Raw genomic sequence first — 136,721 nt, 5'->3', positions numbered from 1 at the left:
CGGGCTGATTTTATCTCTTGCCTTCGAGGCTGAATGCAAAGCAACGTTCGCCAGCACAGACCTGCGTGAGAGAGCGCCATTAACCCCCACCTACATTTACAGTATGCCGCACCTCCACACAAACAGATGTTACCATTACAATCAGCTCTGTTTCTGGTCACCCCCCCCCCCCACCACCACCACCTCCCGCCGCCCCTCCCCTTACACCGCGTCCATGACAATGCAACTTCAGGCAGCGGCGGGGAGGTGCAGAGCTGGATGCTGCCACAGCTCACAGTGGAGGAGCGCCTGGTGTTTGGTTTTGTTTCATTCTAACAGAATGCAAATGACACCGAAACCTGCCTGAGGGCGACGCCGCCGTTTTCAAAACCGAGCACATATCTGGAATCTGTCCTTCCCTTTGATTCCCACACGTCTGTTACGTTTGCATTGGGTGTCACCAAGGTGCCCGACTTTCTTTAGGGCGCACTTCTGTTTCTGTGTTCGGGGCTTTTTGGAACAAAAGCAAAGGCTGAATGATTCCACTCACATTTTAGTCACCGATTCCAACATTTCTCTGAGGCATGATGATGAAAGCATCCCATAACAGCTAAACTAGCCTCGTATCAATGGACACACCTGCGCTAGCTGCAAAATATCTGCACTTCCTCCCTCTCTGCTGCCTTCTCTATGCTTCATTTTAGAGTCTTGGCAGCAAATTTGCCCCTTTATTGTCCACATTTCATATGGTGATTAGCTAGGTGAACCATTCAACCCAGAGATGCTCCATGGAGACAGGATTTATTTTTTTTTTTAATTCAAGAAAATTATAGATATACAGCTGTTAGGAGTTGCACCAACAACTTCTTAGAAGGTAATTTGTTTATACCAGTGATGAAAAGAAATAGGCATTTTGACATCTCATTGGACATTTTGCTGCAGCTATTATCAAATCACAAACAGCAGTCAGTCCCTTATCGCCAGTAATAGATTGTCTGCACTGTGCACAGTTGGAGATCAAATAAGATAATTCTTGATACACATTTATCTCCATAATATGCAAATTATGACAAGGTTTGCATAAATATTCTGTCCGTCTTTGTGAGATTATTTCAATATGCAACAGGCATTTCCTGGTGAAGCGAGGCCTCAAACTACATAGAAAAACAGGCAATTTCCAGGGTAACCTTTATTGTAGGTGCACAACAGGAAAATCTATTTCAAGCTGCAGGGCTGATTTGTTCACTTACGGTATTTATTAGCATCGTTGAGATCAGCAGCACCAGGTGCAGAAACATGCTTTCCTTAGCATGAGAGGATGAGGATTGTTGGTTAAGTGAGGCATTTTCAGGTAATTCGCAGAGCAGCATTAGCCCCTCCTTCCGCTTTTCTTGTTTTTTCACTATCTGTGTAGATCAGGTTAATGCAAATGTCTTCTGGGATCCGGCCAGCAACCCATCCAACTATCCTGTTAAATCAAATTGTCAGTCAAGCTGACACGTTCTGCACTTGCCAAAACACGTGGAGCATTTTTTTTTTTTTTTTTGCTGCTCCGGAATGGAAAATATTAAAGGGAAATTTAAATGCCCCAATGAACCATTATTAGCTTGTCGGGCTGCTGTCAGCCTGTATCAGGAGGTGCAGCTTATCATCCACTGCAGTGAAAGTATCTGCAGTGTCTGAGCCAGCCATGCAAATCTCAAAGTCTTGGTGGGAAAACCGTCCAAGCTCTGAAAAACAAACAAAAAGCGACTCAGCGGTCTTGTTCTTTAAAAGCCAGTGACTTGAGGAGGAAGTTTGATTTACACGCCTCTGAATGCAAAACCCGGCTCTGGGCCAGATGTTTACTGCGCCGGCAATTCCCGAAACGTGATTTATTAGCCGCTAATTTAACAGGATTAGCCTCAAAATGTACGAGGGGTCAGCAGCAGCCCAAACGATTGCTCAAATTTGGATTTTGATCCACTCAGGCTGCTTTTCTTGCTGCAATTAAGCACAAGCGAATGCATTTGCAGAGGAAAAACAAGATTATCTGTCTGGAGCGTGGCTCTGCAGCTCTTGTGGTTAATGGGCTACTTACACATCCTGTGACTCTGCCGTGCCTGCTACCTCACACACACACTACAGCGTCAGGGTTAGTTGTACTCATGCTAAATGAGCTTGTCTTGCACGTACCCGCGTTATGATAGAGGCTTCTGAAGAAACAAAATTGCAGTTGTCAATCATCCACCCCATTAGCTCTCAATCATGTATATTTTGCTATTATTTACAAGTTATTTTCCCTATCGCGCTGTGAGATTGTGGATTGATTTCCTCTCTTCCAGCACTCTGTTATTTTCTATCTCTTTTTTCCACCCTTCAGATCGTTGAGATGCAAAATTCTACTGCTTGTTCAAAAGAGGTAATAATCTACGGCAACCTGATGCCTCCGAGCTTTTCGGTGAGTATTTCACACTCGGTTTTAAGGGAAATAATCACCATTGTTGCAGGAGGACAGTAATACTGGGGGGTCTGACACCTAACCATTATGTGAGGTGGGATAATGGAGCCATCACTTCTCTTTCTTTACCCTGAAATTCTACTAAAGATATTTTTGAGCAGGTCAAGTAAAGGCAACTCAAGGTGTGTTGGATTGGATGACACCTCGTAGGCAGAATGCAGATTACCATGAGGCCATCGCAAGAGCCTGAAACAACATCGTATTTCCAGTCCAGAGGCTTATTGTTGCCGAGATGTAATTGAAAGTGAGCTTATACACACACGCTGGGAGACCAGACGATCGTTCAGCCTGTTTGCTGGACCAAAAACATCTCACTAATGGGAATCAGATAATTGTAGCGAGCAGATCTGATTTGTTCACGTTCATTTCAGTTTTTATTCAGACAACCCACAAATGTAGTGGCGTAACACCCAAAATGGGCCTTGTCTTCACCCTAGAAGAGTCCTTTTGTCCACTTTTCTGCTGCTGCAGCCCATTTTTGCTGTCGTCTGTCTTCCACTCATTAAATCAGATTACGCGATGCAGTTTACAAGATCGCTTGAAAAAAGAGATAATCCAGAAATCCATCAAATTCTTATGGTCGTGTAAACTGAGTATTTGTTATTCTGATGTGTGACCGCCTGCTGCCAGTCAGTGCTACAGCTTGAGCTGATTCATTGAACCACCTGATCCTTCCGATCCCGTCAGTGATTATTTCAAAACACCCAATAATGGACTCGTGTAGTTAGTGAACCGACAACTGAGCCTGCTCCCACACGCCAGGGCTGCAGATCAAGACTCATTTGCTGCCCTCTTAAACGGAGAAGTTAGAAAGTTCCAACGCACTCGTGGAGGGATTAGAAGTGAAGGAATTGGACAAAATTAGTTCTTAGGTTAAAACTGCAGACGCTGTAAATGTCACGCATACCTGCTGTTGCTGGCTGTGAACCCGAATCAAATGAAGACCCGGGATTGACAGCTGGAACAACTCGTTTATAGATTGCTGCTTCAGCTTCGCTTCCTGTTAAAAGTGGTCCTTTTGGTGCAGAGCTGCACAACTTTTACGTTCAGTGTAAATACATGTTAAAATGCAACATATTCCGTTTATAGCTGATCGGATTTTCAGATCATATTAAACTTTTAGATGAATTAACACAAGAATAATTTGTGTATTTCCTGAGGAACTGGTAAGCAGCCACCCAAGGTATGTGCACGATGGTCAGTTCCATATGCTGATCACAGGCCGCTCTTTGATTTGCACAGAGGTGGTGGGTAATGCAATTACTCCAGATGTCAGCCTTGTTTACACGCGGGTGTCTGTGTGTATTGATATTGAGCGCTACTGACTTCATCAGCCTCCGGTGAGTTGCCTCGTTACGCTCGCTTCCCTGTGCGTCCGCAGGAAAAGAAAGTCACTTTTTAATCACAGTAATGTGGCTTTAAACTGAAAATGAACACTGTGTGTGTACATAAAAAAGTTTTTTTTGAATAACTGCTGAACAACTTTGAAAATCTTCTTTATCTCGCCTGTTTAACACCCTCTGTGTGTGCATGTGGGGGCGTGTGTGTGTGTGGGCATTGACCATCTTTTTGACCTTAAAGCCTCATCGGAGAAGATCAGTCAAGTCGTAAATCCATTCGGAGGCTTGCATTAGCTTTAAAGGGTGCATTTCACCTCATTTTACCCCATTAATTATCATGGGCAACCATGGCATTAGCTCCTGGGTTCCTGGAGCCTCTCTGCCAGACCCAGTAAACGCTTTTGAACCGGAGACACTACTTTGCAGACTTGATCTCGACAGAAGAGCAACGATTACTGCAGAGGGAATGTGGCTCCACAAAAGGACCTACCAGTGTAGAATAATAATTTTACCCTGGTTGAACAAATACAAGCGCGACAAACAATCCAGCCATTTAACAGACTCTGGACATGTCCTGTTTATGATAACACCCTAAAAATAAAAGGATAAATGCAACAAATAGACTCACACTGTGATATATTTGACACAGATAAACATGGACACCACTCTGCCTCTCAGCTCTTCCTGCAATTTTATTCCGTCTCTTGTTGCCTGTGTTTACAAAAAAAAATAAAAAAATCCAGAGTCAGTTGAAGGTTATGCAAATGACGGACCGGAGCTGCTGCTGTATTTATTTACATCCCTTTAGATTTAGCTTTCCCAGCCTCTCCAGCCCATGCTGAGCGAGGCCAAGTGTGATGTTGTCCTACTGTAAAATGTCCTATCTGGAGGGGGACGTTCGCAGGATTAACGAGCCCCGCACCTTGTTCCCCATCCATCTACTCACCCCCTCCCCCAACACACACACTTTTTTTTGAGGTCTCAAACTGTGCACAAGAAAATAAAAACAGAACCTGCAGCTGAGGCAGTCGGAAATATTAAGCAGGGCGCCAGAATAGTTTCCCCCAGAGGACGGCGGTACAAATCCAAATCAGAGGGAAATGTTTTATAACCTCCGCCGTTGTCACAGTGATACTCATTACGTGTGTGTGTGTGTGTGTGTGTGTGTGTGTGTGTGTGTGTGTGTGTGTGTGTGTGTGTGTGGACTCAGATTTCTATCCTGTTAACACTGTGTAGCCTTTATTAAATCTCTCCAGCCTTTTACACAGATTGGGATCAATTCTGGAAATGCAGCATTATATTATCCACCATAAACGATCCCCAGGGTGGCATCTCTAACCGCCAAGGTTTAACGACCGGGGCCCCGCTTGCCCTTCTGGCATTCTGTCCCCCCCCCCCCCCCCCCCCCCCGCCTGAAACAAGGCACCCTTACCACATTCTTCTTAAGGGGGGGTCAGAGGTGGCCTCCTCGACCTTCCCTGAGTCCCAGCAGCTGGTCCCCCCTCCAATTCAGAGGGGGGACCTCCATTACCAGAGGCGGCGTGGACCAACAATGATGCGCCTGTGAGCGAGACCATCGCGGTTCCTGAGTAATGGAACACTTGCACATTTGTCTCTCGCTTAGAAACGATGAATCAGGCAGAAACGACATGTGCAATTTTCAGAAGTGTTGGGGGGACAAAAAAGGAGGATCTGATTTATTCGGCATGATGAGACGCTCCGATCGCTCGCGCTGACCTGTTATGAAAGCGCAGCTCTTCTGTAAATCAGACAAGCTGGCCTTGTTTGACTAACAGACAGAGAGCCTCATTAAAATGACTTGTGTTGTCCAGAGCTGCAGGGCACGGCTTGACTGACAGGCAGGCCCGGAAACAACCCACTCTGGTGGATCACAACAACCTTCGCCTCCTGCACGCCATTAGTCTGGGAGGCGTGTTACAGGTTTGTTTGGGATCTGCAGCGCTGATCCTCCACCGCCTCTTGATCGTTCTGCAGTCTAACCTCAGTTAATCATCACCATAATAACCCCCAACGCCTCCCTCCCCAGACTGGTGAGCAGAGGTTAGAGACTCAGAGGAGGACCTATTTTGTCTAGTGACGTGATAATGGTAAACCAGTTCACTTCAAATCCCACTGTGGACTTTGAATCCCCCCCTCCCTCCAGGTGTACTCTTGCTCTGTCTACCACCTGCACGTCACAGGACATCTTGGGTTCATTTCTCAGGACCAGCTGGTCATTAAAAGGAGGACAAGGACGTAGAGAACAAAAGGTCAGCCCTTCATGAAGACAGAAGCACTGCAGGGGTTCGAGTCCTGTATTCTTGTTTGTCACTGCAGTACCAAGGTCCAGCCTTTTCTTCAGCACGACACAGTTCGTCCCGTGGCCATGGCAACCGTTGAATAAAAATGCTACAGGAGCTGACTTATCTGATAGCCTTAACTTGCTCAGCCATTATAAGCAGAGTTCAGACGGATCGATGTCGGAGAATGATTGGAGCATCATCAACAATGAGGAAGGATGACAGTACATTCATTTTTCAAAAAATAAGCATTCAAGAGTTCATTCCAAAACGGGTAAATGATCGTGGTGTGATGACGCAGGAGTTTGCTTCCCATGATGATCAATTTTAGCTTAGCGTAGCTCTTTTGGATGTGTCTGGGCTATTTTGTGCTGTTTCCTGCGGTGTCCTCTTTCCTCCCCAGCCACCTAAAAAGCTCCTGACTGCACAGACTGTGGTGAGTCGGGCTGTGGGCATTGATCACAATGACGCTCACATTCAGCCTTGGTGAGTTAGCGTTTTACGTAGCCACATTGATTTATCGGGCTGCAATCGGGCTCCTTTGACACAGCGTGACAGCAGAGATGGCACTTGTGCTTCAGCCTTAGCGTGCGGCTGGCCTATTGAAGTATGATCAGAGGCTCCAAAGCCTAAACTTTAGTTCTTTTGTTGCTTTAAAACAAAGCATTTTCTCAACAACATGAAGGTTTGAAACGCTTGCTATTTGCACCTCAGTGTGCAGATGGATCTCCCACAGCTCCCCAACCTTTAACACAACCTGAAACATAAACCGCCAGCTAGCGTCGCCTGCAGAAGTGCACTCGATGGGGCTTCCACTATTTAAATGGCACCTAAAAAGGTACAATATTGTGATTGTCTTTGTACTGGATGGAATGAAGAGGGAATAACTCCACGTTGGACCACGGCTCACAATGCCATCCCATTTCACATGCAAATCTGCCGAAAGGAGGCTTTTAAACCACTTGCTCAGAATAGAGAGCAAATAGAGCCCTGGCCAGCCATGCATTCACTGAGCATAATCCAAAATGTTACAATCAGTGTGATTTTTGAAATTGTGATGATTTGTCCTTTGTCTCAGGGGGAGAAAATGGAAACATTTGACAGCTACAGCCTCGCTCGCTGCAGCAAGTGAACTTTAGATCCACTAAATGCACATGAGAACGTCTATAGTGATTGCTCTGATACGCTCCGAAATAGGCACACAACTCCTGAGACAGACACAGAGACCACTCCCTTACCTTAAACAGCTCCCAGCGGAAGACGCGCTTCTCTAAAACTGAGAGAATACGCGTCTGAAAGGTTATAAATCTTTAATCAAATGCCGGTGATGCGCCTTGCCTCCAGCACTCGCGGTGCCAGGCTGGTTGAACAGATGCTGAGATCTCAGATCTCTCTTCCAGCCCCTAAAAAAAACCAGGATAAGACTCTTCTCCAGAACAAATGTGTCATGGGAGCCGCTCTGTTTTGGGTTCCCTGCTCAGAAACTCCCACGAGGGGGGACCCTGCACTGTTTCAGCATCTTAAAAAGGCTGAGAAAACAAGAGGGAGGGTAGCACATCCTTAATCACGGCGCCTCTGGATTGAAAACAGTCCTCACACAAACATACTGACATTGTTTATCGGCAAACCGCGGCTGGGTTGAATACGACAGCGGCGCCATAAACATATTTATGAGATGTAGATTTTATTCCACTCGTGTCAAGTTTTGCTTGGCAAATCGAGATTATAATTCAGAAGTTATATTATACACGCGCGAGATAAAACACACTATCTGTGAGAACCCATGTTGCCCATCAACAGCTTCCTGGAGGACTAAACACAAGAGGCTCTCCTCTCGTACTTTACAGTTATTGACAGCCTATAGATTTTATAATAAGTGCTGCCTGCAAACATGCATTACAAGGAGAAATATAAGGAAGTGATTATTTATGAATGAATTGATTGATGGCTCAGCAGATGGGCTTTTCAGGGAGATAAGTATGTGGTGCATTAGGCCGTAGACGCGGGCTTGGCCCCCGAATGGCGAGAAGAAAGTGCTGTTTGCGCGGCTGCGTTCATGTAAAGTGCAGCAGCACATGCATGGGGCAGTGACCAGGTAAAAGCTGTTTGCGTAGGATGAAAGAACAGTAAGGAATATTTTGAATAAATGGTAAAAATTGCCCCCCACCATGGCGTCATCTCCATTAGAGCGACTGAGCTAACTCTGGGGGGGCTGTGAGAGTTCGTTCTGACGCTCACACAACATGTAATCATCTCCCTCGGTGGATTGAACAATGGTTTTCAAAGAGGTTGCGTTCGCTCGCGTTCGGTAAAAGTACACAAGCCCCCGCGAGAACAGACACAAATACATGGAGGATAAAAACACAGCTGTGGAGAGACAAAGAGCGCTGTGTTTATACAGTCATATACATCCGGGGGAGGGGGGGTTGAAGTCGTATATTGTCAGAATAGGTCTCATTGCATTTGTCATATGGACGATGCAGAAAGGAAAACAGGGACCAACTCAAGTGAGACAAAAGTAGACAGATGCTGCAGGTGGACCGCAGAGGAGACGTCAATGTTTGTCCCTTTAAGTCAGGAAAGCGCTCCTTCACAGCCTATCAGAGAGAAAAATGAGAAAACGTTTAGGAGAAAATGCTGATGAAGACAAAAGAGACAAATGAAGAGGAAAAAATGCAATTCATCATCCTGTTCTGCTAAAGGTTATATCAAATAATTTAATGTGTTTCCTTTCCCCCTCCTGCTGCTGCACAGAGAAACATTTCTACTTTGTTGATCTATGAACCGTGATGTTCTTGGAGTTATTACGTCCCCTGGTTGTAACTTCATTCTTATCAGGTACATAAAAATGCCAAATTTATAAATCTATCTACTATGAGGACGAAAGGAGGCCTGCAAACAGCTGCGCGTATTTTGGCTTCTCTCTCTCTCTCTCTCTCTCTCTCTATCTGTCTCTCTCTATCTCTCTATCTCTCTATCTATCTATATATATATGCACACCGAGGCCTCGTGGACCTAAGAGTGGCCCTGCGGAGCTGGCAGAGATCCTTCATCAGGGTGGAATCCTGCCAGCTTCATTGATTCTTCTGGTCCTTTATGTAAATTCTTCACTCGTTCAGGAGACGATTCTCCGTGTATAAAGGCCACAAGGTGTCCCGCCACGACCACATGAGCACTTTCTTCCAGCCGTCTGATGAGCCTAATTTCCTGCATTAGCGCCCGTCTCTGTTGGTGTTAGTTTGGGATTGCAGACAGATGCATTGATTTTTGTTCTCCCTGTAGAATTCTCTCCACAACAACAACAGCAAGGTTTCCTCAGCTTTTTTTTTCTTTGTACACAAATCGTTATTTTAGGTTCACATGTTATCTGCAGCCTGATCTACTTAGCTGTGTTTTTTACATGCAAATAAGCTAGCAGCCACAATAAGGAAACAAATCATAAGTTCTTTTTTTTAATGCAGGACAGTCTCCAATGTTGTGTTGTACAAGCAGAGAGAGATTCAGAAGTCAGACCTCCGGATATTTTTGGTATTCTGTGTTCAAATTACACCAGGCAGACATGCTGCTTTTGTTCTTCCAGTCCAGTCACAAGGTCGCGATCACCGAGTACGAAGGTGAAAAACATTAGAACACCAAAGGCTGCATTCAAAGTACAACCCTCCGATCATTCCATTATATTAAATGGGAATCTGGCCCAAGAAAAGAATAATAAATGGTCCTTCCAAAGTCGTTTTCTAAAGTACAGTCTGTCAGTTTTCATTTTTTCAGTTTTATGTCATTTAGTTATTTAATGCTGTAACGAGGTGAAAATGTCATGATTTTTAGCCAAATTCAGTGGCATTCATATAGTTTCATGTCACCTTTGTTGTCACTGCTCAGGCTACTGGCAGCAATGGGGACCTGCTTGACAGGCCTAAGGCTTGCTAAGGCCACAGTACACGATTATAATTGTCGACCTTATCGTGGGGAGGAGGAGCTTCTCCCCAGTTAATGGGTGCTGTAGCCTCCTGTTGCTGTTGTTTAGCAGTTAGCTGCCATCTGCTGCGGTTATGTTGTAATCTCAGTTCTGGGGTTTGCTAGAAAAGATAATCTCCATCTAAAAACTGGGTTCCAGCTCTTACACAGAGGTCGGTGGTGTGCTGTTACCAGCGTTGGTGCAGTCTCACAGGCAGGACAACTCTGACCTCCTTTACGCCTCAGTGCAATTTCTCATACAGCCACGTTGAACAGCGACAGTAGCTCTCTGGTTTGCTTTTTGTGCTTCTGCCTTGAACGAATCCGACCCGTGACTCGAGGCTTTACCACCACTGGACGGCATCCCATACACACAACGCGTAGTTAAAGTCTCTTTCGCCTCCAAATTTACATTTGCTGCGGCTGCGTTGGAGTGTAAGCCTGGCCAGTGCAGCAGGGTTTATCCAGGACCGTGAGCTGGCTTCCACGCCTTTACATCTCAGGAGTTCTCGTGTTGAATGTTGAATTTCATGCACTGTATGACTTTTTCATAGCCTCCTCCAGTTCCTACACCCTCCACACCCTGTGTGTGTGTGTGTGTGTGGACTGTGTCTGAGAGCCAGTGATCCAGTGCTTGATGAAAAGTGCCAGCATCCCGCCCCCCCTTTACCCCTGTCTCTCTTTCTCCGGGTGTCTGGCTCCTGAATTATGAAGCAGAATCCCTGCAGGCTCCCTAGTGACCACAGATGGGAGGAAACGTTGACCATTGGAGGCTGGGGGGATGCAGCTGGTGCAAAGTGCAATCCCACCCCCCATCCAACTGGGTGGTGTCAGGTTAAAACGATGGCAAAGTGGCCACGGCGCTCCTGTACGCCAACAGGTGTGAATATCGACACATTAAAGGCATCAGAAGTGGGAGAGAAGAAGGATTTACTCTAACTATCCATCCATCCATCCTCTACCGCTTATCCGGGGTCGGGTCGCGGGGGCAGCAGCCTAAGAAGAGAAGCCCGGACTTCCCTCTCCCCAGCTACTTCTTCCAGCTCATCCGGAGGGATCCCCAGGCGTTCCCAGGCCAGTCGAGAGACATAGTCTCTCTAACGTGTCCTGGGTCTTCCCGGGGTTCTCCTACCGGAGGGACATGCCCTGAACACCTCACCAGGGAGGCGTTCAGGGGGCATCCGTCCTTTTAAGGACAGCGAGTCCTTAAAACACAACTGACTAATCATTCGATTGCATTTGAAGACAGAAATGATCTCCACCCGCCGAACCACCAGTGAAAGTGACAAATGACTGTCATTTAGCAGCCAGTGGATGAAGAAACCGATTCTCCCCTGACACGCCTCAGACACCATCCTTTTTCCCTCTGAATCCTCCCTCCGTCGACCAGGCAGCACATTTCCCGTCGTCACCTGCGAAACGGTGAGGTGGCCTCTGCCTTCGTTTCACGTCACGGCTTTGCTGAGCGCGGCTTTAGCAGGAAAACCATGCAAAGTTGAGAATGGCGTCGCAGCACATTTGTCACAGTTTGCTGTCTTTGCGCACAGTTAGCATTTTAATAAATGATAGCTAAAGTTCTAAGACCTCTCTCTTGCTCTTTTTACAATGCCTTTTTTTAGTTGAAGCATCATTAGGACGAGGAATCGACGTGAACCCTGACTGGTATTTGCAGCAGTGCTGTAAAATGCATGTTGCCCACTGCCCACCTGACAGCTCCTGTCCGTTAATCACGTTGAAACCCTTTCTTTTCCCTTCCTTTGCTGATCTCAGGAGCTTTCCCTCATGCATGAGCTTCTTACGGAATAACAAAGCCTCACACAGCCCAGATCGACCACAACGGCTCTTTAATCTGATCCAGCATGAACATTTCTCGGTTTCCTCTTTTTTTTTTTCTTTTTTTTTTAGTAAATCAGTGGACTCTTCTAAACCCAGCCAGAAAGATTTTTTATTTTTATTAATTGCTAGATCTCTCTCATTTTCACAAGTAACACAATCTCTGCTTAATGCTAATGCTAGCATGACAACGAAAGCTCAGGAAAGAAGCCTAATTTTCAAACTTTTGTATTACTAAACTTCAGTATTACTATTATTATCAACACACCCCCACCCACCCACACACACACGCACACAGCATAAAACACCCAAGGATTCCATCAGCATCAAACCTGACATCTCTCTTTGCTTATGCTAATATATACTGGATGCCTCCCTCCCCAAGTCTAGAGACCCAAAAGAATTTCAGCAGCTTAAAAAAAAGGTGTCGGTTTTGCCTCCTTCCTCTTTCTCTTCTAGTCTGTGTTTATCTGAGCATTTAACCAGGAGAAAAGCAGGTAACAGTCCTGGCCATGATTCCATTTCCATTTTTCTTCTGTGAATATTCATGATATTAAATCAGATTCAAAATTATCTCCAAGCTATGACCCTGACCATTGACTACACGCCAGATATCAGACCAGAAAAGGTGTGAGTGTGTGTGTGTGTGTGTGTGTGTGTGTGTTGGGGGGGGGGGGGTGTTATTTGGACCAGTTGGTTGTGAGTTTTATTCTCCACATCTTGAGAAAAGATCAGTGGATTTATGCTTCGCGTCATGTGTGAAGCTCATTCTTTCGCAGCGTCGTGCATCTGTGAATTAATGATCTCCTGCTTCGTTCCTTTCGTCTTTGCCTTTCAAGAATTTTTAATTATAAATATGTAATAACAAACTCTTCAAACGTCAGAGTCACCAGCCTGTTTCGGCTTCAAGAAGAAACCTCTCTTTTTATTAAACTGGCAGTGTGTAACACTAGTGATAAATCCCAAACTACAGCACCCTTCTTCTCCTCCATTTGACGCTTCCTCTGGTGAATGGCTGCAGCCTCTTGAGAATCAAAGAGAGCTCCCAAACATCAGCGACGCCAACGCTAAATAAAACAACGCTACATGCGCGCGCTGATGTCATTAACTGGGTTTTCGGAGTTGCTGCAGCAGCTAAAGGTCCTCCCAGCTGTGCATTATTGATGGGCCCTAAATTCAATGAGCCTTTGTTCCCTCCCAATCGGCGGACACAAGGTGGGTGTCTCCCTCACATCAAGCAGGGCCAGTGGAGGTGTGGGGGCCTCACCCTCTGTCCCATCACGTGGCAGGAGATTCATCCATCACATTAAGAGGTGCCGCATCAATCATTAACAAGTGGCCCCCGGTGGAAAGAGTGATGGACAGCTTGACAAATAAGTTAAGATGAAGTGGAACAAGGTGATGCGGGCCTCCATATAGGGGAATTAACCAGACGCAACGCTGGTAAAAGAAGAAGAAAAATCCAGGATGACAACAGGAATTGCTTGAGTTCTACAAAAGGAAAATGAGGGATGATGCGTTCGAGGGTGGGAGAAAAACAGAATCTGCAGAGGCTTTGGGGGATTAATGCAACATTAATACTCATCTCAAAGGTGGCCGGCTCTGCTTGAAGAATCGCCTCCTCATCCAGGCTACATATTCCGAAACTCATAAGAGGATTTTGAACGAGCAGCTAGAGAGAACAACTTAATCTGTTCATCCGGAATGGGATTATTCCAGTTTTATCAGGGATCGGACCTTTGTCCTGGAGCAAGTTTGCACAGGGAGCCCAACCTCAGGTCTGTTTGCCCTCAGACAGCACATATCCTGAACCAACCCCCGCCTGTGTGGAGTCGGGTTCTCGGGCGATCGAGAGACGTCTGAAAGTTTCAGCAGATGAAATTATTGCGCAAACATCGCCGGCCGCCCCCGCAGCTGCCTTTGGAGCATTTTAGCATCAGTGAGCCAGTTTAGGTTTGCCACCTTGTAACTTCAGTCACCGTTCTCGTCGCCATGGAAACACATTAATGTTAATGTTAATAGCTGTGCTAGGGGCATTGTTTTTAAACATTGTCTTTTGGTAATCCATCCTATAATTCCTCCTGGCACCCCGCTGTGCTGATCTAACCTGTAATTCACTGCGGCTCCCTGATGTGTTTGTAATGGGATTTTGAGACCGACGGAGCTTTATGATGTGCGGCTTTCAAAACAATCAGCATTATATTGACATGGAAACTGTATATTCATGCAGACACATAAATCAACACAATTTACACTTCTGAGGTTAATTTATACCTGATTTTCTGGCTCGGTTTGTTCACAAAACGGCCCACTTGGCTATTTGTGCTAACATCTCACGACTACTGAAGCCGAAGCTAGATTAACTTAAAATGTTACTCCAGTTAAATCACTTCAGTCAAATAAATCTGATTAAAGTTGAAAGCCTCTTTCTGGATCGGAGGAGCTGATCCTTTTTGAGGACAAAAATAAAACATTTCTCAAGTTCCTTTAAAGATTTTCAGCCGCGGTGTGTTAGCATCACCATACGTTCCAACTTTTGATCTGCCTCAGTTTCATGTTAAACCTTGTTTTTTTAAAAACTCTGGAGCGCAGCGGCACAGAGGGTTTGTTGAGTTCAAACACCCACTCCGCCTGTTCTTTTTCAGTTAACCTTGTCCAGTCTGCTCTCAGCACAGGAGTGAAACAACACAGGCTGCTGCGCCGACACCTTACTTACACCCGAACGCACCGTGCTTGGTATTAATATTGTATGACGTGAAGAACAGATGCGCCCTGCAGGAAAGCTTGCCAAGTCTTTGTGGAAGTCAAAGGAAAACTATTTCTGATGTTTGAGCAGGTTCTCGCATCTAAAGCTTTAGATTGTGGAGGCCGAAGTAATAAGCCATATTTTACTCTGTAGTTTTAAGAGATAGACAGACACAGATATGGTAAATTACACGAGCACGTGCAAAGACACGGCACGATTAGGGGGAAATTATTGTGCAACCAGCTTTGAAGAGAGACACAGGGAGAGAAATTACTGTTATAGTTGACATACGATTTCCTTAAATTGTAATTATGTCAATATTTTTTTTTACAGTTTGATGAATACACTCATTTGCTGTCCGTAAATTAAAGACTAATCTGCCCCCCTTCATGTCGGAATGTCGGAAGATGTTTGTGTAGGTGATGAAGATGTTTACGGCAAAATGGGACAAGCTGCAGCCAAGAGAATAAACATAATTGAATAAGAACAGGAGGCAAAGAGGTAAAGAAAAGGTTTCAGAAATGTCTCAGTACCTTCAATATGCAGCATTTTAATTATCTTCGACAAACTGTGTTTGTTTCTCTCCTGCCTCTTCCAATTTGACGTGTGGATGCTGTTTCCTCCCTCTCATTAATGGAGGTTAATGGAAAAACTGGACCCCACCAGTGTGACGGCTCTAAACAGCTTGACCCGGTCCGGCCTTCATCAGTACTCCGAGCACAACCCTGTGTCTTGCACAGGTAAATATAAAACACTCGTTTCCCCCCCTTCTCTTTCCTATGCCCCTCACATCAGCTTATCAACAAGATTCCGGCAGTTTATTTCTGCCTCCCACAGTTATAACTGCTCCATCAGATTTCCATTAATTTCTCTGTCTGCTTAACTTAACATGTGGCACACTGACGGGCTTATATGCATACTAATTCAAAATTGGAAATGACAGAACAAGTACTCCTTTCACAGATTTTGAGTTTTCTTGAAGACGACTGTGATGTCAGACATAAACAATTAGATACCAGGACCGGGAAGCGCAACGGACTGTATATATCTCTTCAAATGTGTGAAAGTGACGGGGGTCAAGGGTTAATGTCCACATCATTAGAGAGAGACACAACACGCCTCGATCCCTGCCGGTTTAATTAAATTACAGGAGAACTCATAAAATGCGGATCTGTCCCGAGCGTACAGTCGCTGCAGTCCTAATGGAACGCCGCCCTGCATCCCAGCTGATTTATCCGCATCGCAAAGTGGGTCGTCTAGCCGTGGAGTCAAGGCCTACTTAACACTGCCCAAACTCCTAATTAGATCATTTGTCAAGGCAGCTGATGGGTTAGCTGTGAAGAGGAGAAAATACCTCCGTCTCTACTGGGCCCCCAGCAAAATCATTAATCTCGCCGTCTGCAAGCTGGACTGGAATTACAGAGCCGGTGATGCTCGCTGGCCTTCACAGCTTTGACACGAGGAGAAGTAAACAGGCTCGTAAAAATGAGCCCAGGCCTGATATGAGCCACTGACAGGTGAGCTTGGAATTATGCAAGCCTCAAAATAAAGGTTAAAAAAAAAAGAAAGTGGTGAGTAGACACCCTCTACTGGCGGGTCTTTATAAAAACATCCCCGGCTCCACACAAACTTTGTTCCGACTTTACAACAAAGCACATCGGCCCCCCAGCTGGGGGAGACTGTCGACAGCATGCGTGGGGAATGCACACATCCACATGGGGCAGTTCTATTTCTGTGCGATTTGCATTTGAAACCAGCATGGCGTGTGCCAGTTCGGCTCGTTTTGATGAACAAATCTTTTTCATTGCATTGCTGCACTCAGGAGCCGTGACATATACCAAAACGCGGGGGGTGGAATTGGGGTGGGGGGATTGGGGAGGCGCTGCCCACAGCACCTGCAGGTTAGCTTCTCTGGGAAGACACAACGTCTTGTTTTTCAGGGATTTAATAATCACACATGTGACCTGGGAAAAATACAGAGCAGCAGTCTGTCAGTCTGGAAATACACAGAGCATCGTCACAGTCGGTTGCATATTATAACAGGTTTTAACCCCCCCCCCCCCATGACTTCCCTCATTTAGTGCTGATATAACCCAGATAAACAATGTAAATAAATAGCTTCAGATATCTACTAGCTGGGCATCGTTGCAGTAAAGGGCACTAATTTAGGGTCTAGACTTTAAGTGAATACACATGCATTTCTACATACAACATACAATCTGTCTGTTCTATGCTTGCAGGGAAATCTGGTCCCTGAACTTTGATCTGTGCAGAAGCAAAAGGAAGACCCACTGGAATAGGGCGGGGGTTTACTCGACGATGCAGAAGCCGACAGAAATGAATTGATTAAAGTTTATTATTCGTTGCTTAACTTCAGATCAGCTGAATCTTTGAGGAAATGGCCGTTATTAAGTTAAGTTTTATCTTTATTCTCCCCCTTTCTTCCTTCCATGTTTTAATGCAGACGTCTCCTTCAGTAGCTGCTAACTGTCTGTGACAGATTGGAAAGAAATACTAAGTGCTTCAGTCGATACTTTGATCGGGCACTGCAGAGCTCTACGTATACGTGAATGTCAACCCGTACAAACTCATTGTGTCATTTAGGCCCTCTCCGACCTCTGTTCGCCTGTAAATACAGGCTCCTGCTAGCTGAGTCGCTTCAGTTTTCGATAAAGCGACAACGCTGTCAAAATGGCAGCCACCCCCACCAGGACAAGGACAGCCACGACGATCCCGAGGCCGACAGAAGCTGCCTTGTTGGCGGACTGGTCTCCTGATAATGCTGCGTGTGCAAAAAAAAAAAAGGGAAATGACACTGTGACGGGGTGCTTAATTCCAGCGAGAGGCATTATGACTTGCAGCAGATAAGACAAGCTTTTCATTTCTGGAGGAATTTAATTAGCAAAAACTGTGAATGGCTTCTTCTCATGATACTCGAGTGGATAAAAGCCATACTTACCCTGTTCTTTGGAGAGAGAGGCTGAAGAGCAGAAACAGAGAGTCAGTATTCCATTAAGAGGGTGGTGGAAGAAGTGTTTTCCAAAATACTGAAAAATAGATATGATGAACAAATGCAAAGAAAAAAAAGTGAGCCAAAGTTTTGGCATTTAAATTAGCTAAAAGTCCTGAAAACACTTTTGTGCAACAGAGAATGCTAACGCTAATCTATTTCTACAGACTGTCTGAGTTATTATTGTGTCTGTAAATGGCAATTTCTGCATGAAACAACAATGCTAGTTTGGTTTGACTCCTTCTCGCAGGGGTGCCAACAAAACTTCGTACCTGTCTCTGTCTTGGCCTTTATTGGCACCGTGAGCACAGAGGTGTCAGTGACCCCACTCTGGACAACTGTGGTCTCTGCACTCCTCCTCTTCCGACTGGTGCATTGCTGCAGATCAAGCAACAATGCTAACTGATCACGTGCACGTTCAGGTGTGAGATTTGAGCCCGCTGAGGGCTGCCCCCTACCTTGAAGGTGCTGCAGGTGCTGGGCTCACACAGCCGGATGATGCAGTGCAGATAGTAGGTGGAGACCGTCTCATTCTGCTGCTCGATGAAACGGAACGCGGGGAAGTAGAAGCGGGCCTTTTGGCTGTCTCCATTTTCCAGCATCGTGGTCAGCTGATCGATGGAGCACCTGACAGCCAAGGGGAACCTCATGACGTGCGCATTCATGTCAGTGTAGGAGAAATCCAGGGAGAAGATTTGCTGACTTACGAGACAAACAGATTAAAGAAGGTGGAGTTGGACGGATGCGGGTTGATAGAGGTGTAGCATCGATCCAGGAGCACAAAGTACCTGTGGAAAAAGAATGAGGTCCCCAGCACTGAGTCAGAGACTCCAGGTCACAGGTGGAATCCTCAAATTTTGCAGTCTATCAAGATGGAGCAATGAGGTCAGAGGCTAAAGGAGAGGTAGGAAATAAAAACAAAGGCAGCCGCTCATCCATACATGAAGGACACCCGCACTGGACCTGAATTTATCAAACCACTCAAATCCAACAGAGAAAATGCCACCGAACCCTCAAGGCAGGGCTGGGCCACAGATTTATTTCCAGGCAGGTTTCAAATAATTTTTGGAGTACAAGGCATAAGAGAGGTGGAAGGCCAGTGGCTGGCTACGACCACGTACCAGCTATCCCAAACAGAGAACGCTAACCTTGGATACAACAGAATCATCCAGCTTGTTTTGTTCCTTCACTACTGAAGGAATGGAAAACAAGATACAGTCACGGAGAGCTCCAAGCCGACCTTCAGGACATTAATTATCAGAAGCCTGAGAGCAAGGCTCAATCTAATATAAGCATACGATATAATCTAACATCCAGTGTCCCTCAACAGAAAGAGACTGTCCATGTCAGGGAGAAGAAGTAACAACAACTCTTTTGTACGTATGACAGATAAACAAAATTCCTGTTGCAACTGCAGCTTCTCTCTTAGCCTCCAGCTTGTATTTGTCGGTTTTGGACAGTTTCTCATAACCTTGTTGAAATACCAGCGTTATAATTGGACCCGATGATATGAATTAACCAAAATGGGAGATAATGACTGCCTCATCCAACATGCATGTGATTAATCTTGCAATACGCTCCTATATCTGATGACTAATGAGCTATTTAAAGAGCCGCCCAATATTAAGAGTTCATGTGATGATTAATGCTGCAGAAACTAAATCAATTTTGCGCATTTGGACTCATTTTCAGTCTTTAATTTACTCCTTTTATACCTGGCAGGGGCTTAAAAGTGAAGACGCAAAGTAAATTATTGCAAGTTTCTACTGAAATATACAAAACATCAATAGTTTGATGTCTGCAGGTCCAGGTCTAAAATGCTGATAATTGTTCTTACTGGGACGTCAGGTTGGACGCGGCCACCTGGACGTAGACATTTGTTCTCAGTTCGATGCCCAGCGGTGGCATGACGAGGGGCTTGGTGTAATATATATCCTGGCGAAAAGGAGGGACGGCAGCTGTTACACGTAAATCACGCCGCAGGGTAACGACGTGCTCGTGAGGAGGCTGGTACCTGGTAGAGGGACATGCTTAGAGTGCTGATGAAGCTGCCATTCTTGTCCGTCACAGCGATGGAGGAGGACGACCTGAGGGGAGGAAGCAACGCAGTCGCACTTAAGAGACCAGCGGAAGTCATGTGACGCCACTCACACTTACACGTCCAGCTGGGTGTTGTTGACGAGATACTCCAGGGGGTAAGCACACGAGTAGAAGTACATGAGCTCTGCGTTGTAGGTGATGGTGCCCATGGTGGGGTCATGTGACCGGATCACCCCGCTGATGTTGACTGACTGGATGTTGGAGAAGTCGGAGAATATTCCCGTCCCCGGTGCGCTGGTGGTCTGCAGAGTTGGACAGCAGATATACGATTACAGCCAACATGCTCAGAACCCCAACCCCCCCCCCCCCCCGAGACTGCTACCACACAAACCAGGAAGTTGCTGCCACAGGCGTTTCCCTCTCTGATGGGAAAGCTGAATCTCACCACCGGCGGCGCCACGGACGTGTCCAGCGTGCCGTGACAGTTGGGGTCGTCCCGGATGTGGTTGAGGATCAGTAGGCTCCCGTTGTATCCCGTGTAAATGACGGGGCAGATCTGAAGGGCCAGGTCGATGGTGGACGTGCCGCAAACCACGGCGATGTCGGTGTATTCTGACGGCGACGACATGGAAAGACACATTTTAAACTCTTCCAAGCATGTTATTAATTCACCTAAAAGCCAATACAGTGTCCATAAATGTCTGGCTCTCCTACCCAAACCTCAACAAGTCTGTTTGGCCCCTGCGGTCTTACCTGGTCGTCTGGCGTAAGCCCCACAGTCCGATATGCTGAGGGCCTCTCGGCCCACAATCCACACGGCGGTCAGGATGAGGAGGCAGAGTAAAGCCATCTCACTGTTCTGCTCTGTGTGAAGCAGCTAAACAGAGACAAGCCAACAGAAATAAGTCCAATCCACTTGCCCATTTTTGCAAAAAAAATAAAATAAAAATATCCAACTTTAGATGATTTAGCTGAATCTCAGCTGTCAGTCAGAAGGATCTGCCTGGATCTTACCTCCTCGTCTCTTTGCAGGTTTAGGGTGAGAAAGCAAAACACCTCTTATATATGTTGGACCTGAGTGGCGTGTGGTCACCACCTTGCATCTGGATTGGACGGAAAGAGAGTTAGTTCCACCATAGTGGGGCTGCTTCCCTTGGCTGGTAAACTAATTCCCTTTTTTGTGGCTGAATTCTGTGGTCGTCTCCTGGAGGCAAATGGGGAAACTCAACACAGGCCTCTTCAAAGTGACATGCTCCAACAATGACCACACACCTTTGTGAGAGCAAGTCTGTGAAATCCCTTCAGCTGATAATATGAAACTCAAGAAAGGAGAGGATGAGGGTTTCAATGCGGACCACAAACAATAAAGGAAGGAGGTGTTGTTGTCTACTGAGGACTTCAGTAGTTAAAAGTCACCTTAATTGCTCTTAATCTGACAAATTGGCCGAGAAAAGTATGAGCGTGAAATCTATTGATTTTTGGGTATTTGAAGATTGACAGTTTTGCCGCACCTAAAATCCTCATTCTTTTAAGGACAAATAATGCAAGATGCACATTGAGCCAGGGTGTGTCCATTAGTTTGTGAAACCATTAAAATGAGGTTAATGTTGTGCCTTAAATTAAAGAAAATGACCAAAATACAGTTGGAAACCTGATCCTGTCAAATGAGCCACCTGGGAAGAGACGCCTCAGCATCTCGGTTTCAGACATACAGCACGTAAACAAAAAAGTATCGGATAAGATTTATTTTTTTTATATCGGTGTCATGTAAAGGTGCCTTCGGTCGTCTTGCCCACAGACGCATCAGTCTGACTTCACTGGGAGTGAAGTGGAATCACTTAATGGTGATGCTTTATGATTTATTCCTCTATTCACAGCTGCATTTCAATGCACACAAGAGTGACTGAATGGCCGTTGAAACGAGGGATTATAGCAATAAAGGGAGCAGAACGCAGCAGGTCCCCGTTGGGTCACAAAAACACAGAAGCTCAGGGAAAAGCCGCCACCAGCGGGCATTTATATAGGTCATCTTAACAAGAACAAAAATCAATGTGACAGAAATTGAAAGATTAATTCTGGCAGTCATCAAGCGAGCTTTGGCAGGGCCTGCTGTTTTCTTCATTTTCCTGGAGATTGAAAACTGCCGAAGCCGTGACATTTGGAAAAGTTTGAAGGATAATTGCTAAAATCAAAGGAGGAAGTCGGCCAGACTAGTTTGATGAGTCATGCACAAGAAATCCAAATCTAAATATCATCTACTCAATTACCCAGACTCTGAAAAGAACACACCATCTATAATTATGGTTGCTGGACTTTCGAATTGCACATATTGTTGTTGAATCTGTGTTTATTCAGAGGAGTTTTAGGTAGAAAATTCCACCTATGCAGTTTGTACCACAAAACGTTGCTCTCTGCCAATTATGGCCCTTTTAATTACAAACTTAAGGAAGAGTTCCAGAATCTTTCCAAGTCAGCAAGTGAAGCGTCTCCTATAATTAACTGAATTAAACATAATGAAGGGGGAGAGGAGAAAGCAGCTAAACCTGTGCTGTGAAAAGGTTAAGATATTTTCCCAATAACAGACTGAAGATGGTGTAAAATCACACAGCTCATGTTAATCAGACCTTCTGCTAAGCTAACATAGCTGAATGAAACGATAAAAACTATATGTGATGATTTCACAGCGCTACACACTCTCAGAATGACAATCAAGTAAAAACAAACATCACATTTTGGATATTTCTCATTTTTTCTAAACAACATTTGTCAACACCAAATAAAAATAAGTCAAACCCGCCTGCAAACAAAAGCACTAATGTGAAAGGGGAAAATAAATACAGTGGAAATAAAGCAATCTTACTGAGCAAATGTTCTTGAGAAAACAAATTCTATCTAACTAAAGATTGTTCTTTTCTGCTGATGCTAAATTTTATTACAGTTATGTCTATATCAGTGCTATAAATGCAAAGCTAAAAACAACATCTATAATCTTAAAACAATAAATAAAGACCTAATTCAGTACAGTGCAGAGATTGAATCATTTGTGCATGGTGAAATGCACACATGCACCTTTTTTTAATTGAATTTTGGGACACATTTTCCCAACATGTCACCCACACTGATGTTTAATCACTTAAAGGTGGGGTTCCAGAGACCTGATGATGTCATTGATTGGAGGCGGGGCTTCCGCAGCAGGTGGAGCGACAACAGGAAGAAGGCCACGGCGACCACGCCCAGGATGACCACACCTGAGATCAGGGAGCTGGTCACTGGGTTCATTGGCTGGGAGCTGGCAGGGGAGGCTGGGAAATGTAGTGTTGAAAGTTCACGTTTAATCATGCCGGCATCATATTACATGACTTTGCGTCCATCTTTTTTCATTTTTTTTTTTTTTCTCCTAACATGCTTGGTGATTTTGTCAATTATCATAAACTTGTGAAGTGACAATTCTTACGCACACTTACCAAGCTGAGAATTGTTGACGGGGTTTTCGTCTGAAAAATGATTTCACAGAGGTTTGTTAGCATATTTGTGGCTCCGCAGCTGCATTAAATGCAATTATTCAGCCTCTTCAGTTTATTTATAACTCCACTTCATATGCAGCACAGGCCAGAAGAAAAGTGGCTTAAGCCAGAACATTCACCCAAAGGGGTAAAATCTAAAGAAAGAAAATCGTATTAATCCAATCTAAGGGTTATTAATTATTGGACTTTCATCATCTGTGCAAAGAAGCAAGATTAATTGACAATGGTCATGTAAATGCCTCGAGATGAATTAAAAAAAGTCTTCTGACATTCTAAATATCAATTGAGTAGCAGCTCTACAGGTCACATGCTAATTTATTTAGAATTTACTGGTAAACATGAAGAAGTATTGAATGATCTTCATGTGCTTCCCTGTTCTGAACTTGTGAATTATGCATCAATTAAGCACCGTTTCTCTAATCCAATAAAGCGGTAATAATGATACGGCCCGTTTCTTCAAACATATCGACAAAAAAAGGAAAATAAAAAACCCTATAAGGCCTCCAGACTGACCTCGTGGCATTATCCGTATGTGGGTACAATTTTGACTTGAAATGGATTTGCACGCTAGAATTATTCCAGCTGCGTTCTTATTCCAGATATCTGCAGATATCCTCTCAATCCTGGGCCGTGTTGGCGTTCAGCAAGAGCTCAGGCTGCACGTCTGACTGCGCGCGTGTTGTCTGAGGACGTTGGTGAGCTGCATCGTGCCGCAGCCTCAATTTTAAAGCGTGCGTTGGAGCTCACAACAGCATCTGTGATGATACTTTGCAGCAATCTGGAGTTCGCTGCCAGACTACTTCGACTATTCTGGATTTGGCTGTTCAGCACCCACAACGTGGTGACTCAGAACCGGATCAGATCTGCTGGCAGGGATCCCTCCAACTAATGGGGCTACAGGTTTGTGCTCAGGCGAGTGCAACCGGTCTTGGAATCGTTTATTCGTACCGCTCCTGGTGATGATGGGTCCTGCGGTGAGGAGGGCGTTCCCAGACGCTCCTGGCGGGGGGCTGGCCTCGTCACGCCTGCGCCGTCGCCCACAGATCTGCCGGATGCATCATAACAGGTCAGTCCAGGCTGACGTCACAAGTCAACACAGCTTGGCTGGTTTGAAGAAAAAAAAAAGGTTACCGGCATGAGCAGGATGCAGTCATCCGCGCGGCAAAGTTTGGTGACGCAGTGCAGGAACACCGTTGACATCTTCTGGTGTCGGTGCTTGACGAAACGGAAGACCTCGAAGGAAAAACGCCCCGTCTGACTCACGCCGTTCTCCAAGACGGTCGTCTGCGGGTCTTTACTGCAACTGCAGAAAACACACAGATGGGCTCATGGTGACGCTTAAGTACTAAGAAGGTGGGGGAATAAACAGTCGCATTCATTTGGAAGAAGCCATTTTGAGGAGCCTGAATGGATAATGCGTCCCTTTTGTGGTTTATCGAGTCAGAATCTCAAAGAAGGAACAAAATGGCAGATTACCGAAAGAAAAGGTCGTAGCGGAGTTCATCATTAGGATTCCCGGAGGGGGTTGTGTAACAGTAGTCCATCAAGATGTTCCACCTGCAGAGGGACAAAACTGTGAGATGGGATGGAGGATAGGGTCGAACTGCACATGGGAAAAGCTCAGATCGAGGCTTTCTCCGCTGCAGACTGGCGCCCTTGAAAAATAATAACATAATGACAAGATAAACATCAGCAAAGCATAGAAAAGAGAGCTGAATCTGTATAAATGTCTGTGGGACTACTGGACTTGCTTCAGTGAGGACAACAATAAGATGTCTCGTGGGTGGGTAACAACAGGTTGCTGCGGAAAATGATTGGAACTTCTGCCATACCGTTTGTCCAGGTTTGTAGCCCTCACCGCGGCAAAAACTCTGGTTTTCAGAGCAAGGCCGGCCATTGGAATGGAAAGAGGTTGACCGTATGCTGAATCCTGTCAGCATCGGGAAAGGTGGTGGTGGGGGGGTAGAGAGGAAAACGGATGGGGTAGATTCAAAAGACTGTCAGTAAATCCCATATTTAAAGACCATAGCAGCATGCTAATTTCCCAGTACTGCAGATGCCTTAAACGCAATAAGTTCTCTGCATTCCTGAGTCATTTTTGTGGAAACGTGAATTGTCAGAGTGCATCAGCACATCTTAACATCCAGGCTTAGCGCACGTGCTGCTCGCAGTCAGCTCCATACTCACATTATACAGGATCATGCTCAGCGTGCTCACGAATGTGCCGTTGCTGTCTTTGACAGAAACGGCGGCAGAGGAGCTGCGGAGAGAACACATTTATCCCGCTTCAGCTCTTTGCCTCCTGAACTGAAGTGCACATTCAGATGTCACCTAGCCGTGCCTTTCAAAATGTAGCAGATTTATGCATGTAAATGAAGCAGGAAGGCAATCACTGTGTTTCTCTGATAAAATGCATGAGTGTGTCGTGCAGCCACATACGAGGCCAACTGGGAGCTGTTGACTAGGTACTCCAGCGGGTAGCTGCAGCTGAATTTGTATACCAGACCAGGCAGGTAGCTGATGAGGGTCGGCGGGTCAGGGGTGTCTATATATCCTGACACGTTCCCGATCTGAACCAGAGACATGTTCCCATAGGCGTTGCTCCCATAGGGCGCACTGACCTGCGACAAAAAAACACCTCAGCTGTGCTCTGCTTTAAAAAAAAAAACATGTTTGTGTGTTCGTGAGTGTTTTTTTTTTACCACCAGGCTGTTACCGCAGGCCTCCAGGGTGCTCAGGCTGATGCTAAACAGGACCGCGGTGGGAAAGGTGTTGTTGTTTATGAAGCCACGGCACTGGGTGTCGCCGTGGCGGCCGTTCAGGGCTAAATCCACCTCGGTGTAGCCGGAGAACAGCACAGGACAGTAGTTGATCTTCAAGGTGATGGTCTGAACCCCACAGTACACAGCGATGTCTCTCTCACCTGGAGGGGAAGCATGGGAGATTCTCACAAATGTTTTCAGGGACTCTCCAATTTCCGATTTGATTTGAATGCAGCTGAAGTGAAGCAGACAAATCATTTTGATTGACAAGAAAATGAAGAAAATAAAGTTCCTGATTACATGATTGGGATCAAATTGGAATTTTGATGACAATTTTGTGAATTTTAACACTTCATATATACCATGAAAGAAAATGTGTGATTTGTCTCTACAGGCGTTAATGTGCACTGTAATTTCTAAATAACCCTATTTGCATGGCACCTAATCCCTAAAAAAATATTTCCTGATCGTATCAATTCATCAGAAATAATTATGCTAATAAATTCTGAGCAATGAAGCAGTTAAAGGTTTTGATTTCTGTCCCTGAAATGCATTAATCAACATTTATTGAGGGAATGAACACAATCGCACAACAAAGGCCTCATTAAGGTCGATACAATTGGCATTAACAAGTCACTTTATACATGTTTTCATTGAGGATATATTGAAAATATCCTGACATTTGCTTTTTAATTAAATCATTTGACCCTGGCAGGGTGGCTGAAAAGTGAATATTTCTCACCAGGAAACCTGCTGTGATAGTTGGCGTCGCAGTTGTATCCGTTGAACTGTGACGAGACTGAAGCCAGGCTCTTCATCAGCAGGAGGACGAAGCACAGTCGCGTCATCTCGGGTTTTTCTGCTGCCATCTCGAGAGGTCCGAAGCTGTGTTAATCACATTCCTCTGCAGTGTGTCTGGTGGGGAAAACAACCCAAAAAAAGCAGCATTTATCTCAAATTACCTCTTCGACAGTAACGTTCACCTGCTTCTCTGTAGCTGTGAGCTCTGACCTCTATCAGAGTAGTTCGACCTTCCCTTCCAAAAGAGCTTTTTTTTTTACCTCGCACCCTTTTACCTCAGTCTCTCGCGTTGATGCAACCCCTTTTAAACCGAGATCACCGCTTCTTACCAGCTCATATCGGCCGCACACACTTGGCTGTTGAGCTCTTGGTTCGGCTGGAGGTCCCAACCTTATGTCTCCACCATGTGTGTGCAGATGAGAAAGATAGAGTGGATCTTTATCTGAACACTGGCTGCAGTGTAGAACATGGGAAACTCTATCAGATCTGAATGGGGCAGACAAATCTTTTCACAGCGCCCAGAAACCTGAGCATGCTCGGAGGGTTCCCACTCGGCTCTCCCCGGCCTGATCTCCGTCTGTCAGCACGCACAAACGCGGGCCTCGGCTGAGGGGGTGCGCCCCGGGAATTAAGCTGTCATCAGCTGTTGCCGCGGCCCGCATTCACATGGACATAAAAGGGTCTGATGCAGGGCTGTGTGTGGGTAATTCTGATGCACAAGGCATCACTTAGAGCGAGGACATTCACTGGTCCATGTTGCATTCACAGGTACAGCTACAGCCTGGCTTTATGGCTTCTTACAGAAAATAAACCATTCTACACGCAACCAATTTGTTCTGTGCTATGCTAACAATAGCATGTGTTTCAGTGTTAAAAATGTGGGAAAAGTGCATTTGTTCATTTTCAGGTGTTATTAATGAGAAATACATGTTTGATTTCTGCTAGAAACTGAACCCAAAGTCATCATTAATGTGGCGCCGAGTCGGTGTTTTCTTTGATTTACAACTTCGGCTCATGTCTTCCACACTTCCCCAATTACCCAAACATTTTAAAGCTCATCAGGACAGGATGTTACCTCTGGAACTAACAGTACATCAGCGGGCTGTCAAGATTTTACCGAATAGATGGAAATGAGAGATTTATCAGGAAACACAACTCAACTTCTCGTCCTGTGCTTGCAAAGCCAAACAGCTCAGCCTGTCAGGGACACACACAAAAATTCTTTTCTCAACTACCTGTTTACATTTTTTCCTGTTATATCTTGCAAAAAGTAAAGTCGAAACAATCGAACAGTAAACCCATTTTATCTGTTCTATATTGAAATGTGCTTGGTCGTATACCGTTTCTCATCCCATCTCAGATACAGTTACGTGGATCTTACACACCTCCTGTGGTTGCGTTACTCCACTCAGACCTGTGCTGGATCTTAAGGCCTCACGTGTCAGACCGAGATCCGGATCCGGGGCCTCTTGGGGCCCCCGACAGGAGGTGTTTTGCACGCTATTCAATTCCGCTCACCTGCGACTCTGATGAGGTAGAGCCGAAATCAAATATGAAGCCCTTCCACGTAAACAAGCACTATTGAGAGGAAAAGGGATCAGATGGCCACACACGCAATAAGAAAACATCCCGTTACCATGCTGCTTATTTTACACCTCCCACCCATTAAATGACCTATATAGCTGATGTATAGACACGTGTTTATAACTTTAGGAATCAAGCTGTGGGAAGCATGTGTATGAGGGGCCGGGGGACATTATTCAGAATGACCATACACACACACACTAGTAAAACGCCCTCACACACAGTACTGAAACGCTCTCATACACACTACGGAAATCTTATGCCCTCACACACACTAGTGAAACGCTCTCACACACACTACTGAAACGCTCTCACACACACACTACTGAGATGTTGTGCTCTCATACACACTAGTGAAACGCTCTCACACACACTACTGAAACGCTCTCACACACACTACTGAAATGCTCTCATACACACTATTGAAACACTCACACACAATACTGAGATTTTGCAATGTATTAAATTGCTTCAGAGAAATGAGCCCAATTATTTTGACCAGGAAAGGCTTTATAGAATGCTTGATGACCATAGAAGAACGATATCTGCTCTTCATGCTGCTGTGACCAGATATGATCCTTGGAATAGAGATGTCAGTCACCTACTGGGATCACTGCACAGGTGTTTTCGCAATTTGCTTCATGAACATGAGGGCAGATGGAGGTCTGCTGATGCAAATATATTGTTACCTCCAATAACCTTCACTGGTCACCCCGGCCGTCCCAGATACACCATAACCAGTGAAGAGATTTCTCACTGTGTGTCCATTGGCATGACATGGCAGAGAATTGCATCTTGCTTTGGGATAAGTAGAAGAACTCTGCATAGGCACAGAGTAATACTGGGAATTGAACCATCAAGATATGCAGTCATATCAAATCAAGAACTGGATAGCCTTGTGACTGTAATATTACAGAATATTCCAAATGCAGGGGAAACGTATGTCTTTGGAAGCCCGAGATCACGTCACTTATGGATCCAGCACTGGCGGGTCAGAGACAGCTTGTATTGAGGGGATCCCATTGGGTGATCATTTAGACGTCGTCATGCTATAAGGCGGAGGGCCTACAGTGTTCGGTCCCCCAATCAATTATAGTAAGCTCACGATGAAAGACTTCCCAATATGATTTTTTAAGTAAAGGTGCCATGCCACATTATCAAAAAATAATGTACAATAAAGTCCAGCATGGCCATAACCATATATTGTTATTTTATTATATATGGCACCTGTGTATACTCTTGCACATCTAATGCTTTCACCAAGCATCCAGTGACAATACTTCACCATCTATGCACCTATTCTGCATATGTATTTTTATTTTTATTTTTTAGTACCTTTTTTAGTATCCTATGTTTATGCCTGCTATCAATGATGCTACCTAAATTTCCCCTTGGGATCAATAAAGTATCTATCTGCTGGAAAATACTAATATCAAAATAATATTAATTATTTAATATTATTCTTAATCTATGCTGTCCCCTACAGGCATTTTGATGGAAACCACAAGCTAGTTAGGTGGCGTCTTGTCATGCATGGCTGTGTTGATGGCTTCAGCCAGACTATTTTATACCTGCAGTGCTTATCCAATAACAGAGCTTTAAGTGTTCCGACTTCTCAAGGTCCTCAATGGTTGTGCTTTCAGATACCTGGCATCACAAGGAGGACACTTTATTGATCCCCGAGGGGAAATTCAGGACAGAATAGAAATGAACAGAATGTGGCACAAACATTAAGAAAATCTCACAGGATCAGGCAGTCCTCGAAAAGTGAGTGAGATAACAGCAACCAAGACAACTGACTACTAATTAAAAGATCTACAGCATGGAATACAAGAGTTCAGCACTGTGTCACTCTCGAGTGGACCTGTTGTTCCTGACATTGTGGAAGAGAGTTGCAACTGACCTTTTTGACTTTTTCCAAGAGGTCTGCATCAGCTATGTCTTCTAGGACTGGATTTGCTGAACCATCAACCAGTTGTGAAAATACTATTGGTGACAGGAAGTTTGGGGGGGGACCACCATGTACCAAACTTACTGCAATGGCTCTGCCTGCTATGTAGTACCAGTCCTCTCTTAGAGCTACAAAACAACAGAGGAAAAATGGAACACAGGGTATTATACCAATTTAAATTATAAATCAGTCCAAAATGCATATAAAGGTCCGGATCGAAAAAAAATGGCTTTATTATTATTATTTTTTAAAAGGGGGGATACGTACCAATACTGTTGAGAGCAAAGTTTTTGTTGTTTTCTTTTCCCTCAAACATGGGGGACTTCGCAGTGCTCTCCATTAGGAGCCTTAAGAATTCCCTCCTGGGACCTCCTAAATCAACTCCTTCCTCATTTTTTCCCATGTCATCAGAGAATTTTACAGACATCATCAGGTTGGGCTCATAAGACAACCTCTTGAATCCCCGAATGGCTCCCTCCCAGACAGCAGATCTATTTATGTTAAATCTGCACTGCTGCTTTGCATTGATTTTGCCAGCCAGTTCCATCAGTATCTTCTTAACTGGAACATTTTCTACACTATGAAAAGAAACACAAAACAATTATCAGAAGTGCAGTGATGTGACATCATTTTTAACAACCTGTACTTTGAGAAATTGCTGTCTATAACCAAGCAATTAATTTAAAACATTTTATTACACAAGTAATAAAACTAGCCACCCATATTTAAGCCATTAATTGTTAAATTACCCATATTATAACATCATGTACGGACTAAACAGTCTATATTTCAATGATCAGGTTGTTCTTATTTCTCGAACTCATAATCTTTGTGCACTACTCACATGTGACTCTCCATACTGGCAGCTATTGCCTGCCGTAATCCTTCATCCTCAGAACTATCTTCAGAAATGGTAGCCACAAGTGTTAAATAAGAAGAGTAGTTGTCCTGATCAAGACTGCTTGCTTCCTTCTTATATCTGTCAAAGCAGTCTGGACCACTCATGCCTCTTGTTCTGCTTGTGCCAGGACCACTTGTGCCAGCAATACCATCACTTCCTGCATAGCCCCCTCCATCAGGACCACTTGTGCCAGAAATACCATCATTTCCTGAAAAGCCCCCTCCAACAGGACCACTTGTGCCAGAAATACCATCACTTCCTGAAAAGCCCCCTCCAACAGGACCACTTGTGCCAGAAATACCATCACTTCCTGAAAAGCCCCCTCCATCAGGACCACTTGTGCCAGAAATACCATCACTTCCTGAAAAGCCCCCTCCATCAGGACCACTTGTGCCAGAAATACCATCATTTCCTGAAAAGCCCCCTCCATCAGGACCACTTGTGGCAGAATACCATGACTCCCTGCAAGGCCCGCCCTATTAGGACCACTGGTGCTAGGATTCCAGTCCCTTCTTTCGTCGCTGTTGGGGCTTTTGCCAGGGCAATCTTCATCATCACTGCTAATGCAACTATTAGCCCTTGTATTCATTTTTGATGCTGAATGGGTACTGTTGGATGAAAGTCGGTTAGCATCTTCACTGTCATCCTGAAACAGAAAAAGAAGGCTATATATATATGCCATCATCTACCATGATTTTTGCCTCTAGCCTTCTCATCCATGGGGTCATTTGCTCCTTCTGATATTTGGGGGTGATGATGAAACCACCCCCCATTGACCTAGCGTCCTGGCTCCCCCTTGCCGTAGAATATTTGTACCATGGATAAGGCACAACGCCATGCTTCATCAATCTATAGCTGTGATAGCAACTTCTTATTGCGGATATTTGAACACTGAGCTGAGAGCTGCTTCTTAGTCAGTGAGGGTGGGGTTTCAAAGCACCCATTTCTCCCAAATCCTCTGCATGTACCCTCTCTCGCTGCGGTTACTCCCGTAGTAATGCCTTGTTCCAGTAGCCAATTTGACATCAGGTTCCCCAACCCCTGACACGGACCTTGTTGTCCCGGGCAATGGTTCTACTCATTCCGGGGTGTAAGCGTAATGTGTAATACATATATATAATATAAAAAAGGCTCTGCCAAACCCATAAACAGTAAACATTTTATATACTGTATTACCATTACCAATAATAAGGCAAACTTACCAAAAGCATCCTAGATGGTTTTACATAAAGAGCTTTAGTTTTATAAATCCTATGGATAAGAATTCCATTCAGCTCCTGACCCTTTTGGAGTTCAGGGCACACCAGCTTATTGCCACAGGCCATGAGGAACTGGAGGCTACAGGAAGATGAGGAACATAGAAAATGTTTAAATAACAAGTTACAATAGAGAACCCCTCCTGGGCTTCCACCTTATCATGGGGGAGGGGTTTCCCAAAGATCCTAGGAGCTCGATTGTCTGGGGCTTTATGCCCCTGGTAGGGCCACCCATGGCAAACAGGTCCTAGGTGAGGGACCAGACAAAGCATAGCCCATTACCCCCAAATCACGATAAACAACATTGGTATCAAGTTTCCCTTGCCCGGATGCGGGTCACCGGGGCCCCCTCCTGGAGCCAGGCCTGGGGGATGGGGGGGCACGTTGGCGAGCGCCTGGTGGCCAGGCCGGACCGGAGGGTGTGTTCCAACTATAGGGGGATCACACTCCTCAGCCTCCCTGGTAAGGTTTATTCATGTGTACTGGATAGGAGGGTCCGCCGGATAGTCGAACCTCAGATTCAGGAGGAGCGATGTGGTTTTCGTCCTAGGCGTGGAACAGTGGACCAGCTCTACACCCTCTCTTAAGGCTCTGGATGTTGTAGGGCTGTCGTGGTTGACTTAACTCTGCAACATCACGTGGACATCGGGGGCGGTGCCACTGGATTGGCAGACCGGGGTGGTCGTCCCTCTTTTTAAGAAGGGGGACCGGAGGGTGTGTTCCAACTATAGGGGGATCACACTCCTCAGCCTCCCTGGTAAGGTCTATTCAGGAGAGGGAAGTCTGGGCCTCTTTGCTTAGGCGGCTGCCCCCGCAACCCGACCCCGGATAAGCGGTAGGATGGATGGATGGACAATAGAGAAATTTTTAAAGAAATTATTTGAAGGGAAAAAAGGCCTTTACCTGACATCTTCTGGAATACGTTCACCGAATCCAGCCCTGATGTGTTGTGTTACAGTCTGGTGGTCCCAGACCTTCTGAAACTCAAAGGCACTGAGGATGTGTCGATGTTTGTGTAGCCATACTTTTGTTGCTTGTTTGCAGACAATTCCCCATGATGGATTGGGAAGTAGTATCACATCTTTGTTGAAATGGTCATGCTGCTGTGCACAAGCTCTGAAATTATATAAAAAAAACATCTTACTTCGCGTAAAGTGTCCATGCAGGTCAAGCTGCCACAGCATATACAACTCAGAAACCATGGCAGCAGCAGCACGTCATGTTCAACTGGGTAAATAATAAAGCATCAGACACTTTAATAATAAAAGTAATAATAACAACAATAATAACTAGACAATTCCACAGAAATTGTGAGGGTGTGCCTCACCCTCTGGCCAGTCCCTGCCCCCCCCCAAAAAACGCACACAACCCATGTCTGCCTGTTGAACCCCCTCCCATACCCACTGGCTGTGAGCTGCTCCACCCTTACCCCCCCACACGCAGATTCGGGATCAGAACCACCCGTATCAAACACCGATTTGGACCACTTAACACCATCCAATTCTATTCGAGGTAGGGCTCGTTAGAACCACAAGACTTTGAAATACATCCATATGAAGTTTCATAATTTTAGCCTACCCGGTCACAGAGAAAAGACAAGTTAAACATGAAGTTTTTGTCGGTTCCAAGCCGTTTCCCCCCACTCTGTTTTGCATTGAGTTAATAGGAGATTTGAGCAGACCAATTAGCACTCTAGCTCGTTTTATGGGGCGTGAAGGGATGTTTGCGAGCTAGTCAAGGCTTGTGATGATGTATTTTTTATTATTTATTTTTTTTAATCAATCTAGGAGCTTCCGGAACAGAGTAATGGAGATTTGTTTGAAAGATTTTCCAATTTTTCTGCTGCTCCACTCTAGGTCACGTGGTCTCCCGCAGTTGAGAAGACATTTCCAGGTGCCAAAGAAATGCCCCCAAACTGGGGGTTAAGTTCCATGACCTTTCCAGACCTCTCCTATTAGTTACAATGGGATTTTAAGGCCTTGAAAGCAAGTATATATTTGCCCTCCAGGACTAATTACAAGAAAAGTAATAGCCACCGATTTTCATAATTTAACCCGGTTCCAGGAAAGTTTTGTGTCTCTACGCCAAAGCGTCTAGGAAAAGATACATACCAAACTTTTTGATGAAAAAAAAGGAGGATAACAAAGGGTGGCCTCCTCTGGGGAGGTACACCCAATAGGGCAAGTCAGACAACAAATGTATCCCACACTGACACCCTCACATGTGCTTCACCTATAAGGACAGAAAAAAACAGCGCTCTCCAGCCGACTCAGTTGCAGCTCCAAAGACCAGCTGTTGCACTTGGCTATTCATCTCCTTAGCCTGAGTTTTGCTTATCATTCTATAAAAAAGTTTAGCCTGGTTGCAGCGTGCATGTGTTTTAATGTTAGCGAGAAAAAGGAAAAAAAAACATTGTCCATGTTTCCTCAGTTACTGATAGCAGCAAAATATCCTAGTTGGACTTGCAATACAGAGGGAAATATCCACCTCACCTTCTTCTCCTTGTGCCCGTTGTCCATGTGCCAAAGCTGTGCTGAACTTGATAAGGCGGCATGGAGGTCCGGACCGGGCCAGCAACAGGCTATGAAATGACTTCCATTTCAGTAGTGTGTGTCTATGGTAATTCTTAATAATGTCCCAGACGGCCCCTCATACATGTGCATCTTTAATGCTCGGTGTCTCGAATGTCACAATGTTTTTATTTACTGGAATCTTCATCATCCTCATCGTGGTCGACCTTCGTGGCCCTGCAGCAGCAGCATCTTGCCTGCTAGCAAGATGCTGCAGGACATCATTCTCCGAGACATTTAACGGCTCGCACACTTCGGTCTTCCTGATACAGACGTGTTTATCTGATCGACCAGGAACGTCTCAACTCCAGAAAAACACACATCCCCATCACATAATCTGTTCCATGCCGCAAAATCCGTGGGAGTGCAGCAGTAATCTGAAACTCCAGGTTTTTTTTTTTTCCGGCGGGAAAGCAAAGCCCTCATCAAAAGCCGTGTTGCAGTCTGATCCCTAGTGAGTAATGTTTCCAAAAGAACACAAACCTATTGATTTCCCCCTCCCCTCTCCCTTAAAACAAGGATAAACGTGCAGAGGGAAAACAGTTGTTCATTTGTTGCCATGGATTAAATTTGCAGCAGTCTACAGATTAGTGATGCTACATATACGGATGCACAAGTCCACTTTAGAGGTACAAAGATAAGCCTGCTTCTCTTGAAATGGTCTGCCAGAAAATTCTCAAGTGTGAGAGAAAATAAAACTAAACAAAAACAAAAGAAATAAAAGGATCCACTTGCATAAATAAAACCTGATCCTGGATTAAAAGATCAGCGGATTGAGGAACACCCTGTGTTTGTTCAGAAATACCGAGTTTTGGGAATCTCTACAGGGGAAATATCAGACTAACAAATAGGATGTCCTTAACGCTTACTTCAGAGTTTATTGTTTATGTTGTGTTGTTTTTTAAGCCTACAAATTTCCCTTAACACATTTTTATTGTTTAATGATAGATATTTTAAGACAAAATGATGCCATTTCTAAAGGTTAGTGAGCCTTTTTTGCTTTGAAATGTTTGTAAGATTACAATTTTAAGCTACTGATTCACACTTTTAATACAAACTATGAGTCAGTCTTGTTACGTCATGGCAGAGCTTGATCTGACGTCAGGATGACTCAGTTGACTTTGGTGGCAGTGCAGCGCCCCCGCGTGGGCAATAATGCGAACTACACTACAGAGGAAGCTGTACATTTATTTACTATTATGACTTTATAAACGTCTGTAATTTACTGGAAATAAATGATAATTTGGATGAGAATACCAGCAAGTTATATTGTGTTTGATTATGTATATTTGGTGCAGATTTGAATTTACTGCATTCACAACTGAAATACAATAGTGTTAAATAGTCTCAACTGGGTCAGTGGGTTTATTCAGTGGAAAAACCATATTTGGCGCAGTGAAAGTTTGGGTAATTTTCTGTCACTTCACTTCAACATTTAAATTTGTGTGCCTGACCTTTGATATGTGCATCTTTGGTGTGCGAGAAAAGACTGAACTGAAAATGAATGAACTGGATGAACTGAAAATATTCTTTGGATGAAGAGTGTAAGTGTGCTAAATCATGCCTGGCATGCTGTGGTTTGCACCTTTCCACCCCATGAAATTGTCTTTTCTGTTATCTCATGGATTTCTTTATTCCCTCCCACACAGTCTCCCTCACACGTATTTAGAACATATTAGACTTCATGCTGACACTTTAATATCTGTTAAACACCTGATCCAGACTCTTGGAATCCACCCTGGACCTTGAATTATTCTCATTTGCCTTGCAGCCAACTTTAATTCAGTTCAAAAGCTTCCAAGACCCTGAAAATGAATGCAGTCCCTCAAAGAAAATTGCTGCAATTTCTGGTGTGTGCCACCTCTTTTTTTCTGATTAAACTTGAGATCTGGCCTCGGTGGGTTCACATTAATATCGCTGTAAAGCTCCTTTAGAGACAGGGCTGCTATTGAGAATATTCACGGTGTCTGGAACCCTTCACGCACTGAAGGATGCTATAAAGTATTTATGTCAAATCTTTATTACAGTGTTATAATTAGTGTTCTAATTTTGAAGGCGCCGTGAAACCTCCATGGCAGCTGTGCACCGATGGATACTGATTCTTTTTGAACCGCTGCGGTTCATTGCTTCAGTCTCTCCGGCCTGCTTCCCTCATCCTCGCATCCAGGCCACCCTGCACTCCTGTGATTGAATATTTGATCCAGCAGGCCCGCCATTTCCCTCCTCCGTTTATCCCCCCTTTTTTTCCTCCCACGGCGGCGGCGGCAGCGGCAGCAGCGGGAGGAGGAGACGAAGGAGGAGGCAGAGGGAGCGGGGATCCGGTGTGCCACATCGGGATGAGAGCGACACAGACGCCCGGGTCGGATGAGTCAGCGAGCGGACTCCGCCATCGCGGCACCCCCGAGATCTGATCCACCTTTGACGGCGGAACCAATCCCACATTTTGCGGCTGTTGCCGGGCTCTTTATTCCGCCCTCCGCCGGTGCTGCTCCCGCATAGCCCGACGATTGTCTCCGCCGAGGCGGGGGAACGAGGGGGGGGGGATCCGACACGTTCGCGGACCAAGCGGAGGCTCCATTCTCGGCTTTTTCGGGGTATTATCAGAAGAGAAGCCCGGGCGAGGCTGTAGATTCCCCCTTTGTCGCTGCGTCCAGGGAGCAGAAGATGTCGGGGCAGAGCATTACGGACCGGATCACCGCTGCCCAGCACAGTGTAACGGGATCCGCCGTGTCCAAAACAGTGTGCAAGGCCACCACTCACGAAGTCATGGGCCCGAAAAAGAAGCATTTGGACTGTGAGTATCCTTATTTAAAAGGCTGTTTTCCAGATTCGGGGGGTTACAGCGGCGGAAGAATCACGGCGTTATGGCGATGGAGGAGCTACAAGGCCTCGAAGCCTCTGGATGATAGCTCAGGCTCGGCTAACATGCTAATGGGAGATTATATTGTTTAACAGTGACGACAGGCCCGGTTCACCAAGTAGGTGTATTTTGTAGGGGGTTTAAAGACGTAATTGATTCTTAATCACGGAGTTATTATCGTCTCTCACCACGGTTTGCTCCCAAATAGCGTGTTTAATGGTGTGGTTTTTGTTCTTCCCCTTTCCTCCATCAGTTCTAGTGAAAAATGTCAAGTCCCTCCAATCAGGCTAGTGATTTCACTGGCATACAAAAGGGAAAAGCTCCCCATCCCAGCAGCTCCAGGAACAACTGTGTGCACCTGCACCTGCACGAGTGCCTGTTTCAGGGTGTTTTCTGACGGTGATGCCGAAGCGAGAGGCCGCTGTGGCTCAGGCAGAGCCGGCTGCTCCCAGGCCATCACTCATGCAAGCTCAGGAATCCTCCGATCATTAATGTTGATGCACTGGAAGCCCCAGGAGACTGTGTCTGTCTGTACTTAAGGGGATGCAGCAGCAGATTCCTGTGCATCGATCCGCTCATTCCAGTAGGAGTTGATTCCATCATATGGGTGCAGTCATGGGGCATCTTCAAAATACAGGTTAACGTCGCAGGTTTTCATCACATGATGTATCAAAGAAGATCTGAATCAGTTGTATTCGCGCAAATGTGAGCTGTAAAACATTTGGTCAGATGTCTGATAGGACGTTTGTGCTCGAGATGTCCCCCTTTAAATAATCGTAACAATGTTAAACAGCATCCCGGCGAACCCACACAAGACTTTGTGATGGAGTAAATCCATTGACTAAAGATGGTGTCTTTTTGTAAGAGGGAAGAAAAAGTCATTCTTAACAGTCTGAAACTACTATGGAGGCTTCTTAAAAGAAAATAGGACCTAGGACCTAAAATAGGTGTTCGGCGCCATAATGCATTGTCACATCAATGATTGAATTAGAAGTCATTCATGTCAGCCTCTGAATATTCAGCAGGGTGATTATAACATGACAGCGCTGTCAGCGTGCTCTCCACCCTCGTCTTCCGCCTCTTCCCTCCTCGCCTCTCCACCGTGGACGTCATCTTCGCCATCTCTTGCCCAGCTCTCCACCCGCCCAGGCTAACCGCCGCTGCTGCTCCGGAAGGTTGTCCTGTCCTACTTAAAGTCCCCCGCCTTTTGAAAAGTCATATATAGGACAGAAAGGGAGGCCCAGTTACCCCCGTCGTCCCGATCGGGGCCGTGAATGGCGGGTCATTAGCTCCGCTTTCACCAGTGTCGTTCAACCGTCATGTGGTTGAGCATATGACTGGAGGAAGTGGGACAGACCAGGGACGGATGGCGTCTAAACATCCTGCACTCCTAAAAGCGTGTTTTGTTGGCATTAATGATTAAAGTGAGGAGTATCCGTTTCCACTGAGGCTGCGGTTGTTGCTTTTTTTTAACGTTGAGGTTTTTTTCCGTGCAGGTGCTCAGAAAAAGGCCGCAATCGGAGTCAGCGCGCTTCCTTGTAGTGTTTTTTACTATTATACAGATCACTGTTGTATGTATTTTTTGGTGTAAGTGGAAGCGAACGGCAACAACCTTAAGCGTTGGTGCTGATGGCGTAATTTCTCTCCTATTCTTCGCTTCCTTTCCAGATTTAATCCACTGCACTAACGAGATGAACGTCAACATCCCCCAACTGGCCGACTCTCTGTTCGAGAGGACCACCAACACCAGCTGGGTGGTTGTGTTTAAGTCCCTCATCACCACGCACCATCTCATGGTCTATGGTAACGAGGTGAGCCCGCCGAGACATTATTTACATTTTTCTGCCTTTTAACGCCATCCTGTTGCGTTGAACGTTGTTCCCCTTCTGTAGCGTTTTGTCCAGTACTTGGCCTCCAGGAATACACTCTTCAACCTCAGTAATTTCCTGGACAAAAGCGGTTTACAAGGTAAATACTTGACCGGCCTGTCTTACGGTGGCTTTAAATCCAGAAGCCTGGCGTGAAAGGAGATGTTGTCACTGTTCTGCCAGGTTACGACATGTCCACGTTCATCAGGAGGTACAGTCGATACCTGAATGAGAAGGCTGTGTCATACAGACAGGTCGCCTTCGACTTCACCAAAGTCAAACGTGGGTGAGTGTTTCACAGCATCACGGTGAATAAAAGTGATCAATTAGTAACGCTAAAAAAATAAATCATGTCTATCCGAGCTACACAAAACGAAGAAGGAATCCATCAGCACAGAAGTCCGCGGTAACATGCTGACATTTCTGATGCTTTTATGCGTTGAGGATCTGTTTAAGCCACAGCTAATAGTTTCATATGTTCTAATCCTCTCTGTCCGTCCATCATCACTCAGTCGTGTCTCTTCTCCGTGCAGAGTGGATGGCGTGATGAGGACCATGAATACGGAGAAGCTGCTAAAGACCATCCCCATCATTCAGAACCAGATGGACGCGCTCCTCGATTTCAACGTGAGTCTGAGGCTGAATTTCAGACGTTTCGCTGCTCTTCTGTCAGCAGAATCTCCAGAGAGGAGCCTTTAGATATCTGGATGTTCCCTCACAGGTCAATGCCAACGAGCTGACCAACGGAGTCATCAACGCAGCCTTCATGCTCCTCTTCAAAGACTCCATCAGGCTCTTCGCTGCTTATAACGAAGGCATCATCAACCTGTTGGGTAGGACCTCCACCTTTGATCTTCCGCTTGTCTCCCGCACGTTGTGTGACGGCTTATGTCGCTCGAACAGAGAAATACTTTGACATGAAGAAGACTCAGTGTAAAGAGGGTCTGGACATTTACAAGAAGTTCCTCACCAGAATGACTCGGATATCGGAGTTCCTCAAAGTAGCCGAGGTACGTTAGGTCGATTTCTCCCTGCCGTCGCGCAGGCTCGCCAGCGGCGCCCCCGGCTGAAGAGCGTTTCTCTCCTGTCTCAACAGCAGGTGGGCATCGATCGGGGAGACATCCCGGACCTTTCGCAGGTGAGCTCAAATCCAAGCTTTTTTCCCCCCTCCACTGCTTCTTCCTCATATTTTCAATTCTAATCTTTTCTTATCTGTTTGTGCAGCAAAACAAAAGAGTCCCCTGAATGTTCTTTGAAATAACACAAGCTGCATGATGCGCATGTTTGCCACAACAGGTGGTCTCCTGTCTCCTGTTTCTTTCTCTTCTTCTCTTCCCCCTCCTTTCCATAGTAAATCAAATTTACAGGAGACAGCAGCGGCACATATGCACAGATTTTTAAAAAAAACAACACTTATCTGTATGCTAATACAAGCAGATCTTCAGACTCTCTGCAAATGAGAGGCACATTTTCATTACATGCACCAGCCTGTTTCTGTATTTAACGATAAGATGAGAGAAAAGGCCCAGACAGACTCAATAAAACAGGAATAAGACATTCTAATTAAAGTGGTGTCCGTGTGCTCGGCTTTGGCACAAACTTCCATCGGTGTTGGCACCAAAGGGATTTTATCACCAATTAAAGCCCCCACGTCATGGTAGTCTGGGGCCAATTCCACAGCCCAGCAGCCAGTTAAAAACAGCTAGATGTTTTCTGAATAAGCCGCGCCTGAAAACCTGCCGCTGAATTGCATTCCCCTTCTGACTGTCACCACCTTTATATTCTCTATTTCCCCCCTTTATCTTTCCACATCAGTTCACAGTTTGTGTAAGTACTCTCCTTTCACTCTTCTTGTCCGTGACTTGCTTCAGTGTTGTCCTTTTGCATGCCGTCCCCTCTGTGGTGGCCCAAACTTCGGGGATAGAAACACTCGCCGCGAGCCGTGAACCCAAACGGCCGCCCTGCTGTGCTCGCACGCCACCGCTTCGGCGATATTCACGTTTGGTGAATATGCTGTGGTGCGCTACATCATCCCACACAAATGCTCCATCCAGTGTAATCGTTGTCTTAAATCAGCAGTAGGGAAGCAAAACCCTTAAATATGCCAGCCACCTTTGTGAGATTCAACCCCCACATCTTGGGTTTGAGGCTTATTTCCTCATCTGTATCTTTGCTGCCCACCACTGTCCTCTGTGGTCTCCGTGTGGACTCCAGCTCCATTGTCCACCCCGCAGGTATTTGCTGACAGTGTGTTTTCTGTCACAACAGGCTCCCAGTAGCCTTCTGGAAGCTCTCGAGCAGCACTTGGCATCTTTAGAGGGCAAGAAGGTCAAAGACTCGACGGCAGCCAGCAGGTTCGTTAATCCCTCCGTCACCGGTTCACCATTTCCCTTATCTCCACCAGGAATCTTAGAGGCTGTATTTTTCTTTCTGCAACGCTGGGAAAAGTAAGAACGTGCTTCCTTACAGGGCCAGCACTTTGTCGAACGCAGTGTCATCGCTGGCCAGCACCGGGATGTCCTTCACGAAAGTGGATGAACGGGAGAAGCAGGCAGCCCTGGAGGAGGAGCAGGCTCGACTCAAAGCGCTGAAGGTGCTCTAAGTTCTGCCTGCAGGGACCAAAGACGCCGAGGGCGATTTGGTAAACGCACGTTTGTGTTTGGTTTTCTAAGGAAAAGAGGCTCAAGGAGCTCTCCAAGAGGCCCTCCTTCTCCACCACGGACACATCTCCAATCTCTTCCAGCGGGGGCACCATCAGCACAGCACCAGCCATAGACCTCTTCTCTACGCCCAGCTGCTCCAACGGGTACTGATCCAGCATCAGTCCTAAACAACTGAGAATAGTCTGCGTGTGCGTTTAGAATTCTAGATTCACCCTCTTTTCCTCTGCAGTGCAGTCAAGATGCAGAGCGACCTTTTCGACCTGTCCACTTTCCAGGCCTCCATGCAGCCCGGCTCGACGGGGCTTCCCGCAGCTACAGCGTGGACAGGTAAGAGAGCGGCCACCTCTGACCATCTGTCCTTTCTGGACTCGTGACCTGTTCTGCATGCTCGCCCTTCTCTCATTGTTGTCTGACTCTGACGCCCACCTCTTCCTCTCCACCCTTTTCTTTTCTGTCTCTTTTCTTCTGCCTGCGTAGATCCTTTCACCTCTGCCGAGGCCGGGGACGATTCCATGCCCAACCTTAACCCTTTCCTGTCAAAACTCGTTGTCGATGCCTCTAACTTACCTGTCGTGTCTTCAGACGGTGTTAGCTTTTCCTCTAGGACATCTTCTCATGAAATGTTTGGTGGTAACAGATCATTTTGGTTCTTTTCACAAAAAAAATAGCCTCGTAGAACCTTGTTCATTTCTCTGTTAGCATGATTAGCATGTGTGTCTGTGCCGTGTTGTTTTTTGCTGATGCCTCTTAGGTTCTTTACCCAGCTAACACCTCATTTGTAGCTCTTAATCAAAACAGGGTGTTTTGCATTTCTCAGTAGGAATCTTCTTAATTCCCTCTATGTGTCAGCCAAGACTCAACATTAGACCCCATGCCTCATTTGTTTGTTTCACCGCTCCGCTTCATCTTTTTAAATAAGTTTGATGTTGTAATTCAAATATGCTACAGAGCTTCAAAGTTGAAACCTGTTCTCCTTTTACCAACACTATTTTTGATTCTCCAGATCGTTACAATCCCTTTATTGACACAAACTCAACAGTTTCAGCCAATTACAAACGCACAGTGCGGATAGAACACTCCATTTCAGGTACTATGATGGCTCACCATCCCAGCCTATGTTTCCTGACCACTGGCAAACATAGGAGCTTGTCAGATACTCCCAGGGCTTTGTTTTTTGTTTTGCTGTTTAAAGAAACGTGGATGAATATTAGGTGGACAGGGAGAGTTTGGCATTTTGTAAAATGATTGGAGTATACTGTGTTATTTACAGTATATATCAGCCTGTGATAGATGAGTTTGAAGTCTATCTGTGAGGTGTGCTGGCTTTGGATGGAGCCTGGAAGGCTGTATCCAGTCGCTAAGCTAAGCTAAGCTAATCACCGCGTTGCTTTATATAGGCAGACGTTTGATATGGATCCTTTTTAGCCGCAGTCTCACACTCCTCCAGAATGTCAAACGTGCTCCTTTAAAACCTTCCTTTTCATAGCTACGGTAGTCGTTTAAAGTTTTTTTTCTGCAACTCTTTTCACCTAAAACACACAAATGTTAGTTTCTTTCTGTCTGCACTGGCATAATATCTCAACTGGTTTTCAAGAATGACCTTGAAATGCCCTTTTCTCTCTCTCTCTCTCGTCCCTTCCCATGGTGTCAGACTCCTTCTGTGGTCCAATGTCCACCGCCCAGCACCTCCCGCACCAGGCTCCTTTCCCCACAGAGCCCTCTACTGTAGCTGGTCTATTCAGAGGTACCAAACTGCCTCCCTAATACCAAATATGGCTGCTGAACGTCACACACAGCGGTGCCAGATGCACCAGCCTCCTCCAACAGCCTGCTTTCTTTAGCTCCGTAACGACAGCAGCTTCTTTATTTTCTCCTCACGAAGGATACTCAGCGCCACAGGCGCCGCCTCAGCAGTCTGCTGGGGGACTCCAGGTGGACTTTGAGTCGGTGTTTGGAGCCAAAGCCTCAGGCAGCAACTGCCTCAGTACTGAAGGTGACTGATTTAGTGGTTTTTGTCAGGACCCGCCAATCATTTCCCAAACCTAAATGGCACAGTAGCAGGAACTAAATCAGCTAGACGCGGAACCATCTGCACTTATATAGTCTGTATCATGTTCCTATATAAGTACGTTAGTTGGAGATCTTTTTTTGTTGACAGTAATATTATAACAGATATTTTTGTGTCCGTGTCTGAGCACCGTTTCATGTTCCCCATACGATTCAGATATTACCGGGGGCATCCTGAAACCGACCATGGCCGGATCCAACCAGCCGCCCGGGCAGCCGGAGAAGCTGGTGTCAGACGACCTTGACTCGTCCCTGGCTAACCTCGTCGGCAGTGAGTTGGACGCTGGTTTTTAATCAAAGCACACATTGTTTAGGGCACCGAGGCCTGAAAAAGCAGACCGGTAACTCTATTTACTTTCCAGACCTCGGCATTGGGAACGGCTCCATGAAAAAGTAAGCGAGGAATCTCAGCTGTTCTGCTGAAACCACTGAAGGTTTTTGGGGTCTGCAGTTTTTTGACGCCAGTATGTGTTGATCTACAGCGACATCCACTGGAACCAGCCGGGGGAGAAGAGGATGACCGGCGGCACCAACTGGCAGCCCAAAGCAGCCCCGACCACGACCTGGAACCCTGTCTCCATGGTGATTCATGCGTTTCGACCCTGTTTTTATGTATAAAACTGCTTGTTTTTAAGTCGTCATATGAATCCTTCCGTTTCTGCCTCCAGCCACCATCAATCATGAGCTTCCCTGCCACCACACCTACAGGCATGATGGGATATGGCCTGGTCAGTGGAAATACTCTAGCCTCAGCCAGTACAGATATTTTACTGGAGCACCAAATAAAGTGTTTTGTTTAAGCTAAATGATTTAATAAATTGAATTATTGGGTCATTTCTGATGTAATGTCTGTCTCTGTACATCCCAGCCTCCACAAATGAGCTCTCTGGGGATGATGAATCCTCCCACCATGATGTACTCCCAGCCTGTGATGAGGCCGCCCAACCCCTTCGGCTCCGTGTCCAGTGCTCAGGTGAGCGGCACCGGGCGACGCCAGCATCCCATTTCAGTTTTCCCGTTGTGCAAACGGCCTCAGGCATCTGCATACGTGTGTGTAACCAATTAAAACTGTGGATCACGTTGCTCTTTTTGACCTGGAGTTTTTGGAATGAATTTCCATCAGCTTGTCTGGAATGGCCTTTTCTTCCATAACATCAGCTTCTCCGGACTAATCTCAGCCTTCCTTCAGTCTCCGTACTGACTGTCTGACTTCTCCTCTGCTCCTCCTCCTTCCTGTATCTCTTCCTTAAATAGCCCTCCGCAGCCTCTAGTCCTTCCAGCCAGAGTCCTCTCCGAGCCCCTGGACAGGACCCGTTTGCACACCTCTCTCTCAAGGATTTCTTGTAGAGCGTCTCTTTAGGTACAGCATGCTTTTTGCTCGCGGGTGAACGTGCACGTGTCACACACCTATTTTTAATTTCTTTTTTGTGTAAGCTACATGTTTTGCCCTCATCCTTTGTGTTTATTTTTGACCCCTTTGTTTGGCCGTGCTACTTGATTGGGCCTCTATTTTCTTACAGTTGATATGACAGCTAAACTTAATTTTTACTAATCTTTTAATGACACATGAAGCTATAAATAAAGCACCCTGACTGTTTAAATAATGCTTTAAACAAATAGCTCCAGCTAGACTTTTCCTCTTCAGCTAACGATTTTAGCCGTCGGCTAATGTTGTCCCTGTCTTTCTTGCAGATGCAGTTCATGTAATTTGAAGACAAGTGTCTCTCGGGAGATGAAGCTCTTAGCAGCAAAGCTTTGTCCTGGTTGCAGTCTAACTCTTCAGAGCAACTTTTACACAACCCCCCCCCCCCCCCCTAAAATTAAGAAGCATCGAGGGGACGACGGTGCTCCGGCTGTCACAAAACCTGCTAAATGTGTCCTAAAAACTTGGCAAAGAGCTCGTGCCCATAATTGTGTAACTTGTAGAGTGGCGCCGCTGTCCAACCCCCCCCTCCTCTAAAGGTTTTTCTTTTCCACCGTGGGTGCCGGCAAACGTCGATGTTATATATTCGGACACTCCATCTTCATGCGATGGCTGGATTGAAAATCTGGGTGTTCAGCTGGGAGGGGATAAAGAGAAAAAGCCGAGCGATTCCTCCCTTTATTGATCCAGCCATCTCTTCATTCGCCCCCCCCCCCCCACACACACACACACACCTACACCTGAACTGTCACGAAGTAATGATGCTAATGACGTTTACACCTGTTGAGTTTGTGTCTTTTTTACCGTGTTTACAGTAGACATTCCTTGTGTGCTATTTGTATTTATTTATGAGTAATGGTCGAAGATCTGGTGGGGGGTTCGGGAATGTAAAATCCACACAGCACTGAGGACCCGCGGGGGTGCTTCAGGACCAACAAGGGTCTCAGAATATCACCGACAGGTAGAGTTTAAAATAGCTATTATATAAACACCTATTAAGCTGAATGGTAGAGCACTAAATATTCCAAAAGTTTTGTGTTAAAGGAAGTTTTTTTTTGTAACAAAGTCCAAGAGGTCACGCTAGTCGGTTCTGTGCCTAGAGTTTTTCTGCCATGGATCGGTTCGCCGTCTAGTCGATACAAAAAGGACAAAAAAGCCCAACGAAACCAGAAGTCGCGGGTGGCGGGCTCCTTTGCTTTAAGCTCGGCACGCCTCCGACCGATCGGGGCTGCCTTCACTCTGAATGTGAGAGTTGTCTTCATGTTACACACATCTTTCCACGCTGCGGCTCCTCAGCGGGGTGGAGGTGGGGGAGTGTTGCTACAGTAACGTGTGTTGGGGGGGTGGTTGATGTAAATTAATTTGTAAAAAACGGTCTGAGGCGCAGGTTGTGGAGCGGAGGAGCGCTGTTGATCGGCGCTCCGTGTATATAAAATAACAGACTGTTCTTTGAGTACAGAAGCGAAAGATGTTTGAAATATGAAAGCAATTCACTCAAATTTGACTCTACCTAAGTTCGGATTCAGGATGGCGCCTGCGTTCGTCTGCGCAGGTCTTTTCTTTATGTCATTAGAAAGTGTAGCAACGGCTGAGGTCTTTTTCTTTCTTTTACAAATAAAGAGCAGCTTCCACAAACCAGCCTTCAGCGTCTTTTCTTTACTCAGAGGGTTTTCACTCTTATTTCATTTTGGGATTTTTTTTTTTGTTAAATTTAAGGGGGGGGGGGGGGGGGGTTAGGATAAATGAGATGTAGTGAGAAAGAAAGAAATGTATTATTTTTCTTAATGGTCACTAACAAAAATCCACTCACCAGTTTCGTGAGCCTGGTCGGCTGCATGTGTGTTTTAATTTAATAATTAAAATCATCAGCAGTTTGTAATTCTTGCTGGCTAAATTGAGTAAAGATCACAAGGGTTTTTTGCATCTGATCTGAATTACTCAAGCACCATCTTTAGTCACGTATATACTGGATAAAGCATCCTGGTTGCAGAATGTATGACATTTATCGTACAAACCTGATTCAAACTTTAGAGTTGGTTGTAACTTTAAATATTCAGGCTGTATTATGAACATAGTCCCGGAATGCCACGTTACATGTCTTCCAAACAGCTTCACACGCAGTATTTGAACTGTAAACACGCACCTTAACCTGATACTGTGCAGAGGAGCCTGCAGGGCCGTTCACACCCTTTAGTCAAACACACTCAGCCATCTCCCGGGTGGCCTCTGCTGGCCATTCCGTGTCATTGCATCCTATGAGGCGCTGCTCTCTGTATAAAATATGATATCAAAATCCCACCTTTTTGATCTTTGCATCATCGCACCAGCCCAAAATCAGCAAGCCAGCGATGGAAGGATGCTTAAACCGTGTCCTGCTCCCCTACCAGGGTCTTCAGCAGCAGCAGCCGCCGCAGCAGCATCGCCACCAGCGGAGCCCGCCCTCCCCACGTCTCATCCCGCCCGAGAAGACCTGCGCAAATGCATCCCGCAGCGGCAGCCGCCAACCTGTGGAGGAGGTGAAAACTTTTTTTTTTTGTCCCTCTGGTTCTTTCTCCATCTTGTTTTCTCCCTAGAACGCGCCCGCACAGCGGGATGGGCGCGCTAGTTGGGAAGCCTGCAGGAGTCCTGTGAAGGTAGGCGATTGAACATTTTAAAACAAGGAGCAAATGGGAGTTAAAGAGGAGCTGTGAGGAAGAGAGGAGGAAGTGGCTGTCACTCCAAGGAAGGTAGCGATTTTAATGACGTTTGCATAACCTGGGTATTTAAAGGAAGTCATTGCTAAGGGTGCAAGATAAAATAAATTAATAAAAGAAACGTATACAGAGCGGTCAAATTTATGATGTATGTTTTTGGAATTTCTGAATGATTTTCGTGCTCTAACTGCTGGATGTTATGTTTCACAGACTTTGTGCTTCCAAGGTGCTGTTTGAGTAAATACTCAGATCACAAACTGTCGGTGAATATGAACTTGGACACAATGAAAGTTTAAAGATCAATCACAGCAAAAAAGAAAGAAAGAAAAGACAAAGCGTTTCAAAATAGACGCAACATGGTTTACCTCCAGAATCCTTTAAAAATGCCATAAAGACACCAAATAAAATCCACATGACAAATTCTCAAACTGTCTGGGAAAAAATTCTGTATTTACCAAGCGCATCTTTTAGTAAACACACAAAAGTCACATGATACATATCAGGACTTTCTGTGCAGGCTTTTATGTGTCTACTACAAAAAACAAATGCTTATTAAGTAAATACCCTTGCAGGTTATATTGTTTCCTGAGAGGGTTGCCGGGGAACAGAACGAGAAGCTTTTCAATGAAATTAAGAATAAAATTCAGAATAAAATGAATTCCGGGGTCATAGGTCGAGTGGAGACTGAGATAATTTGGGTGTTTATATAAAAATGCAGGATTTCTTTGACATGATACAGAAAAATGGAAGGTTTTTTGTTGACATGTACCACTGGGGAAATTCTTTTTTTTAACCTCCCACAGCGAGGACCTCGGCTGGTCGCCGTTTACTGCCGCTCTGCGTTATTGCACGTTCCTGCTGAGGGAGGCGGGAGGACGAGGGCGAGCAGCCATGATCGACCTGAGCCACCTGACCGAGGAGGAGCAGGGGGCCATCATGACGGTGCTGAGGCGGGACGCCGAGCTGAAGAGGGCCGAGGACGACAGAGTCAGGTAGAAAAACCGGGCCCCCAGCGAGCGGCACCAGAGACGTGTCCCTGCTCGGCTAATTAGCATCACGCGTTTCCCATAATCCATCAGTCCCTTTAAAAAAGTCGCTGTTGTTGTGAGCATCATTTTAATGACATTGGCTCAAATGTCGCCTGTTTCCTTTTTCTGGTTGAAAAGAATCCTTTGTGTGGCGGCAAATGCGAAGGCCAAAATAGCATCGGGCCATAATAGAATAACAGTTTGGCTGCACAGACACGCCGCCGAGACGCCTCCACGTGAGCCGCGTAATTCAATTCCAGCCTCTTCCAGACACACTGGTCACACTGGGCAGTAATGGGAACCATTCAAGGCTTAATTTCAGACCGAAACATCCCCAAACAGCTGCTGGCAGCTCTGGAAGTCAACAAAAAGGGCACCGTTAAGCTGACAGGGGAGGCCCCCGTGCTGTTTTTCACTGGTTAGACGTCACAACAGTTAGATTATCATTTCAATCTGTCCTCCCGTTTTTGATCCCAAATTTCAACCATTAATTCCATAATGTGACTCTGATATCCGGAATTGAGGATTACAAGAAATAAGTGCGTTGGCACATTATAGAACAGATTCCAATTGTAAAATGATTTTCCTTAATTTGAAGAATTTTGTGGAAGTGTAAAAAACACCAAGAACTCAAAGAACAGAAGAGAGGAGAGAATTTGCATAACGTTGTTTGAATCCACCCGATCAAAGGGAAATAGACAAGAGTTGAAAATACTTTTTGTTTTGCTTTGTTCTCTCCCCTCCAGCAAACTGGAGAAAACGCACAACACTGGCTCCAAGCCGGACTCCCAGTGGAAGTATCTGAGCGGAGAGTGGTTTTACGAGGCCAAGTCCCGCCGGCACATGGATAAGATCCACGGCTCGGAAGTCATCTTAGCCTCCATGAAAGCACAGAAGGCTCCTTTTGGTGTGTTTACTCTGCACTGTTGACACAGTGCTTATGTCAGAGTACATAATCCTGTCATGGTCCACCATTGTATCATTCTGCCTCTGAACTCTGCCATATGTGTGTGTGAGGCGTCTTATTTCCTCTTTTTTAATCTGTTTTACCAATGCAGATGGGTCCCCTCTAAGCAAAAGGTCACCAACACCCAGCAGCTCGGGTCTGAAAGTTGGCACTCCACCGAAACCAGCCCGGTCTTTGGAAAACCTGCAGCTGGCCGTGATCAAGTACGCCGTCGCTGCAAAGCTTCACAAACAGCCTTGTGACTCGCCTGTGTAAATATAGGCGGCGATAAGTGAGCAGCTCCTAACAATGCAGGATGTGGCCGAGGCGGCGGTTTAGTTAAAGTGTTTAACTCAATATGCAACATTCTTGTTTCCAAATTGGAAGCAACAGTTTGTTTCAATTCTGGAAGGAACAGGTCGTTCTGAGGTGGGGCCTGTATTCAGGTTGTACCCATGAGTGGATATTTGTCATTTTTATCTCTTTTACCTGAAACAGTAATGAACAATAAATATAAAGAAATAAATAGAGACAGTAAATAAATAGATAGAGTAAAAAGTCCTGTTAAAATAGCTCTTGTAAGCTTGGTGGAAAAGATCAGTTTGGAGGTGGGATTGAAGGTGAGACATTCCGAGGTGGAGGGACGGAGCACCCAAAGGCTCTAGACCCCATGATGGTCAAGGGAGCAGGTTGGCAGGAAGGGGAGGATCTGAGACAACGGGTGGGTGTTTGGTCAGTAAGATAGGCTAAGCTAATGAGCTACTGTAGGTTGTTGATGGATCTGCTGTTTGATATGAAGCCAGTGGAGCTGCTGCAGCAAACGGGTGATGTGGCGGGTGGAGGGGGCCAGAATTTTGAACCAGTGCAAAAGTTCATGGATCAGATAAGGCAAAGAGAAGGGAGCGGCAGTAAGGGTGCGACCTGTTAGAAGAGAGAGATGGAGGCAGGTGGGAGACGCTACGAAGATGAAAGAAAGGTGACCGAGTGACTTTACTGATGCGGGACTGGGACGAGGGCGTGCTGTCAAAGGTGACACCCACAGGCTTAACATGGGTGGAGGGCAGAACCTGATAAGACACATATTTGTTCAGTTATCAGCCAATTATAATCCAGTAACACGGCGGCGAAAATACCAACATGCAGCTGAAAGTCGTGATGTGGCGCCACGGCTGCCTCGCACGAGTCACATGGATCCGGAGCGCTTGATCGGCTCTAAACGTGTGAATTTCTGTCTCCATTCAGTGATCCGGAGAAGGAGAAAAAAAGTCCCATCTTCTCTCCAAGAATGGTACTATCAGTCTTTTTCTGTGCTTTTTTTTTGGTCCCTTTTCTCTGTGGCATCATCGTTCATTGTCGTCTTCCCTTCAAAGCCAAGGAAAAACCCCTTCAACCAGGGCTCCATGATTATTTATGAGGCCCCCGACAACATCAGCTTCGTGACATCCTGTCAGAAGCCGGAATTATCCCAGACAGGTTGGAACTGAATTTCCCGACAGATAGAGTCGTCAGTCGGTGAGACACGTGTGAATGTGCAACATAACTCTCCCTGCAGCGGACGCGTCCTTGCTGAGGAGCGACCCTGGAGAGGACTTCAGTCAGACTTCGGACACCTCCAGCACATCTGAAGGTTCCTCCCCGGCATTCAGGCCGGTGCCGAGGAAGAGGACCTTCCTCTCCAGACACCCGTCAAGCAGCGATCCTGACGCTCCGGTCGGCCCAGCCTCCATTGTCCCCTCCCCAGGACAGAGGCGCCAATTGGCCCAAAGAGTAGCTGCCCCCCAGGAGAGCCCCCAGCAGCCTATGAATGATGATGATCAGCCTGTTTACAGTGAGGACAAATACGGAGGAACACCCTCCCAGAAGATGGACAGGTCAGTGAAAATTCCGAGCGCCTCCCGGAAAGCTTTGACGACTCGTTAACTCAAAGACATTTCAGTTCAGACACAGAGAGCGGGAGCGATGCTGACGTGGCCCTCGAAGAAAGGAGGGAAGAACCACAGGATGAGCGTCTGGGAGAGCGTGCGGCGCTGCGCAGTGACGTCCTCCGAAGCAGCAGCATTCAGGACACCGTCGGAGGAGGAGACAGTGCGGGACCAGCAGGGAGACCTGATGAGCTGAGCCTGCCTCAGAGCACCACAGGTGAGTTTCGCATGCAGGAGCACTTTTGTTTACTTTAACATTCGTCGTTACATCTGTCAAATTTTAACTTAAGAAATCTATAAAATGTGCTGAACCTTTAGAGCAGCAATGCAGGCGCTAGCGGCATTCACCTGCTTTGAAATGAGAATTAATAACAGACTGAGGCGTTCTTATATGGCCTTCCACCGAGCGCACAACAGAGACAGGCTATTCAGAGCTGATCGGAGACAGCGGAGGGGCAGCGGGACACAGGTGGGACACAGGTTGGGACACAGGTTGGGACAGCACCGAACAGAGGGAACGAGACCGAAATGCAAAGGCGTGCGGCGAGGACGAAACCGCCCGAAACCAGACAAACGGGACGGGCTTGAAACGATATTGACAGAGGAGGACTGAAATAAGACCCGAAACTGAAAAACACAAACAACAAACTGAAAAAGTCCCAGAATAAACAGAGATATGGATATAAGAAATGAGTGTTTACAAGACACCGCTCAAACAACAGAGCAAACATTGGAGAATTCAGCCACATAGAGCCAAATAAATATGTTTTTGTCGCAGCTGTGTGGAAAACTAATGAACTTTAACAGGCCACCAGTTGGCTGGGAGCTTTGTCAACAACACGCACGTGCGCAGACACTGCAACTGGCGCACGCAGGCAAAATGTATTCAACGCAACCTTAGCGTCAAATGCTAAATGTTCCTTTGTGAACTTTCACCAGGATCGTGTCTCTGCTGTCCAAATCTAAACTAAGGTTTTGACATAAAGGACAGGACAAGGAGCAGCCTCCCAGTGAGATTAAACAAAATCAGTTCTTTTTTATTTTTTGTCCAATTTAGTTAATCAACAAATGAAATTCTTGACTTAGGAAATCTCTGGTGTCACTTCAACGTTCCGTCCAACGAGACGCTAATTGCTGATGTAATCCCTGCAAAATTGATTTTATTTCCGCCCGACCCAGATCTAATTTGTGTTTACAGCTTGATGCAAAATAGGGGCCTTGACTCGCTTTTGATTGAATTTTAATGGTCCATAAATCATAATTGGACAGCCAAGCGATGCACGGCTGTTACGAAATAGAGGCTTAAATTAACGTTTTCATAGGCAGACGTGTTCAGGATCTCTGTCTTTACTGAGATCCGGTCTCGTTTTGGCAAACATCGCAATAAAACAGGCATAAAGTAACAGCTTGACACCAGGTTAGTACCCAACGCTAATAAACGTGCTAATAACTAATAAACTCTAACATGCTACAACAAAAGGACTATTGCAGCATGGTAACATTACCATTGTTTTCAGGTTGACATGCAGATGTGCACTTAAATAAAATTTAAAATAATGTTAATAAATAAATTTGGCACCTGAGAGATCAGGTAAACGGCTCAAGCACAAGTACCAAATTCTCTTTTTACGCCTTTCTTTTCAGATCCAGATCCTCCGGTATCCTATGATCTCAACTTCATTGACAAATCAGACAAGCAAATGAAGAAATCAAATCAGAAAAACGTGTTTACACTAACCACGCAGAGCACCAGTCCCACTGGTGACGAGGAGTCCATCGCAAAGGTGCTGGACTGGTTCAGTCGCAGCACCGACCGCAGCGACTGGCTAAACTCGGCAGGTGGTGCGAAGGTTAGAATGGGCTCTGACCACAATGTGGTGGTCAGCAAGTCAAGAAGCGAAGATTCGTTCCTAAACGAAGGCGAGGGGACAAGTGAGCTCTTGCAGAAAAAGATCAATGAGGCGAAAGCGTTAAGAGCTGCTCATAGGTCAGCCAGCTCAGAGCTGCTTGAAATAGAGGAACCGCAGCAGCAGGTCTACGTTCCACATCTGAGGTCGGTTTGGGAGAGGCACAAAATAGGTCCTAAAGTACTTATTATCAAGTCAATGATGTCCAAAAACCGAGGACAAACGCCTGCTCGCCTGTCAGACAGACACGAGGGCAACAAAATGGATATGACCTCGGAACCCGGAAGGTACAGCCGGGAGATAATTTACAAGGGTGAGAGTGAGCGATGTGCGGTTGTCCGTCCACAAACAGATACGGAATACACGTCCCCCTCTAGCAGCAGCCAGGAGGCACACGGGCCGAACACTTCAGCTCGGAACTATCGCAACTATTCCGATTTAGAAGCCGGTGCCCAAGCGGCCGACAGAAGAGGTTCGGATGCCGGGAGTGTGAATGTACCCAGACCTAGACAGGAGAGAATATTCCATCCTAGACTGAGTGTAGAGACTGAAAGTCTGTCTACATCAAACCCAAGACCTGACAGAATTTCCCAATCCACAGAAATCCAACTGCGAGATGAATCTTCCAGGACTCCAAAGTCGGAGGCAGATCTCCAAACGAGATACAGCCCGGGCTCTTATTCCGGAAACAAGTCGTATGTGGATAACCCGCAAGGTGGGAATGACGCATTGATCGAACCCAAAACACAAACATTTAGAAGTCCATATAAAGATGCTAGTTGGAATAGCGACGATAGAGGTTACAGTCCTCAGAGAAACGTACAAGATTTGCCTCAGCAGGAGAGCTCTGCAGATAAGATAAAGCAGCTCAGGTCCTTCTGGGAGCAGGAGAGGAAGCCCACCTTTTACAGCAGGAATGTCACCCAGGGCCCGAGCCAGTCAAAAGTCAGTAAAAGATTCACAAAGTCCGAGTACGACCTGAGCGCTCTTGGGAATGGTGACCGCAGTGAGGAGATTAATCCAAATGTTGTTGGCACGGAGACAGAATCTGCTAACCTGACCACAAGTCGGACGCAATTCAACAGCCTGCGGGACTTCTGGGATGAAGCTACTTCTGGTAAACCCAAAAGCACTGCAAGGAAAGAGACGGTAAAGATCCAGTTTGCAGCCAAGGATTTTAGGCGCAAAGAGCCACAGATTCAGCCGAAAACAAGACCCGTGGCCGCCAAACTGTCTCCTACTCTTCAGGGTGTGTCAACAGTTGAAGGCTCAAGGGATCTCCCTCGACAAGACACTTTAGGAAAAGAGAATCGCCCCCATAGGAGCAGAAAGGACAGCTATGAGGCCTCCAGCAGTCGCGCAAATTCAATTCGCCGTGCTGCCAGCATGTTCGCTCTGTCCGCTTTGGATGAAAACGATCAAGTTCAAATGGACACGGGCCCTTCACAGCCCCAGAGCAGGAATCGGAGGCAGTACAGCCAAAAAAACATCACCATAACAAAGCCACCAGAGGAGAGTGAGACCCCAACACCACGTGCGCGAGCGTACATTCCCCGCGACTACCGCCACTACCTGGGCATGACGGACGAGGCGAGCTTCCAGGCCTCCCTCGCCCCAAATCCCGAGGATGAAGGAGAAAAGGGTGGCTTTGGATTTGACCCGGGCAGGCCGGTCCATGTCAGCACCCCTGTGAGCTCAGAGGGGTGGCACAGTCGTAAGAGCACCAAGGTGACGCAGCGCCCCCTGTGGGCAAACTACAGCTCAGACACAGGACCAGATTCATCTTTGAGCAGCACATCAGACTCCTGGTCCAACTCCAAGAAATATTCTGACCGTGAGCATTCAATTTTAGTAATTTATGGAAGAATAATGCAACAACTGAAGCCCTAATACAAGTCCCCCCAAATTAGTGAGATTGAAATACTTATTCATGTATATATTGTGTTTTCTATGCAGTGACATGTATTAATTTGGACAATATAGGATACAAAATAAGGAACATATACAGTTAATTTAAAATAACAAAAGTGATTTTATTTTTAAAAAAATGATAAAATAAGAGTTACTGACACCTAGTGGTAATGACGCAGACTGCAAGATTTAAATGATTGTCGACATTAGCAAAGCAGCAAATGAAGTCTAGTGCTCACATATGTAGGGTAATTCAACACCTGTTGATAGCAGACTTTTGTCATCCTTGTGACTCATTTATGGCCACGTCCTTGACGCAACGTCCGTGTCAGCTTATTTGTTCAAATGTCTGAACAGTGTGCGCACCTGTGTTCACCTGCCCATGTTTAATTTGTGGGCTTTCCTTAGAATCACTAACAAGTATATGAGTAGTTGGTACTTTCAGCAGCTGCTCAAGTAGAAACTGTAGCGTTGCTAATCGCTGCCTACGTGCTTCTGGTCAATGGTGAATATTTGATACCAAGCGACCATTAAAAGAACTGTGAAAAGGTAATCTGAGTGTTTTCTGTCTTTTACATGTACTGTAGGTGGGGATGACACTTTAAGCCCAGTAAGGAAAGCACTTATGCGAGCAGAAACACGAAGCAAAAGTTTGGAGGACCTCACGGCATCACCAGGTCTGCACGTCCTTCACGTCTCCATTTTGATTGTGTGTCACTGCTGCTTTGAGCCGACTTTTGGTCTGTTCCAGTACAAGAAAGAAGGCAGGACACCACTGCTGACATCAGAGGCGCCAGTGATGGTAAAAACCCATCAGCCCATTCCGTGCTCCTGCTTTCATCACTCAAATGTGCAGTGACGAGTTTGATAGTGACACGTTTCCCTAATCAATCAATCCCCAGTTTCGTCCATGCCTTCGCCCGCCTCCTCCTTATTTTCAGATAAGGACCACCTGAAGAACATGAGCAAATCGGTCCCTCTGTTCTTACAGAAGGAGGTAAATCTGTAACTTTCACTCCAGTTTGTTTGAGATTCCGCCGCATTCTCGCACCCAGAGCGGACTTCTGTCTTTCAGGACGACGCGTCCACTGACTCCAACAGCGACCAGAGTTACCACAGCGGGCAACTAACCAAAGGCGGCTCTTTGACTAACCTCACCAGCTCCTCTGGCTTGTCGTCTGTATGTTACCTTGCAAACGCGGCTCTGCTAACAAGCACTGCTGGCTGGCATCTAAAATTAATCTGTTGTTGATGCAATGTGTGGTTTTTTTTTTAGTTTTTTAAATAACACCATTATTGCTATTAACTTAACCACCAATTCCATCTTTTGCTTTTTCTTAAATCTGTCGTAATTCATCCAAAACATCCAGGTCATACTAAATTTTCTGCACTGATCTAGTACAAAAACACATACAATATTGATATAAATGGCCCACAACAACTCGGACCATCCATAATGACAACATTAATGTGTAAACTTATCTCTCCTCAAGCTGAGTGGAAGTATGATGACCATGTACGGTGGGGATTTGGAGGTTCAGGGGAACATCATGTTCTCCATCAACTACATACAGAAGCTGAGAGAGTTCCACATCTTTGTGGCTCAGTGTCAAGACCTGGCCGCCGCAGACCTGAAGAAAGGCCGCTCCAACCCGTGAGTGACACGGCAGAAAGAGACACTTTGTAACACATCTACGGTGTGTATTTCTCATGAGGACATCTTTCTTTTTTGCCTTACAAGATACGTTAAAAGCTACCTGGTTCCTGACAAATCTAACCTGGGAAAGAGGAAAACGTCTGTAAAAAAGAAGACATTGAACCCAACGTTCAACGAGATCCTCAGAGTAAGAATCCGCTCGCACAGGCTCATTTCTCCCGTTCATGAGAACCAGCTGAGTGGTTCTTGTGTCCCCAGTACCGCGTTAACATGGAGTACCTGAGGACACAGACTCTCATTCTGTCCGTGTGGCATCATGACACGTTTGGCAGGAACAGCTTCCTGGGCGAGGTGGACGTGGACCTGTTCAAGTGGGACTTTGGCCACACCCGGCTGAACTACTTTCCACTGAAATCACGGGTAGAAACGCTCACAGACACAGCAGATTACAAAAGGGCGTCTCGTTTAACGTCGACTTTGTCTGTTTTAGACTCCACCAAATCTAGCAGCGCCCTCTGGTCGAGGACAATTAAAGCTGGCCATCCGTTACCTCCCGCAGATCAGCCACAGCGAAGGTTTGTGTTCGAATGAGCCCACTTGCTTCAATAACAATCAAAACCAATGTTGAAATTGTCCTGTCGTTCCTTTCATGGCTTATCTGAAGGAGTTTCGCATTTTTTTAACGGAGAGATTCACATTTGGGTGAAGGAGTGCAGGGACCTGCCTCTCATCAGAGCCACCATTAACCCTTACGTGAAGTGGTAGGTAGATTTCCAAAAATCCCGAAAACATCGACCGATCGTCTCTCCTGACGGGATTCTGACTCTTCCCTCCCCACTAAGCTTCGTGCTGCCGGACACCAGCAGGAAGAGCCGCCAGAAGACGCGTGTGGTGCGGCGCGCGGTGGATCCGGTCTTCAACCACACCATGGTTTATGACGGCATCAGGGACATCGACCTGACGGAGGCCTGCGTGGAGCTCACCGTGTGGGACCGGGACAAGTTAGCCACCAACCTGCTGGGCGGCCTGCGGCTGGGGATCGGCACAGGTCGGGAATTGTCTGACCTGGATAAATGAACCGGAAATATAAGTATTTATTGAATTCCTGGTGTTTGTCCATAGGCACGAGCTACGGAGCTTTGGTGGACTGGATGGACTCCACTCCCTCCGAGGTGGCGCTCTGGGAACGCATGAAGTCCACCCCGAACGAGTGGGTGGAGGATGTGCTCCCCCTGAGGATTCTGAACCCCGCCAGAGCTACTTTTAAATGATTTTTTTTTTTTTTTGCATTACCTTCGCACATTTAAAGGTTCTCTCTGGCCACTTTCACCATTTCCCAAAGTCCACCGATATGCATGTCAGATTAACTGGTTTAACCGCTGATAGACAATCAGGATCCTCTTTTAACAAAGCTGCTGATAATAGCACTAATTTCTGTGTGTTTTTTAAACTTTCGTGGAAAGTTTCGTGAAAGCGCTGTTTCTATTATTGTGCTAAAACTTCAATTCATTTTGTTGGTGTTTAAGCACAAAGACACTGGGTCATATTTTGTTTTCTTTATTGAACTGGCTCTAGCTCGCAGTCTCCAAACCTGCTCACTTTTCCCCCCTAATTTATATTGTGCTAAAAATAAAAGCAAGTAGGTCAGTTCTGGGACGAGTCCTGGTTTGTCTGCACTTCTTCCAGTTCACTTTCGTTGCAGCAGAACCTTTTTTGGAACCTTCCCCAGATCTGCACCTCCTGCTTTGAACTTTGAAATCATCGCTCTGTTGTGCTGTTGTTAGACAGGTGTGTGTCCTCCCAAATAAGATCCAAACAGGAAAATGTAGCACAGGTGGACTCCAGTCAAGAAAGATCTCAGCTCATTGGGATGAATAGCAGTTCCCCATAGTCTAACGTCAAGTCACGGACAAAGTGGAAGATTGTATGATTGTGTTGGTCCAAAGATGGCACACAGTGAAACGTGCTGTTATCAGTGTTGCTCATGCATTTTAATTATGTTTTCAAATACAAAGTCATGATTATAAAGAGCAATGTCGGCGCACCGGGCAACTTCACCTTTACCAGCTATATTATTTTTTGAGTCAGTGCCTTGCTATGTTAGAAAGTTAATTTTTGTTTTATTGATGAATTTAATAAAAGAAAAAAAGTCTTTAATCCATTAGTCATGATGCGTAATTTTAGAAATATGTACATTTTTGCTAATCATAAATAATAATAATACTTCAGCATGATTATGACAGCATGGTCCTTAACTAAGACATGTTTTCTTAGTGATGATGTCTACAACCCACAAAACACACACCTAAAAAACACAACTTTGTTGCCCTGGGTAATTAGGTTACAGCTACAGAGTTACGCAACAAATTCCAAGTCCTCACTGAGATTCACTGATACTAATATTTAACCATATTTTTATCCCAATTACCTAATCCCAGCTGTGACATGATCAACAAGAAAGCAAGCTAAGCTAAGTGCTGACTACCTGTGTATAAAGCTGGTTTGTAAATGAAGAACAACGCGTTAATTGACGATGTGGTGCATCGAGGAAGCTCTGCTGTCGATCGTGTTACAGCTTTCTCCGTCTCACGTACAGTCCAAAGTAAACAGCCATGGCAAGGATGAAGATCGTGAGGATCACGATGCAGACGATCACAGCCACCAAAGGGCTGTTGTACTGGCCTTCATCCAACGCGCCTGTGTGGGGAAGAAAAGGATATGTTGAAGAAAATGCTTCTTATGTGGTTCAACGGATGGAAAAGTTACTCATAAGTGACATAACACCACGATTAAGCCGGGAGCCTTACCGTTAGAGGCCGAGAAGGTTTGGACATCTGAAACAGGTGAATCACAATAAAGTCAGTCCTTGACCTTGAGTGATTTTCCAGAATGTTCCAGGAAAGTTTCTGAAACCCTGGAGTCTTAATAAAGCTACTAATCTCATCACACATCTGGTGTGGTGCTGAAAAATGCTATTTATGATGATGGGCTCGTTTATCCTTTTATTGAACAACTTCATTCCACAAAAAGAATGTTTGCTCTGATATATTGTGTATGTACAAAGCTTTTATCCACATGTATGTATCTGTTTATATGAGAAAAACCCTGCAGTCTTAATCAGGCTGATGGACTCTTCTGTAATCCACAACCCTGTTTTTTCAGACCTCAACACTCACCGCTGCTCCGTTTTCCCACGATGATGACATGCGAGGTGATTGTGGTGTTGGCTGAAACATCCTCGGCCTCTCTCTTCCTCCTCTTGTTGGACGTTGGACAGTTCTGCGTGGAATCAATGGCGAGAGTCAACCCCCGACCCGAGAGGTGAAAGCGAGCGTGGTTTTTCTCAGGGCCGCAGCGACTCACCGGCTTTAAGCTGGCGCACGAGGACACCTCGCACAGCCTGGTGATACAGTGCAGGTAGAAGGTGGAAATGGGCTGATTTTTGTGCTCCACGAATCTGAAGGCCTCAAAGGAGAAGTTGGCGCTCTGGGCCTCGCCATTCTGCTCCAGCTTAGTCTGCGCATCGCGAGTACATCTGGGGGCGGGAGAAAGGACGCGGGTGTAGCGTGACTGCGTGGAAGCTCCACCCAACGCAAGGAGCATCGCGATCCTCTGACTCACCCAACGAAAAGGTCGTAGTATTTGTCGTCGTTGGGGTTCGGACTCGTCGTGGCGTAGCATCGGTCAAGCAGCACGTTGAACCTTCGGCGACAGAGAGGTGGTGGACGTTGTCTTGTCTGATTCAGGCGCTCATTCTAACCCACCTGTTTGTGAGGTTGGTCGCTGTGACCGCAACGTAAATCTTGGTCTTCAAGTTAAGCCCCGTCGGTGGGATGCTCAGGATTTGCTGGTACTCTTGGTCCTGTCGCTCGAGAAATGACAACATCAGACTGCGCTAATCGAAGGCAAGCGCGTAAGGGGTACGGAGACCTACTTGGTAGAGCTCCATACTGAGCGTGCTGCTGAAGGTCCCGTTGCTGTCTTTGATGGCGAGACTTATGCCTGACCTGCACGGTGAAAATCAAAGTCACCCAGTTTAATGGAAACTTTGACCTGCATAGACGGAGGCGGCGTTTAGCACGCCTGTACTCACACTGCCATTTCGGTGTTGTTCAGGAGGTACTGCATCGGGTAGAGGCAGGAGAACTTGTACAGGATCTGCGGGCTGTAGGTGATCATGCCCAAGGAGGGGTCTATGGAGTTGATTACACCAGAGATGTTGACATACTGGACGTTGGAGAAGTCGGCGAACTGCCCTGTTCCGGCCTTGTTGATTGTCTGTTGGAGATCGAGACGTGTGTTAGTTGATCGAATCAACATATTTCAAGGAAAAGTGCACCTTCACTGAAAATAGCGTTGGGAAATACCGTAAACATGTTGTTGCAGGATGCGATGGCACTCTCATTAATGGGGAACCTGAACGTTAAGAGAGGGGGGTCAACATTCCAGACAGCAGTGCCGTAACACTCGGGTCTGTCCACGTTATTCACCGCCATCAGAGACTCGTTGTACCGAGCGTGATACACTGGGCAGATGTAGATGCTCAGGTCCATGTACTGCGTCCCGCACACCACGCTGATGTCACTGTTTTCTGCAGGACACACGGGGAACCAGGAGGAATGAGACAGAGGAAAGGAGGCCCAAAGGGGGGGAGGGGGGTGGGGGGGGGGGGGGGGTGGGGGGTGTTGGAGGTAACACTGACCTGGGTCCCTGTTGGTATTACTTCTGATGCAAGCGTCTGGGAGCTGAGCCTCAGCTCTGAACACCAGGCAGAGCTGGTACACCAGGAGGACCAGCCTCATGGTTCTGAGAGTGGACCTGTGAGGAAGCAGCAGATGGGGAGGTGGTTGAAGTCCAATTTTTAAATGCTTTAATCAGTGATCGCACCTGTTTTCTTGGTTATAAAGTCATTGTTCAGACTCACCTGTAAGTCTTCATGTCTTCATTTGACGTCTTGTTACGGGCCACCGAATCTCCCCTTTTATACGTTGGTCTCCCACAGGGGTGTGTGAGGAAACGTCTCGGATAATACCGCAACCTGAGCTGCACAAACATCATCATTTGTCTATCTCTCAGGTTCCGTCTAAATAAAAGCCCTCTATGATCTAAATTAAGCAAACACGAACACTTTCCAGTTTCCTGACAACAGACGTCATTTAGTGGGACTTTTATTATCATTAAATTGAATGAATTCAGTCTCTGGACAATCATATTAATGTGTAACCTGTAATGTAATATATGACTAATATCACAGAAAATAACTACGGGATGTTGTTTATATATTAATCCATAGGTGTCAAACTCTGACCCGTGGGCCAAATTTGGCCTGCAATGTGATTATATTTGGCCCGTGAAGCAATACCAATTGACTATTAGAGCTGGCCCGCCAGTATTATCTCTTAAAGTGTATGTGCTAATACTACAAATACCAGAATGCTCCCCTGTGTTAAAATCCACACTCCACATCAGTTGGTGGTGGTAATGCACCAATTTTTGGCTTTCCAACCACCAACAAAAAACCAAATGGTAAAAAGAAAGGCAGATAATAGGACCTTTCTGAACAGGTAGGAGGCAGAATATCTGTTTAGATATGTAAAAGACGGACCAAGACAAGTACAAACACCTGGAAATGACTCAAAGGCACCAGAAATCCATTCATTCAGTTCATTCATCCATCTATTCATTTATTTACATTTTTATAAATTTTGTATTTATATTCTATTTTTAATTTATTCTATTTTATTTCTTATTTTATTCTATTTTATTTCTTATTTTATTCTATTTTTTATTATTTTTAATAGGTTTAATGGTGTGTAATGGTGGTGGGTAATTTTGTACAGTGCTGTACGTTTTTTTGGAGATGCTAATTTCCCTGATGGACACCCCCTAAAGGGATCAATAAAGTACTCTTGAATCTTGAAAGTAAAAGAGATGAAAATTTACTTACAATGGCAAAAGATTACTATTGAAATTTAATTCAGAAGGCTGAAAATAAAAAGAGAAGAAATGAATGCCAGCGATATGTTTTTTTTTTAAATTTGAATTTCAATTTTGCATGTGTGCAGTAATAAATTATATATTGTATTGTGTTAAGCTTTGCTTGTTCCATGTTCAGTTGTTGAGCAAAACTAGTTTGGGTCCATATATATCAAAAGGTTCTGTGTTAGCTGGAGGAAGATTTTTTTCAATAAATGTCAATGTTGGCCCGTGACCAGTTTTGAATTTTGGCCCACTGGGTATTTGAGTTTGACACCTCTGTATTAATCCATGAAATTCCCTAAAAGAAAGAACTGTTTGAACCCTGGACATTCTGTTTGTTGGCCACAATTTACTGTTCATCACTGCTGACTTTTGTATGAATTTCTATTTAATTCTCTTTCAATTGTGACTTCTGTCTTCGAAGAGTGCAACATAAGAATTTAGATAGTGTTTTTTGGGGGCATATAAGGTAGTTGAGTACGCGAACCTCAGGTTTGAGTCAAACATTACTGAGCAAGTGAATCCAGTAGCTGTTAGAGTTAAATGTGGTAAAATTAACGTGGTGTTTATGCCAACCTGCAGCCATGATGTAATTGTATACGTCAGGGTGTTAAATGTGGATAATTGTGCGTTAATTGTGGCCATTGTGTCACCGGCAGGGTGAGCATTACATAGGAAACTGCGATGCATGAGTAGTGTTTTATTTTTCATATCCCAATGAAAGAAAAGGTTAGCGAGCCGATCAGAAATGTTCTTTTCTTCAGATCGTTTTATGTGATAAGAGTCTCGCTGTTGTCCCACACAGTGCGACTTTTGTGAAAGATCCGTTTTGTCCGATGGCCTCAGGATGTAAACTGTAAATTTCTGTGTCTTTTTTGTGCGGCAGCTGAATTACAGACCCACCCATGTGAGCCTTTGTGAAGCTCAGTCACTTGAAAGCCAGACCCCGAAAGGCGAGCCCCGCGAGCCCCCGAGAGGATACCGCCTGAAATAAAGCTGCCTTATAAATCGCTTCAGAGGCATCCAATGTCAAATGCCAGTTTTAATCTCTCCTTTGTGCTGGGAGCTGTGCCATCAGCGTCACCGGTGGCATATTTCTTTGGAACCCAAAGGGAGCGAATTTAGCCGACCCTGGGACAAAGAGTAATAAACAGATTTAGGTCAGAATTTAAAAAAAAGAAAGTTAAGACAGGTGCGGACAACCTCATTAATGCGTCAGACGGAGTGAAACTTGATCAAATAGATTCACCAACTACTGGATGAATCGTCAACTGTTTCTCTGTCAACATGGCTCTGTTGTGCGAAACATCTCCCATTTTCTGGACCGAATATTTTTTAAATGGGCCTTAAATGATTCCATTCAAATGTATATATGTATCAGAAGGGGGATTCCATGTTGCAACCTGCTCTGCTGCAGACAGTCCGGAACACTTGTTTTCCCCAGTACCCCCACCCCCAGCATTACACACCCTCTGCCTGGATGTGTCTCATGTCTAACTTTCTACTGCTGTCTCGTTTTTTGAGCCGTCTTTTTCCATCCCAGCCCCGATAAATTGTGTTTTCTGTCCAACTTTGTCTCTGTTTGCTCCCTGCCTGATTCCCATCTGCCTGATTGCCCTTCCACAGGTTCTTGAAATGAGGATTACGATAACGTGAAATCTCAATTGTGGACTTTGAGACTTCCTTCTGCGGCTGCAAACCTGGCTGCCTTTTTCTGCCGACTTTACTTTCACCAGGTCCCATAATTAGGTTTCATCCTGAACACATTCCTCGACACAAACGAAGACGAGAACTCGGGCGGATGCATGCACACACAAAATCAAAAATTCTGAACTTTGACTTTATTGAAGAACTTTGACATTTGCTCTTTCAAATGATCAAAGGAACTTTGATTCAACCTGAGACTGATAGGAGCCTCCTATTGGATAATTACTGCAGGGGCAATTATCTAACAGCTGGCAAATAGTTATTTAACCTTTATTGATGCATTGAGGAGCTTCTCATTTCCTAAACAACTGTTTAGGAAGTGCTTTTCCCGTCGCAGACTGTCACAAATGCTGTCGTGATGGTTCCCGCCTTCTTCAGTGACTCACAGGGTCAGGCCACCAAGGATGCTGGGATAATTTCTGACTTCAACATTCTCTGGATCATCAATTAGCTGACTGCAAGACACCTGTAGCGCGTGTCCATTCAGCAAACCTTCACTACATTGCCTGGACAAAAGTGTCCCGCAGAGGCTAAATGGTCCATTAAATCTTTGCAGGTCGGGGCAGAAAGAAACTAATCTTTGAGCTGGGTGGGGGAACGTTTGATGTCTCCATCTTGACTATCGAACGCATCTTCGAGGTCGAGTCCACGGCAGGTGACACACATTTGGGAGGTGAGGACTTTGACAGCCGGAGGATCAACTACTTCATTTCTGAGTTCAAGAGCAAGTTCAAGAAGGACAGCACGTTGGACTGAAAAATTTAGAATGAAAAGAACAAAAATGTGGCTTCTTGTGTTCGCAGGTGTTTGAAGGTGACCAAAGAAAACAATCTGTCGGGGAAGTTTGAGTTGACGGGGAGCCCTTCTGCACCCCGAGGGGTTCCTCAGATTGAAGTCAGCTCTGATATCGACGCCAACGGCATCATGAATGAGAACAAGATCACCCTCACCAATGACAAAGGTAGAAAAATCAAGAAGTTTGTTGTATCTCATAGTGAATTAATTTGGAAATAAACCCCGGAGGTCGCTTGAGCAAGGATGATATTGAGCGAACGGTCCACGAAGCAGAGGTATCAAGGCTAAGGATGACCAGCAGAGAGATAAGAAAGCCATGAAGAATAGTTTGGAGTCTTAATCTTTCAACATTAGGTCCACCCTGGAGGAAGAGAAGCTGGACGGGAAGATCAGCAAGGAGAAAAACCAGAAGGCGGTGGACAAATGTAATGAGGTCATCAGCTGGTTGGACAAAAATCAGGTGCAAATCAGGTGGATTGCTTCCAAACATCCAACTCTTAATTCCATGTGTGTTTGTTTTCAGGCTGCAGAAAGGGATGAATATCAGCATCGGCAGCAGGAGATGGAGAAGGTTTGCAACCCCATCAAGACCGGCGAGGGGGTGCCTGATGGGGCGGGGCCATCATCAGGCCCCACCATCGAGGAGGTTTAGTGTTGGTGCCACAGGCTCAGAGGCCGTTAATTTAAGGTGCCGCTGTTACACCAACGAATCTTTGCAAAAGCACAATTCGGTTTTCTTCTTTCAATAAAATGACTGAAAACATGATTGTCTTGTTCTTTATTTCAATTCACACAACAGTTTACACCTCCAAGCCCTGAAACTGGTGTCACAGAATTACATCACTGTCCTAGCAGTCAATATTTAGGTCAGTTAGAAATGATCAGAGTTGGATAGTTGGATCTTGGCCGTCAATCTTCTGGCTGCGGCGACGGTGCCTTTGGCGTCTCCGGCAGGTCAGCGGGAGTTGGAGTTTCTCGGGCACTCGTGCATCCTGTAGGCACACATGTAGAAGATACCTGCAAGAGGATAAACGCCAGCACCGTGATCAGAGTGGGTCAGACGGTTGTTTTTGTTCATCGGTGGCAGAATTCCCACCTGAGAAGAAAGTGAGCACCACCGCCACCCAGCCCATAATGTAGGACCAGGAGAACCGCCAGCTGCCATAGCGTTTGCCGTAGTAGTTGACCGTCACCCCCGTGTACACAGCCATGGCCAGCAGCACGAAGAAACCTGCAGCACAGCACCAAACAACCGGCGTTAGAGGAGGGGACGCCGTCCTATCTGGGTCTCTGCCTCGAGCGCTTACAGGAAATGAAGAAGAGGATGCCGGCTGCGAAGGTCTTGTCAAACCCGTCGAAGGAGGAGTAGTGGATGAAGGCCATGACGCCGATGATGATGCCGATGAAACAAGCCAGGAGGGAGAGGATCATGAAGGCCCGGGTGGCGTCCCAGTAGGCTGTGTGTGTGTGTGGGGGGGGGGGGGGGGGGGGGGGGCAGAAAGGCACAGGAGACAACAGTCAGAGGGTCAGAGTTGGTCGGGAGGTCACCGACTGGCGGCTCTTACCGATGCTGTCGGTGTGTGTCATGCATTTCCCAGGCACGCAGTACCGCCACAGGCCCTGGTGCATGTAATTGCTGGAGTGGCGGTACTGCATCCAGTAGTCCGTTGCCGTAGAGACAATGAGGAGTATGTTCCCTACTCCTGCACAGAACAACCCACCTCCCATGAAGCTGTACATCCTGAGGAAATAAGGGGAACAAGGTAAAACTCACGTATGAAACAAAGCAGGTCGGGCCCTTTTGGATCCCTCGGTGCCAATTAGAGCCTCGTGGTGCTGCCTCTGAACAGGAGGAGCACTCCACGTGAATGATATAAAGTCTAAATATATTCCGATTTATTTATTAGACAGCAAGACTTAAGAGCTGCAGGCTGCAGCCGTCAGCCTCGGCTAACACGTCCAGTCACGCTGCTCACGCATACTCTCCAAATCCAAATAAAATTCACTTTTGTTTGCATTCTAAGAGCTTTAGCAGGTTTTGATGTGACTCCAGGAACCTGGGACTGGCCCCATTTAAGGCTGCTGGAAGGTTTTGATTTTGGCCAGTTCAAATATGACAGTAAAAACCATAACAAAACAGATATTTGTCTGTTTTAGCCTGCAAAAACGTATAATAATGACTTACCTTTAGTTTTTCACGCAGAAAAAGTCAGTGATTCCAGTTTTTTGGGGTTTTTTTTTTTTGGTTTTTTTCCCAGGTTGTCAAAGCATCCAAGAGCCCAATATTGCCCAGAGTGGCAGGAAAGTTTTGTTTGCGAGCAGGAAACTGAGCCAACAAAGGGGGCCGATGGAACAATGGGGCACACTGAGCCGCGGCCAATCGCAGAGGATGAGTTTTGTGTTTTTGGGAATCTGCTGAAGGTACAAAACTGTTTATTATCTCAGTAATACTGATGACGCAGGGATTTGAATTCAAAATGCAGCAGAGCGGACCGCTGGGCCCCGGCAGGGACGAAATGGTGGTTTAAAACTGCAAAAAGTTCAAAATATAGTGAATGCAATGGGATAAATGAATAAGTTCACTCTCTTAAGGGGCAAAGCAACATTCCTTCCAACATTTCTACAAATTCCATGTCAATTCTGCCTTTCAACATCATTCAGCCTATTTTATTTCATCCATTATTACTATTTGACATGTAAAAAAAATGTCCACCAGCGTTCATTTTAGTGTGTTTGAGTCCTTCATGATGTCAGTAACTGTGTTTTCTCAATGGTTGCCATGGCTTTTATTCTCACGAACAACACAGATGGTTTATTCTGAAACAGGATTAAAACCAAACACATGCTGCTCCTGAACTCCAACACAACCACAGGGAGGAACCTCAAGGACGAGAGAATGTTGAGTCCGTAGGTGGGCGGCTGCGCTTTGTTCAGATTCTCTTAAAAAAGCTGCACCAACAAAAGCAGCACTAGAAATGATTAAATTTGGGAGGGGGCTCATTTATTGCTGGAACTGGTTGAATAAAAGGCATGAAGACGTGTTGCTGTAAAAGGTTTTTCTTATTTCACTCAAAAGAAATACAGTCATCTTGAAAGTTAAATTAATCATTTTGAGTGGGTGTTTGCTAATATTTTACAGGTTTTTACTGCTACGGGAACTCTTGCTGCACAATAGTTGCATTTTTCCAATCCTGGTAACAATTATGTGGATTCTTTTAGGAATTAGACTCTTAAATTCTGCTCGATCATTGATCATCACCATACATCCTCTATCATCTTTAATTCAAATAATTTTTAAATCTTTCCTGCCAGCAGATGATGCATTCTCACATTTGTACACTAGGTGTCGTATTTTACTCCGTCCTGCTGAAGAGAGTCATATTGAGGGAAATTAATTTAATGAGCTCTCAGTAATAATTCTGTCTTAATGAGTAAAATCTAATCCAGATCTGCGAACCCGTACAGTCATTTCACCTTACTTGATTTCCCTTTTAGTCGTGACTGATTCAGACAGAGATGTGATTCTAACAATGATTTCTCTGCTATTTCCCCCCCTACATATTTTATATGCCTAAATGAATGGATTATATGCTGTCGTCTCAGATTTAACAGCTCAGACACTTCAAATGAGGTTATATAAAGCTGAGCTTTTCCTTTTTTTATCTTCTACTCAATCACAGCATGCTGATTTTCAAGTCCCTCCACTCGACAGTGTTAGAATGTTGATTGCCCACTCAGGTGAATGTTTGACCTTCCCCGTGTGAAGAGCTGAATGTGCAGGTTTGAATAGAAACACTTTTCACATCCATCTACTGAAGGTGAACATTTTTCAGTTTGTTAAATGTAGAAGGGGGTGGACCTTTGTGCGTAGAATACACCTAATTCAGCAGCTAAACACAGTCGAATTAGCTGTATAACCTGGATGTTTATGCCACATCCCTGTGGCAGTCTTAAGGCATTATTATCAAAACTGAATCACACATAGATGTAACAAATAGTTTAGATCATTTTGATTGTAACATACGCTATTTACATAAAGATTGACTGATTGATTGATTGATTGATTGATTGATTGATTGATTGATTGATTGATTGATTGATTGATTGATCACCTCAATATAAAATTACATTCCTGCTATTCTTATTCCTACCACTAGATGTCGCTTAAGTGCCCACTGGAGTTCAATTTCGAGTTTTATGACTGTGTTTTCACTTATTTCGGACTGAAACAACTGGAGCTGATGTGATCTATGAATGATTAACTCGACAAATGATTTCCTCATAAATGCCAGCAATATAACAACTGACACCAGTAGAAGCAAAGCTTGAAAGGCTTGCAGAGATATTAGGTACAAATCAATGTCTTGATACCCGTTTCATGTTTGATGCATGTTTGAGCCATTTTCTTCCCTCTGTGTAATAAACACGAGCACAAAAGGCCTTTTGTAATAAAGGTTTATTTTAAAAATGCCACTAACACACAGGCTTAGCTACAGGGATAATACAGAACAGACACACAAGGGTGACAGATAACATCAGCAACACAATAAAATGCACACACGCAACACACACACATGACATTGTCCTCTTTTCATTCAACACACGTGGTTTCATCAGGAGTAAACAGGAGATACATTCAGTAATCTGCTGTACAACATTTTATCCCATTGCTTAAAAATACTTAAATTCTCAAATCAATTTTATATCATCTTATCACATCTATTGTAAAAATTGTAAAGATATCTACACTTACGGAGAAAACCAAGCAAATCAGCCCCGAAAAATATATTAAAATCAATTCAACAGACGGCAGAAACGGCTTGGCAAATGGGCGGCCTGGAAGCTTTCCTTCACTTTTTAAAATGTATTTATTGGTTGGGTACCATAGCAACAGATCAACGGTTTGCAAAGACAGGAAATGGTGATGGAGACACGAGGATGTGAGGCCATGTGACCAGCATCTGCTTACATAAGATTCTGGAACAAAAACAGGAAACAATTACTTTTTTATTTAGCAACCATGTGGATTGAATCATGTGGTGATCAGAAGGGCTCCTCCACGATTTTATCTGCAGTTTGCTTGCTGTAATTTCAAAATTCTAAATTCATCTAATTCATCTAAATACTGAGAATCCTCGTTATCCATCGCCCCCTAGTGGCCAGAATGTAACTGCAACGCTCAGTGAATGGCCCCACTAATATCGCATGTACGTAAATTTTGTTATGTGAAGTTTGGTGGTCATGGTGATTTATCATAATTCCAATATCCTAAATAGCTTTAAGAAAACTGTTCTGGCTGTTAGTCCACACATACCTGATCCCTCCTCTGACTGACTACGGAGCGTCTTGGACACGCTTTCCCCCCCAGCGATCCGTAACCAGGCATCGGGAGTTTTGGCAGGAAGTTGGACTGTCCATATGGGATTATAGCTTCATCTGCAGATGAGGAGGGTGGGGGGGATCACTTAAATGATAGTAATATTTATATAGGTTAAACCTGCAGCAATGGAGCAGATTAAAAAAAAAGACCCTCTGCATCTGTAAGTGGGGCTTCATATCAGATAATGGCAGTCGTGATATTCTAATCGCAGGGGGATTTTTTTGATGAATAAGATTATACATATCTGCAGAATCCAGCTGTTAACATCAGTAAGTGCACACTTTTGAGACAGAGGGTCCTCGTTAGCCATCGATCGCTGGGTAAAGAGGAGGAAGGAAACCTGTATTTACCCTGTGAAGACCACTTAGCGGGTCCTCTCCTCTGGGGAGACAAATGTGCGTCTCTCCTGGAAAGTGTGGGAGAGTCGCTGCCCTCTTTTCTATCGCTTTCCGCCCGGCTGCTGCTTAAAACATCGGCCAAGAGGTGCAGGGAGTTATCGGCGGGCGGAGGGGCAGGCGGGGGTGGGAGCTCTGCAAAAATCGGTGACGATACGGATTAATACGATAATGCTGGCATGTACGGCTTTACTGCTGTGGTGGGTTTGTTTTTGAGATACTACTGACAAACTCTTAGCTTAACAGAAACTGGAACGTAATTGGGCTAAACAGTTAGCAGTGCAGCCATCTGAATCTGCTTTGAATCTTCCTTTGCCTCTGGGGAAAAAGAACCGAATATGACATAAATCGCTGTGTAAAACCTGAAAAAATGACCAAATTAGGAAAATCAATTGCGACAAGTTTAATTTCTCAGATAAAAACAGCACATATAGCCGTGCTAGCGAAAATCGTTCCGCTGGCCAAGATGCTTGAAAACATCTTTTTAAGTGACAACACGTCCCTTCTGCATTTCTCTAAACTAAACTAAAAAGTTCATGCAGAACCTTCTTGGCTGTGAAGATCCCGTCTGAGCTGAGCCTCCTTGGGTGCTTTCTTCCTGCCCCTCGATCTGTGCGCCTGGGCCGCGGGGTTCTGCTCGCCGGCATAAGCCAGAGTTTGTCCTGACAACACAGCACAGTGACGTCATGGTTCGCCGCTCCCCGATTCAACGCCATTCCCTCGCACAAAGACTCTCTGTTAGGTAACGCGAGTGACTAAATCACACATGACACTGGCTGCTTGTGTGCTGCCTCTCGGGGAAAATCACTTCTAAAGACGGGAGACGTGGAAGAGAATTCCGGCTGACCTTTGCTGAGGCCTTCCCTGGTGAAGTCCTCTCCCCATTGGTGGATCTTGTGAACGTCGCTGGCGTCTTGGCTCTTGGTAGCGAACAGATCCGGGTCGGACTGTGAAACGTGTGAGCCCGGCTGGTGCCGGGCCAGGAGGTTGAGGTGGTTCAGCCTGGAGCTCTCTCTGCTCTTGTGAGGGTCTCTCGGAGGGGTAGACACCAGGGTCGCTGCATAGCACAGCTCGTCTGATTTGGAGGAGAAACCTGAGAGCTCCTCTCTGGAAGCATCCATCAGGTAGGTTCTGGCGGGCAGCGGGGGGCACCAGTTGTCATCCTCTTCCTCAGGGCTGCATTGCAGGGGGGGACAGTAAAATCATCTAAAAGTACAGTATGGTAATCAGGAGCAGCACTCTAAGCTAAATGCTAATGTTACTGTTTATCATAGTTCCCGTCTTAGCTTGGCGTGCACTTATCATATCAGCCCCCGGGGGCAGCGCAAGTGACGAGTTAGGGGTCGTCACATTATTGCAAATCCATCTCCAGGGCACGTCGATGGCTGCATTTAATTTTAAGTCAATCCATTCAAACGCTGTTGACACATTTTGCTAAAGTGATTTATCAATTGGTGACATTAAAGGAAAAACATCTGACAAAACTGCTGCAGATTTCAGATGTGTATCCATCAGGTGAAAGAAAATCATCGCGTAAAGGGAATGGATGTAGAGCGGGAGAGGACGATCTCCCGATTCCTGTTGTCACTTCAGCACCGGCGGGGCTATTTTAATGACGGACCTGCCACCGAAAAATGCTACGTGCTAATCTGGCCTGTCAGATGGCTGCTAATGACATTAAGGAAGACGCGGCGCAGTCGGGGCAGCCCTCCGTTATGTCTGCGTTCTCGTCTGTCAGAGCGCGTTAATGGAGACGCCGCTCGCTCCGCAACCCAGGAGCTGCGTTCCCTCGCTGCCTGGAGATGCCGCAGCTGCTAATTCAAAAACTTACCCTGACTCTGAACTGCACTCCGGTTTTGCCTGACAGTTGACCAAAATAATAATGCCATCATTTTATTTATTGATAAAGTGTGTTTGTGACCCACCTGTGCTGCCTCTCGTCTTTCTTCGGAGGGTCTCGGTTGGCAGAGAGAGGCAGCGACAAAACATCCACCCAGGTGAGTGGAGCCGACTTTGGCGAGGACCCCGTGGACCTCTGCTTTACCAGTTTATCTAAAAAAAAATAAAAAAATAAGACCAGGTGACTGGTGATGTGAGACACCTGACCCTGAAAGTGACGGATGCCCTCAGCCTTGTTTTAGGAGCGCCTGAAGGAGCCGGGAACAATCATTTGCAGGAGCACCTTGAGGCTGCCTTGAATTTCTGAGACAGAATGAGCACTTAGCCACCGCACGCCATCGCTTTCAGGCAGGACAGTGGAGAAGATTGCGTCACAAATCTGTCGGGAAATTCACCGAGAAAACCCAGAGCCTGACAACAGCGTCATGAAAGAGCTCGCTTTGAACAGGAAGGAACCTTGAGCAGGACCGGGGCAGGTTTACTCGGAATTCCTTCCCACACCTTCTTAGCTTAGCTTAGCGTTGCCCTGAAAAGCTCACCATTGCTCTTCTTGGTGTACTGGAGTTTGGCGTATTCAGAGTCAGACTGGCCGGACTGGATGGTCCAGTGGTCCACGTCCTGGTCCGGACCAACGAGGCTGCTGCCGGACAGCACCGGGTTGCTGCTGTAGGGGTCCGGCCCCTGGTTATAGGAGGCGCTGGAGTAGGTGTCATAGTAGGTCAGCAGGTCATCCTCGGCGGTGGTGTTGATGGTGCTGTAGATGGGGCTGTCGTGGGACGCCGTGCTGCGCTTCTCCATGTGGCACGGGTAGCCGGCGCCGCCGGACGCTGGGGGAGCGAAACGCCGTTTTAGACATCTCATCGTTTACGAGAGAGGAACATCAGTTTGCGCCCTCACCGTTGTAATATCTGTCGGTGTTGAGTTTGCTGGAGCAGCAGTTGATGGACTCCTTGCTGTTGTGGAGGTTTGGGGCGGGCCAGGAGTCGGCCAGCCACGGGTAGTTGCCCATATTGGACCCCAACAGGCCCGGCCTTCAAAACAACGAAAAAAAGAGGCGATGCGTTCACACCGACGCCACACGTGACACACAGATATTGAAATCCTGATTGTTATTCACCCTCCGTTGATGATCCCGGACCCTTCGCCGTGCACGAACCCGACTGGAAGGAGAACCGCGGAGGAGACGGATTAAGAGTGACAGCATGTTGCGTCGGAGGAATCAACAGCTTCCAAACCAACAAACGACATCATCTTTATGCGGCACGGCAGCGATGTTAAATATTTACACTTGCCTCAGTCTCAACAAGTAGAGAAAAGAACTATTTTCTCTCATATTACAGGAAAAATTCACCACGTTTATGAACCCAGCTATAAAAACAATAAAATCTGTCAGGGCCGCGCTGGGCCAGGTGGTTTATTTCATGAGCAGTCAGCCTGAAAGGTGCTGAGGGGAAGCTTCACCTGTCACGACGCTAACAAGGCTCCGACGGATGAAAGTCGGGGCTTTTCCCGCTCACCTGCCGGCGTGTAGGCGAAGGATGTGGTGTAATGTCCCAGCTGCTTCCTCCTGTGGTGCCGACAGTACATCCAGCCGCTGAAGCCCATCAGCACCATCCAGGCGGCCACGCCCAGACCCGCGATGAAGGCCGGCTGCCGGATGACGCCTGCGATCTGCTCCGATATGCTCTGGTCGTCCCCCGTCTTCCCAGAGGGAGGGGTCCTGTCTGCCGGCACGGCTATAAGAGAAGAGGCTTGACGAGGGGATTCGATTCAATTCATCTTTATTTAAACAGCGTCTGTTACGATCAAGAGTGTCTCAAGAGACTCGGAGCCTGGCCCCTGGGAAGTAGCAAGGAAAAGTCGCTTCTAAGAGGGAGAAACTTTGAGCAGGACCAGGTGGGCATGCTCCTAATACCCCCCCACACCAACAGATTGTTAGCTTAGCCTGGCATAGCCCTGACAGGTACTAATTAGTACCTGAAAGGCATGAATTAGCATGTTTAAGAATATTCTTTTTACTCATTTTAGTCAATTCTAGGCGTAAGCTTCATCGCAATGCTAAGCTAGTGTATCAAACCGACTCCAGTGTCTTCAGAGTTAATCGGTTCCCCTCTGACCAAGTATGACTTGAAGGGTGATCTAATCCACTCACTCAGAAGGCTGATGGGGGGGCTCGGAGCGCCCACGCCAAGGCCGGTGACGGCGGCCACCGTCACGGTGTAAGAGGTGTCAGGCAGCAAGCCCGTCAGCAGCACGGACAGGACCGCTCCGTCCACGGTCCGGTTGATCTGCTCCTCCGGCTGCACGCCGCCGCTCAGACACCACACCTGAGGAGACACGGAGGGGACGGCTCAACATCGCAACGGCACATTTAGATCTTTATCTGGCACCAGGAGGTGCGGGATGAGATCAAGACCGTTGCTTCTGGCTGCTTTGGGTACCGTTCACCTAAAAGGGGAAGAATACATCTCAAAAACAGGCCTGCGTGTGTTCTCCCGTGCCCCCCCCACCCCCACCCCCCCATCATGATTAATAAACAGCGTTGTGTTCGGGTGCAGGACGAAATCAGAACTCGGCGTTTCTGATGGAACAAACAGATGACAGGGACAGTCAGTGGAGACAAAAACAACTCTTTTCTCGCACATGTACTGGCGGCAGCAGATACGAGGCGATGACTAATCCCTAATTGGTCATTAAAATCTGTGTTTTTCATTAGTGTATCAACAAGAAAGTTGGAACCGGTACAGCCCCCCCAGACTGCCAGAACAGCCTGTTCTTATTTTTCCTTTTTTTGGCTCGCCACCCTCAGATCCATCCCGAGCATCGCTGGTCTCACCTTGTACTCCAGTATGAGGCCGATCTGGGCGCTCTGGGGCGGAGGCTCCCAGGACACGCTGACGGTGGAGCTGTTGGTCAGCTGGACCACCGACACGGAGCGCGGGGGGGCGCTGAAAACTGGAGGTGGGGAGGGGGAGAGGCCAGACGGGAAAAAGAAATGAGATTGCCCATTAAAGTTGCAATGGAGCAGGACTTTGCAGGTCATTTCCGGATAATTTCCCCATTAATTTGAGCCGCTTTGTAAAATGACACCAGCGAAATGTGAACGCCTTTGAAATAAGGGCTCAAAGCTTGGAATCCAGTCCAATCAGTTATCTCAAAGTTGGAAAAAGTAAAGTTGGGCCAGGGCCACTTTTTTTTTTATTATTTTGAATTTGAATAAAAGAATTACTCATTTAAAATTTTAATATTGGGGCTTATCTAAATCCATTTAAATTTGGCCTTAAAACGGCAAGAAACAATTATGAAATAAAGCAATTTTTTTAATGGGCTTTCTGACACTTTGGGAAGGTTTCTGTTGTTCGTGCTAAGCTAAGTGGCTAACCAACCTACGAACAATGGTGGCAGGCTTGGAAATGGGTTTCTCACCCTCGTCAGGTGTCTGCAGCAGAACCATGAGGCTGTCGTGACCTTGTAGCTCGTTAAAGTAAGGGCGTATCTTGACCTCGTATTCTGTGGCCCTCTGCAGGTCTGTCAGGATGACGCTGTGGTCAGAGGCTGCTTCCACGTCCTGGACCATCCAGGAGCTGCCGATGGTGCGGTAAAAGACGCGGTAGCCCTGAACGTAACGCGACAGATGGGCCGCCTGGAAAAAGCAAGAGCGGCTCTGCTTTAGCGTTTTCCCTCGGCGCGACGGATGAGACGGCGTTTGAAGATCCACTCACCGTCCAAGAGAGCCTGGCACTGGTGGGGGACAGGATCACAGGCTTCTGCAGGTAGACGGACACGTCCCCCAGCTCTCTCTGTACCTGCCTGTGGTCCACACCCTCCCCCAAAGGAGTGCCGTCTGAAACAACCGAGCCAGAGAATGGAGGGGAAAAAAGATGCCAGAATCCAGATTTAAAGCACAAATATCAAAGGAAAAAAGGCCTTTCTTTGATCTTAAGCGGCGGAGGCGCTCACCTTGTGTCCTGACGGGCTCAGAGATGGGGCTGGGGTCGCTGAGGCCGTAGGAGTTGACGGCTCGGACGATGAAGAGGTAAACGGTGTTGGGGTAAAGCCCCACCACCGTGTGCCTCTCTTGCCCCACGTGGTCGGCCACCGTCTGCCAGGAGCTGCCCACCGATTGGCTGTTTTTCAGAAACAAACACGGAAAACAAACATGTCCTCAGCAAACCGATGGCGAGTTTGTTTGTGTGCAGATCTGGAGCGTTTCAAACTCTCTAATTAAGATCTACTCGTTTATTCTGTGTTTAGTTCAAATCGACGTCCATCATCGTGCTTTGAATGGCTCCCAATGAAGGACAAATCAGACAAAATATGAGCTGTTTTTCTGCATCCAACTGGATGTTTGGAAAAACCGCTCCCAAACGGATCCAGCGAGGCAACTGGAGCGACAGCCCGGGTCCAATTTAACATTTATGGAGGAGAAAATGACTGTAATTACCACAGAGAGGGCACAACATTTATTTCGGTGACTTCTCCCCTGCCATCTTTCTCCTCTGCAGGAAGAGCAAACTTGACATTCAAAGGGAATTTTTTTTCCTGATTAATGGGGCTCGGTGTGGAACATTTCTGTCTCACTAGATGAGGAGAAGAAGGGGGTGTTATTATTATGGGATTTAGCATTTTTCTTGTCAAGGCATTATTTGAGTCTTTCCAGGTGTGAAAGCAAATATTGGGAAGACGATCCTCCTCGGCTCTCCGTGTCACGGAGTTTTGGTGAGTTTAGAGTCACATTCCCCTCCCCCCACACCTCTGATGCCTTGTCCCTCCCTGTCAGCCCCACCGCCACCATCAATGCCCCCGGGACAGGACAGAGCAGCCAAGCTGACCGCCGCAGTAATCGTCTCCACTCTTCTTCAAGCCCCCGGTTGGTCGTTAGAACTCGGCACTGAAGACTCCGAGAGATTAACGAGGACGACGTGGTTTTCTGGAAATAGCTGGAATGCTTCTGCATGTCAAGAAAAATCCCACCACAAGGGGCGCCACAGCCATCGAGGGTTTAAGCCTAACTAGTGGTTCCCTGAACGGAAGCACAGTGCTTACCTAAAAGCCTCGATGATGTAGGAGGTAACGGCAGCGCCACCTTCGTGGGGGTTGGACTGCCAGGTGAGGGTGACCGTGCTTTTGGTCACCTCGGTCATGACCGGTTTCTGAGGAGGCCCGGGAAGCTGGATGAACTCGGAAGCTCTGGATGATGGAGAACCTCCATATTCTGGCACATAAACAGGAAACGCATGGTTAAACTTTAGATGCTGAGGGACACCAGGTGTGGGTTGTGGAGCGCAGAGGTGCGACGTTAGCGGGAAGAACGGAGCGCCACAGGTACCTCTGACAGTCAGCCTCCCGCTCCAGCTCGACTCCCCCGAGGCGCTGGAGGCGACGCACGTGTACATCCCCGCATCGGCTTCCTGTCGGACAGACGGAGACACATTAATGGGCCGAATGGATAATAATTCCGGAGTTATGGGATGGGCTGCAGGACATCCCAGCAGCCATCTTTCACTTCTGACGGATCGATTTAGGTGACAACGTGAAAACTGATTTATGTTCACAAGCAAACCAAGTTAGAGATGTGTGAAACAGCTCTCCTTTAATATTTAAAATAGCCTTAATACAACTTTACTAAAAACCTAAATTACTGACTTGAACTTGGAAAGTTGCTTCTTTGAGGAAAACTTGGGTTATAAAGTTATTCCCAAATCAGATCACTGGTTAAGGGTCGTGTTTGTGGCCCCCTGATCAACATGATCTCTCATTTCCGCTCCCATACTTCTTCGGCTCCAGAGGGAAATACAGCGAGCTAATTAGTCTTTAACTTGTGCGATGTTTGGTGATTTCTCCCTGAAAAAAGCTATAATGAGGATGACAGGAATAAACCAAGCTGGGGGGAAACAAAAGAACAGTAAGTGCTGAAAAACAATGCATTTTTTATTAGTATTAGCGTAATTGCGCTCCTCTGTTGCCCGCGCTCTCTTGTACTTGCTTCCCCCGTTGACGGTGTGCATGCTCGCGTGCCTGGCTGACCACCCCCCCACCCCACACACAAACACACACACACACACCACACACACACACACCACACACACACACACACACACACACACACTCAGTCCGGGCTGAAAGCCAGCGTGCGGGAGCCGCCATTATGAGATCATCCGCCGCAGTATTGACCTCTGGCTGACAGACAGCTCAGCGTGTGGTGCAGGTGAACTTCGTCACATGACATCAACTTACCGTGAAATATTGATGGCGGGGGGAGGGCACCGGCAGGGTAAATATTTTTAGTACTTCAGTCGTCATCTCCATTTTCTCCCTTTCGTTTTTTTCCCTTGTCACCCCCCCCCCCCACCCCCACCCTGGATGCCACACTAATGCATCTCTTCTGTTCCATTGAGCACATTGGCATGGCAGATTTCCCCTGCCTCGGAGGTGCAGTGGACCAAGAGTTAATTCTCCAAGTTTACTGAGCACCAGAGCCGGAGAAGAAAGAAAAAAAAGTGGATGAGGCAGCAGAGCACTGAGCCCAGTCCGGGAAAGAGGCTTAATTAAAGGCCAGTTTGATGATTAATCATCTATCGCCGGGCAATTAATGGAAGTGATGCCGCTTCCGAGACGTCCGACGGGCACCGACTGACCTCCAGGTGGGGTTACGGCACAGAGGGGAGACCGGTGGAGCTTCGGTGAGAGCGGAAGACATTAGCATTTGCAAACAAGCGCCTTCATTAACATTACAATTACACACTGCATGGGCACGTAATTGTGCTGCAAAGATAGGCGCCGCCGTAGAGAGATCGCTCTTTGAAACTCTTTTAATTCCACAAACCGGAACTGACTTTGTAATGGGGGGGAAAGCAAGGGTTGCCAGATGGGCTTCAGAGAAAGTGTGAAAACAGGTCAGAGGGCAGAGAGCCATGTTTACGCGGTTCTGTGCAGTTTTCCATCAGCTGGAGAACAAAATCATTTCAAAGCTCCTTTTCATGCCCTTTCTGATAAATAGCACCCACTTAATGCAACTCATACCTCTTTTCACACACACCTCCTCACATTTCTGTATTTCTGGGGACATTCACACACATTAAACATTATCCAGCTCCCTACCTCATCTCTAATCATCCAAACTAACCCCTAACCCAAACCTTAACACCAATGCTAGCCTCAACCCTAAAATCATGTCTTATCCCTTTACAGTTTCTGGCCAAAATGGCCCAACTTCATAAATATGTCCTCATATTGCTGGTAGAACAAGTCTTTTGGTGCTCAGTGCATAGCATATACACTACCTTTGTGTCTGTGATTTGCAGAGTGCCGTTCTCCATCAAGGTCAGCCGAGCCTCGTTTCCCTGTAGTCCCTCTCCATCCTTCTCCCATGAAATCTGGACCGCGGGGCCTCCTATAGCGCGGCAGTGCAGCTGCACCGTTGCACCCGGGGACGCGGTCTGATTTGCCGGGCCTTGGCGAATGATGGGCGGGACGCGATTCGAAGGCCCTACAAGTTGGGGAGGAGGGTGGAATTTATGTGAGGGTGCAAAGGGGGGAAAGTCGACTTTAAAAAAAGACCATAAACTAGGTTAACTCCGGTAATATAAAGGCTAAAATTCATAGCTCACCCAGCAGAGAGCCCCTTCACGGCTCTTTCATTTAACTGATTTTTATTGCATAACACACACCCCCACACACACACACACACACATACACACACACAGGCATCCTGCCTGAAAAACTGTAGGAACCAAATCCGCACCTCCTTCTACATCCAGGAGCACCTTGGACATCACGCTCCCCGCTACACTGATGGCCTGGCAGATGTAGAAGCCGGAATCTTCGGGGTGAACGTCGGTGATGGTCAAGTCACCGCTCATAGAGACGGAGTATCGACCTGACTGAGATGGCGGCTGTCCGGGAAACAGCAACATCTAAACAAGAGGACAGGAGAGGACACAGTTTATTAGAGGTGCTGAAGAAAGACAGGCGGCTTTAGATGGATGGAGCTGCAGCCGTACTGTTTGGAACTAAATTGGCATCTCATAATGCTCATTTGAAGGTCAATGACAGGAACTGTTTGGGGGGGATTTAACACTCAAAGAAGATGGGAAGGTATGTCAGCACCCGGGAGCGTGGCAGAACTCACTGGTGCCCCCTGAAGGCAGATTACTTTCTCTTAGATGTTTTGCTTCCTGCATCTGCCAGAAAAACAGATTCACATTTCTGAATAAAATAAACACAATTTAATCCTGGTTTTCAGATGCTAATCTAAGACTTCTATATAAGACCCCCCTTCTTTTTTTACCATTCAAAGGTTTGTCTATTCTTAAATGCTCTATAAAAATTCAAAGATCATTTATGGTCCATTTTTGCCATCACTCACTTAATTTGGCTCGCAGGTCAAACTGAAATCGATGGGCTACTTTGGATTTTGCGCGACGTTTTCTCCGCTAACAGATGTTTTTATAGCTGTCCAATTCTGTTTTTCTGAAAGGGAGATGGATGTGAAAAGGGGAGGGGGAGGGTTTCACATCAATCTATCCATCCATCCATTTCATTCCCCTAAGAGGCTTAGACTTCAGTGGAGAGACCAAGGTTATAAGGCTACACGTAATCCACCAAATGCAGCAAAAAAAAAAAAAAAGCTCCAAACAGCCTCAGCCATCCTTACAGGCAAAAATATGGAGCCAAACTTCCTTTTGCCCTCTGACAAGCCTCTAAAAGTTGCTCCTCCAAGTTAGCGATTCCAGCAACAGTGTATTTCGGGTACGGTGTGGAAAGAGGCCAGCACTTGTCTTCAGGTTTGCCCTGAAGAAGCTGCTCCCACACCTGCTGTACTTCCTGCCGCCCCGTTCCTCTTCTTTACATCTCAATATATTTCTCCTTCCAAATGCCGCAGCTCAGCTCATTCTTCACCGCTTTTGTTGGGAGAAAAGTGTCTTTTAGAGCGGGGAGTGTGGGCACGCCACACAAAAAAAGGTGTTATGATTAACAATTCACAGGAACGTGGGGCCGTTTTCAAAAAAGTGTGAAAATTCTACAATGTGAGTGAGATGTAAGAAACAATGTGAGTGAGATGTAAGAAACAATCACATGTTCATTTTTCTTCTCCTGAGGATAATTTGTGACCATTGTTTTGACTATAGGCTTGCTGCACACCAGCGTTAGCGTTAGCATAATGCAGCTCTTGACAGCTGCTGTTGCCTACCTGGCTGCCCTCTTTCTGCCAGAAGATGGCAGGTGGGGGGTTTCCGGTGGTGCCACATTCGAAGGTGACACTTCTCCCCTGGGTGGCAATCTGATCCCGGGGCTTGGTGGCAATCTGAGGTGGAACTGGAAGCGGAAAAGCACGGAGCATGAATACAGATGCGAGGATGCGCTGCCGACAACTGTCAGAACTGCTGGCTTTGAAGTCTGCGCACTTTTGCTTTGTTCTCTAGTCCCTTTTATTACGTAATAGTACAAATATATGGTGAAAGCAGTGGTTTAAAAAAATACACATGAATGTTATGGTGATGTTTCTGTTTTTTTAAGAGAAATGACCTGAGGCAAAAAAAAAAGTCAGGGGTCCTTTGATCTTTTTCATATTTCCTTTAAATTTTCAGAAATATTGTGAAATATTTACACCCCCACTGCAGATTTCTCTGTCAGGGTGAGAATAAACCTTTAGAGGTTCTCTTGATGAAAAGTTCAGTTCTTGACCATCACAGTTACTTCGTCCAAATCAAAGCCACATGAAAGAGAAAGTCTCAGTGGCGTCGTGCAGGGGCTCCTTTCTTTAAAAAATGAATGTTGAATAGGCTGCATTTCTCACACCTTTTGGACATTTCACACACTTTAAGCACTTTACACGTTTGTGTGTATTCACACTCGCTCACACACCACCGGCAGGGGATACTTTGTGGGATACCACTGGCTCATGAAGGCGGAAAACCATCCCCCCCACAACACACACACACACACCACACACACACACACACACACACACACACACACACACGCGGCTGCAGTGGTACCATCAGGCCCATTTCGAGGACCCGTATCTCCTTAGTTGTCCCATCTTGGGTCAGATTTCCTCTACTGCTGCTTTCAACATCTGTTTTTTTTTTGCATAATTGGCTCGTGCTCCTTAAGCCGAGTCTCATCTTCCCTTCAAATCAGGGAAGGCACACGGGCAGTAATGAATTAACCTCAATACACACAAAAAGGACTCAGCTACTGGATGGATCTGGATTTTCTCACCAGAAATAGTAAAGTTGAAATAAGGATGTTTGAGGTTGGTGTTCCTGAATTTTCTGTCTCTTAAAGCAGATCAGTTTAACTGTGTTAATCCAAGAGTCCTGCTGCAGGGATGACATTATCATCACGAGTTAACAGGACAGAAGCAGCAGAAGTTACAGATTAAGAGACAATTGTTCCAGTGGGAACCATAATCCACCCATCAGTCCTGAACAGGTTGACTTAAACACACATAACAATAATTGGGCTGTTTTTTTCCCTGATTCTCCGCCATCCCGACGAAGGACGGCAAACGCCCAAACGTCTTGTGTCTTATAACGTTACCCTTTCTGATCTGAAGTGTGTGAGTGCATTTGTCACGATCATCGTCTCCAAAAACGGCGAGGGGTGTCAATATTTAAGTCCAAATATTGTGTGTGGGGACAGCCAACGACAATAAAAACAACAAAAAGAATCCCTATGTGCGTACCCGGCGGATAAACACTCGACCTCACACCATTAACTGCACATTTCCCATTACTTATCAAATATTCTGCAGCCCATATTCAGTAAACAGTCCAAGATCTCAAACTGGTCCCTCAAAGCTGCTCAGAGGCAACATTTCCACCCACGCTGATCTCATCGTTGGGCCTGTGACTGCACTTTTAAATTCAATATTTATCTCATTCCCATCCATAAATCATCAACATCTCACTAAAACAGTCGCCTGTTAGGTCACCTCACAGGAAACAAATGCAAACTGTTTTACATGAAATGTACTCAAGTCGTTATTTTTCCTATGCACGCAAGACCACTGATAAGTTCTGATTAAAAACCCTTCGAGGAGGAAGGGTCCTTGCTGTGCAGCAGATGTTGGGTGGTTCCAAGTCCCTAATCCATGTGCGTGAAGCAGCTGCACAATGTCAGAGCGGAGCAACAGGCCCAAGACGGCGTCTTATGGCGGGACTTGTTACACCGCGGCAATCATTTTGATTTAAATAGCATTAAAAGAGAGGAGCGCTAACTAAATTATCCCGGACCAGATTCTGTTTTTAATGAGAAAAATGACACGCAACGGGCCCCGAGAAGATCGTGTTTGAAATATAATGGAGGGAGACGGAAAATTAATGAGACGGACGAAACAAAGAACCATTAAACCGAACCCGTGAGAGCATGAAAAAAAAACGCGTCAGAGGCAGAAGAGTGAATAAAACACTGCTTGGACGGATTTCATTTACACTGATAAAAGCATTAGCGCTTTGAGCCGCCTGTGAGACTTTTTTAACCTGGGGATGGAGCGGAAAAAAAGGCACAGAGGGAGGGAGGGAGGAGAAAAGTTACAGAAACAGAGAGAATAAGGGAAAGAGAGAGAGAGAGAGAGAATGAGCCTGATGGAAAGCTGCGATTGCTGTCTGCCAGTGAGTTAAAGCACACATCTACCAAACATCTGTCAAATGGCGTAATCCATACGGTTTAGCATAAGCTCCTTGCAGGACTGCTGGAAAAGGACCGACAAAGATGCGCTGATACAAACACACACCACACTGTTGCCATGGAACGGTCGACTCGTGCATGATTTAAATGCACCAGAGGGTTTCCCTGCCGCACGCCTGGCGGTCTGTTGCGGCTGTCCTTACCGTGGACCTGCAGCATGGCGAAGGCCTCCGTCTTGCCCACGCTGTTCTCAGACGTGCAGGTGTACATCCCTTCATCCTCCGCTTTCACGTGGAACAAACGGAGGATGTTGCCGTTGTGGATTTCAAACCTGGAAGTGGAAAGACAGTAGAGATGTTGTGTTCTTCTCCGCAGTTCTGGAGCTACCTGCACGATCGCCCCAGAAAATGAGACGACAGTGCTAACCGATGCGCTATTGCAGCCATGGAGTTAATAAAGAGGGCAATAAGCTGATCCAAGAATGGTCGTGTACAATGGGTAGAGCTGCAACTGTGTCGTGTCAGTCGAGTACAGCGAGCGTGACGCTACGACCAGGCAGCGTTAGCTTCGCTTAGCACTGACTGAGATCTGAAAAACTGAATTAGTAACATTGCAAACGGCTGAAATGGCAGTTTATCTTCATAAAATGCGACGTTTGTCCATAAACCGTTGCTTCCACCCTCAAAATAGCCGAAGCAGAAAGTGTAACAAGGCCCACCGGTGTTTTCACGGACTATCAAGGGTCATCGTCTCTTTTCACCCACAGCAACTTTTCGCTGAAACAAATCTCGCTCTGGCAGAGCAGCAAACTTTGAAATAGCACTCGCCATTTATATTTCCAGGAGAGAGAGCAATAGAGCGAGAGTGTAGCCGGAGTGCAGCAGTGCTCGGGGAGCATTACGATAAAATATATTTATAACCCACTTACTCAACTCTGAAAACTTTAGCTGTAGTGGAAGAGATTGTACACCAAGAGGTTTTTAGAGCTTTATCTAATCACTTATTAGAATAAATTAAAAGCTTCATTTGTTAATGGGTTTGCCAACTGTAAATAATATTGACCTGAGTCGTTAAAAGGTCAAATCTGGTCCCAGGTGGGTTCAGACAGCTAATAAATCCTCATGGGGCTCTTCCATTTACGAGCTTGTATTACCAAATTAAACAGACACGAATAAAAGAAGAATTACGACACTCTTTTTTTAAAATTGTGGGTGTGAATTTTATTTCCTGAATCCTCAGATGACCGTTATATAATCCCAAACAGTCCCCATCTCACCTCCCACGGGGAAGCTCCCCTTCCTCCCGCCGCCATCGGACAGTGGGGGCGGGATCGCCGTGGACCTCGCACTGGAAGTCGACCGTGTCGTCCTCCATGACCACCTGGTTCACCGGCCGCCGTACCAGCACTGGACGTTCTATGGAGGAAGAGGAGGGTTCTCACCAGGGCAGGTTTCCTCATAGGATCTAGTCACCCCCTGTCCGGTACTCACCGTACACCACCAGCTCTGCTGGGTCACTGTCCCGCTCTCCGACCATGTTTTTACCAACGCACACATACATGCCGGCGTCGCTCTTCCTGGCGTGAGAGATCATCAGTTTGCCACCACGCATCTGAAATACATTTTCAAGGATTGAGATAGATTCGGCTTTATCAACAGTAAAATTTGAAAATGGCCCATGAACACGGGAACATTGCAGCCATCACTAAACTGCTCTATCTGCCGAACCAGCCTCGTTTTGTCTGAGCTCATCCACGCAGCGTTGTCATTCCAATCTGAAAATGACCTTCAGAAGCCATCAGAGATAACGCGCTGCTGTTGATTTCACCCACGATAAGAGGGAATGCTGGTGACAGCCTGTTCCGGGGCATTTTCCAGTCCACGGGAACGTGAGGCATCGCCATTACATTTTATGCTCAATTGAAACTTCTCAGAATAAATGGGAGGAAATTGGTGTAAATGCCTCCTGGTCTGTCGGTGCCAATAATAAACACAGGCTAAAGTTGGAAAGTTCTCTTTTATGCAGACGACACAATGTTTGACCACTATAATAAGATGCTTCGGTTGCTCATTTTTAATTGACTGACAGTGGAATATTTGGCTGGGAAAACCCAGCTGAACTTACAGCGATGCGTTCGTCCTTGCTGCCGATTCGCACGTTGTTGCGTTTCCAGAACACGGTGGGCTCAGGGTGTCCACGCGGAGGTACACACTCCAGAACCGCAGGCTCGCCGGCAGCCACCACCACATCGCTGGGTGCCTGCCGGAAATCGTCTCTTAGGACTAAGACGGGAACAAAGGAATGTAATTAGTTTTGGAAGTCCTCTGAGCAGCGGCACAGACAGATGACCACTCTAATCACAACAAACCCCATTTTACTAGCATATCGCCTGAACCATGTCGTCTTCTTACATGAAAACCAGCTTATTGGGGAGAAAAAAATGAGTTATTGTGTTTTTCACTGCTGGAATCACCACAATTGTTCTTGTTAGGCTTTCCTCTTTTCCTGTTCCCGTCGCCCGTGTTCTACTCTGCTGTCTCTCCTGTCAGAGCGGATGAATAATGCACATCACTCAGTCCAACACGGGGTAAACAAATAACATCGCATTCATAATTTAGTCCATGTGTGAAGGAGAAAAAAGGGCCCTTGCATTAATTAAAAGGATTTCAGCCTGTTGGATTACACATGCAGCACAAGCCCACAGTGACTGGAAAACCTGGGAAAAAAAGCTTATCCTAGGATTACTCCTGTAGTTTACACTCCTGCTCCGCTGCGGACAGTGAACCTTTGATACTCCATCTTCTAATCGTCTGCCGTGATTGGCAGATTCAGCCTGAACCGGGAGCTCGAGCGTTCCCTTTGTGACCTCCTGCACACGGAGACTCAGCGGCCGCTCGGCTTCTCCCACCATGTCGGACCAGATTGTTTTTCATTGTATCCTAATCCGTCGATTCAATCTCCTTTTACTTTACAAATATTACAGGGAGCGTTTGCAGGCAAAACAGATAAAACATCATCCGCCAGACTGGAGGACTACATGGCAACATGTCAGCAGGTCCAGTCGTTGTTGGCACGGCAAACTGAGGAAATCACATTGTTTGCCCGGAATTTTGAAGTCCCTTTGGCCCATTTCCACCAAAATCATCTGCTAGTGTGTAAGTAAGTACCTAGTCAGGGGAGTAGAACGTTCCTGAATTCCCAGAATTCTTAGGGGGAGCAGGAGTGAAGGGCACTGATTTACAGCCTTTATTTCATTTCAAGTTTCACTCCGTTTGTATTGTGATCTTTGGAAAAGAGAGCGAAGGAAGAGAGGCTGCAAGAAGGGGACAGACGACAAGTTGCAGGCTGTTTTGAGCGTGTTTGCCCAAGAACAATTTTGACAGGAAGTCTGAAGAAGAATCGCCGGTGGAGCTAAGTGTGGGTTACGAGTTGAAGCAAATTCATGAACAAGTCGAAGAAACTTTGGTGAGATTATGAGATCTTTTACAACAAATACACTTTCCAGAACTTTCCAAAGCTTTCCAAAAGGAGTTGTTAAGCCTTTTTAGGAAACTGCACAAAGCTTGCACCCCAGGAAATAGTAAGGCACAAATGGTCCAAACCACAACATTTTATGTTACACTACTACCCTGATATTCTAGTGACAGTTTATTAAAAATTCGAAAACTTTGCTGCTGTTTTCATTATTATCCAAAGAAACCTAATTAGGAACATTCCCATGGTAAGAAAATGTCTCTTAGAGGTTTTAACACTATTATTGGGAGCTATTTTACCTCCCACAGCAGCGGGGGGGCTGAAGATTTAGTCGTTGGCGTTGAAAAGCACCAGTTTGCTGCCCGTGACGAGCATCACTGTTGGGCACTGATGGAGACATCCGGCACGGCTGAACAGAATGCCTGGCCAGCTAACCTGGTGACTAATCAAATATCTGGATCTCAGTCATAACTTGGGAACATTTACTGACATTTTCCATCTGGAATGGGTTGAACTGAAGCTCCAGTTCTTTTTACACCAACAATTTCAACCCTCAGAAATGTTAATTATCCCGACTTCTGAGAGGTGGGTGTGAACGTGGCAGCCATGGCCTTTGGGCCGCATCAATATTCAGAACCACTAGTTGAGAATAAAATCTCATTTGACTTTATTGCATCCTTCTGAGGATGCAGATTCACTCCTCACTCTATTTCCTCTCTCTAATTATGATGGGGTAAACAGTAACACATATTCAATACTAAAGGTCAGGACTGAAGTGCACCTCCATCGTCCTCTGCAGTCGGAGTTAATCGATAGCAAATCACAGGGAAAAGCCTTCAGCGGGAATCGGAGTTCTGTTTTTCTGATGTTGTGACATTTAAGCCTGGAAAATGAATTTAATAAAAACAAGTTCGATTAAAACTTTTGTTTTACTCTCTGAACGCACCTGCTCACTCCGGCCGGTCGACTAAACAGCCGCCGAGTTCTTCACTTCAAACCCAATGCAGAGCTGAAGGGATCCCTGAAAGCACTTTATTATTTTAGAGCTCCATCTGCGAGGTGCTGGAGACCTCTGGCTGCAACTTTGATACCCCAAATACTCCAACTCCTAGAAAGTGGGACATTTGAGGCTCACGCATGCAAAGGGCCTTCCATGTGAGCTGGGAGCTTTCTTTGAAGCCATGGTCAAGTTAATGTGATCCTTCCTCTGGCTGGTTGTGACAAACAGCCCCCCCCCCCCCCACCATGGATAGTACACCACCGAATCAAACGCTCTCCTCAGGGGCCGGCGTCCCAACTTTCCTTACGTAATACAACTAATTCTCTCAAGTAACCTCCCAAACCGGTCTCTACCAGTGGTCACTCCGGGGGCTGCTGAAGTGTGACCCTGCCACTTCAATGACAAGTCACCCCCCCCCCCCCCCCCAAGGCAATTAGTCCGAGTTCAGATGATGGCAAGAGAGGCAGCGAGCGCACTCTGGAGCGCTGCGATTCATTCTCATAACATTAATATTTCACGGGTATACAGATTAAGAGATTTAATCTCACAGACACGATTCATCACTGGGGTTTTTTAACTGACATTTATCTCCGTGATTATAGTGTTTTGCAGAGAGAGGCTCCAGAAAAGCCATCTGTTAAGGTCCGCCAGGGAAAGATTCATAGCAGCGATCGCACCCAGCGTCGCATGTGGCGCTGATTAATGTATGCCGTGCACGCCCTTAATTGATTGTGACTCCATCTTAAATCAAGCAGCCACAAGGCAAATTACTGAACACTTCACAGCCCATTTACATACCCCGCACGCTGAGAGTGAAGGCTGAGTTTGACAGACAGGAAAGAGGACGAAGAAGAAAAAAAAAGGCTTTTAATCACGGGGAAGCAAAGAGAGCAGACAGCGTGGGCTGGACGTGTGCAAATAGTCACCACTCTGCGGATTACAGGACGGCATATATGCGTTTGGGAGGGCCGGAGTTGACCCACCACCGAGCTGCTATTGTTCTTTTATTTGAAAGAGGAGTAAACCCGTTAAGGTCGTGGCCTAATCCCATTGCCATGATACTGCCCTGTCACAGCTAATGGAGGCTTTGCATACAGAGAGGGGAGATTGTTTTAATACTGCCATTGTTTGACTGCGGCGGTGGGAGGGATGAGAAGAGTCTCCGGGCCAAAGAGCTCCGCACATTTTCCAAAAATAAAGAACGGGATCTCGATTAGGAGACCCGCGGCACTTCATCCGGACCAGTGAGAGTTGTTCGCACATGCTCCGATCAGGTTGAACAGGTACAAAGTGTCGGGCCTGGATGAGGCAGTCCAGTTGGTAAAAAGAGGCAGAATAAGACGGCAAAACCTAAAGTAATGATTCCTTCATTATCCTTCATCGGAAGTAACAGGAGCATCTGGCTCCAAAGCTTTTCTCCCAAACTTTTTTATTTAATTTTTTTTTATTTGTCCTACTTTATGCTAATCCTGCCACACCACATGACTCTTCAAGTGGGGTTTGTTTTCCCAAACGCAGCTGAGAAGAATGAACGCGTGAACAGATTTCAGCCCATTTTTCTCGGTTCCCAAACGGCACCGAGTGAAGATAATGTCATTTAATTTAGGAATACATCGTTGATTCCACGTTTAGGCGCATTAGGAACGAATCCGGGCTCGCTTTTCGCAGATGTTCGGGATCCGCACAATGCGCGGGATTTGGAAGAGCACGCCGACTGGCTGCTCTGTTTACTTTGGCAGCGAACAGTTGAATGTGTGTGTCGATTAAAAAAAGAAGAGCTGCACGTCGTGACCGGTTTTCTTTTTTTTTTACACAAAGGAATCCAGCGTGTAGGCAGAGCGAGTGGGGCGTGGGAGGAAAACCTGTCTATACATTATGTATCCACTGCTGTTTAAATCTTGGACTGGGGTCAGTGGTCCTGCACCCTGAGCTGACTCGCAGGAGCAGATGCACTGGCAATAATTACACCTCAGCGGGTGGGTGGGGGCGGTGGTGGGGTTAGAGCTCTTCCTCCTCCCACCTGTTGTCCCTCAGACGTTGACACGCGGCTCTGTAAGACCACCAGCTTAAAACTGGCCGCTCATTAACACCACACACACACACACACCACCCTCCTCCTTTCCCCCCTCCCCTTGTGCCAGAGCTAATTGGGTCACCGCTTACCCTTCAGTCAACACACAGAGAGGAGTCTTAGACCACCATGACGCTGCCTTAGCATATGCCCTCTCAGAAGCCAGAGGCAGAGAGATTAGAACAAAACAGCCACTTATTAATAGCGTTAGTCAGTCGGTGCCTGCAGGTGAGTCATCCCCTGTATCAACACAACGGAGCTGTAATCTCCTCCCGCACACAATGCTCAATGTCATTATGTCATTATTATGTGCCTCATATCTCTTCCCGGCTTGAGAATTTGAATTTGTTGCGGTTGCTCACAGCCTCCGTTATGTGTGAGGCTGAGGCTATCCTTGCTTTGGAACACAAGCTGCAGACGAGTTCACCCAGCCGTGAGCGCTCTCGTGCGTGCTGCCAATAAGGAGGGGGCACTATGGTTGACGATAAGGCTGAAATTGCTGGTTTCCGCCCCCCCCTTGTTTTGCTTTTTCTTTTTTAAAATGAAGACCTCAATGATCTAAACCCCATTGCTGTTACTCAACCGGCTGACTAATCTTTCTCCTTGTGCCCAGAGCGAGCCCCTTTTCAGCCCAGGGAAAGTTCACACTGGCACAATTAAGATGGGAGGAAGACAATGGCACGTGTCCTGGGCCACGAGGAGGAAAAATAATAAGCTCCTCGTGTGAGCTTTTTACTCCAGTGCACTTTCATAAAGGATGTAGGAAGAGGAAAGCTCACGCCCCCCGCTGTGCTCTTTAGCAGCGGCGCGCGCTCACACATGATAAACGGATAGGACTGGCTGCAATGGTGTTCTGGTGAAGAACGAATTTCTCAAGTTAAAACTGACGTCTTAGGGGCTCTTCAGAGGCAGCGAGCTCCGTCGATCTCTGAAGTTCACACAGGTTGGAGCCGCACGGACCCCCTGCGGTTCTGTTTTCCCAAAAATAATCTCACCGCACTTGACACTGAGCCTGTCAGCAGCTGCGAAGTGAAATTCACGGCATCACCGAGGGGCGACGTGTAGCTCTGAATGATGGTCGAGCCCTTTGTGCTTCCCATCATGGTTGCTCTACTAGATCCTTCACAGCTCGGCAATGAAGGTCGTCCTGTGAACTGAGAAGCTTCCAATTCTTGAGTGTTCTTAGGGTGCATTCAAAAGAATACACTTTACTGAATCCATTAAAGTTTCTGCATTCCTTCCTGCCATGTAATGATTTTTAACAGGTGGGACTCTGGAGTCTGGAACCCATCACCGCTGATTTCTTTTTGCTGGTACCCGAGACATTTGTTTCATTTTTAAAAAAAGCCTGACGATGCATTTAAAACCTGGATAGAGCTTGTAAAAATCTTCAATTTGCAGCTTATAGACATGCAGAACGCAAGCCATAATTTCCATAAAGTGGCAGATTCATGGTCCCATATTACAGAAACAGAGGACTAAATTGAGGCGGTGAAACATTAGAAAATGAATTAAGTTACCTGCAGTGTCAGACAGACTCACAGGGAAACTAAAGGGCCAAAGACAAATTACCTTGTCACCGCTTCCAAGAAGTAGGAGCAAATCCACAGGCTATTATTTATTACCACACTTACATCCAGCAGCCATTTTGGAGAGTTTGCTCCCTGCAGTCCGCAAACAACGTCTGCAAAAAGCCCCCCCAGTAAATTACGACTATGCGGTTTTAGAACTCACTGGCGACGTCCAGCGAGGCGTTGCGACTAACAGCCTCCCCCAGGTAGTTGCGGGCCACGCAGGTGTAGACGCCCTCATCCGGTTTGCTCCGGCGTCCGTGCACGATGCGGAGGAAGAAGAGAGAGCCGCTGGGCAGGAGCATGCGGTGGGAGCGGGGGTCGTCCCTGTCCGTCTCCACGCGCTCGCCATCCTTGTACCACTCTATGGTGGGGGTGGGCCGGCCCTCCGCCTTGCAGTTCAGGGTCGCAGGCTCCCCCTTGGACACTATCAGGTCAGAGGGGTCCTCCGCGATCCGAGGCGGGCTGTCTTCAAACCGTGGCCGAGACCCTGAAGACGAGGTAGCAAAGATAGCAGGTTTAATCGTCCTTGTCTTTGAACGTCTCGGGGGTTAAAGTTGAACCATCAGCTTTTTCCATCATCATCACAACAACAACAATAACAACAACCCTTTCAGATGCACTTGGTAGATCTGCTCAGATGGTTGCTGCATCTACTCGCACCTCTACAGGATGTGTGATACAATCTGTGTCAATCAGGGCCGTCTCGGAGTTTGAGCTGATTGTTGGTGGAGAGCTGAGGCAAAGAGCTCGGGCAGAGATGTGCATTTAAGGGGAGAAAGACCCCGACAGAGAGACTGAGCAGAGGCATAGCCCTCTCCCCGGGGACCCATTGCTATCCCAGCTCGGCCGTGAGGCAAAAAAAAACGCCGCTCCAAGTCGAGAGGTAAGCTTTTAGAGCAAGACCAAATGTCTGTGTGCAGCATGTTACAGTCAGAAAAATGAATAATTCAAATTGCTGCTTTTAGCCGAGTTCCGAGGAACAGATGGTCTCCTCTTCACCCCCCAAAAAAAAGAAAAGAAAATGAAATGGTCACTGTGCCAGTGATTATTCTGCAGCAACGTCTGGGGCATTATTTTCCACAAATAATCTAGACGGCTGGAAAATCCTCCCCGGCCACATCGCAGAGGAGCAATCTAAAGACACGCATGTTGTTGTGCACGCTTCTGGTGCGTTCGCTCTTAAATCTGAGGCATCAGGATAAACCCTCACTTTTCAGCTGTAAGCAGATTTATGAACGGATTCCGACCACGCGGGCGGATCCATCGCAGCATAAACCTGAAGTAAACATCCAGCCGGGGGGGATCACGGTCCGCTCTGAAAGCAGAACTCGCTAATTGAGGCATTAAAAATGAGCCATCGCACGTCCACAAAAAATAAAAGGTCTCATGATAATCCTTTAAAATGCTCCAACTCCACATCTGCATAGTGAGGCTACGCAATGTTGTTGTTTGTGTTGTTTGCGGCAGGCATGATGTCCTCGCCACGAACCGCCTCTGTTACATCACTGACCTCATCCTCCTCTATCATAACCAGATTTATTACAAAAAAACCCCAGAGTGGCACAGAACCGCGTACTTCAAGATTATTCCAGCGGTTTAACATTGCAGTTGCATGTTTTTGTTACACCTTTAACGTTTCCAAGAGCGTGTCGTAGAGCTGCGGCCCTCACTGTGGCGCCATGTTGTTTAACATGACCTGATACAGTCGGATTAAGACGGAAACACGCCGAAGCGGCGCCTTAAATCCACGTCTGTCCAGCCTGATTCTGTTGTCTTAGCGCGCCTGATAAAATAAGTGTAGCTGGTGGATTCACTCCACTTTGTAAAATTAATCTCTCAGCTCAGGGTGTCAAATCAGACTGAAGTTCAAATATTCAGCTCTTAAAGTTCTTAAACATGCGCATTAACCCCAGTGTTTGTGTGTAGAGGGGGGGGGGGGACCAGATCTTATTGGAAACATGTCATTGTAACGTTATTTACGGTATGTAACCATGTGGTGCACAATCGTGAACGCATCGCCATCCAAAAATTCTACAATGAAAAAGCTGTAATCAGCACCCACTCCTGACTGTGAAAACAGACAAAAACATGCCACCTTGACCACGAGAGGAACACTTTCTATGTGAGGGGGAACATTGGCTTCATGACAGGAAGATTGTTGGTGGGTGCTTGAATGCAGCTTTTAGAAAATCCTGACAGAGCTAACGGGTGATAACGAGAACTTCTGACTAATCACATGGGTCATGAAAGACCTCGGAATGTGACTGAACGCATTGATACTCAAAATGCTGTCAAAAATCCACAATTTAAGGTCATTAAGAACATTCTGGTGCACATAATTTACATAATTATCAGCCCAACTGTATGGAGATTTTGGAGATTTCTGCACATTAGATCTCGTGGAGTGTTTAAAGACAACCAAAGAAATCAGCTGCTTCGCATTTACATTAAAACAAGAGCTCAAAGTGGCGTAAACATCTCGTACGGAGCGTGCCGCCGAACACATCTTGAACTTGAACAAACCCGCGCAGCCCTTTAATGCAAGTCTGGGCCAGAAAACGCTCAGATAATCCCCAGAAAACCTTGAGCTGTCATCGAAGCGACAGGCTCTGTAAATGAGAGAAGCGGCCTCATGCGAGGTTATCGCCGCCCGGTCCGCTCTCAAGGCTCTCCTGTCAACAAACACAGTTCTTTTTTTTTTGCCCACGTTGGCATTAAAGCTCATATTTTCTCCTCTGAAACACCTCGATGTGCCTCCAGTTTGTCGTTCCTTGTTGTTCCATAAGCTGTTCTTTTAAAGCCTTGAAACATCCGAGGTCTTCTTTTCACCCTTCTCGTCCTGACTGAATCACCCGTGCAGCCTTTATTTCCCTCCCACCCTCGCTCTCTTTGTGAAAGAATGGGCCTCATTGATTTGTAAACTGACCTACAGCAGGCGATGATACTGTTTATAGTCCATATGAACCTTCTTTCAATTATAATGGCCTCTTTGGTATGAACCAAACACTTGAATCGATATTTTATACGGTCAATAGCTCTGTGACCATTCATTTGGAGCCATATTTTCTATTCAAATAGCCAATATTTGTTTTGTGTTTGTCTTAGAGTATTGTGTATTAGCCATTTTGTTCTTAGAGACCGGTGCACTGCTGGTTTTTGGATGGTGCATTTGAAAACAACGGCGATAGAAACGCGTCTCAATCAACGAGAAGCAGCTAAAAGTGCAGCCTGCACAGATAAACAGCTGAACGTCAGCTCCTGCCATGCAGCCATCTGCATAACCACCAAAAAGGTTTTCACATTTTTATTTTATTGTCAATTAGAGCTGTTTTCATTTCTGGCAGAAGCTGCGTTGTACCGACCCAAATTAGGAACAGGTCCCAAAAAAACAATCTGGACTGGTTTGGTACATAAGGGGCGGAGCCAGACAGGCTTCAGTCCAGCAATTGGACACTTAGCAGAAATGCTAAATGTTTGGCTGTGGCTTTAAGTGCCCGTTGTGACAGCTGCTGACTTGCTGCTCTAGTCCCTAAACTAAAAGTACTCTATGTGTGCGTGCAGGAGACTGTGGGGGCAAAACGAGGAATGAGAAATTTCCAGTGAGCTTGCGTTTGCGTTAATGGCGGATGAACAAACTCATCATGTGGTCGAGTGGTTAGAGAGAGCTATCATCATCTGGCCTGGAAGCAGATCAGGCATCCGCATCGTGACACTGAGCTGTGCCGTTTAACAATGTTTTTATCCCTGATATTAACAGACTCAGTTAGTCACTTTGTGACCATTAGCGTGAGGTTAATTAGACTTAATTGTCATGATTACATCTGAACTTCATTTTGAACTCTTGGTTCTGATTGTGATGCTTCCGCATGTTTGCCCGAGACGTGTCCTACACACCTCATCGAACACTTATCGGGACAAAAGCCAGCCCGCTAATTCGGGTTATATTTTTCGTCTGCTAGCTGCGGCATTGCATAACAAGTGGTGTTTTGATTAATTAGTATTTCTAAATATTAACCTCACGGCCCCCCCAGGGACACGAGCGTACTGCTGTCACGCTAATGTGCAGAAGAAATAAAAACCCACAGTCTGCGAGGGAACTCTGTTTGGCTTTAGATCTCGGTGCCTTTCGGCGACAGCTGGGCTTGGAGGGACAGAAAAACAGAGGAACCTGAACCTGTCTGGGTGTGATAGCCGGTGAAAAACACAGGTCCCTCCCTGATAGGCAGACTTCTCTGAGGTTACGTTTAAATGTGAAAGGTGGCAGAAGCAGAAGGCCGCCAGCTTCTCTCTGAGGTGGCCGGCTGTCTGCTGAGATTTGATCAGTCTCTCCTCCATTCTGCTTTATTCACATCCTCTTAAAGTCCTGATAATCATTTTGAGGAGCTCCTGTTTGGGAGCAGCAACGACAGGTCTGAGCATCTTGTGGGCCTGGTCCTTGCTGAGCCTTTGTTTGTCCTGCTCGCCCGTAATCTTATCTCCGGATGATGTCATCGTCGGCTGTACCAGAAGTGGGACATCATCGGCATCCGGCAACGTGATTCAGGCCCGGTAGTGGTTTCATCATCCGCGGCTGTTTTCATCAGCGAGGGGGGTTTAGTCAGCCCTGAGCCACATTTCTCACCACTGTCATGGGAGGACCGAAAGCACAAACACACCGGCGTCCATCTGACCGATGGCCGAGGTGTCTGCTGGAATAGTGGTCCGGCTCACATTTATTCCACTAAAACCACAGAATGATCTCAGCATTAAAGCTATTTATCACCCCCCCGAGTTCATAATGCCTGTTTCTACTCTAACCACTTCTCTTTTGCACTTTTATGAAAATACAAGTCAGCCGACAGGAACGAGGAGTGAGATGGATGTGGGAAAGAGGGGACATGAGCACTCCAGCTAAATGGATGGAGGTAGCCGTGCGTGCTAAAAAGGGAAGAAAAAAAACAAGGGCTCTGACTGTCAAGTGTGCCGCGAGAGAGGAGTCACATCGGGACTTCTGGACCGATTAAGATTTTTTTTTTTTTTTTTTTCCCAGAAATTGCGATGTTAGCTAAAGCTGTGATGATGTCCTAGCAGCTGCAGCGATAGGTGACACGGGTGGATTTTGGAGGTCTGTATGATAATAGAAGCACCTTTTTCTCTACCAGATAGAATTACAGCTCAGTCAAAAGATGGTGGTATTTACTGCAGCCTACCACCAGAGGGAGATGGCGTTGCTTTGGCAACCATTTTAGCCACATCTGCTACTGGCAAACATTATGCAGCCTGTGTATTATAATTGATGAACATAACCGAGCAATTAACCGCTAAAGTATTCAGTTGTTCTTTACAATACATATGAAGTTAGTGTCAGACAGCTCCCACATGTTGTGTTCTGACATCTCCTTTAAAGTTTTTGCTCCATACCTGCAAACAAAAAGGCTAAATCCAGTAGCTGGATTTCCTATCAGCTATGGCTCACATGCCAGACAGGTCAGGGGTCAGATGCTGACAAAAACTGCTAAGAGCACTACAGTAGCTTATAAAACACATTGGTATGGTGGCGATGCATAGTTCTCAGTTTGACTTCCTTTTCCATTCATAAACACAAATACATTTAAAAAAAACGCACACCAAATCCTTTCAGGCGTTCCTTTCATTTAGGATTAGGTATCCCAAAGGAGATAGGCTATAATATTTAAAAAATAATTAAACATAATCCTTAAACAGCAACTTTTCGGCTCTGAACTTCTTTTATAAAGGGATGATGCGTTTCTGCTGAAACGGAAAGTGGGAGCTCACCGTTTTCACTCAGCCTGACCTATACTGCAGCCTTAAAGACCCCCCTCTGAGACCACCTCAGCGAGCCGCACACGGATAATAGCCATCCCCCTGACACCGGCTAAAATGCTGCAAATTGAAATGGCATTTGCTCTCCCCAATCGCTCCTTTCCTACGGCCTTGAAGGCAGCACCGAAGGGTGCGAGCGACGGGAAATCGAGCCGGCGTCTTACCTGACGCAAAGGTGATGGCTGAAAAAGTCACAAAGAGAAGATTTCCAAAGTTCATCTCCACACTTTCCCGGTGTCGGATCCTCTGGAATCGGGCACTTTGCGCGCTCCTGTCAGACAGTCACTGAAATCAAACCCGAAGGCATCAAAACCAAGTAAAAACCGAGCCGCGGAGCCTCAGCTGGGAGCTCTCAAGCGCGTCAAATTCTCCAAAAAAAAAAAAAAAACCAAAACAGGAACTTTGAAATCACTCCCGGAGAGCCATGATGACAGCGGGGTGACGACGGTCCTCAGCCGGAGCAGGAGCAGCACCGCCCCGGAGAACCAACCCGAACTCACACACTCTCAACACACACTTCTTTCTAAGAAGATGCCCCGCTCATGCTGCAGCTGCTCCAGGAGGAGGAGGGAAAAGCGAGTTTTAACTATATTTAGCCCGCTCATAAATAAAATAATCCTCTCATAACAGAGAAGGTTCTCTCTGTGGTGGTCCCAACAGTTGCGGGTTGGAGCAAAACGAAGCGCATGACGAGCCGAGCTGATCCGAGCTGAGCTGAGCTGAGCGCTGTCTGCTGTCAGCAACAGAACCTGGAACAACCTCCAGGAGTCACTGTTTTAAAGGGACACGCACGGAATCTGTCCGCAGTGCATGCGGCTCTGAAGCAGGCATTAATCAGAGATCTGCACAATTAGAGGCTTTGTTATTAGAATTAGAATTAAAATCCTGGATAATGTTTGCTAAGAGTTCGTTAATTTAAAGGACTTAATGCATTAAGAATATTATCCCAGGGCTTAAAATGGGTCTAATCTAAACCAAAGCACTAATTTGCACATTGTGCAAACTTTAGAATGAAATTATTATCAAAGATTTATTAAGGCAAACTTGTATTTAAGTTGGAATAACCCCTGTGTTTGGCCTAGTCAGACACAGTAACACAAACCCATTAAATGATTATTTACTGATAAAAGCAGCTTAGTTATGATGAGATATGATGCTCCGTTTAATCTGAATATAACAAACAAATGTATAATACCACATTAATTAAGTTTATTGCACCGTTATTGTGAAGAGTCGCTGACATAAGTTTCATTGTTAAGACTCATCGTTTCACCTTTATTTGGCAAAAGAAGCGACAGGAAATCAAACTTTTCTCTAGTTTGCCTCCCGGGTTACTTCCCCACAATGTCATCGTCGTGGCAGCGATGAAGAAGCCTGCAAACAGTCACCATCACGCGCTTTGTCCCCTGACCCCTCTGAGAGCTCTGGTGTCCAGCTGGGACGTATGAGCTCCCTTTCACTCACCTCCCTCCTCGTCCGTGCAGAGCAGAGAGCCTCTTCTTCACCGTTGGCGCCCCCACCTCCTCCTCATTGTCTCCGTGTCAGTGCGGCGTGATGGAGAGTGACTTTCGGACGGTCGGACGCCTGATTCCTTTTGTCCCCCCCACAATGGGCCCTGAAACAGGACGATAGAGGACGTGTCCAGATGTCTGCGGGGAGGTGTGGAACAAAGAGGGGCCCACAATGGTTTCACTGCTGGCTTTAGTGCGCGTGTGTTGCTCATTTAGGCACCACAGAACAAGTGGGAAATAGAGACGTCGGAACGGTCTCGGAGTCTCCAGGTCGGACTTTCAGGCAGAAATCCTCAGATTCCTGCAGAGAGGAAACAAAATACTTAGATTAGAGCTGCTTGAGGGTTAATTTGAGGATCTCAACATGAGACTTTGGCATCTGATTGAAATCACAAGCAGGAGGCAGAATCAGTCCAACTGTGTTTCTTCCTTTCCAAGTTTTAGGCCTCTGTTTTGTTTTTTCCAGAATTTAGGACCGCCTGTGTGACGCTCTGTATATGTGGGATCCTAATTTGGGAAATTCAGTCAGTCCGAGGGGTCGTGCAGCGCTCCGGGGGGGGGGCAACATTTGGGGTCCCACGGCTTTATCGACCGCGGGGTGTAGAGGTTAAATCAAGATTAGTCGTAAATTAGCGCCGTTTAGTGCTCATGTTGTATAAGTTAATGGAAGTTAATGTAAATGAAGCGTGTGTGTGTGTGTGTGTGTGGGGGGGGGGGGGGATAAGGTACAGATGGTGGGACGTGACGGTCTGTCTCTCTGCGGAGAAGAATGTGAGGTTCAGCTGTCAGGCTCTCACCCCGTGGCTCTGACCTTATGTGTCTCCTTTCACCGTCTGGCTCCATCTCATTATGACAAACTCCATATTGCCTCGCTCTCCCAACGCTCATCCCACCCTCTCCCTCCAAAAGATAGAAAAAAAAACAAACTCCAAATTGCCCCAAACTTGGCTCGCCCCGGCGCTAACAGGGCGCCCCTCTCTCAGAGCACCTTTGTCACTGTTCACTCTCTTTCACGCGTCTTGGCTGTTGACCTGATACTTTGTCAGCAGATTTTATTTGCCACCGGAGCCGAGCTTTGTATCCTGTGGTGTGTGTGTGTGCGTGTGTGTGTGTGAGAGAGAGAGAGCATGTGTTGGCAAGTGTAAAGGACCTTCAGTAGCCAGGAGGGGCTCCAGAGTTTATTTATAGGCTCAGCCTCATCGCAGCAAGTGCACCAGAATGCAAAGGTAAGCAGCCAGCAGCCGCGTCCAGCTCGTACAGTCAGTTTCTGCTTTTTTAAAGACTTTTTTCAGGGGGTGGGGTGGGGTGGGGGGGTACTCTGGAGCAGCACAGCTCCTCCTTTAACAGGCTGTTTAAATGGCAGAGCCACATGAGCTGATTGTGGTGAGCTGTGCAGAGAGCCACGAGAGCCCTGGAGGAGCCCTGACTCCTGCTGCATCCCATAACCTCACGTAATGAGCCCTTTAGAGCCCGCTTACACTTACAGTGCAGTTAAATGCTACAGCCAAATCTAGGGTTGTACTCTCAACACTGTTTGGGCTCCATCACAGAGAAATCCAGATTTTTACCTTTTTCCGCTCATGCAAAAAGATGTGAAAAGTGTGAAGGGACAAGATGGAGGTGGGGGGTGTGATGGGGATTAGAAAAGGAGTCCTCAATTTCCGTTTCTTCAGCCTCTGATTGCTTGGAGCAAACGCACCTCTCATGCAAGCGCCACTCGAGCTCGAGAGTCCATTTATCTGTTCTGCCATGGCATCTCTGCGCGACCTGCACTGATGACGATAGCAGACAGCTTTGTATCTGCATTATGTGTGATATTTCCGAACACAACAGCGTGTCAACATTTCCAGTGTCACCTTCCAACGGCGCGCGTCTAAAACGTCTAAAGGAGGTTCACGGGAGCCCCCTGCTGGCTTATTCGAGAACTGCACCTTGTTGCTGTTGGGTCCGTTCAAATGATCATTCTTTACTGCAAATGTCACTTAAATGATGTGTCTTGGGGGGCAGCCTGTTTAAATTGCATAACAAAACAGATAAAGAGATTATTTTTACTGTGAGAAATGATCACAACAAGAGCCCCAAGTCAGCAAATTCAGTTATTTATACTTTTTTTAAAATTATTTTTTAAATCTGCCTCTCCCAAAGGTTAATTTAAAAAGATGCTTGGTTTTTAGTTTAATGTTGGAGAGACAGATTTAACTTTGGAATGATTAAATCATAAATATAAATACGATCAATGCTTTTAATTTACACGATCTTTCTAACTCATTATAACTCAATTCCTTTCCAGGTTTGGCAGCTCTGTTTTGTTCCGGGCGATTGTTTTAACATCTGTGCCAATTAAAACTGACGTGCGTCGCTGCAGTTTTGAGAACAGTCGTGGAGGGTTGGAGGGTGGGGGGTTGTCAATGTTTTCATTCTAAATGAGTCAGGGTAGAAATTTAATATACCAGCCCCCACAGATCTCCACACGGGCCATCAGTCAATCACTAAACACAAACATCATCCCTTCTTACTGTTTTTCGTTTTAAAGAACCTTTAAAAGTGTAACATAATTGGACTCATGTGAGGACCCGGAAATATAGCTGTTTTCATCTTGTGTTAAAGGGCTAGTGCAGCCAAAAAATGACCAAAGTCTATTGCAACTGGGTGTGTTTAATGTTAATCTGCATTTAGGGGAAGAAAAGGGTGTTCGACGTTGTTTTAACAGTCAAATTCGACTCGTAGCAGCATCAATGGCCGTGATTAAGCAGCTTATCCTTCCTTTGACCACTAGGTGGCGGAAATATTCACGTTAAGTTTCCACATAGTGCCCAATTAAAAACACAATGATGCCTCCACAGAGGCAATAAGGCGCAGCGTAGAGGTCATTTGTCTTTATAGTAGTCTGTAGAGCTCTTTTAATTAGCTAATTCTACTGACTAAGGGTTGAGAGGATGAATTTTGGGCGCACTATCCCTTTAAAAATCCCAAGTCGACATTTTCTCGTTCCCCTTGTTGCTCAACAAACTTATTATGAAATGGAAAGAGGGAGTCAGAAAATAGGCCCATCAGCTTTGTTGTTACTCCACTGTCCCAACATATTCTTTTGCTACCCTGATCGGTGTCAACATAGAAAGCAAAGATTTATTTCATGCCTCATCACCTCCCGCAGTTGTTGTCTTTTGCGAGGATTCTGCTGTTGTCATGAAAACGAAGAGACGGCGACGTACACGTGTAGCCAGAGCTCGGCTCTAAATGAATTCCAGCGTGTTTGTTGCTGTCACTTCAGTATGAGATTGTCTGCAGGAACGAAATAAAAAATCATTTGTTCTCACAGAAAACTGGGTTAAGAGTTTGAAACCGAAAAAACCCTCCCCTGCTGTTTCGCTTCAGGGCGTCTGTCACGCTCAGTTAGAAATAAGTTGTCCTCTGCAGCGTCGTGTGGACAACATAAAACAGATGCAGTGCTGGCATGAAGCAAATTGGCAATTAAGATAAGCTAGGCGTTGTTTTCAGTCTGTGGAAGGAAACAGAACAGTGCAAAAATGTGCAGATTTGCAGCGTAGATGGGAGATTGTTGAATATATTACTGTGAATTATGCCTGCCTGGGAAAAAAATGCAGCGTGTGCCACAAACTCGGCACTGTGGCTCAGAATATTTTAATAAAGTTGATTTGTCGGCAAGCATTCATCAAGCTCTTGTTCATGAAGTCGTTGCTGATCCTTTCAAGAGGAAAACACATCTACAACTTCAATACGCAAAACCTATGGAAAATGGAACCCATTTGTGGTGTTTTGCATCGGCCGACCATGACAGAAGTTGTTTTGGGTGCAGAAGTGAAGCAAATTCTACTTATCAGCTACATCCGGGGGAATCTATCAACCCAAGTGCCTGGATGCACAAAGTGGGACTCTGAAACGTGCAATAATAATCATTTATCACTGATTTATTACAAGCTTCTCCTCAGAAAGAACCATTTACTGATATGAAGACACACTTTTAATTGTGTGGCCTCTTCTGGGAGGACAGTCACTGTCACCAGGCTCAGACGTGGATTTCCTCTGGGTGTTTCCAGACCAGGAGAGAAGTTGCCAACAGGTGCAGCAGCATCGATCTGTCAGTCTCTGTCAGCCCTGCGAGGGACTGCTGACCTAGTCGCCATGTTTCACCTGCAGCTACCTCTGTGCCCACATTAAACCTTCAAAACAAAAATGACAGAGGGGACAACGACGGGCAGGGACCACGCTGCTGTGGCAGGCATGCGCCGCTAGAGGGCGCAGGACTCAAACCCGAGCTCCATGATGCAGCCGGTGGGTCTGACACTTTTAAATACAATGAAGCAAAGAGAAAAGAGGAGGGAAGCGGCTCACACAATCACGTTCAGTGCTACTATCAGGAAGATGACAAGGCTACACTCACCTTCCACCATCTGTCTTGGAGATAAGCGCATCTCCACCAGCTTCAACAAAGGATGCATTGAGGAAGAACGCAGGGAGTTTCCACCCCTCATATAGAGACACCACTCAGAAATGATACTGTACAAATCCACCAGACATATTTCCTCAGCCACACCAGCCGAGGCAGATTACATTCTGACAGCCTGATATCTGATACAGAGAGTCGGGTCTTTGGATTTTTGCATTGCTGGAAAGTGAAAGTGGTGGAAGACTCGCTAACATCTGAGCCACAAAGCGACCTGAAGTCTACCTGACCCACTGCTAACGTGGAAAAGCCTGGGTGCATCCGTCTGTCACACTGCAGGCAATCGATTGACCACACACTCCAGCAAGAGTTCCATGCTTTTGTCACGCACACACACACACACACACACGGGCAGAAGACAGAGGACCTGTGTTAGAGATACAGGACATTCCAGTCAGCATCACCCAGCCTGCTGGCTCTGGAGAATGAGACATTGACATTTAGCACAGGAACATCTGCAGTTGATAGATAAGACACTGTGAGCGCCCATTTCAGGACATTTTACATCTGATATTTTGGACAATTTTCATTTGATTTCACCTCTATCGTTACATACATAAATAAATGGACTGAGTTTGATGGCCCATCATGCGGACGTTCATGAGTGCACAGTACCAAGATATTAAGATGATTCTAATCATAATTTATTAATGCTCAGTGAAGATGTGCTAAAATAATATATATATGTGCAAGAATAACTACTAGATGACCTCTAGTGGTCCAAGCTGTCTTTTTTCTTTTTAATTACATGCAAAATTAGTGTACAATCCTAAATTCTAACAAAAGAACGGGAGGAGAGGAAAGAGCAGGTCATGAAAACAAGATAAATCGTGATTTCCTGTCAGACAGTTAAAAAGGAAGAAAACAGGAGTAATGTTTAACAGATCTTTAATAATCAACATTAATGCTGGGTAATGAATCCATTCCAGGCCATTAAACTTACATCCTCCCTCCCACATTAATATTTCACCTGTAGACCCATTAATCCTGAGCTGGGCAGGGACGCTCGTACTTACATTAAGATGTGAAACCCCCTGCAGCTCCTGGGCCCTGCTGTAACAGGCTGCACGCGACGTCCCCACCAGACGGTTACCTGTGACTCTCTGCTCAGGATTAGACTTTGTAATATTTCAGCTGATGCATCATCACTGAGATGACGGCACAGTTAAATGGAATCAGGCCTGTCCTGGAAAAGCACTTTTTAACCGTTTGCCTGTTTCCACTGGAGACAGAAAGTTTAATTTACCAGGCAACCAAAGAGCCTTTTTATTCACGCGTCACACTTTTGTCTTATTGACTGATTGATTTTTGGATTTTAAGCTGCTGGCTGTGTAGTTTGCGACTCTACAAATAAAAAAACACTCTTGCTGATCTGTTTTCTGCCGACTGGAGGTTTAATTTGTTACCCTGTTGCAGCGGAGCTGAAATCAGAGGAGAAAAACATTGTTATGGTTCAAGACTAAAGCTGTAGTTCAATGAGCCTGTTGACAAAGAACCAAACCAAAACTTTAATCAAGTGTTTACTCTAAACTATTTTAATCTCCTTAGTGTTTGATGGTGACTTGCTCCACACTCTCACACACGTCTTCCTAATGAATAAAATAATGAAATATGTGTTTGTGTGTTTAAATCCAATTATCTCAGCACTCAGAGGAGTAAGGAGCGTGCAGTTTTAAGATAAGGACGACACGCTGCTCTTTGTTTTTTCCATTAGACTGCACAGTTTAAAATAAATCTGTGCAGGTACAAATATGATGATATCAGATTTTGTTTTATTCTACTTCCTTCTTTTTATGCAGCCGGGAGGATGACTCTGGGCTTTAAAAGCATGAGGTCAGCAAATAAATCAAACATGTCAGCATTAGTCATCAGGCTGCATTAAAATAGGGCCATGACATAAGACAGAAACTCAGAAGTCTGTTAAAGGACTAAAAGGGTTTATGGGAGTTGCAGTTCCGGAACAGCCGCCAGGGGGCGGAAACGAGGTGAAATATGCCGCCTCAGTTGAGCGCGTGAGCGGCGCGAGAGGGAGAGGGAGGGCGAGAGAGGGAGAGGGACACGCGCTGAAGTGGAGGCAGCACAAGTGTCAAACGCGGGGAAAAGAAGGGCGACAAAGAAAACCTGCTTTGGGTCGTTTCTTTGTTGCTTCCCTCCTTCTACCGTAGAGTCAGTTTGGAGGCGGGATGAGGAGAAGAGGAGCCGGAGCTTCCCTTCGGCACGCTGCCCCCTCCCCCCTCCTCCTGCCGCTCTTTGGTTTCTCTTAATTGCTACCTGGAGACCATTGAGCATCATTCCTGCGGTTTGGCGTCAACTTATAAGAAGCTCCCGACAATTTGGATGTCGTGGATGTGGCGTCATGGAGATGAAGGCAAGACTCGGAGCCATGCTGCTGTTGATATGGACCCTTCAAGGTAAGCTAATTTACCCGCCGCACGTGCACCGGGGCGCGTGCTCCCGTGATTGATAGCTCGTGACGGATTAACGTTAAAAAAGAAAGTTTTTAATGACATTTGTAAAGAAGAGAAGGTGTTTTTCTCTCCACAATCAGGACTTTATCTCGTTTTCCTCGTAACACCTCAAAACAAACAAAAATAAAACCCAACATTCTTCAATTTAAGCCACAGTCAGGAGGAGAACTGGGTCAAATCAGTCCATTTAAATCGAACTCGCCGTCCAGTAAATAAATTATGTCATGTTATAACATCGTGCTCAGTCGGTGGGGCTGAGCTTTGACCTCAAACGTTGCACCCAAAGTTCATGAAATATGTAAAAAATAAAAAAAAGGCTGTTTTTGTGACTTCTGCTGCAGCTTGTGGATGGTGTGTTTCTCTCCACGCAGCCATCAGGCTCCTCTCCATCTTCAGAGGGCGCGGTGTCGTCGCAAGGATCAGCTCCGAAGTTCAAGGAAGTCAAATGTTGTTTTTGTTCTTCCTGCTCTTTGCGGGGTTAAAAATAGTCAATCGACATATGAGCCTACCTGAAAGGTGGGGGATATCATTCAGCGTAGGAAGTCAAAGCTGCGCATTTGCATTTTGTTTTTGTTTCTTGCAGTAAAAGTGATCAGATGCAAAATTGTCTGCAGAGGGATTCATGCAGGATTGTTGCCCTCACGTTTTTCTACCTGTTAACGCCCCATTTTCACGCATAATACGCTGTATTTATTTGAATTTTGGCCCTTCTGTGGCGCCCTTTTTTGATTGGATTGTCCTTAGCTTTTTATCCAATCAGGCAGTCAATTAGTGGATTTTAGAGTTCTTCCAGGATACAGCCATCGGCGGCTTTACATTGCTCAGCATTCCGGCATTTAGAAATCACAGACGTCACTCTCGAAGTCGGCAAAATTATTATTTCGTGCATCTTGTCCACGCAAACTCTGCACGTCTTTCACGGCCAGCCTTGTTCCTGTCAACCCTGCTGTTGCAGCATCTCCCACCAGATGTTGCCCCCCCCCAAGCCAGGAAATTGGAAGCACTGGCTTGTTTTGTTATGTCAGAATTCCTTTGATGCAACTTTCCTTTGATCGCTGGAAATTAGCCGTGCATGTGTGTACGTACGCCGTCAAGGATACATGATAAATAATCAGTGTTATCTTTTGATTTGCTGCAACTTTAAATGCGACGCGGCCCGCGAAGCTGTCATTTCCGATGTGGCGATCGACTGGGTGTCTCGCACCATGGATTTCTTTTCATGTTCCCGACAGCAGTTAAGCCTGTTGGAGGAAAGAAAAACAACAAATCAATCCCGCCCGTCAAAAACGCCATTATTAGGGAATCAAGAAGCCGCGCGAGCGTTAATGAAACGGTGCCACTCATTGGGTTGACATAAGCAGGCTGTAGATAATTGGCTGCCAGCGGCTAACGAAAATCTGTTGATGCCCCAGCCGGCAGGATTCTTTCATTTTTTTCCCATCGGATCGGAGATGTTTTATCGCAGCAGTAAATGTTACCCTACATGCAGAGTTCATGCTGATACTCATTTCCATCCATTCATCCCGATTTCTAAAGGCTATTTTTCCAGTTTGAGATTTAAGCTACTCAATTATCCTCCGTCTTTACCTCTAAACAGTGATAATCGTGACCAGACGAATGGTGCAAACGAATATTTCCCCCGTCTGCTCGTGTGCTTAATTCGCTGTGACTTTAAAGAAGCGTTCTATTCATCCCTCTGTTAGCTGCCGCGCTCATGAACAGGACTGGACAGGATGGGGATGTTCGACGTCTTCGCAGTTTCTCCAGCTCTGTTTATCTCTTCTGACTCAAACCATTTCACCCACAGCTACATTCATCAGGTTGACGCACACCCTTGTGTAGGTGTACCGCCGGAAGGCCTAATTGACTACTGTGGGCTGCGAGTCTATAGAAGACCCCCCGCGGAGGGTATGCGCGCCATGACTATCGGTCAAATTAACTTGCACACGCTTGGACATGATAAAGAAGCCAGCGGTCTTGTCTGACCTGACTCTGCTGTCAGTGACAGGTACAGTAATGGAGGCTGAGTTGGAGTCCTCACATGTCGGCTCACGGGTCTTTGAGGTGACGGGGATGAGCCGAGGGTTATACGGGTTCTAACAACGGCGCTGTTCTGTCTCATCCGCGTGCTTTTACTTTAGTTTATAATGCACTTTATAATTGCTCCTTGTGCAGTGTGTCCTACTTCGGCTGGCAGGTCGTAATCTTTTCTCGATGGTTTCAAGGTATGATAATTTAATTGTAGCCGCGCGCAGGCATGTTATATGAAAGTTTGCCCGTTATCGCGCAGAAAAATGTGGCACACTTTGTTAGTCATTACGCTCCCGAAGACGTATCAGCGTTTTTCCTGCCGAATGACTCGCTTTGATGTTCGGTACCGCTCTGGAATCAGCGAGTCGGGGTGGTGGGGGGGTCCCACGGATCGCTCCGGCGGCCCGCATCGCGCTAATTTAGCGAGGAATCATTTAGAAGTAACTCAGACCTGCATCGGTGGGGCACAGATGCCGTGAAAGCGTCTGTCTCTAAACCCACCTAGCAACCTGACGAGCGTGACTCATCCCCGTTTCGTACGGTGGCTAATGGCGGCGCCTCTGACCGGCTCTGAGACTTTTGCTCTCCATCTCTTGCGCTTTGTTGCTCCTCCGTCCGCCTACAGCACCTTCAAAGCAACCAAATCACAAATGTAATGTGGAAAGAAGCATCCAAATGAGCCACGTTAGGCCTGCGGTGTCCCTGCCCATCATAATCTCAGAGCAGCGTCTCATTTAGACTCCGAGCGTGGGCGAGGGGGTCGTGATGAGTCCGGCCAGGTGGATGTGGGAGAAAACGGCGCACACTAATGAGGGCCTTGCTCCGGGTAACTTAAGACGCACGCTCGCGCACGAGGGCAGGCCCACTGCTGCAATTCCCAGCAACGTTTGATTTGCCAAGAGGCATTTATCTTGAAGTCTGAAATATAGAAATCCTATTAATGCCGCTTCCCGCAGGTCGCCGGGGAGAAAGGCAGCCGCGCGTTGATCACAACTGCCACGGAAACGGAGGGGGGAGCAAAGACGGGGAGAAGAGGACCGTTCAATACTGTAGTCTGATCAGCTCCGAAAACTTTCAGCCAAACAGGAATATTGATGTTCATGGTTGAAATGAAAACTGTCTGATTTGACGAAGAGGAAGGAGGCAGAAGGAAAAAAAGCCTTTTAACTTCTTAGTGCAGAGCTGGGCTGTCTGGTGTTGGCAGATGAGTGTTGCACTAAGACGTTAGAAGATTATAGTCCAGTGTGACTGTTACAGTTGAGCAAAAGGAGATGGGAATTTTTTTTCTAAGGTGGATGGTTGGATGGCTTTTCTGTCCTTCACTACGGGTGATGGGTTGGAATTAAAATGGTCGACGATAGCTCCGTGAAACTGGACGTTTTTTATTTTATTTTTTATTGCTATCTGTAAAAGGATGAAATTGCTGTGTCGGGGGGAGCCGGATGTGCCCAGATGAGAGATTAGTATTCCATGAGGAGCGCGAGGCTTCCCTTCTCCTTCCTCCTGTTGCTTCCTGGCCTTGGCAGATGGAGGGGAGGTTTGCTGCTGTCATCTGGTTTGAGGTGTAACCTGCTCCTCCGGGCTGAAGGCGAGGGCCATCGGGGGGGGGGGGGGGGTTGCAGTGGAGATCCAAGTGCACCGGCTTGTTGTTCCATTCCTTTAGATTAAAATTGCATCCGTTTGTGCCTCTGTAATGTTAATCCAGCTCATCCTTCAAGGAAAGCTTCCTTTATGGAGAACCTTGTTAATATTTTGTGTGGAGGTGCGACAAACATCAGTCTAGCGTTGATTATTAAACCAGAATTAGCATTGGTGATCCTAGAATAACGTCTTTGTGTGTAGCCACAGAATTAGCTGTGGCATGTTTGCTCATTTTAGGTTGACAGCCATCAGTGTGGAGCGCCCGCACAGCTTCTGCAGCCACTCTCTCTTGTGTAAACAGCATATGGACACACACCAACATTTATATGGCAGAGCAGCGGTGGCTGCAGGTGTTGCGTTTCGGCTCCCTCCATGTTCCAGGCTCCCACTAATGACGTGGCCTCTGACCGGCCTGGTTTCTGCCCCACACCGAGACTATTAGGACACTTTCAGCCATTTTTCTTCTGTCCTTTATCACTTCTTTTGTTCTACTTCTGTTGTCTAAATACCCCCTGGCTAACTATTAAAATTGGGGTGCAAACAGGTTATTGATTTAAAGGCACAATGCTTTTTTTAAAAAACAAATCCTGTCCTGTGCGACACCGGGACCTCCAGCAGCATCCTTTGTCATTTCTGTAAACCTGTCTGTTTCTTTCCTCCAGCCCTGCAGTCAGGATTTTGCTCTCCTACATCACTTCTGTTGGCGGATCAAATTTTCACTCCGAGGGTGAGGCAATCGCCATTAGAATGAAAACCCCGGGCGTCGAGGCTCAAGATAGAGACAAACTATAAAGGCAAACATTATTTTATAATCTCAGTGATGTGTCAAAGCCTGGAATAATTGGTGCTGTGGGATGACTGAGACGCTGGGTAATGACCTTTGCATGTGCTGGAGTGACACTCGCACGTGCGAGCGGCGCCAGATGTCATTACCGCCCCATTCCTCCTTCGCTTTTCTGCAAGGGCTGCAGTCCTTGGAATTTACACATTCTAAATAAAGGAAAAATGTAACCTTGTGGGGAAACCTCAATCCACAGATCTTAAACATGAGTGTGTACAGCTCATGGGGAATCGAAACAACTCACATCTGGGCAGAAATGGCTGCACGCGTGAGAATGCCGGTGAAACATTTAATAACCTCTACTTTGTCCCTGCAGACAGCTCGGTCATCCAGGGTTAAACTGCATTATGTGGCTTTGTTTCGCTGTTGGAATCTGTTTCGCTGTCAGCGGACCTGATAGCCACTCTGGTGTTTGGACACCCTCGCATTTTATTGTCAACGGCCCTGATTTACGGCAGCAGGCTGCACACAAACGGCACCGAATGTGACGGAATCCCTGTCCAAACATGTCACGATGTTTTAACGAGAGCAGTATATTAAACGTTCTGGTCTCGGCGCCTTGTGTGCAACAAAAGTCAGACTCAATCATTTTAGACTCTAAGTGGGTGACAAAAACCATTTAAGTCATCAGTCGTATACATAATCTCAAGCAGCGAGCCATAAATAAGGCTCTTATTAATATTTTTGGCACGCCTTAAGTGTAATTTGGCTTTTTTGGGATCATGGACTTGCTGCGCAGCACTTTCCTGTATCTCTGTTGGCAAAGTGGCAGCAGGCACTCGTGCTTTAACTTACATGCCACGTATCAAGGAACAGAAAAATGGTCTTACCCTATGTTTTTTTTTTTTTTCCTTCCCACCTGGAAGTGAATTTGCTCATTTCTATTTCCAGCCCAGGGGTTGGTTGGTCCTCTAAATTGATCTGCTGCCTCTGAGAAACCTGCTGAGACCTGATAAGCCAGGAACCGTGGCACCTTCACCGCAGAAACTCCGTCGTTGCTGTATGCTTCGATTTGAAGGGGGAGGGAATCATAAAGCGGGGAGACATTAGAGGAATCATCTAGCTCTGAAAAGTGCAGCAGCTAAAGATCAGCCAACGACTGTCCCTATTCAGCTCTGAGGTTTGGACAGGAAGCTGCAGGCAGTTACCGTCGCCATGAGGAAAATGGTGATTTCCTCAACCATTTCTGGGTCATTTTAGAGATTTTGACAACCCCCCTAGTCCGTAAGTATAAACACCAGAATCAGACTGATTTTTAATTGTTTTTTTAGCTAGGACTTTTTGTATTTAAACATCTTAATGAGATTAAACTTTGAACAGTAGGGGATACAGAAAAACAAGCCCCTCAAGACTGAGGCCACAGTCCACTTGTGGTTCTCCGATTGCACACAATGTTTTTAAAACATGGTTGGATCCATACTGTCTTCGTAGGGAACACATTCATCATTATGGCAAGAAACTGCCCTCAGTCACCATGGGGATAAAGAGGCCTGATGGAACGCCAACAATAGGGGCTCTTTAATCTTTTATCCCCAGCTTGACCACCAGCTCTGGCCCACGGCCTCGCTCGTGCCCCCGCTCGACAGGCAGTTCCGGCTGCAGCCCGGTCTTCATCTCCTCTCTCTGCCCACCAGACAGTTGGAGCTGGAAAAACACTTTTGTATCAGAGTATTGCTTTGCAGCCAGTCCACCTTTGAGCTTCCTGAACCAGTGTGACTGAAATATATAGTCGAGGAGTCACTAACAGTCCAGCTCCTCTGTAATCATTGTCTGCATGCTTGCATTTAAGAGGCCAATTAAGATTTTTTTTTTTTTTTTAGAAAGGGAAAAAAGGAAACCGCTGCTCCATTGCTATTCTGTGGTTACATTCAGCTTCTGAATAATCAATGATTCAGATTAAAACGCCCTTTGGTTTTGGAGCATTTTAGACTGTTTCATTATTCATCCGCTCTCCTTCAATGACTAATTACTCAAAAGAAGTACAAAGTGTGGAGTTTTGAGAAAAGACGGTGCATTTAAATGTCCTAATCAGCCCAGTGGTTCGTCCCTCCTGATTTCGAATGAGAACATTACAGAAACTTCCCCAGTCAGAAGTGACCGTGTCGGTATAAACGCACGTACGGTTTGATCACAGCAGCTTTTTATCTTCAAACCACAACCACCAAACCACCAACAAGTCCCATCTCGGAACCGATCTTGTTCCAGTTCCACGCGTGTTTATTTGCGAGTCGGTGGGCCGAATTGGCTTCAAGCGTGTTTGTGCGCCCCCAGGAGATTCTCTTCCTGGAAAACAACAGTGCTGAGGGAAAATTTAGATTTTTATCCTTCACAGATGACTGCAGAGGTGATTGGATCCAAAAAGCAGAACTGCTCGCCGCCGTTTTACGATGCCTCTTGCGCACGCCTTGTGTCTATCTGTTCTCGCTCCCTGCTAAAGCCAGCTTATGCCGATAATAAGATTAGAGCGTGGGGAGACAGCTTAGCAACCTGGCCTAAGAAACGCTGATTGTTTATCTGTGCTGCAGATCGACCTGACCAGGGAAAGGGGTTCAGTGCTGAGAGTGGGTGTGAGGTCAAAGGGCAACAGTTGCCCTTCCGTCACCGCACAGGCGTGTCTATAAAACCACGGCGTGCCCAGGCTCTAATTGCCGGTGCAGAAAACACAAGAGTGCTGACATTTATCCTCGCTTTCGCAACAGGCGCGCGGCCCCCAGCCCGCACAACCGATGCCCTGAAATGGACGGTTTTGTGCGCAATCCCTCCCTTTATGTCTTCATCCATAATCGCCTTCTCTCCAACCTACACACCTTTCTCCTCCATCAGTGGCCTCATCCATCCAAACGAATCAATGCTCTGTTGAACTGTGGCAGAATTAAAGGCTTAACTCCTCTGCTGCCACATGTCCACACGGCTCTTAAAGAACCAGCAACCGACTCTGAGATGTATTGTTTCACCAGGCTGCAAATGTGACACTGTGATAGTTTCAAATGGGACACGTCAAGACAGGGCAGTCGATACAGAACATGAATAAACTATCAGTGGAGCTTAATGGATGCTTCCACTGGGTTTGGTAGATCCCATAACTCCTTAAGTTCATTGTTATAAGCAATTCTCCCGTCTGCTTAATGCACCAGTGCAACAGGATCTGCAGTCTGGTGAACATGACTCTTAGATTTTAGATTATACTGCAAATAGGAAGCTAATTGGCCACAAACCATGATGTGCCTCAATACGTTGCTTCATGAAGGGAGGTTCTGTGTTTCTCATGGTACGTTCCACATCAAGGTATCAATGCAGCCTCATGTTGAATCTGTTTTGGATTGATCCTCTTAGTTCAGGCGACGCCTGCTGGCGTTATTATTATTATTATTTTCTAAATGAATTTATTTGTTCCCAGTCTGAAGGTCCCACTCAATATATTAAATACAATCTGTTTATTTTTCATGCCCTTTATTTCTGAGCCTAAACCTTGTTAACTTTTTGTTCTGACATCAGAAATTCACCCGCATCTTTTCTATCCAACTGTCGTGAAAAGTAAAGTAGCTGAAGAGGATTAAGCAAAATAAATCTTTAATGTGTCTTTGACCATTACATGGAGACAACACATGGTTTTCCTCAAGGGAGCAACTGTTCCAGGTCTAATCCCAACACAGTTTACAATGCTTTCACAAGCAGACCCTCCAGAGACGTTCAAAGCCTCTTTCCCTGGATCTGGCATGTCAGCCTGTTGGTGCTGTTCAGTCCTTTGGGGGCTTTAATATGATGCGTGTTGATTACTGGCCTTTCTCCTCACCTGGATCATCTCTTGTCTGAGTGCATCTGCAGATTGGCAGCGTTTTATTGAATTTCTTTAGCAATGGGAGCCCAAACAGAGTACATGTTAAGTAGCTGAATTACATGTTCCATCGTGATTCTGTCTCCTGTGTGTTTATGAGCCCTTTTGGGTGTTTATCGACAATCTATAAAAAGCTGTAAAAAAGCACTTTTGTCTTAAACGCTCGATCCGTCCTTTACTCAGTCAGTTCAGCATTCCGTGAAGACAATCTCCTCTTCACTTTGCTATCAATTTCTACACAATCTGCGGTTTTTGTTTTCTTTAATGGCAAAAACATCAAACCTATGCTTAAAAAAAGCAGGCGGTTTTGTAACATCCGTCCTTCAGCTCGCTGTTCCTGACCTCGCACTAACACCTTGCTGTAAATCGAAGATTTCCCTACAGGGATCAATAAAAATGTCACGTCGTGCGATAATGCACAGCAGGGGAGTAAAGTAGGAGCGAAATTACCTGTACAAATCACTGAGACACATAAATCACGTCTGGCTCAAACACGCTGAACAAACGACTTGGAGGCGCTTCGCTCAGCGCTCAAATGCCACACACGTGCACGGAGGACAACAGAGGTGAGCAGCTCTCACTGCTGCTGGAGCCCCAACCACTGACCGAACGAACGCGCTCTAAATTAGGCTAGAACTCAGCAGCAACATCAGCAGTAACAGGATGTAGAAAATTTATCAGATAAAAAAAAAAAACAGTTGAAATTTACATAGTTTGTAACATAGTAGGATACAGAGGAGGGAGGGGGGATTATTTTGGGTTCACGTGTGTAATGGCATATTGGAAAAAGCTATTTTTGAACCTGGTGGTTCTGCACAGATCTCTTCCCAGAGGCCAGCAGGGTGACTGGTCCACGATGGGGGTGGGGGTGGGGGTGGGGGGAGCCCCTGCATTTCCTTGTAATGTTCTGGATTGGAGGAAGTGAAGTCCCTCTAAATGTATCTGCACCCCCACCAGACAGAGATGCAGCAGGTTATAAAGGTGGTGAGGATGGGAGGGGGAAGGTGGGACCTCCTTGAGCTCTCTTAACAAGACCTTAGGGTTGATGGGACCAGGTTATCTGCACCCACGAGAAGAGTTCTACTGCCAACCTCCTGTTGTTGATGAGGAGCGGTCTGGGACTGGGCTGGATCCTCTTGAAGTCGCAGTGATCTCTTTAGTCCATGCTCAGGACCACGTGGTTCCTTTAGCAGCGGTCTACCCTGTGGTTCAACTCCTCTCTGGAGACCAGCTTTTCTGAAGATGACAACGAGCTACAAATCAAACTGCATGTGTCCTTTTCCCTTAAGATCTATTCCGAATTCCCACTCCTATAATTAAAATTTATAGCAGGATTCATAAATATTGATTTAGCCTATGTAATGGCTTATAGTCACAGCGGTGTCTTTAATTATTAATCACCTAATCTCTGTGCGTACAGTACAGGTGGAGTCAAAAAATCTTATATGTTCCACCTTCAAGCTGGTTGTGACCTGACAGGATCTGAGGAATATCAGGGTCTAAATGTTAGAATAAAACGGACATCAAATGGAATATAACTAACCTGAGCAGTCACTGTATTTTGTTCGTTTAGCAGTAAAATACATAAATACGGACACGGGTGTCAGTGGGTTTTCCACCATATGAATATTTGGCAATAATCAGTCATTTTGGAGTATGAAAAAAAACATAAAATGTTGTAAAACGGGAAAGAATTGCTGCACCCAGCTGACCAGAACATTTTCCAGGAGCAGTGAAAAACAGCTGTAGGCTTGTTTCATTGCATTTTTTCCACCCTAAACAATTTGCTCAATCCATAAAAAGCCCCCTGTGGAAAGAAAGAAAACATTGATTTTTAACCTCAGCGTCAGTTGTATGGATTTAATTTCACATATACGATCCATGTCTGAGCTTTGGGAGTTGTTCGGGCCGGAGGAATCGGTGAAAACCCCCTTTTTTATTCCTTATTAAATGAAGGTTGGATGTAGTAAGCTTTTATTAAAGCTTGATTCAGTTATGACTCAACAAAATAAGGGAGGCACAGAGGTTAAATCAATTCATTTACTTTCAAAAACTACATTAGATTTTATATTTGATCAATAAAATGGTCAAACTTTTTATTAAGTTGCTTTGACCTGTTGAAATTAGAGCTTTTGTGTTTTACCGCAGGTGCTCAGGATTGATGTTCTCTAATTCTGACAGCTGGAACTGATGTTCTGTGATGTCCCTCCGTCTCTCTGATAACAAGCGGCCACCTGGAGAGAGCGCCGTCCCTCCAGATGTTGAATTGGAGCTGGTACCCCGCAGCTCTCCAGCAGTGATCTTGTGGGGCGTTTATCTGACATAGCCTGCAGATAATAAGCCTGTAATTCCTCTCTGATGGGGAGCTCAGTAGAAATCTGAAATCAGATCACTCAACTTCTTAATTACAGTCTCGCTGCAGCGAACCCGAGCCGAGTCCCACGGGCAGAGACGTGGCGGCGCTTTGCAGCAGGACCGTCTTCCTCAGCCCTCGCTCTGTCAGTCCGGCTTGCTCGGTAACTCGTGACAGATCTGGGAGATAAAATAACCGGGGCTCGCCCCGCTGCCACACTAACGGTTTATAAATATCTTCTTCAAAGGCCCAAGACGGCGTGAGGGGGTGGCGCAGTGGTCACGGGCTGCGTCGTGGTTGTGGGCCCATATTAGTTTTCCAGTTTGCCTTTCATTCCCTGCCATCAGGAAGCCAGAGTTGGCTGAGAGGGCACCGCGGGGTTTATGATGGACAGCTGGGATAAAAAGGCCGCCAGCAGCCGCTTGTTCAGGCCGACCGGCGCGGAGGTCATCGGCGACTTGCCGCCGCACCTCGTTACTTTAAGAGCGCCACTGCTTTTCTAAAATGAGCCAAACGCAAGCCGCCACCCCCCCCAAACCTACGCAAAAGTTGGTCTACAATGAGAGGCTTTGTTTGCCCACGTAAACACCTACAGCATATCCCCTGTGTGGCATTTGCATGTGATCAAAGGCTCGGTTCGCCGCTCCCTCTCCCCCCGCCGACTGCAGAAACCTGCTCCTGTTTCCCACCTTGCCTCTTTCTTGATTTAGCACGATTTAGCCTTGTTCTCCGACGTATTGGGTGACAGAGCCATAAGGGGACGTGTGAAGCGCTCGGCGTAAACACAACCCCACATGCCGCCGTGGCTTTAAGCGCATAATGGCACTTGTGAGGATCGTGGGGAGCGTGGGCGGACAAACAGCAGGAACATTAAAGGAGATGGAAACCCCACACGCACGGTTACGCTTGTAATTATTATAGTAGCTGTGTTTTCATTATGTTTAGACTGTAAATGCTTTCAAAGGTGAATAAGATTTTGCAGGTTTAACAGAAATCGCTCCCAGGACTTCTTACGCAATGATGTGGCTTTAGAGATGAAGGTCAAAGGTCACAGCAACCTGCTATCTCGGGAATGCCTTGTGGATTTTTTTTCCCATTAAATTTGGCCAAACGTGCAATCATCGGAATGTTACGCTCACATATCTGTGCCGCGGTTCGCAAGCGAAAGCCAGGAAAGGTTCATTTCAAATTCCACCTGAACAGGTCAGGACGATCCTCCGCTCCGCTCCGCTCCTCTCTGCTCCGCTCCGCTCCTCTCTGCTCCGCTCCGCTCCGTCCCGCTCCAGCGGCCAGCTGAGCACAGTTGTCTTCTCTAATCATAAACGCCGCCTCTTTGTTCCCCGTGGAAAACTGGCGCAAATGCCGGTAGCGAGAAAAGAACAATTTCTTAGATTGTGATGCCACCACTGGTTCCTGGAAAGTGTCCAATATTAGACACAAACAGATCAGCAACCCGCAGCAGGTTCTGTTGGGTCGCAAATCAGACCTGGCTGACATGTATCCGGAGTGGATTTTGGCTTAAAACATTGAATAAATGATGTTTTTCAGCTGGGTTTTTCTTAGAACATGGGGCGTCTGGAGACTCGGATGGCACCGGATGAGCTGAATGAAGCATTTCATCTTTTATTCAGTTGTTTTTTTTTATGGTTTAATATGAACTCCAGTCTGCTGACTGTTTAGGGAAAATGCTGCAACGCTGCTGTCATGGGAAGCTCCGGAAATCTTTTGTGACTGCGTGGATGGATGGTTCCAACCGCACGCCCCAAAGCTTGTAATGCGTGACACAAGATGTGAAACGTTAATAAAAGTGTCGCGCTATTTATACGCCCTCCCCTGAGATCTCATGCACAGAAATACATCCAGTAAACAGCGTGATAAACTAACTCCACTTCCCCGAGTGAGGCCGGAGCTTTTCCGTCACGAGCGGGCCGGAGCGTCCGTCCTGACCTCAAGGTCACACGGAAAAAAGAGAAATCTCGCGGAGAACTCTGATTGAAACTTTACACGTGGATTTGGACGTGAGCGCGAGCTGCCAGTGAAGGGGGGCAGGCTGTGGGAGTTAGCAGTCATGTGTGCGAGGATAATCAATTTAAACACAATCAAAAAGTTAAGAGGGATTAAAGCTACTGTGATGAGATAGCGCACTCAAAATGGTTCAAAATAGCTGCAGAGATTAAACTAATGTAATCCAATTTAAAGGAACCTTCTCCAAATATTTATTATTGAAGCACCGTCTGTTTGGAGCCTGTGGGGTCAGTTGGAAATGCAGATATTTTTCCCTGCAACAAGGCTATTTTGTTGTCCTACATTCCTTCCCTGTCCTGTCTGTCACAAGCTGGAGAATATCCCGTTTTGGGTTGTTTTTTCTTTTTAAACAGAATCTTTGTTGTTGCATGTCCTGGTTTGACAGCGAGAAATCTGGAACATGACTTCTGCACTTGTTAACTTCCTTGTTAAAGCCCAGGCTGTACACCCTTCCTAACCAGCTAAGCTAATGAATGATTGTAATGAGGGGAATAATTCCAGCGCTTCAATAATTCAGTGTTTTATTGTGTGCTCTTGCAGGCGGCCGTTATTGGGTCATTTTGAGATCGGTGTTCCTCATTCTGACACAGATCTCAGGAAGTTGGAACAGGAAATACTGAAAATTCACTGAGCAGAAGACATTATTTATTAAATTTACACACTTATTGCATTTATGATATGTTATTTCTCCACTGTTCTGTCTGGTATTGTGCAGTATAAATAAAAAATAGGCTGCTCTTTCTCTTCATCTTCAAGTTACAGAAGTCAGTTACTCATCAGGATACAAGATTTCCACCCTGTTTGGGTTTTAATAAAACAAGAGCTCCATTTTTATTTGAATAACATCAGTTTTCAATAAAGGTCAACTCCAGACATGTAGACCAACCTGTTCTTTGCATAGCGGCTCATGGTTACTGTCTATTTTCACACTCAAACTGATATTTAAAGTTAAAAAAAGCAACAACTTTGCTTCCAATGTCTCACTTGAAACAAATGTAATAATTTTAGAATAATGCACATGCATAACGAGCTGACGTGAACTGATTAACAGGTTTAGATGGGCACGTACAGCACGTACTACCGGGTGGAGGGAAGAGTTAGAGGTGTAAACGCAGAGCCGATCTGTGTCTTAGCTTAAGCTTCAGCTCCAGAGAGACACGGGCGAAGGCAGAGATTACTCTTGGAGATACAGTGAGGATCAGTTTATCTTCACACAGGCCTCCATGCATCCCAGAGGGCTTTTAGGAAGGGGGGAGTGAGCGAGACAGAGAGATTTCAGGGCAGATCTAGGTTGGAATGCCTGGTTAGACAGGCAAATTTCAGAAATTAGACACCTGTTAGTTTATTTTGGGAGTCACCTGCACAGCCCGCTGTTGCACTCCAGATTTCCTGCAGTGTTTCAAGGCTTGAACTCTTACACTCAGATAATTTATTTTTTTTGATGGATGAGTTTTTTCTTAGTATCAGACGAGCTATCACAGCACGTGGGTGTGCTTCCCCCTGTGGGCGACTCGCGGTAGTACAACAAGCTTTGATCTTTGGTTCTGATTTTGGGCATACCGGCTTATTTATTTATTTATTGGTGTTCTGTGCAGTTTTGTGATTTTAGAATTCTTAGCTGAGTTGTTGTTGATGCTTCTAAAGCTCCATTTAAAACAACAAAATGCCTGACAGGTGAAAAGAGGAAAAAAAGTTCATTTTCTAACAGAGGAATCCAATTAGCAGCCACAAAGCGTGGATGAATGTGAGCTTTTGGCAAAATGTAATTAGGACAGAGTTTACTGAGGCTGCATATTATCATATCTATATCCTCTTTATTGGCAGCTTTTCCAGATTCTCTCCCCCCCCCCCCCCGTTTTTACTCGTTTTGTGAAAGATTTAGGTTGACTTCATACCCATATCCACATCTTGAACTGTCATTATCTGGCTGCATCTGCTGCAGAACAGGCGCAAACATCCCAGATGGAGACAGCCCCGGATTAGAGAAGATTTTCCTTCATTTAATAAACAATCGAATGACACAGTTCTGAGGATCAACCTGCTCAAAGAAGCACAAGAACAGTGGGGAGTGAGCCGAGTACAGCGCATTATCCTGCTCCATCATGAAATATCCATTCAGAATTACTGCCCCCTTCACCGAGAGAAGCAACAAATGGCCGACCAACCTAAAGGAAACCTGATCTATTGTGAAATCCTGTGCCTACACCACACAATGTATATTCATCAGCACGCCAACCCCGGACCCGTTCGTCGTACTTTCGTGAGAGGTGTCAGCACAATTACGGCCTCTCGCTAAACATGAGCTGCTCCTCAATGGTGTTGCGTAACGCCTGCGCATGAATGTCAGATCGCTGGACAGTGCGATAGCAAAGACCGTAGCCGGAGGACACGAGCATGATCTGTGGGATCAAATCTCCGATGCATAAAACACATTTTTGTAGCTTGTATATCAGAAAACACGCTTATACGTGCAGATGTTAGCCTCAGGCACGCAGACACGCTGAACTGTTGGCATATCTGCAGAGGCTGCATAGGACGCTTCATCATGGGGCAGATTTTTGCATTGGATGTGGAGTCACTTTCCATTTACCAGTGAAAAGAAGGAATCTTGTGTGAAGCCCGTGCTTTCAGTCCCTTCCAGATATAGACACGAACGGGTGAAATAACCTTTAAAAATGCAAGTCCTGGCACGCTGCTGACGTGGAGAGAGCATCATATCCATTTCCAGCTGAATGTAAATATGAGGTGAGAGGATTTATGCTGGGATTGTTTCGGGATTAGTCTGCAGGATTTACCAGATCCGAAGATTCAGAAAATGAAGGGAGGGCAGCGCCGCAGCTGCAGGGGTCACACCTCCCAGGCAGAACCCAGTTCTGCTCCTCCTGTGCATCAAAGTACCTTTTTCACATCCATATTTTGCCTCTCTTCCCCTGCCACCCCCCCTCACACACGCGCGGTGAAGCCCATCCCATCCCAGGTCATCTCGCCACCAATCGCCTAATTCTCCTGCCTCTCTGAACGACTCCGCTCTGAAAGGAGGAGGCGTGTCGGGCTGAACAGATGTGGAGTTTGCCGCCGCCTCTCCATGGATCGTCACACTCTCGCTGTCCTCCGACCACCCGCTCAAGTGTCGCGGGAAGCATTTTCACTGGCAGGATTTAGTCGCCAGAAAAGTTCTTATTCGTGCTTGTGAGGCATTTCTGACCAACTTTCAAGCTGGAGACACAGGTGGACACGGACTGTTGGGATCAGCTGATCCAGGTTCAGCTGTCTGGTTCTGGTGATTGGCCACCCTGTGAGTTGTAAATCAGAGTCTTCTCTTTTATATCTCGCCTGTTTTCCCTGGAATCCTTGACTCCTCCTCCATAAGAACAACAAAGTGACTAAAACCTCCGTGGCAAACGGGGCAGAATTCTCCATCAAAGCATTAAACTGTTCCTGAAAGTTCCTCTGTTGTTCTTCCAGGTGACACTCAGGGGGTGGAGATCCCCAGACGAGAGATGGAGGTGGTCAAGGGCCAGGTCGCGGTGCTGCACGCCTGGTACAGCCCCAGCTCTGATATCTCCAAAAATTCCGTCACCTGGCAGTTCAATACAAATGGAAGCAAACCGGTGAGAAAACATCTGCTGCGTATTAAACTGTTCCCAGAACAGGGATTAAACCTCAGCATGGAAGACCTATTACTAAAGTCAGAGTCTCATTGTCAAATTCATATTGTCAGATGGAAACCTGCCTGTTTCATTCAGTCCTTTGGTCATAAATACCCTGGTTCCCCAGCTCTGACATGCTTAATGTGAAGACGAGGGGATTACCATTGTTCTTCTAGATCTCTGCAGATTGAAAAAGAGTTATTATTTAGAGGAAACTGCTGTATATGTTTATCTGAATCCCTTCCAGATTAAATCAGCATCTTCAGGATTGCACGCCACTGAGAAATCCATCCAGTGATATGGAAGGTTAAAAAAAAGATGATCCGCAGAGATTAGGATTATTTCCAACACCGCTGCTGGTGTCTAATTCACAGCGAAAATAAGAACGCCGTCAGTAACGAAAGGGTGCGTTTCCTGTACGTGTAGCACGAACTCGTGAAGCGGCGCCTCCCTGATGGTAATGTAATCTAAAGAGTGCCTGCGAGCTTATCTCAAACAGAAAATCTGCCTAAAATTCAGCGTGGACCATCTGCACATGCCGGGATTATTTATATGGGATATTTGTGTTATATGGTTAATCTGCACATCTTCACAGCGGCGAATCAAATGCAAATGAAACTGGATCCTCTTTCATGATGTTTGCATCTCTGCCGGTCCAGGTGATCAACTTCAGCTCAGGTCAGGTCGGGTACGGCCAGAACGAGTTCACTAAGAGAGTGGGCTTCAGCGTGACCATGCCCTCGGCGAACCTCTCCTTCTACATCAACGACACCCAGGAGGCCGACTCCGGACTCTACTCGTGCATCGTGATCATCCCCGGAGCGCCGACCATTTACGGGCATATACAGCTCGATGTCAAAGGTAATGGAGCAGGACATCAAAGCCACTTCAAAGGCTGCGTCTAATCTCGGTGGTCTGCGGGGCAGCCCGGGCGTTTCCTCCCAAGATTGGAAAATCGGGAACGCGGTTTACCGGATCAGGGAAAAACCGTAGCCACCGTATGTGCGGGAACAGAAAGGCGGGATTGAGACGGTGGCGAGCGCGATGAGGTCACTGCCTGTTTGTGTTGTTTATAATGGATTAAAGCTGAAGGACAAGTTCAGCAGCGGGTCACATGGTCCCATATTATCATCTGACACGTCCTGTGTCCCTCCACAGTCCCGCCCTCTCCTCCCGTCTGCACCCTGGCAGGAAACCCGGTGGTGAAGGGCAACGTGACTCTGAGCTGCAAGTCCAGTCAAGGGAAGCCCGTCCCGCAGTACAAGTGGACCAAGGCTGCGCCCGTGTCGGAGGTGTTCTTCTCCCCGATGCAGAGTGAGTGATCAGCTCTCTGGCCCGCCTCAGGCTTGACACGCTCGTCCAAACTGCCCCCGCAGGAGAAGCCGTGCCTCCAGAAGCTCGGCCTTTGCTTCTGAAGCTGTGTCAGCAGCGTGTGTCGGGGGAGTCCGCTAGATCCGCTGAGCCCTGATCCGACCCGCTGACAGTTTAGGTCTGCAAGACTTCCAGCTCCTGTTGGCACGGCCGTCTCACGAGATGGTTGATCTCAGCGTGTCGCGCAGATGTTTCCCGCTAATCAGATTATTGCGCCAAATATCTTAAACGTGTCCCAAGAGGCAAGAGAGGTTCGACATCGAGGTGAGGGTTCGGATTAACCGCAGCCGCCTCAGGTCTTCGAACGCACCTTCCTGCCGGTTCGATTTGTGTCACCTGATCGCACATTTGACCTCTGCTCATGCATGTTTTGAGTCTCGGCAGGTCTGCTCTGCACCACACACATGAAATTGCCCTCGCTGGGTGAGATTACTCGGACAGCAGCGCGCTGCCTCCACTGCAGCCTCGGCGAGATCAAAAAGACAGATTAAAAAATGCTGCTGCGGTACTGGCACGACCCGCCTGCATATGATTCTGGAGCGGCATTATTTGCAGCCAGGGCTGCAGTGGAAGCACCATCTGCTTCTGAACCAGACTTAGGCTGATTGATTGAATATTGACTGACCCGCTTTGATCTCTTTAAAGCAGAACATCACTGGGCCCGAAAAGAGGGAAAACCGCGAGGATCTCATCTGTCTGCACCTTTTTTTCCCGACACATAAGCGCTCGGGCCCAGCTTCCTTTTTATCCGCGCGTGGACGCCATCTTTCTGTCTCGTCGCGGCACCGCTTTTCTTTTTTTCTGATCTCTTTCATCATTCATCTCATCAAGCTTCATGTCATTACCCGACCGAGCCCGTGGATTTGGGGCTGAGAGGAGAGGGCGCGTCCTGTCTGAAATCTGCATCCCCGCGCTCACTTTCTCCTCTCTTTCTTTTTGTCCCTCTGAAAACAAACAGAATGGCGATCTTGTCCCCAGCCCATGCTCGTGTTTGGGTTCATGGGTAAGGGTTCTCACTCATTCTCCCACCTTTCCTCCCTCAGCTCCATCCCTCCTTCCGTCTGAGCTCTGTCGCGAGGAGCCGCGACCTTTAGACGCACACAGCACGACATAACGCACGTAAAAATGTAAATATTATGCCTTTATTTACTGGAGTCGGCAGCTGCTTCTGTATTAGAGAGGCACAAATGCCAAGGTTTTAGCTGGGTTTAATCAGCTAATCTAATTATTCCGATTTACAGGTTGTGCTGGGCAAATTGAACCCAGCACTTTTGGCCTGTTCAGACCAGGAAAGTTACATCTGCAGTTCTTGGGGGGGAGGGGATGATTGGAGTGTCATCCATGCTGAATCATTTAGTCGGAACACTCAATATCTTTAGCTTTTTAGGATTAAAAATGTAGCACAGTAATACGACATGAAAGCATTGGGAACTCCCGTGAAAATAGCCGCGTTCGAATTTTCCAGCGCGTTCTGTAAGGGGAGGTGCGGGGTGAATATAGAGCAGGGACAGGACGACTGGGAAGTGGTTCTACGGCCACGGCGGATTGTTTTAGGGGGTGCGGGAGGGTCCAGAGTCTACTGGTGGGGGGGGTCTTGATTGGACTGGGATGTGGGGATTTGGAGGTCAAACCTCCAGGAACCATTCGTACCTGTATATTGGGGTGACGGAACAGCTGTTTGACTGTAACCGGACGCCAGCTGTCATTAATCACGTGTCGGCGAGCAGCATAGCGTGAGTAATGTCCCTGTCCCGACAGGAGGCAGCGGCTGTACGTCGCCGAGGCCACTGCGGTCAGCTGATGTTCTGCTAATCTTATACAATTGGGTTTACCTCTGAACAGCTGGTTTTTGAGCCCCGGGGATTAAAAAGTCTGAGAGCGGCAGGTGCAAATCGCACTCCTGCTGTTTACTTTAGCTGCTGCTTCTGTTTTCAAGTTAGCTGTGTGGGGCTAACGTGATCCTTTAAGGTACGCAACGCCGCAGCCACGGCCGGATTTCAAAGGATTTGTTGTGATTAGTCCCTCAGAGAACTTGTCCCCGCATCGTTTAAAAGCCCGCTGCAACGAAGAGGCAGATTGTCGGGACACACGTGCGCTTATGCAGTGTCGTGATCTTGGTGCGGGGAAACGCTGACCCGGCATCATTACAGTCCCGCCGAAGCCAAAACCACACAAACAAGTTTGGGTACGAGCCCGCAGCGGATCAAAATCTGGATTAAGGGTGAAAATCTGTGGTGATTTAACACTGCGATGGTATGTTGATACATACGAACATGCAAATGAAAACAGCCTTTCATATGAGGCGACAGCAAACACCTCCAATCACCTCTATTGGCGTTCCCTGTCTAGAGTGATTACAGTAGCTCTGCTGTGTAGAACCGCCTCCACTGTGTGATATTTAATGCAAAAGCTAGCATGCTTCTGGTATTTAGACATAACTCCAACCCCCTGTGGTGTTTTGGCACAATGTTGACTTTTATTAAGGGTAGCTGTTAGCACTGTCATGTGGTGGCAATTTCCAGACGAGCGTCACGGCACCCTCAGACTGAGCAACCTCACTAAAGGCATGTCGGGGAAGTACACCTGCCGGGCCAGCAACACCGCCGGCACGGACAGCTGCTCCATCAACCTGGAGGTGATCACCTGTATGTAAACAGCCGCGCACACAACAAAGCCCGATGGTTCCGACCGTGGGTAGATAATGAAGTGTGGTCTGTTTCCCAGCGTCCAATGGAGGCGTGATTGCAGCGGCGACGCTGGGCTCGATCGTGGGACTGGTCGCCATGGTGCTGTTCCTCGTATTCATCCTGAGGAGGAGGCGCGACACCGAAGACGAGATCGCTAATGAGATCAAGTCAGTGTCTGCAGAGTGTTTATGCTGTAAAAATGGTGCTGTCAAAAGACTTTTGGTTTAGCTCGAATAGCCACAAGATGGCGCTCTTCGTAGGAAAATGACACACCTATCCATAACTCTCGTAGGCTGCCCATAAATGCTAATCAATCAGGAATTAACATGTCTACAAGCTCTTTTTTTCACCATTTACCCGTTGATTTTTGATTCCGGGCGTCTCTGGCAGGGAGGACGCTCTGGCACCGAAGCGTGTATCCTGGGCGAAGAGTACCACCGGCTCGGATGTTTTATCCAAAAACGGCACGCTGTCCTCCATAGCCACCAGTCCCCGACCCCGTGACCCCCACCATCCGCACTTCCACTACCCATACTCCCCCACGTCGGCCTCAGACAGCTCGGTCATCAACGCCTACCAGCTACGACCCGGACAGGCCAACAGCCTCCAGGGACTTCCTGGTTATAACGTTGGCGGCACACCGTCCCGGAAACACAAACGACCCAGCACCAACGGCGGCCCCCCGCAGCTTTTACGGAGCCCATCGGTAGCCACCGCCAACAGGACTGTGGGGGCCCAACCACAGATGCCGCCCCTTGCTGCATCCCCACAGACCAGCTCCTCCACGCTGACGCGCACGGGAGCCGTGGCCGTCATGGTGCCCGCTCAGAGCCAGGCGGGGTCGCTGGTGTAGGCGGCGGCGCACAGAGGTGATGGACAGAGCGAAAACGGATGCCTTGAAACGAAATAAGCACTTGTGAGGTTGAGGGATGGTTTGTGCTTCATTTGCACTAAAATCCCCTCCAGTCTGGTCGAAAGGACTCAGATTTCCCTCTAAAATCATCTTTAAAAAAAAAAGAAAGCTGCAAAAAAAGGGAAGGCTTGGGCAACGTAGATGCCGTACACCACCAGCTCTATCAAAAATTCTTTGTTGCCGTGGATACCCATCAAGAACAGTTGTGAAATATAACTTTAGTTTTTCATATAGCATCGTTTTTTGAGTCAAGCAGACACCCCCTGCCTTTCTGTTCAAGGATCTTCTCATCTCAAACTGTGATAATGGAGAAAAAGATCCTTATTTTTTCTTTAAATTTCCCTTTTCCACCCTGGTTCAGACGGGATTGTTGTTGGAGCCGAGCACCGACATCTACCGAGACTTGCTATGTGCTTTATGACTATATTGCCTGTTCTGGTAGATGATTGTAACCAAACTAGTGAGAGGAAAACTGGAGAAGTGGACGTTTTGGACTTGTTTGTTCGGGTGCTGGTCGGTCACGGTGGTTTTCTTTGTATATTAAACTCTACAATTAATGTGACAGTGACGTTCCGGTTCTGAAAGGCTAGCTATGTAGCACTTATGTCGCAGTTTTGATTGTGGACATTTTTTTTTTTAAATAAAGTGTTCTGGAGTGTTTGATATCAGCATTTTATTCAGAGTGTTGAGATAAAACAAGATAAAAATGCAGTTTAGGATATAAATAACAGCTAAAAGGCCACTTCTGTTCACACTGTGAGGGAAATCATTTAGTAACATTGTGGGCTGAGTTAAATCCACCTTGTAGTCCAAGTTACCCAAACTGAGAGGTTCCCATGTTTTTATGCTAATATAGCATTTATGCTATATTAGCCCTTCTGCTCTGGGTAGACTCACTTTGTTCATGGAAATTCTGAGGACCAGTCGGTTTTTTAAACTAAGAAAAACCCAAACCCTTATAAAGTTTAATGACTAATTCTCTCTAATCCCGCTGGTTATTTTTGCTGCAGCAACCCAGGCAGGCAGTAACAAATGAGAGAAGACGGCTAGAATATGAAGTCACTGGAGGCTCCAAGGGAACAATATTTACGACTCCGTCAGCAGATTCCTGGAAATAATCATCCTCATCACCTCATTTGTGCCTGTAGGGAAAAGGTTCATATATCATTTATTTATAACATCAAAGAGCATAAAATGGCATGAAAGCTAACCTTCTAGGATTTGATGTACTCGGCTATCTCGTACAAACTGCTGCACGGCGTAGTCTTTCAGGTAACCGTAGCCACCGTGCATCTGGAGCGCCTGGTTGCAGATCTGGAGGTGACAACGTGGATAAAGTTGGACGAGCTCAGCCGCCTCCGACTACAGGTGAGGACTCACGTTAAAGCATTCGTCCGTGGCAAAAAGCTTGGCCATGGAGCAGAGGGACACGGCGTCCGAGCGGCCCTCCTGCAGCGCCTTCGCCGCCTCGCGCACCAGCAGGCGGGACGCCACCAGCCTGGTGGCCATTTCTGCCAGTTTGAACTGGAGAAACTGCAGAGAGAAAGAATTCCAGGGGGTCAGATCTGGTTTTACGTAGGGTTTAAACGCGCCTGTTTGACTCGCCTGGTTGTTGGACAGCGTCTCACCGAACTGCTTCCGTACCAACAGGTGATCTTTTGCCAGCTGTACGCAGGCGTGCGCCGCCCCCAGAGAACAGGAGGCTGTTGGTGGTTAAATAAGGCTTTAAATGAACAGAAATGATCAGAACCAATCAGAATTGCAACCTTGTCATTTACACTAGAATGACAAAGTGTCTATAACATTCAATTTTGAAGGAAATTTTGTGCTGAAAGGTGAAATTTTTTCTTTTTTTTGACTCGCCGATGTTAATCCTGCCTCCGTTCAGGCCTTTCATGGCGATGCTAAAGCCTTGACCTTCCTCGCCGAGCCGGTTGCTCGCTGGAACGGCGCAGTCCTCAAAGATCACCGCCCTGGTGGGCTGAGAGTTCCATCCCACCTGGAGGAGGAACACAGAGAGAACACCACGTGAGACCTTAACGCCTTCCGCCATCTAGCGGTTGTTATTGGGCACTGCAGCAAGCTCAGGGTTAAACCAGTCTGATGTGAACCTTCTTCTCTTTTTTGCCGAAGCTGAGGCCTGGTGTGTCCTTCTCAACCACCAAGCACGAGATGCCTCTTGGTCCTTTCCCTCCGGTCCTCACCATCACAACATACACGTCTGTGTCTCCGCCACCGCTGATGAAGGCCTGAAAAACAAACCAGATTTGGGCCCTGACCCTAAAGGACATGAATTCACAAAAGTGAGGAGGTTTGAAATGACCTTTGACCCGTTCAATATGTAATGCTCGCCCTTCGGCTGCGCGCTTGTCAGGAGCGAGGCGGCGTCGCTGCCGCTGCCTGTAATCACGGAGCACACGGCAGCCGTCACGACCACTTTAGAGAATTCGAACCAACAACGCGCGGAGACCGACCTGGTTCAGTGAGGCAATAGGAGGCAAACTTTTCCATGGAGCAGAGATCAGGACAGAATCTCTCCCTCTGCTCGGCATTTCCAAAAGTGTCAATCATCCAGGCGCACATGCTGCAGAAAGAGACAGAAACAGTCCAGCAATACTCTCCAGGCTCAACCAAGAGCTAGTGTAGCGAAGCTCGTCATGGTTACGAGGCACACGAGAGGCTCCTACTTGTGGATGCTGATGTACGCCGTGGTGCTGACGCACCCCGTGGACAAGGCCTCGAAAATAACCGACGTGTCCAGGCGGGAAAGACCGGATCCTCCCACGTCTGGCTGAACGTAGATACCGCCGAATCCCAACTGGGCTGCCTTCCGCATTGTCTCCACGGGAAATACTTCCTGCACAGAAATGACCATTAAACATGATAAGTGAACATGGGATGTGGCAAAATTAGAGGTCAGCTGTATGAACGATAGCTGCAGTCTTTTCCAATGGTGCAGACGTAGGGACGCATTAAATGGATTTCAATAGCTTTCTGTAGCTCCGACCACCCAAAATAACTAATTCCCATTTGTTGTGACACCGGAGTACCTTTTGGTCCCATTCGGCCATGTGAGGAGCCATTTCATTGGCCGCAAAGTCAAAAGCCACTTTTTGGAACTCCTTCTGTTCATCTGTGAGTCCATGAGCAGCTGCAGAGGGCAGGAAACACAGAAGGGAAATATTATGCTAATAAAAGCACAGCAAACAGGAAGCGTGAACATGAAACTAATGAGAGCCAAAAAAAGAAGAAGCATTAATTGCATAAATTATGAAAATGGAGCAAAGAGGGGGTGTGCCGCTGCATCAGCCCCATGACTGGAGGACCGGGACACACAACCAACCAATGGTGGGAGCCGAGTTCACATTTTCAAATGAAGTGACTGCATGAGTTGTGCGCGTACACGCACAGGTAACGCGTGTATAGCATGTTCCATCCGGTGTTAAATACTGGCTTCTTCCCCACCGGCGTCACTTAGATGCTTCACAACAGATGTCACTTTTTGAACTGGGCACGTCAGTAAAGAAGCAAGAGATTTGGATGCACTTACGGTCAATGCATGAAGCTATTCCTCGTCTCTGTGGGCCTCTGAGAACCGAACGCTGGTTTCTGCAGATCCGAGAACACAGTCTGACAACTCGCCCTAAAGGTGCCATGGCCGCCATGTTTACCTCAGCGAGACGGCGAACTCGGGATGGTAGTGCTTTTGCTAGGATGGCGTAGGCGCTAAATGGGCGTGGCCTGTTATACAGAGCATCTGATTGGCTCGTATGTGCCGCTTCCGTTGGTGGGATTGGTTGACTTTACCACGAGACTCGGTAATTGGTCGGAGGTGGAGCACGTTTACCCAATCACAAGCGAAGTAAGGCGGGTCATTCGTATACTGTCCTAGAAAAGAAAACGGTTTGATATTGTGTTATAAGACATCGTAACCCGGAGCTAGTATGCCATTGCCTAACGGATATGGTTGGAGATAGAAACCGGTAGTGTCTGGTACATAAATCAAGTACACCATTAAGCTTGCTTAGTATCACATGTGTTTTTAGCTGGTTGGTGGCTTCCAACGCACTATAGAAGCACTATTTCACTAAAGGTAAGAGTTACTGGACAAACATGCACTATAATTACGTTTAAAGTGCTGAAGAGTCAAAATGTAAAGCAAATTATAAAAGAGGAAGAAACTTTATCCACCAGGAGAACGCTAATGTAGGTACAAAATTTATAACTTAGCTGCAGCAAAAACTATAAAAAACATTAGTATGTTTTTTTTTTAAATTAAATAGTGTTGTGTTTAATTTAAATTAAAACGAATAAACCACCAAGTGCCTCCCTGCATTAGAAATATAATTGTAAATTAATGAAAATATTTAAACAATACAAAACAATTTTCATTTTAAAGCCAAAATGTGGTGTCCAAAATGATTATGTTGCATCAATTTACAGGAAGAATGATTGACATAACAGACAACAGCTACACGTGTAGTGGGGGAATAAATTCATTCATTGAATATTTCATTGTCAGAAAAAGATGGCGCCAAAGAAAAGACCCAGAATGAGTAAAAAAGCTGCAGATGCAGGTAAGCAGATCCAAGAGACGGTAACAAATCCTGCCTGCTTTTGTAAGTGGCGGTCGTTTCCTCACCAGGCAAAGCCGATGATGGTGGAAAGGTCTCTGCGGCAGAAGCCTCTGTTGGTGGTAAAAGGAAAGCAACTGGAAAATCTAAGGAGAGCGTAAAAGCGGACGACCCTCCGGCGCACAGCCACTGGCTGATGAAGTCCGAGCCCGAGAGCCGCTTCGAGAACGGCATCGACGTGAAGGTGTGTCGTGACGTCCCTGACTCTGCTCCAGAGTGCAGCTGTGGACTCACAGGTCTGGTTCATCTTTCAGTTCGGGATTGAGGATCTGAAGACTATGTTGGACCAAACCAGCTGCTGGGACGGCGTTCGGAATTTTCAGGTCAGTCGAACCGAAACATCCCAAAATCGCCCACAAGCCTTTTTTACGTCACGCTCACCAGCAACGACCTCTGACCTCAGGCACGCAATTTTATGAGGCAGATGAAGAAGGGGCAGTTGGCCTTCTTCTACCATAGCAACTGCAAGCAACCGGGGATAGCCGGACTCATGAAGGCAAGTCAGGCTTCTGGCCCGCCGATGCTCCGATTGGCTGAGATACTTCAACCTTCAGCTGGTTGTTTTATAAAATCTAGATCGTTAAGGAAGCGTATGTGGACCACACACAGTTTGATAAGAAAGACGTCCACTTTGACGCCAGCAGTAAGCCTGACAACCCCAAATGGAGCATGGTAAACCAAAAAACAAGTCAGTTCTCATGTTTGAGCATGCTGAGGTTTTTTTGATGCGTTCTCAGGTTGACGTTCAGTACCAAAGGATGATGAAGCGTTTCATCCCTCTGTCAGAGCTTAAGAAGTACCACCTGCAGCACCGTGCTCAGGGAGGTCCTCTGAAGGACATGGTGCTCTTCGCCAGAACCAGGCTCTCCGTGCAGCCGCTGACCACCGGTAAGTCTGGCTCAGCCAGGTGGGTGTGCCTCGTGTCCTTCATGTTTCCCTTCAACACCAGACGTTGCTGTTCATCTTCTCTGCAGAGGAGTTTGAGTTTGTGGTGAGTCTGGAGGATAAAGCGCCTCTGTGAGGATTTGGACCCACCTCCTGAACACCTTTGGATGGTTTTTTCTGCTGAATCTTAAAAGTATTTTGAAGACATTAGAGTAAAGTATCACAGTCACAACACAATTCAAAGCTTTTCTATTTTGGCATCAATTTATTCAACTTTTTTTGGACATGGAAGAATAAATCAGCAGTTTTGCAAAAGATGGATAGTTCTAATGTTAAAGATTTCTCTGGTTAAAAGACTAAAACTATTCAAAGCAGGAAGATTTAATTCGCTTGATACATTGAAGCACAACTGTCAAGTCTCTGATAAAGAGGATACAGAAGACTCCCCGTCCCCAACAATACTGGAATGGCGAGGTAAAGCGCGTGGACACCAGCGGTGGCGTATGTGGCACCGTGTGCTGGATCATCAATGCACACACAGGAAGAGGATTAGAGGTCTAAGCTGGTCTCACAAATTAGCTCGCAATTATACTTTTTTTTCTAATTAACAAACAAAACTCCAGTTTCCACAAAAAAGGCCAAAAGAGAACATGAACAGCGATTCATAGCAGTGCAAACATCTTTGATTTCCTGGCCTGGTAATAATGTTAGGAATGTGATTATTTAAGGTGGAATGTATAAAATAACAGGTTAAAAACAGCGAAGAGGTTAGATCTATTTTATCAAGTCAATTTCACATGAAAGACTTTGTGTTACAAAGTGAGACACTGAATCTGATTCCCATCAAGAAAAAACAAAGATTAATGAGATATGACAGACCAGCAGCCTGAAGCCACTCGGAACGCCTCATGCAAACTGTTCTAGTGTTCACGTGAGCCTCCCTTCTTCATCCCAACTGTGGCCATGAGTGGGGGGGAAAGCAAAAACAGCTGCTTCGGCCGGATGTTGTACAGGTGACGGGTGTCTCGGACACTCTGACGCAGACGCTGATGAGTCTTCAGGAGGAGATGAGGCTCTACCCGCTCTCTTCCTTTGCGGCCTGCTCCAGCGCGCTCTCCGAAGCCGCGGACCCCTCGAACCGCTGAGAGGCGACGGCGGCCTGATGGGACATGCTCTTCCTCACCACGTCGCCTTTCCTCCATAGCGTGATTTCCTGAAAGGAGGACGTGGTGTAGACAGAAGGAAAGATGAGGACAAAGACATCAGCCAGACTCCACCGTGCCAGCCGCCTTCTCTCACCTGTTGCTTGAAGTAGCGCCTCTCCTCTTCGTCGATCAGCACCAGGTTCAGGTAGTAGCGCACCGAGAACTTCTTGTTGATGTCTCGCATCGTGGGGGTGAGGTCGTAGCCAGCCAGGAACAACCGGATGGGAATGGACTCGCCTAAGACGAAGAGGCATTGCGGACGGATTAGGAATGATGCTTCAGGAGTGGAATGACAAGCGGCGCAGACGTGTGGTTTACCCCTGACTGGAGCTCCATCCATGATCTCGTACTTTGCGATGGTGTCATTTTCGTGGTAGATGCTCGGACCGGTGCCCGTCGTCTCCCGTTTGATGATGTCAATCTCCATGTGCTTGATCTTAATCCTGACTAGCAGGAAATAGATTTTCCCCACAATG

At 46.4% G+C, this 136,721-nt stretch overlaps 12 protein-coding genes and 1 long non-coding RNA gene across 31 annotated transcripts in view; 5 read left to right on the top strand and 8 right to left on the bottom strand.

The window, feature by feature from the left end:
• Nucleotides 1–13,938: 13,938 nt before the first annotated feature.
• Nucleotides 13,939–22,991, bottom strand: LOC130535294 (zona pellucida-like domain-containing protein 1). The gene is made up of 12 exons (XM_057050273.1): nt 22,858–22,991; nt 20,717–20,805; nt 20,456–20,579; nt 20,094–20,314; nt 19,820–20,004; nt 19,677–19,749; nt 19,500–19,597; nt 18,370–18,450; nt 18,121–18,289; nt 17,935–18,040; nt 17,612–17,632; nt 13,939–17,434 (listed from the first exon to the last, which is right to left on the bottom strand). Exons 3-12 carry the CDS (start codon nt 20,550–20,552, stop codon nt 17,298–17,300), a joined length of 1,188 nt encoding a protein of 395 aa, XP_056906253.1. The 5' UTR covers nt 20,553–20,579; nt 20,717–20,805; nt 22,858–22,991; the 3' UTR covers nt 13,939–17,297.
• Nucleotides 21,433–30,231, bottom strand: zpld1b (zona pellucida-like domain containing 1b). Its single transcript, XM_057050271.1, has 11 exons — nt 29,945–30,231; nt 26,731–26,903; nt 25,929–26,149; nt 25,666–25,847; nt 25,414–25,486; nt 25,059–25,156; nt 24,703–24,783; nt 24,358–24,529; nt 24,175–24,271; nt 23,167–23,196; nt 21,433–23,004 (listed from the first exon to the last, which is right to left on the bottom strand). Exons 2-11 carry the CDS (start codon nt 26,855–26,857, stop codon nt 22,832–22,834), a joined length of 1,254 nt encoding a protein of 417 aa, XP_056906251.1. The 5' UTR covers nt 26,858–26,903; nt 29,945–30,231; the 3' UTR covers nt 21,433–22,831.
• On the bottom strand, nt 26,910–32,924 carry LOC130535295 (G2/M phase-specific E3 ubiquitin-protein ligase). The gene is made up of 5 exons (XM_057050274.1): nt 32,428–32,924; nt 31,169–31,871; nt 30,592–30,902; nt 30,277–30,452; nt 26,910–30,020 (listed from the first exon to the last, which is right to left on the bottom strand). Exons 2-5 carry the CDS (start codon nt 31,327–31,329, stop codon nt 29,934–29,936), a joined length of 735 nt encoding a protein of 244 aa, XP_056906254.1. The 5' UTR covers nt 31,330–31,871; nt 32,428–32,924; the 3' UTR covers nt 26,910–29,933.
• A 4,068-nt stretch (nt 32,925–36,992) lies between these two features.
• picalmb (phosphatidylinositol binding clathrin assembly protein b) lies at nt 36,993–47,567 on the top strand. Of its 6 annotated transcripts, XM_057049504.1 has the most exons (24): nt 36,996–37,845; nt 39,580–39,722; nt 39,804–39,879; nt 39,963–40,065; nt 40,313–40,406; nt 40,501–40,612; nt 40,683–40,789; nt 40,876–40,917; nt 41,595–41,606; nt 42,048–42,133; nt 42,249–42,372; nt 42,452–42,585; nt 42,672–42,769; nt 42,920–43,072; nt 43,446–43,529; nt 44,094–44,186; nt 44,325–44,435; nt 44,667–44,780; nt 44,872–44,902; nt 44,992–45,091; nt 45,178–45,237; nt 45,378–45,482; nt 45,764–45,869; nt 46,202–47,567. In XM_057049504.1, exons 1-23 carry the CDS (start codon nt 37,716–37,718, stop codon nt 45,854–45,856), a joined length of 2,205 nt encoding a protein of 734 aa, XP_056905484.1. In that variant the 5' UTR covers nt 36,996–37,715; the 3' UTR covers nt 45,857–45,869; nt 46,202–47,567. The 6 variants fall into 6 exon arrangements, with proteins under 6 accessions (XP_056905486.1, XP_056905487.1, XP_056905484.1 ...); XM_057049506.1 differs by lacking the exon at nt 45,764–45,869 and having other exon boundaries at nt 36,993–37,845; XM_057049507.1 differs by lacking the exon at nt 43,446–43,529 and having other exon boundaries at nt 36,994–37,845.
• Nucleotides 47,568–48,280: 713 nt separating this feature from the next.
• sytl2b (synaptotagmin-like 2b) lies at nt 48,281–60,153 on the top strand. Of its 7 annotated transcripts, none has more exons than XM_057049497.1 (20): nt 48,281–48,565; nt 49,429–49,617; nt 50,400–50,560; nt 50,712–50,823; nt 51,842–51,887; nt 51,970–52,072; nt 52,152–52,470; nt 52,536–52,738; nt 54,166–56,262; nt 56,927–57,016; nt 57,091–57,141; nt 57,242–57,336; nt 57,415–57,519; nt 57,833–57,993; nt 58,081–58,183; nt 58,255–58,416; nt 58,487–58,571; nt 58,661–58,757; nt 58,839–59,044; nt 59,119–60,153. In XM_057049497.1, exons 2-20 carry the CDS (start codon nt 49,517–49,519, stop codon nt 59,265–59,267), a joined length of 4,446 nt encoding a protein of 1,481 aa, XP_056905477.1. In that variant the 5' UTR covers nt 48,281–48,565; nt 49,429–49,516; the 3' UTR covers nt 59,268–60,153. The 7 variants fall into 7 exon arrangements, with proteins under 7 accessions (XP_056905477.1, XP_056905478.1, XP_056905479.1 ...); XM_057049498.1 differs by having other exon boundaries at nt 48,281–48,658; XM_057049500.1 differs by having other exon boundaries at nt 48,283–48,565; nt 55,030–56,262.
• Nucleotides 60,154–60,299: 146 nt separating this feature from the next.
• On the bottom strand, nt 60,300–62,815 carry LOC130534883 (zona pellucida-like domain-containing protein 1). Of its 2 annotated transcripts, XM_057049511.1 has the most exons (10): nt 62,699–62,815; nt 62,364–62,587; nt 62,090–62,274; nt 61,931–62,003; nt 61,761–61,858; nt 61,618–61,698; nt 61,360–61,531; nt 61,173–61,275; nt 60,804–60,830; nt 60,300–60,693 (listed from the first exon to the last, which is right to left on the bottom strand). In XM_057049511.1, the coding sequence occupies exons 1-10, from the start codon at nt 62,796–62,798 to the stop codon at nt 60,566–60,568; spliced, it is 1,191 nt and encodes a 396-aa protein (XP_056905491.1). In that variant the 5' UTR covers nt 62,799–62,815; the 3' UTR covers nt 60,300–60,565. The 2 variants fall into 2 exon arrangements, with proteins under 2 accessions (XP_056905491.1, XP_056905490.1); XM_057049510.1 differs by having other exon boundaries at nt 61,173–61,531.
• A 3,146-nt stretch (nt 62,816–65,961) lies between these two features.
• Nucleotides 65,962–67,243, top strand: LOC130535450 (uncharacterized). Its single transcript, XR_008953117.1, has 4 exons — nt 65,962–66,355; nt 66,486–66,643; nt 66,832–66,902; nt 67,001–67,243. It is a non-coding gene; the product is annotated as an uncharacterized LOC130535450 (long non-coding RNA).
• lim2.3 (lens intrinsic membrane protein 2.3) lies at nt 67,241–70,450 on the bottom strand. Its single transcript, XM_057050472.1, has 5 exons — nt 68,663–70,450; nt 68,043–68,218; nt 67,785–67,934; nt 67,574–67,708; nt 67,241–67,494 (listed from the first exon to the last, which is right to left on the bottom strand). Exons 2-5 carry the CDS (start codon nt 68,215–68,217, stop codon nt 67,433–67,435), a joined length of 522 nt encoding a protein of 173 aa, XP_056906452.1. The 5' UTR covers nt 68,218; nt 68,663–70,450; the 3' UTR covers nt 67,241–67,432.
• A 468-nt stretch (nt 70,451–70,918) lies between these two features.
• Nucleotides 70,919–100,480, bottom strand: zgc:77784 (uncharacterized protein LOC402947 homolog). 2 transcript variants are annotated; one of them, XM_057049801.1, is made up of 26 exons: nt 99,895–100,480; nt 94,068–94,394; nt 87,913–88,070; nt 87,279–87,399; nt 87,065–87,203; nt 85,992–86,119; nt 83,345–83,469; nt 81,896–82,067; nt 81,435–81,640; nt 79,481–79,562; nt 79,198–79,366; nt 78,112–78,278; nt 77,874–77,995; nt 77,578–77,794; nt 76,988–77,106; nt 76,304–76,478; nt 75,669–75,887; nt 75,269–75,311; nt 75,049–75,182; nt 74,691–74,978; nt 74,178–74,304; nt 73,100–73,428; nt 72,798–72,914; nt 72,208–72,387; nt 71,792–71,913; nt 70,919–71,454 (listed from the first exon to the last, which is right to left on the bottom strand). In XM_057049801.1, exons 1-26 carry the CDS (start codon nt 99,947–99,949, stop codon nt 71,443–71,445), a joined length of 4,053 nt encoding a protein of 1,350 aa, XP_056905781.1. In that variant the 5' UTR covers nt 99,950–100,480; the 3' UTR covers nt 70,919–71,442. The 2 variants fall into 2 exon arrangements, with proteins under 2 accessions (XP_056905781.1, XP_056905780.1); XM_057049800.1 differs by having other exon boundaries at nt 70,919–71,913.
• Nucleotides 100,481–107,718: 7,238 nt separating this feature from the next.
• Nucleotides 107,719–130,184, top strand: esamb (endothelial cell adhesion molecule b). 4 transcript variants are annotated; one of them, XM_057049359.1, is made up of 8 exons: nt 107,719–108,117; nt 124,366–124,511; nt 125,210–125,411; nt 125,709–125,864; nt 126,880–126,924; nt 128,444–128,566; nt 128,646–128,775; nt 128,999–130,184. In XM_057049359.1, the coding sequence occupies exons 1-8, from the start codon at nt 108,063–108,065 to the stop codon at nt 129,459–129,461; spliced, it is 1,320 nt and encodes a 439-aa protein (XP_056905339.1). In that variant the 5' UTR covers nt 107,719–108,062; the 3' UTR covers nt 129,462–130,184. The 4 variants fall into 4 exon arrangements, with proteins under 4 accessions (XP_056905339.1, XP_056905340.1, XP_056905341.1 ...); XM_057049362.1 differs by lacking the exon at nt 107,719–108,117 and adding an exon at nt 123,974–124,195; XM_057049360.1 differs by lacking the exon at nt 126,880–126,924 and having other exon boundaries at nt 128,411–128,566.
• acad8 (acyl-CoA dehydrogenase family, member 8) lies at nt 130,180–133,207 on the bottom strand. The gene is made up of 11 exons (XM_057049363.1): nt 133,072–133,207; nt 132,572–132,672; nt 132,209–132,378; nt 131,996–132,105; nt 131,845–131,921; nt 131,633–131,770; nt 131,385–131,520; nt 131,127–131,224; nt 130,902–131,054; nt 130,733–130,835; nt 130,180–130,663 (listed from the first exon to the last, which is right to left on the bottom strand). Exons 1-11 carry the CDS (start codon nt 133,184–133,186, stop codon nt 130,608–130,610), a joined length of 1,257 nt encoding a protein of 418 aa, XP_056905343.1. The 5' UTR covers nt 133,187–133,207; the 3' UTR covers nt 130,180–130,607.
• A 29-nt stretch (nt 133,208–133,236) lies between these two features.
• Nucleotides 133,237–135,359, top strand: thyn1 (thymocyte nuclear protein 1). Of its 3 annotated transcripts, none has more exons than XM_057049366.1 (8): nt 133,237–133,383; nt 134,044–134,098; nt 134,167–134,339; nt 134,410–134,478; nt 134,559–134,651; nt 134,732–134,827; nt 134,893–135,043; nt 135,130–135,359. In XM_057049366.1, the coding sequence occupies exons 1-8, from the start codon at nt 133,252–133,254 to the stop codon at nt 135,174–135,176; spliced, it is 816 nt and encodes a 271-aa protein (XP_056905346.1). In that variant the 5' UTR covers nt 133,237–133,251; the 3' UTR covers nt 135,177–135,359. The 3 variants fall into 3 exon arrangements, 2 of the variants coding, with proteins under 2 accessions (XP_056905346.1, XP_056905347.1); XR_008952970.1 differs by having other exon boundaries at nt 133,252–133,383; nt 134,942–135,043; XM_057049367.1 differs by lacking the exon at nt 133,237–133,383 and adding an exon at nt 133,457–133,614.
• LOC130534804 (vacuolar protein sorting-associated protein 26B-like) overlaps nt 135,286–136,721 on the bottom strand; it is a 2,984-nt gene continuing 1,548 nt past the window's right edge. Inside the window, exons 4-6 of the mRNA XM_057049365.1 lie at nt 136,564–136,721; nt 136,340–136,482; nt 135,286–136,253 (exon numbers count right to left, since the gene is read on the bottom strand). The exon at nt 136,564–136,721 is cut by the window's right edge and continues 18 nt beyond it. Of these exons, the coding sequence (XP_056905345.1) occupies nt 136,116–136,253; nt 136,340–136,482; nt 136,564–136,721 (439 nt within the window). The 3' untranslated portion in view covers nt 135,286–136,115. The remainder of the gene's footprint in view (nt 136,254–136,339; nt 136,483–136,563) is intronic.

The sequence above is a fragment of the Takifugu flavidus genome, chromosome 12 (genome assembly GCF_003711565.1).
Source record: "Takifugu flavidus isolate HTHZ2018 chromosome 12, ASM371156v2, whole genome shotgun sequence".
Lineage (NCBI taxonomy): Eukaryota > Metazoa > Chordata > Actinopteri > Tetraodontiformes > Tetraodontidae > Takifugu > Takifugu flavidus.
This window is presented reverse-complemented; position numbering and strand designations above follow the sequence as displayed.

What these genes read in the sequence shown, in the direction of transcription:
- LOC130535294 (XM_057050273.1), bottom strand. Translation starts at nt 20,552, where the DNA reads ATGGCTTTACTCTGCCTCCTCATCCTGACCGCCGTGTGGATTGTGGGC. An exon ending in GGCTTACGCCAGACGACCAG is followed by an intron (nt 20,315 to 20,455) that starts GTAAGACCGCAG and finishes CGTCGCCGTCAG; the next exon opens with AATACACCGACATCGCCGTG. An exon ending in GCACCTGCAGCACCTTCAAG is followed by an intron (nt 18,041 to 18,120) that starts GTAGGGGGCAGC and finishes CTTGATCTGCAG; the next exon opens with CAATGCACCAGTCGGAAGAG.
- zpld1b (XM_057050271.1), bottom strand. Translation starts at nt 26,857, where the DNA reads ATGGCAGCAGAAAAACCCGAGATGACGCGACTGTGCTTCGTCCTCCTG. An exon ending in AACAGCTCCCAGTTGGCCTC is followed by an intron (nt 25,487 to 25,665) that starts GTATGTGGCTGC and finishes TTCTCTCCGCAG; the next exon opens with CTCCTCTGCCGCCGTTTCTG. An exon ending in TGAGCATGATCCTGTATAAT is followed by an intron (nt 25,157 to 25,413) that starts GTGAGTATGGAG and finishes CGATGCTGACAG; the next exon opens with GATTCAGCATACGGTCAACC.
- LOC130535295 (XM_057050274.1), bottom strand. Translation starts at nt 31,329, where the DNA reads ATGAGTGGTCCAGACTGCTTTGACAGATATAAGAAGGAAGCAAGCAGT. An exon ending in GCCAGTATGGAGAGTCACAT is followed by an intron (nt 30,903 to 31,168) that starts GTGAGTAGTGCA and finishes TTCTTTTCATAG; the next exon opens with TGTAGAAAATGTTCCAGTTA. An exon ending in TCTTGGAAAAAGTCAAAAAG is followed by an intron (nt 30,021 to 30,276) that starts GTCAGTTGCAAC and finishes TTGTGATGCCAG; the next exon opens with GTATCTGAAAGCACAACCAT.
- picalmb (XM_057049504.1), top strand. Translation starts at nt 37,716, where the DNA reads ATGTCGGGGCAGAGCATTACGGACCGGATCACCGCTGCCCAGCACAGT. An exon ending in GGACAAAAGCGGTTTACAAG is followed by an intron (nt 39,880 to 39,962) that starts GTAAATACTTGA and finishes CTGTTCTGCCAG; the next exon opens with GTTACGACATGTCCACGTTC. An exon ending in AGGCATCATCAACCTGTTGG is followed by an intron (nt 40,613 to 40,682) that starts GTAGGACCTCCA and finishes TCGCTCGAACAG; the next exon opens with AGAAATACTTTGACATGAAG.
- sytl2b (XM_057049497.1), top strand. Translation starts at nt 49,517, where the DNA reads ATGATCGACCTGAGCCACCTGACCGAGGAGGAGCAGGGGGCCATCATG. An exon ending in GCCGAGGACGACAGAGTCAG is followed by an intron (nt 49,618 to 50,399) that starts GTAGAAAAACCG and finishes TCTCCCCTCCAG; the next exon opens with CAAACTGGAGAAAACGCACA. An exon ending in GCCGGAATTATCCCAGACAG is followed by an intron (nt 52,073 to 52,151) that starts GTTGGAACTGAA and finishes CTCTCCCTGCAG; the next exon opens with CGGACGCGTCCTTGCTGAGG.
- LOC130534883 (XM_057049510.1), bottom strand. Translation starts at nt 62,798, where the DNA reads ATGAGGCTGGTCCTCCTGGTGTACCAGCTCTGCCTGGTGTTCAGAGCT. An exon ending in AACAACACCGAAATGGCAGT is followed by an intron (nt 62,004 to 62,089) that starts GTGAGTACAGGC and finishes TTCACCGTGCAG; the next exon opens with GTCAGGCATAAGTCTCGCCA. An exon ending in AACCTTCTCGGCCTCTAACG is followed by an intron (nt 60,694 to 60,803) that starts GTAAGGCTCCCG and finishes TTCCCCACACAG; the next exon opens with GCGCGTTGGATGAAGGCCAG.
- lim2.3 (XM_057050472.1), bottom strand. Translation starts at nt 68,217, where the DNA reads ATGTACAGCTTCATGGGAGGTGGGTTGTTCTGTGCAGGAGTAGGGAAC. An exon ending in CATCCTCTTCTTCATTTCCT is followed by an intron (nt 67,709 to 67,784) that starts GTAAGCGCTCGA and finishes GCTGTGCTGCAG; the next exon opens with GTTTCTTCGTGCTGCTGGCC. An exon ending in GGTGCTCACTTTCTTCTCAG is followed by an intron (nt 67,495 to 67,573) that starts GTGGGAATTCTG and finishes ATCCTCTTGCAG; the next exon opens with GTATCTTCTACATGTGTGCC.
- zgc:77784 (XM_057049800.1), bottom strand. Translation starts at nt 99,949, where the DNA reads ATGAACTTTGGAAATCTTCTCTTTGTGACTTTTTCAGCCATCACCTTT. An exon ending in AGCCATCACCTTTGCGTCAG is followed by an intron (nt 94,395 to 99,894) that starts GTAAGACGCCGG and finishes CCTCGTCTTCAG; the next exon opens with GGTCTCGGCCACGGTTTGAA. An exon ending in GTACACCAAGAAGAGCAATG is followed by an intron (nt 74,305 to 74,690) that starts GTGAGCTTTTCA and finishes ATTTTTTTTTAG; the next exon opens with ATAAACTGGTAAAGCAGAGG.
- esamb (XM_057049359.1), top strand. Translation starts at nt 108,063, where the DNA reads ATGGAGATGAAGGCAAGACTCGGAGCCATGCTGCTGTTGATATGGACC. An exon ending in GTTGATATGGACCCTTCAAG is followed by an intron (nt 108,118 to 124,365) that starts GTAAGCTAATTT and finishes TTGTTCTTCCAG; the next exon opens with GTGACACTCAGGGGGTGGAG. An exon ending in CAACCTGGAGGTGATCACCT is followed by an intron (nt 128,567 to 128,645) that starts GTATGTAAACAG and finishes TCTGTTTCCCAG; the next exon opens with CGTCCAATGGAGGCGTGATT.
- acad8 (XM_057049363.1), bottom strand. Translation starts at nt 133,186, where the DNA reads ATGGCGGCCATGGCACCTTTAGGGCGAGTTGTCAGACTGTGTTCTCGG. An exon ending in AATAGCTTCATGCATTGACC is followed by an intron (nt 132,673 to 133,071) that starts GTAAGTGCATCC and finishes TGCCCTCTGCAG; the next exon opens with CTGCTCATGGACTCACAGAT. An exon ending in AGTACATCAAATCCTAGAAG is followed by an intron (nt 130,664 to 130,732) that starts GTTAGCTTTCAT and finishes TTTTCCCTACAG; the next exon opens with GCACAAATGAGGTGATGAGG.
- thyn1 (XM_057049366.1), top strand. Translation starts at nt 133,252, where the DNA reads ATGGGCGTGGCCTGTTATACAGAGCATCTGATTGGCTCGTATGTGCCG. An exon ending in TTTACCCAATCACAAGCGAA is followed by an intron (nt 133,384 to 134,043) that starts GTAAGGCGGGTC and finishes TTTCATTGTCAG; the next exon opens with AAAAAGATGGCGCCAAAGAA. An exon ending in TAAAAAAGCTGCAGATGCAG is followed by an intron (nt 134,099 to 134,166) that starts GTAAGCAGATCC and finishes TTTCCTCACCAG; the next exon opens with GCAAAGCCGATGATGGTGGA.